General features: G+C 43.7%; 1 protein-coding gene and 1 pseudogene across 1 annotated transcript; both read left to right on the top strand.

Annotated features, from left to right (window-relative positions):
• The first annotated feature begins 22,391 nt into the window (after nucleotides 1–22,391).
• On the top strand, nucleotides 22,392–59,730 carry Tmem65 (transmembrane protein 65). The gene is made up of 7 exons (XM_057792464.1): nucleotides 22,392–23,087; nucleotides 46,825–46,869; nucleotides 49,895–49,962; nucleotides 54,164–54,218; nucleotides 54,891–54,933; nucleotides 56,656–56,761; nucleotides 57,343–59,730. Exons 1-7 carry the CDS (start codon nucleotides 22,802–22,804, stop codon nucleotides 57,442–57,444), a joined length of 705 nt encoding a protein of 234 aa, XP_057648447.1. The 5' UTR covers nucleotides 22,392–22,801; the 3' UTR covers nucleotides 57,445–59,730.
• On the top strand, nucleotides 26,714–26,851 carry LOC130889231 (U1 spliceosomal RNA; annotated as a pseudogene).
• Nucleotides 59,731–125,716: the final 65,986 nt, after the last annotated feature.

Raw genomic sequence — 125,716 nt, 5'->3', positions numbered from 1 at the left:
TAACTACTGATCCCTCTCTCCAGCCACTAAGTAGTTTATAGAGCTAAAATCTTTTTTTTTTTTTTTTTTTTTTAATAGGGCTCACATCCTAGGCCTGATTGACTGGCACTCCAGGCAACAGTCCAAACCAGGGACATCCACATGGACTTTGGTGGTGACATGGGCCATGGACATTGACACAGATCCCTGTTGCTACATGGCCATGGACTCAGACGTGACCCTCAGCAGCAGCATGGGCTGAGTCTTCGCCATGGTCTCAGGTAGCAGGCTAGGCAGGCTACTCACACATCTGGCAATCCCTTTCCACCTTTGCGTCTTAGACCCGCTTCTCTTCATAGTGCTCAAACCGTTCTGCTTCTATTTCTCTCCCATCTCTCCACTTCAAAGGTGGTTCGTCCTGCAGGGGCCAAGAATTGGGTGGGGTCTCTAAGTGTCTTCTTCCTGCCCACTCTATGTGGTGGTGGGCAGGGCCTCTTGGAGTCTTCAAGTGTTTGTGCAATCCAAGGCTTCCAAAGTTAGACCCAGTAAAACAGTAGTTCAACATAGAGTTGCGGTCTCATGGTTGAACGCCCACCACAACCAACTAGAGAGTTCAGCAGATGAGCCAAGGATGAGAAAGACATGTCCAGTCAGTTGTGGGGTCTCCATTCTGCAGGTACTGCTCTTCTTTCCTGGGCTAGAATTGCAGCTCTGGGAGTCACAGGACTCATGCGTTGTCTGTTTTCTTAAAGGAAGAAGGCATAGGCCCATAGCACTTGTGTTTGTTACCGGCTCTATTGATGGGCAGTGTAAGTCCCCCTTTCCCAAGGAGCAAGCACAGCAACCAACCGCCTTCACATCTCCAGTTCTGCCTCACTTCATCATGAGCAAAGTATTTCTCCATGACCTATTTGCTTGCTCTTTTCTCTCCCAACACTCCATCACCTACTTGGTCCCCACCAGGGTGCCCAGCATTGTTGTCTTTGTGCTTCCAGGAGTCCCCAGCTAGCACCTGCAGAGCTGTCTGTCTCTAAACAAGTGCAAACATGTTTTGTATAGAAACTGATGTTGAGAAATGGGAGATCTTTGACAAAGAAAAGCTTGTTTGTGATTCTGGGCTTTCCTAAATCTTGCCTTTAGTTTGGGTTCTTAGATGTCTCCTAAAGACATCTAAAGTGCTAAAGACATGATCCCCAGAGCTCTACTCAGAGGCAGAGCCTTTAAGAGGTAGGGCCCATAGGGAGGCCTTTAGGTCACTGGGAGGTGCCCTTGAAGGGGACTGTGGGGCATCAACCCCTCCCCCTTTGTCTCTTTTGCTCTTGGCCATGAAATGAGTTTTGCTCCCTCACACGCTCCTAATGTGATATGCTGTGTTGCTCAAAGTAATGTGGCCAATGAATCATAGACTAGAGCCTCTTAAACTGTGACTTACAAGAAGCTTTTTGTCACAAATTGATTACCTCATGCATGTGTTAAAGTAACAAAAATCAGTTTAACATAAGATCCTTGAAGATAGTCATTAATATGCCCAGATATAGAGTGGGAGAAATGGCTCAGTGGTTAAGAGAGAGAATACTGCCCTTGTATAGGAACTGATTTCCATTCTAGCAACCATGCCAGGTTAACTACTGTGCCAAGGGATATGAGGTGATGGCCCCTTCTGGCCTCTACAGGTACTGCACCCATATGGGCATATTCCAACACAGACAAACACACACATACATATTCACATAATTTAAAAAATTATAAAAACTTGAACATGTTCAGATAATTGTGACTCTCAGAATTACATAGTTCTTGCCCTCAAGGAATTTGTAGTCATGTAGGACTTTAAGGACTTACAGATTTTTAGTGCACTGATCTTTGGAACCTGGATCAGCCAGTTCCTCATTATGTCACACCTTCTGGTATCAAAAAGATACCCAAGGGTAATGGTTTCAAAGGTTGTCCTGCTTAACCAGGGGACACTTCAGATTCTGGAAGGATATTGTACATTAAGTACATTGGGTTTATTAATCATTAAGAGTTATTCTGCGTGATTTCTTGTTGATGAGATACCACGGTCTGTCTTTATTCATGTTGATCTCCTCAATCACAAATTGCCTTTGAACACATGCACTGAAGGCTACTCACAGGGGGAGGAGCCACGTTTTAAGTAGCAACAATAAATTGCTTAGCCAAGGTTGTTTAGTGGATGTTAGTCAAGAATGCAAGTAAATTTCCAAACACAGTAAGTGCTGGAATATGTCAAGGTCAGAGTCAGAATAGGCAAGGGGTCTTAGATATTTCTGGAAGTAGCTATAATTAAGACTCAGCAACTCTTATGTCTGAAAAATGTTATGTCATGCACTTGTTACCGTGTTGACATTTGTTGAGGAGCCCATAATCACAGGGTGTGGAGAGGCCAGCAGAGAATGTTTTCTGACTGCCAGCTATGAAGAGGGTGCTCTCTGTCTTCTCTGACAAATGACATCACTGAATCCTCAGGACACTCCTGTGATGTGGTTTTTTTTAAGCCCTGTTTTGCAGACGGGGAAACAATTTTCTCTAGGTTATGGAGTTAGTAAATTGAAGAGATAAAAAAGCGTAAACCCATACAATTAAATACGAGAGTTATCCAGGAAACCAGGTACAGTGGATGTTGTATTGTAGTAAAATGTACTAGAATATAAATAAATACAATAGTGTATCCATCTGAGCTTATCCTGCTGATTGGAAAAGACTGGTTAGTTGAATACCTGGTGAATATAATCTCTTTTAAGAGATGTAATTGCAAGCTCCAATTTATTCATTTCAGAGAGTTTTGTTTTGATATATCCATTTCAGTACCTGGCATTGAACCCAGGGTCTCATATATACCAGGCAAGCCCCTCACCACTATGTTATATCTCAAGCCCCCTAAAGACTCCAATTTTTATTTTTCTTTTATTGCAGTGATGGCAGTTCTACCCAGAGCCTTATGTGTGCTAAGCAAGCCCTGTACCGCTGAATTCCACCCTACCTCAGATGGGCGAAACTAAATTGACTTCTTGTATTCTTTCATCTTTCCAAAACTGTTTTTGTATCTAGTAAACTACACTCTTGGTTTTTTTTTGGGGGGGGGGATGCAGAGAGAACTTCTTAACTTCTCAGAAGTTTTCATTTATTTATTTATTGAGAATCTGCTTTGTTGCCGGGTCTAGCTAGGTACTGGGGATATAACTGTATATTGGGTGGGGGGGATGAAGTTCTCACTATTAGGTAGTCATGTATTCTAGTACCAATCTGTCGGATGAGAAGATATCACATTATTGCACAAGGTGGCATTCGATCATGACAAACACAATGGAGAAAAAAAAAAGATGAAGTGGCAGAGTGGTGTGTGTGTATGTGTGTGTGTATGTGGGTGTGTGTATGTGTGTGTGTATGTTGTGTGTGTGTGTGTGTGTGTGAGAGAGAGAGAGAGAGAGAGAGAGAGAGAGAGAGAGAGAGAGAGAGAGAGTAGAGTGTGTCTACTGTCTACTCCTGGAATATGCAGAGGTGCCCATGATGCTCACCTCCGTTGAGCTTATCAGAAACCTGTAGGAGAAAGCAAGATAGAGTTTTCACATCCAATTTGGATTAGCATTAAATAGCCAGAAGCCAAAAAAATGCCATAGCTGTAGCCACTGTTCTATTCTAATTATGCAGTGAAAAAGTAAAATTTGTCTTTTTACAGTGTTTTTATGGTTTCAAATAAGCTTAGTCTTTATGTAGTATAGGTATAGCTGTAACTAGATTAACAAAGACTCTCTTCCCCTTCTTTCCCTTCCCCCCTTTCTCTCTGCCTCTTTCCCTATCTCTCTCTCCATGTATGACCTCATGGGAGTTTTACTCCTGCCTGAGGGAGGAAAATGTCAGGAAAAATTTTCAAAGAGGTAATACTATTCAGTTGAGACCATGTAGGAGCAAACCCAGTAGATGGAGCAGAAATGAGGAGGGGACAGAGGCTTCAAGACAGTGTCTGATGGAGGAGGAAGCTTGCACAGGGTTCCAGGAAGCACTGCCTACCAGTGTGTCTAGAGCTGGTGCGTGTGAAGCTGGCAGTGTAAGGTTGTGCGGGGGTGTGGCAATGCTGTGCCTTATCAAGACAGCAATTGGAAGTCACCGAGGAGTTTGAAGACAGTGAATGACATTCTTTTTACAAAAAGAATTAGCATATATTCATTGTACAAAGTGATATTCAAATAAAAATTTCATTCAATTTCCCAGTGAGCGACATTCTTCAGAGAGTGCATTTTGCAGATAACTGTGGCAGCCGCAAACAACAGACCCAGGTGCCGGTGCAGCACAGTGGAAGAGGACCCCTTGGTCTGGAGAAATGGCTGTGAGGTGGACAGCAGCTGGCCTGGGGTCTGGCTGTGAGGAAGGAGGATCGTTCCCATGTTTCTCCAGTTTCAGGAGACAAGTTCCAAGTCCCGGCTTGGGCAACTTGGGGAACAGTGATTGAAGTTCAGTGAGAGAAAAGGCTGAAGGAGGGGGTGAGAAAGGACCAGGCCCCAAGGAGGGTGCCCTTTGCCTGCATGTGAGGGGACCTGTTCGACCTTGAGAGTGATTGTGAAGATTATTTTAACTCAGGACGTTTGAGAATCCATCAGCTGCTGCAGAAACCTTCCTCAGTTTCCTTTATCGCTCCAGAAGCAGAAAATCTGGGAGTGTGGCTGCTGTAAATCCTCTCTCTGGGGGATTTATACAATCACGAACACACACACACACCACCACGACCACCACCACAAGTACCCACGGGGACTACTCACACATACATAATTAAGCATAAGCACCCACTTCCTTTTCTAACCTCTGATCTAGAGCTCACTTGCTGAGTTTCCTCTGCCCTAGACTGTTCATTGTGAAAACCCCGGTTTCGTTCTCGAGAGAGCCACTCCTTCCGTGCCCTCCCTACCTGCATCGCATATCTAAAGGCTATGGGGTTTTTCTTTTTCTCTTATTAATATGCCTTTGTCGGTTTCACTTGTAAATACTTAAGCCTAAGAAAGGATCACCTCGCTAACACAACTAAATTGTGCTAGATATTCCTTTGCAGACTTCAAAGAGAAACCTAGGAAATAGGGTACGGCATTTTGCAACCTGCTTGAAATCACACTCCATAGTTGGTATTTGAACCTTTGTCGTTATGCCACATCTCGGGATTCTTTTGTTTCATGTTCTGGCTTAATGCTCAGTTGTCTAAATTCCACTGTGGTGGGGGGGGGGGTTCAAGATGAACGCTTCGGGGAGAGATGCAGACGTTGTGCAATGAGACCGACAGACAGCACCCATTGGTTCGGGTTTGTGCAAAGGACTGGGTCCAAACAGAAGGGACTTTCCTCCAAGCCTCAAAGGCCCTGCCTGTGCTGCCAGCAGCGAGCGCTGAACTTTACTGTCCTGTGACTAGGATCTGAAAGCAAAAGAGACAAGAAAAAGGAACGTGTGCTGTGGAGAAATGGAAATGGTGTGGAAATACTTCCTTCCCAGAGAAGTCACAGCTGCTCAGGAATCCCAGCAGAGGTCATCAACGGTCATAAGCACCTGTAGAACTCAGGATATTTTGAGATAATCATTACCATGCTTGGCATGGTAATCCCAGGAGAAGGACATGCCAGGACCTTACCGGGTAAGCCACAACCACGCAGCAATACACAGATGAATAAAAATAGGTCAATTTAAGATGTAAGAGTTAGCTAATAAAAAGCCTGAGCTAATAGGCCAAACAGTGTTGCAGTTTATATAGTTTCTGTGTGATTATTTAGGTCTGAGCAATTAGGAAATGAAAGAGCAGTCTCAGCCTATACTGCTCCCTATGGGGCCACACCTACTCAAACCAACACATGGCTGTATCTTTTGTGATGAAAGGGCACCATCCAGCCTAGTACAGCTTGGCAATTACTAATTTACTATTAGACTTCATAGATTTGCCTTTTCTAGACAGTTCACACATGGGATTTTGACTCAAGGACTTGGACAGATACTAGTGCTATGTGGTGGTTTGAATGAGATGTCCCCATAAGTCTTGGATATTTAAACACTTGATTCCTAGTTGGTGGAAGATTAGGAGGTGTGGCCTTTCTGGAAGAAGTATATCATGTGGGACAGGCTTTGAGGTTTCAAGAGTCTTTCTGTTCTCAATGTGCTCTCTGCCTCCAACTTGTAGTTCTATGTGAGCTCTCAGCTGTTCTTGTCTCCTTGCCTTTGTGCAATCATCACAGACTCTAGCCCTTGAGAAATGAAAGTCTAATTAAATGCTTTCTTTTATAGGTTGCCTTGGTCAGGGCCTTTTATCATAGCAATAGAAACCCTAAGATATATCACCTAGTTAGAGTAGATTGAGGATAAATAGTGTAGACCCTGGAATCTTTAGCCCATGTTGTATTGGAAATGCCTCCTGGAGATCCAAGTCTAGAAGTGAAGTGAGCATCTAGACACATAGATCTGGACAGGATCACCTGGAAGTGAATGTGGGAATCACTGGCATGTAGGACCAGTTACAACTAAGAAGCCACTCGGAGTGAAGAGGAGAGGGAAAGAGAAGTATGCTGGGTACTCACAGGGGGATGAGGAGGGATGTTTATAGAAGATGAAGAAGGAATGATAAATGAGAAGGTAGGAAACTCAGAAGAGTGTTGTGGCTCGATTAATAAAAACCCAGAGACAGATATTGGGGTTCAACCTTAAAGTCAGAAGAGCAAAATAGCCAGTCACTGGCTCTTACCTCTACCTCAGTCTGAAATGGTGATCCTGCCTTCAAGAATCCTCAGAATGAGACTAACTGTGAGCGGTCTCCTGTTTTATATTCTTTTCTAGTGCTGAGGTTAAAGGTGTGCACCATTATTGCCTGGTGTCTATGGCAACTGGTGTGTCTACTGGGATTAAAGGTATGTGTCACCACTGCCTGGTCTCTAAGGGTGGCCATGATGGCTGTTTTACTCTCTGATCTTCAGGTGTGCTTTATTTATTAAAATACGAATGAAATATCACCATAGAGTGTCTTCACAGAAGAAAAAAGTTTTTATTTATTTTAAGAATGAGGGAACAGCTCATTGTTTCACACTCTTGAGGTTGACAAAAAATCATAAAATACAAGTAAACACTGTGTTTGGCAACTATATTAATCAGGAATCTCCAGAGAAACAGAACAATGGGACAAATGCAAATATTTAAGGACAAGGGACAGGGCTGTGGCTCAGTGGTAGAGTACTTGTCTACTATAGATGAGGCTCTAAGTTCAAACCAAGACCCCAGGACTGCTAATAAAATCATTGTAAATATTTAAGAAGCTGTGCATTCTGGGAACTGGTAATGATACTGTGGAGGCCAAGAAGTCTAAGGACATGCTGTCTGAAAACTGGAGACGCAGAAAAGCCAGTGGTATCATTTCAGTTAAGCTAACAGATAAAATTAAACATCACAACCATGGAGACCTCACTATTCCTCTGATAAAAGCAGCTTGGTGGAGTAGTTGGGGGTGAAGGCTATCTGGTGAGTGTGGGAATAAATGGATGACAAGGAACTGGAAATTCTGGTCACTACCTTTCCACCCAGACAGTCTTTCCTGAAAGAAAATAGAAAAATCACCTTTTCTGTTATGGATCTGGAGGTTTGTCCTGCTCTGAAGATTGGGGATAACGGACTATGCTTTTATGCCCGTGAAAGTTCTCAGTGCAGGGATTTAACAAAGCAAGAGAGATTCCTGGAATCGTTCTGTTGAGAAGAAGACAGGGTTGAAAGAACAAATCTCTGATAATATACTCAGGGATTTATGTTTTAAAGGAAGGGAAGGACTCGAGAGGTACAGAAAGTTATGGTAGAGAGACAGAGAATCTTCCAGCCACGTTCTGATGTCTAAAGAACAGTGCTGTTTGGTAAGATCTGTGTTCAGCCAGTTCACTTGTGGGACGGAGTCAGAGGAGAGCAAAGAAAACAGTGATGAGTTAATTTACAAGGAACTTGTAAGGTCTTGGTCTCCAAACTGAGTTCAAAGGGAAGGAAGAACATGGGCAATGGGCATGGGGTAGAATCGATAGGTCAGAGGCAAGGGAAGGGTCATAGGTCTGAGGTGACGAGGTCTGAGGATGAATGATCTATAGTAGCAGAGGGCTACAGCAGAAAGTGTTTGTGTTGCCCTGCTATGGCTGTGACTGTGAACACAGGGAGCTGCAGTGAGGGCCAGTGCTCGGTCAGCCAGGAGAACAGAGGGCAGGGTGCCTGCACCACGCCGGGCAGAGGAGAGATTGCCAATGGGCATGACAAGTGAACAAGACTGAAATGCATCAGTCCTTTGTGCTTCGGTTGCTTTTTTCCAGAGACAGTGAAAGATCTGTGTTTAACTGGCTATTTTGGCTCTCGGTCAATAGGACAATTGGTCTGTACCTAGGATCCTAAGTACATACTAGGAGAAAGCCCAAGAAAAACAGAGAACTAACAATAACTTGGTGACTGATTAGGACATGCATGCCAGTTTGGTTACTCCTAATGAATCTTGTATTTAGTGTTATCACAGTGAAACATTTCCTCAAAGATCTATTTTCTAGTATCTCAAGGGTGTCATCAATTGAAGCAATTATTTGGGATGGTTAAAAAGGATAATGATAAGGGGAGATTAATAAATAATTACAAATGAAGCTACAGGCAGGTAATAGGTAATTTACAGAGAGATGCTGCCCCTGGAGTTATCAGGAAGAAAAATAGACTTTTGAATTCAAGAAACCTTAAAGCTCACATAAGGACAAGGCTGAAATAACTCAATGTCTCCCAGTTTTAAGGTCAGCATGTTGGTACTTGAATTTGACTAGGCTTTGCAGGCAAAAACATTTGAACTCTGGAACTCTAGAAACCAAAGGCTTAAATTCTCCTTATCACTTATTAGCTTAGTGACCTTGGAAATTTACTTAACCTATTGGCACTTCCAGTTTCTCATTAAAAAAAATGAAGAGTAAAATTGCTCCTACCTCGTAAGGTTATAAATGGAGATGAGAAAAAGCAATCAAGGGGTTAGTACAGTAACTGATTATGCTAAGTCTGCCAAAGTGAACAGTCATCATCTATGAACTAGAGATAGCAAAAGCTTCATTGCAAGTCTTAAAAAAGATTGGGGTAAAATATGCAATGTACCAAGGACACAGTCATGCACTAAATGCACTAAATGCTAAGTAATAGTTAACTGCTCTGACTTTGCCATAGCTCATCAAATTTAGTTCCAACTCTATAGTAACTGAAAGTGATGGAGAAAAAGCCAAGCTCTTTATCTCCTGCACACCATCCTTGTTCATGCCGACCTCTGGGGTCTTTGTAAAGTTGGAGCAGATTTTCATGGCAGTGGATTCCAGAAGCAGGGTCACTTACTGGGTCTAAAAAGATAAAGTCTGAAGTAAACACTGTTCCATTTAGCCGTGTTATATTTGGGAGCCTACAACTGCCCTGAATCTTACTAGTCTTGATCTGCTCTTTCCTCTGCAGACATTACTGTTGTTTAAGAACCACCTGTGATTGCTGAGCCAGAGCTCTTGTTAACAGCCAGTGACAGTTCTCAACCCTGAGAGCAGAACCGGAGCCTAAATTTTACAATATGGTCTAGCTGTTTGTACAAAACTCTTTCCATGGGCTATTGATGCAGACACACAGCTTCAGAACACGGCTACCATCATTCTCTGAATTTTTCCAGGAACTGAGGCTCATGGCGTTAAATTGATCCAAAGATTACAGCTTCTGAGAGGTAAAGGCAAACTCTTAGTCTAGATTCTCTGTGATTCTTACAGCTTTGCTCTCAACTAATATGTATATGTATATATGTATATATGTATATGTATATATGTATGTATATATATATATAGTGGACATGACATTCAACGTTTTCATATTACTTACTTTTCCTTTTAGCAATTAAAAAATTTCCCTTAGCAATCTAATAATCACGTTCCTATCCTGGTAGAAGCCAGGGCAGCATCGATGGGTTCTTTTATGACAGTTCCCTAAGCTTACTCCTCTCCTTTGCCTTTCAAATGACAGCGTGCCATAAAATCTAAGGTTGACTGACCACGTAGTTTAAAAATTCAATGAACGTGTTGAGGATTCCATGTGCAGCATGAAATGCTATCTACAACCATGAATTTGAAGGCGGGATCATTCAGGGAGGCTCCTGCGTCCTAGAGTACACCAGAGAGGGTGGAGGGGTTCCTTAGAAGAATTCATCACTCCTGGAAAACATCTCCAAGAATTCCCTGGGAATGAAGACCTGTCCCCTCGAAGAAAGGGAAAGAGTGAACAGGTAGAGAATATGAAGGCAATGGGCTACAAATAGAGTTGGTGGCAGGACCGTGGGTATGGAGCATGGGGACAGTGGCTAGTTCTGAGGGAGTGGTGTTTGGCCCAAGGACAGGGAAGTAATGAAAGATTCAGCTAGATAAGCAGAATCCAGTCAGATCCATACATCCATTTTAAGATGTAGATGTTTTGCAAAGATATTTTTATTTATTTATTTTTTGCAAAAGGGTAGTTTTCCAAGTATAGACAGGTGACACCACTCAGCAAATCCTGATGGTCAAACCCCACCAAGGACAGGCAGGGTGGAAAGGAGGAAATACTAGACATCAAGCTTTATGGGAAGGAGTGTTTGAAACTGCTCATGGCATGGCCATTGTATCCTTGAACTCACTTCAGTCATGGTGACCCACACAAGACCTGTACAACCCAACATGCCAGTCGGCATCCAACACAGACAGCACTTGTTGGCCTCAATGGATTACGAAAACAGGGAGAGGAGCTGAAAGCAAGTAATGCTGAAGTAGCAGACACCCAAGACTACCATTCCCTGTTAGGTGTTAGTCACAAGCTCCAAACTGTTTTCAGGACCCACTGCTCTAAACCAGGGTTCCCACATCCCAGGATCAGTTCACAGACCTCAGGGAAATATATTTGTCAGCTTATCCTCAGGAATGGTACTGAGACTCCAGGTGAAGAGATGCACAGGAAGAAGCATAGGGGAGGGTATGCTGTTCTTTCCAGGTATGTGTCTCTCCTGGATTCTATGAGGCTAGCTATCCTGAAGCTCTCCAAACCCTTTTGGGTGTTCATGGAGATTTCATCATACAACTTTTCATTGCCTCATTTCCAGGTAGACCAGCTGTGTAGAGGTATAATTCTGTGGATTAATGGGCCTCTGCCCTGTATTTGATCCCATTTCCTGAACCTCTTGGCTTGACTTTTTGATATGATAAAGCATACCTGATGTGAACCACAAGACACAGTTTTAGACTTCAATGCCTAATAATTGTATAATCTGCCCTCACCCTACACTTCTAGGTTGAAAATAATTTATTTGGTTGATTCTCTTCTGGATTCCAGGGATCACTGTTCAGACATCAGACACCACCCTCAAATGAAATCCTTCCTACTTGGACTTCCCCCACCAACAATCACCATGAACTTTGCATCTAGAAAGTTAAGTAAGATTCTTTTCTTTATCCATAATGATTGGAATGTCATGATGAAATATATCAAAGAGCATTTTCCCCCCAACAATTGTTCTGAGACCTCAGTAGACCCTCTCAGTATAGAAATTTGTGACCTACAACTTTGGGAACTTTGTTGATGTATGTTTCTTTGACCATTTTTCTCCTTACATAAACAAAATTCCTTTTAAAAATCATATCTAGGACCTCATGGAAGAAGCAGTTGCTTTGCCATGGAACTATACTTTGAATTCTATTGACTATCTTGGACTTCTTAGGTTGATTTTTTTCATTTTGTCATATGTTTATGTTTCTTGCATTGTGGTGGGCGGTCCCTACAACCTCCACTGCCTGCAGGGAAATGAATTGCCAGAGGCAAGAAGGAAATTTCACAATTTAGCCTGTGCTCATTCAAACTTCTAGAGTCCAACACCAGGTCAGTTTGTTTTAACATGTTTAAGTATGGTATAATTTTGAAAAAAGTTTCTTGGTAACAATTATCCCAGTCCCATGTGCATGATAAAGCTTAAGGTGTGAGTCCACCAAGACTCCTTTATAAAGTTCATGTGACCTTGGCTGTGAAGATGGACTGGTGTGGTCTCTGACAAAGATAGCATAGAGGCCAGCATGCCATAAAGAATGCGTGACACGTCCTCTAAGAATGGCTCTATTGACCTAGAAAGGAAGCCAAAGGTCTAGGGAGGAGACCTCTGGGATAAACGTAATAGTCTGGGGGATGTGAGTGTGACCCAGCCCTTTAGATAGCAAAGGTCACCAGGTTATCAACAATACCAACTCCCATCCTTACACGAGGAAAAGGTATCCATTTCCTCCAGTGAGGAGAAAACCCTGCATGATTAACATTGCTGTTTTTTCCAGTGCTGATCTGCGAGTGCTCCTGCCCTCTATATTACTTCATTTAGTTAATTTTTTTACTGCAATATTATCATTTAGACACGCATCAATTGGCATATTTTAAATTTGACCTATGTTTCATTATTATTTTTCGAGAATTTCATGCATGAGTACAATAGTTACATTATTTCCACCCCACACTCTCCACTGCTCCCATATTCCTCCCTCTCAACCTCATGACCTCTTCTCCTTTAATTATTGTTGTTACACACATACGCACATGAACATATAAATAGAACCCGATGGCCATGCAGTGTTGCTCATATGTATGGTATGTTTAGGGATGGCCACTTAGGATTGGCTAACCTACCAGGAGGTTCGTTTTTAATTTTTAAGAGATTTTCTTATGTGTTTTGAATGTTCCCACTTTTGTATACTGCTAGTTTTATAGATGTCGTATTTCTCCTGATTTTGCAAGGAATGTTTGTATTACCACCTTTGTTTTGACACTTTTTGAGGCAGGGCCACACCGTGTAGCCCAGACTAGCTTCAAACTCAGGATCACCCTGCTTCTGTCTCCTGAGTGCTGGTAGTGCCGGTCTGTGCCACCCTACCTGGCTTACGTTACACATTTTCAAAAGTTTTGATTTGTTTCCTGTGTTTTTAGAGCCACCCCAAAGCAACAAGAAGTAGTAGCTGTTTTGGATGTGTCTTTCTGGCTTCCATTAACTAGTGACTTTCATCTCCTGGGTCAGTTTATATTCAAGAATGAACGTCAACACACTGTGGTGGCAGGACTCCTCAAACCGTGGGTCGTGTAGGCCAGTCTGGCTGAATTCTTTCGTTGGATGCTCAGAAAAGATTCCTTCAGTGGCGTGGGTACCAGTGTTCTAGAAGCAGAGCGGAAGAATGGCAGCAGGCCCAGAGGTCAGAACCAGGTGTGTTTCTCCCCCTTTGCTTATGTGTGCAGCCTCTGCCTGCTGATGTCCCTCTGCCAGGAAGCGTCTAGATCTTTCCTCGTATGAGGAAGAGGCCAAGTCCCAGCTGCATGGGTTTATATTTTTCTTTTTTAATATTTGTACTCAAGTATATCAACGTCTCTATTTTCAAAAGTGCCCCCCCCATCTTATTCTTTGAGGCTTTGTTTGGATCAACTCTGCTCCATTTGCTCTCCACCCACCTGTAGCTTGCCAGGCTGCTCCCCCCTCCTTTAACTATTGTGCATCTTTTACTTTGTTGCTCATATTTATTCTCCCACTGACTATGAGTCTTTGCTTTTTTTTAAAACCCATTTATACCAATCTCAGTGTCTTTTGCCACATAGAAATCATGAAATAAGAATATTTTCATTCCTAATTTACTTGATTTTGATGAACATTTGAAGATTTATTTTTAATTATGTATGGGCAGTTGGGAGTGTGGGGGGGTTACATTTGAGTGCAGTTCCCACGGAGGGCAGAAGAGGGTGCTGGATCCCCCAGAACTGGAGTTATGGGGGTTGTGTGCCTCCTGATTTGGGAGCTGGGCACTGAACCCCAGTCTTCTCCTCCAGCAGTCGAGGCTTTTATCCGCTGAGCCACCGTTCCACTCTTTGTTGATGCCTTTGAACTAGGTTTATGCCTCTGTGAACCTCATTACTCTTTGGTTTCTATGGCCATAATTTTTCTCTCTTGACGTAATATTCCAAGTTTTGCTTTGACTTATTTCGTCTGTTGTTTATCCCTGAATTTCCTACCCAATACCCAGCTCCTCTTATGTTTCTTCTTTCCTCCCTCCCTCCCTCTCTCCCTCCCTTCCCCCTCCTTACTTTTCTCCAGCCCTCCTTTTCCTTTCTTTCTCTCCTCCTCCTCCTCCTCCTCCTCCTGTTTTGATACTGAGCCCCCCCGTGTTTGCAGGCACCCTACCTCTAAAGTATGCCTCTATCTTACTCCCTTTTTGTGTTTTTTTTTTTTTTTTTTTATTTTGAGACAGGGGTTCATAAAGCTACCTAGGCCGACCTTGAACTTGCAACCCTTCTGCTTCAGCCTCTGAGCATCTGGGATCACAGGCCTGCAGGACTAGGTGGGCTAGGTGGGTTACTTTCAGTTGCACATATTCCATAAATTTAACTCTTTCCTTATCACTGTTGATTCGCAAATCTACACCTGTGGCTCCAAATTCACAGACAGCTTAGAAACTAGAGAGAATAGAGTCTTTTCTTCCTGTACCCCAGACGGGAAAACAACATATTATGGAGTCAAAATTAGTGACTTTAGGCAGATTTGGGAAATAGCAAGAGTGAAAGAAAACATCAAGTTCATAAGACTAACATCTGGAGCCCCAAAGGATCAATTATTGCCCACATGTGCACTTAGCTACATATCCAGCAACCCTAATCACAGTAACAGAGGAAGGCATATTTCTCCACCATGAAAATCTGCTTAGTGTTGAACCATCTTACCAGACAGCCATTATTCTTACGGGAGCTTGGTAATTTGGAATCCATGGAACTTCAGTTTCAGCACATGTGAATCTCTCCATGGTAGGAGTGAGCCGCATGGTTGAACAGACACACACAGAGGGAATATGTCACATCTCTGTTCATTGTCCAAGGCAAGTCATGCGGCCATTTCTGACTGTTGGACAACAATGGCTGGTAGCTTTGATAAAATTAGGTCAGAAAAGGCCTTATAGAGTTTGTAGGATCCCCCCCGGCCCCGTAACTTCCTGAGTGACTGGTACAGAGTGTCCTGCGTGGAACTCAGATGTATTTTGGGATGGTGATATGTCTTTTTGAAAAGGTGTTCAGAAAAGTCTTAATCAATGCCTCATTTTTCTTCCAAAAGAACAGGGACATTGAAATCCTTCCACTGACTTTTCTGCTGGCCTCCAAGGTAGAATCATTTGTCAATCATTTCAAAGCCTTCCTATTTTTACCTTGATTAAAATATTTCTCCAATATCAAACATAGAGGTCATGCTGAAAGGAGGAAAAGTTACAAAATAATTCCTGGAAGAGAGGTGTGTGTGTTCATGCATGTGTGCTTGTATGGGTATAGATATGTGTATGCCTCCCTTTCTGTGTTTACATGCATGTGTGCTTGTTATATTGGACATGGATGCAGTTGTATTCTTGCTGATTATGGGTAAGTAAAGATGAGCCTCATGGGGCAGCTTGACCAAAGCAGCTTTCAGTTTTGGATCTAGTTCATAGCCCTTTCTTAGATTTTTTTTTTTTTTTGAGACAGGGTTTCTCTGTGGTTTTGGAGCCTGTCCTGGAACTAGCTCTTGTAGACCAGGCTGACCTCAAACTCACAGAGATTCACCTGCCTCTGCCTCCAAGTGCTGGGATTAAAGGCGTGCGCCACCACCGCCAGCCTTTCTTAGATTTCTATCCTGCTTCCATGAAGTACTATTTCTTGTTCTGTGATTGACACTTTCCACCATGTGGATTAAATCCTAAGAAACAAAAGTTCCACAAAAGTGACAGGGGCAGTTTTTAGTGGTTGGTTTAGAAGAGTGCAAATGATCCAATAAAATTTTTAAAAAATTTAGGTGCAAGCGTGTGTGTGTATGAGGCACATGTGTGTGCAGTAGCACGCATCTGTGTTCACACTTGAAATACAGAAGTACCAGGTGTCCTCCCCCATCACTCTCTCCCTATTCCCTGAGGTCCCGTCCCTCTTTGAACCTAGTGGTTGTGCTTTTTCAGCTAGGCTGGAAGCCAGCAAGCCACAGTCTCCTATAGCTGGGGACACAAGCATGCATGCAGTGCTTACCTAGTGCTATTTATGAATGTGTCTCTGAGGTTGTTTCTGAAGATTAGTATTTAATCAGTAGACTGAGCAATGGGAGACCCTTGCAGATGCTGTGGGCATCACCCACCCAATTCGTGGAGGGTCCAGATAACATAAAAGGCAGAGAAAGAGTCTTGCTCTGCCTGAGTTAGACATCCCTCTTGTCAAAGAGACTAGGCATGTTCTAGACTTTTGAAACCTCTAAACTCACCTCCAGCAATACTCCTCCAACAAGGCCACACCCCCTCCCATCTGTCTCAGCAACTCACCAGCTGGGAACCAAGTATGCAAATATATGAGCCTATGAGGGGCCATTCTCATCCAAACCACCACAGAAGGAGAAGGGATTATTAACAGAAGTATGCTGTTTGTTACCTTTAGAAGTGAAGAACTGACTGGGATGAGCCTAGGCTAAATTCACCTCTTGGAGCTCCACCCCTTCTCTCCCTCAGCCACATTCAAACCTTGTTAACAGCGTCACCTCTCTGACATGTCATATATACTCAATGCCTTTCTTGCTACCCACCTGTAGGCCTGATTTATCCTGTACTTCTCCACAGAATATACATGTACAAACCACAAAGCCTTTTACTCCCTCTCTTCTCTCTTTGCTCATCTCCAGGCTATTCAGGTTTTCAGAGAAAGGAAGTGGTTAGAAGGTCTGGCTAGTTCGCATTCATCAGCTGGCTAGGAAGTTCTCAAATTAGGGTCCAGTCAAATATAGGTTTGGGGGCGTCTATGGGAGCCGGTTAATGGCGACTAGCGTTGCTGAACATTGACTATGTGTCAGATGCTCTTCCAAATACTTCATATGTATTGCCTCATTGGTTTTATCACAGCCCTATAAAGTAGATGTCTGTATGCCCATTCAACAGATCAGCTAACTGAACGCTATGTCTTCATCTCCATCAGACAGACGAGCAATAGAAAAGCTGACGGTTATCATGGGGGCAGTGCAGCCAATACACAGTAAAGACTCAAATCCAAGGACCGTGGCTCTAGCACATTCTTTCAGCTATTGTCATCTGAAGCTTGAGCGGGCTGGATGGTCCAAGATGACCTCATGCACGTACCTGACAATGCACCCAGGGCTGTAGGCTCAGGGCCTCTCCTCCAAGAGGTCGTTTCAAAGGGTACTTCAGATTTTTTTGTTCAGCAGCTAGATTTGAAAAATTCCAAAGTCATCCAGAGGATTATGATAGCAGCCTCCAAATATGTCACCAAATTGAGTTGTTCCACAGGTCACAGATCACACAGCCAGATAGACCAAATCAAGGTCCTTGAGTCGCATTGTCTATATAGAGTTTTAAGAGCTTGCCTTGAAATTCTTTTGTTCCCATGTAGAAGTGGGGTCTGTAGACTGGCGATGCTTAATCTTGATTGTCAAGTGATTGGATTAATAGAGGCCTAAGGGATTAGTGAATCATACTTCTAGGTGCTTATAATGGCATTTTCAGAGACGATTAAATCATGAGGGCTCTGACTTAATCAATAGAGTAATCACTTAATGGATTCATAGTGGGATAGCATTACTGGGAGGTAGTAAAAGACAGGAGGTGGAGTCTACTGGAGGAAGTCAGTGGGGGCTTGTCCTCAGGGCTATCTTTCCTCCTGGCTCCTGCTGTATTCCCCTTTCTCTCTGCTTCCTGTCTCCCCATAGTAAAGATTGGCCTCTGTTCTCGGCTCCTGCTGTCATGATGTTTTCTCCACGGACATGAAGTCAAACAACCATGCACTGAACACTCGGAAACTGTGAGCCCACAGTAAAATATGGCTCCTTTGTTTCCTTAGGGTATGTTGTCATAGTAACAAAAGACCCAAGAGAGTACCTTTTCTTGGAAGCTGGGCTGGCTGTGGTGGCTTGCCTCCCAGCTAGTAGAGCTAGAATATAACGTGAGGGATGCTACCTGACTTCCAAGGACAGGGCAGAATAGGCCATGCGCACGCCTGGTTCCTTTCAAACTCTCACCCTGGGGGAAGCCAGCTGACAGGTAATAAGTTTGCCATGTTGGAAGGACCGAATATCGAGACACCCAACAGCCAGTGTCACTGTCCGCTACACAAGTGAGCCCTTTTGGATGTCTGGCCCAGCTGAGCCTTCCCATGACAGCAGCTGCAGTTGACATCTGATGGCAACTAGTTTAGAGACTTCAAGAAAGAACTGCTGCAAAATCATGGGCAAAATAAACCAAGTCTCTATGATGTGGGATTCCCCTCTGTATGCTGTGAATACCATTGGTTAATAAAGAAACTGTCTTGCGCCTGTGCAGAGCAGAATAGAGGTGGGGGGGAACTAAACTGAATGCTGGGAAAGAAGGCAGAGTGAAGAGATGCCATAGAGCCGTCAGAGGGGAAAGATGCTAGCTACCAGTGGAACCTTGCCGGTAGGCCATGAGCCTTGTGGTAAAATATAAAATAATGGAAATGGGTTAATTTAAGACATTTAAGAGTAAGCTAGAAATACGCTTAAGCTATTGGCGAAACAGTATTGCAAATAACATAGTTTCTGGGTGATTATTACAGGACCTGGCGGGACAGAAACCTCATACAACATCCTAAAGTTTTATTCACTCAAAGAGCAATGATTAACCAGAACAATGGGCTAACTAATGTCTGTGCAGTGTTCATGTGCTCCGTGTGCCTGTGCTGTGCTGGTCTTCTCTTCAGGCTGTGTAATTACAGGGACTAAATAGGGTAGCCAAGGGCAAGCAGGTCTGCGCATAGCCATCTGGTCATTAGTTGACCGAGTGTCTCTGGGATTTATCACCTTTATCTGAGCAGGCGGAGATTACATGAGGCCGTAATTGGGCTCCACTGGGTGTTCCCAGTAGGCGTTCAGTTTAGGGATGACATATCAATCAATCTAGAGGTAGCATGTCTTTACCTTTATCTCTGCATCGCTTAGGACTGAACCCAGAGCCCTGCATGCACAAGGTGAGCTCTGCACCACTCACCTGCCCTTCTGTCCCACGTGGAAAGAGCAGGTGCACGTCTCTGGAACTTCTTAGTACTAAAAGTTTACTCGCTTTCCCACACTTCCCACACAAATCTTTCTTTCACTCTAGTTCAACACTTATGCATTTCTCCTAGGTGCAGCCTGTCTCATAAGTGTCTTGTGTCTCCATTTTATTTTTCCTACTATTTTACACATGAAAGGCATTCCAGTAAGTTCCCAAATGAACAAATACTTATCAGGTTAGGTTTGTAGTGTCTCTTTTATCACCTAAGGCAAATCACAAGGATAAGCCCACGGTTAGTAGGCAGGTGGACTATCCAAGCCAGTGGACAACAGAAATTTAATTTGTTGAGTGTAGTTGAACTTTCTTTGGGACTGCCAGCTCCCCAGTAATAATACAGAGACATTATTAATTATGAAAGCTTGACCTTTAACTTAGGCTTGTCCCACTAGCTCCATAACTTAAATTAACCTGCTTCTACTAATCTATGTTCTGCCACACTTTTTACCTCTCTTCCTTTCTGTATGTCCGACTCTCTTCCTGTGTCTTGCTAGCATATTCCATGTAATCCTAGATTCTTCCCAAGTTCCACTCTTTCCCTGGAAGTCCCACCTAACCTCTCTTGCCTAGCTATTGGTTATTCAGCTCTTTATCAAACCAATCAGGTGCCCTAGGCAGGCAAGGTAAAACAGTGACCCATAATGTTTGTTCAAATATCCTGCAACAGTTGGGAATTACTATTGACAATATACTACTTAAATTTTAAAGAAAAGGTTTTTTTATGTAGTTCAGGTTGGACTTGAACTTACAATGTAGTTAAGGCTGGCCTAGAACTCCTTGATCCTCCTGCCTCTGCCTTCTAAGTGCTGAGATTACAAGTGTGCCCCACCACTCCCTGCTTAATAATGTACTATTATGTACTATTAATATGTTTAGGAAAGGGCTGATTAGTGTATCAGGCAGGGTTCTGCAGAGAAACAGAACCTATGGTGTGTGTGTGCGTGTGTGTGTGTGTGTGTACTTTCTACATGCTAGAGAGGCTGAGAACCCAGAAGCCACTCAGTATTGTGAGGACATGAGTGGTCACAGATCAGCACTGGAAGAACCAGGAATGTTAATCACACAGCATTGTCTCCTCAATGGAGGAAATGGATACATTTTCCACCCAGAAGGCTGGCAGTAGATTTTTTTTTTTTTTTTTTTTTTGAGTTTTTGAGACAGGGTTTCTCTGTAGCTTTGGAGCCTGTCCTGGAACTAGCTCTTGTAGACCAGGCTGGCCTCGAACTCACAGAGATCCACCTGCCTCTGCCTCCTAAGTGCTGGGATTAAAGGCGTGTGCCACCACCACCTGGCTTGGCAGTGGATGTTGTTAATGACCTGGTGACCTTTGCTATCTGTAAGCGCCAGGCCTCACCTACACTCCCAGAATGCTTGTTCCAGACTCTCCCTCCCCAGACCTTTAGCTTTGTTTCTCAGTCAGGAGAACGCATGCTTACCAGCTGACCTCTATGCTATCTCAGAGACGAGACCAGATCCTAGGCCCTTAAACTATACATCTCAGCTTCATGGTAGAGGTCACATGGTACACTGCCAAAGACATTTGATGAGGCACACCTTACCCTTTATTGTGCACATGGGATTGGGACAGTTGTTACCAGGAAACTTTCTTCAAGAGTTATTCTGTACTTAACTATGTCTAAAATAAACTAGCCAGGTGTCAGACTCCAGATGATCTAAGTCATGCTGAACCGAGTTTCCTCCTTGCCTCTGGTGGTGTGTTTCTCTGCTGGCTGTAGAGCTTGCAGGGACTCCTACACAGTACAGGAAGTTCAGTCAAACCCAGTGCCGAGGACTTGGGAGGTTCCTGGAGGGTTTCTGGTCTGCATTCCAGATCAGAAAGTTGAAGAAGCTGAACGGTGGTGTCAGGGGAAGGCAGCGTCAGTAACAAAGATGGACATGTTCACCAGTAAGATTCAAAGGCAGGCAAACTAGCAGCACTGACTTCCCGGAGTTCTCTTCCTCTCTGGTTACCTGGCAGAAGGTGCTACCCAATCTAGCGAAGGGTCTTTCCCCCTCAGCTTGGACACATCAATTTTAACTAAAGTGTTTATGAAAATACAACTGATTGGGTCCTCTGACATACTTTAGATCCCCTCTCAATTATTTGCAGTAACCAAGGAAGTCTAAGTACATGAAATAGTTATTACTCTGATGTATTAAGGGAATAATCACAAGAAAAAAAAAAAAAAAGACGTGCTCCAGGCAGGTGCACATTTTTCCCAAGTACTTTGGATCTGAGACTGATTTCATCCTCAGATTCAGAACCATAGTTAGAGAGGGCTGACAGTACCGTCTTACCCGCTTATAGCATATTTACGAGACACAAGAATCTGAGCTGGCAGCAGCCGTGGTTATGATAAAGATGGGGATTTGGATCTTCATTACACTTGAGTAGATTTATATTCTAAGCAGATTTATTTTCTAAGATAGGGTGCCTAAGTGTCCTTAGATAGGTTCAGATAAAGCTGTGATCTTCCCCCTTACAAAGAAGGGAAAGCTTCATGGAGTAGGTGACACTTGACCCATGCCTTGGAGATATCTAGGGTCTGGAGACGAGGGACCACGGAATTTTCTCTTCTGCGTGGCACACAGAGAGACGTAAATCACTAGAGACCACTCAAATAAGGTTTTACTACATGTTTGCCTCTAGCTCCAGAATTAGCAATCTGCAAGTAAGCAGCTGTCATCAGGCCAGGGAAAGGTGTTTTCCTCCCTAAACCTTTAAGTCTAAGTCTCAAACCCGCCCGCCTCTTCTCGGGACGGGTAGAACCGGCCCTGCTTTCCCCGGGGAGCGGCCAGAGCGGGCGTTTCAGCGCCGAGCTGTCTGGCTGCGGTGGGCACCGACTCCGCGAAGGGCGCGGCTCTTTGTGCTCCATTTCCCACAGGCCTGGGCAGGTGCGGTGACCCCACGAGGCTCTTAGCCGCCCCGCTGCTCCACTAGGACCATTCAAGCTCCAGATTTAGAGAGATGCTGCAGAGAGCAGCGCGGCAGCCCTAGCACCGCGCCGACCGCGGGTGCTAAACTCTGCTGTTCCCTGCTGTGCATTTAACAAAAGCAGACACTACGTACCCGGGTACGAACCCCTGTCTTCCTTCTCTACGCAAGGGAGTGGGCGGAGACTCCAGGGTGAGCTCCCTCCAGGGAGACTTTGCGCCTGCGTGGCTCCGCCCAAGCCCCGCCTCCTCCCCGCCGCCCCGCCCTGCCATCCCTCGCTCCACCGCTAGGGGTGGCGGCTGCGGCTCCGGTCTGATTGACGGCGCGGTTGCTTTGAGGGCGCCGCAGCCCTACCGAGCCGCGACAGCGAGAGGCCGGAGGGTGGGAAAGCGGCCGGCGGCGGAGGGCGGCGCCGAAGGAGGGCGGCGCGCGGTGACTCATCCCTCTGGAAGATCAGACACGCTCGCTGAGCCCGCCCGCCCGCCCGTACCGCCGCTCCTCAACCGGGAGGTGCACGCCCGCTCGCACCGCCCTCCCCGCTCCGAGCTCCCGGCACGGCTGCCGCACAGAAAGTTTTTCCGGGCTCAGGGCCTGCGGGAAGCGGGGCGGGCACGGCAAGGGAGGCGGTTGCTGTGCGGGCCCGCCGAGTGCATGGTGCCCGGTGCCCGGGCCGTGCGTCTGGAGGAGCCAGGGCGGGGCGGGGCTGAGCCCAGCGCCTGAGCCTCTGTCCAGCTGCGTCCGAAGCCAGGGACTGTCCCGGTGGTCGCGCTCCAACGCCATGTCCCGGCTGCTGCCGCTGCTGGGGAGCCGGACGGTGCGCAGCCTGAGGCCGGGCCCTGCCGCCGCGCCACGCCCGCCGTCCTGGTGCGGCTGCGGCCGGGGACTGCTGGCGCTCGGGGTCCCCGGCGGTCCCCGGCTCCTGGGCACCCACCCCAAGAAGGAGCCCATGGAGGCGTTGAACACTGCGCAAGGCGCGCGCGATTTCATCTACAGTCTGCACTCCACCGAGAGGAGCTGCTTGCTCAAAGAGCTGCACCGCTTCGAGTCCATTGCCATCGCCCAAGGTAAGCGGGTGGGGCCGCCTGGGAAGACCTCGTTCTTGAACCCCTGTCGCCTCCCCACCCGCTGGCCCCGCGCCTGGGACCGACCGAAAGGGGAAACTTTCCACCTCCTAAGTGTCCCCGAGGCAGGTAGGACACGCACACGCACGAATCGTGCCAGGCAGCTGGGGCCAAGCCTGGCTGGGGCCTCCCTAGCCATGGAATTCAGGAGCTTCAGCCTGAAATGCCCGCTGACTCTTGGGATTGTGTTTTGGTTTGTCCCGTGTGCCTCCTCTCTCCGGCCCTCCATTCCCTAAGTCTTTAGTGTCTTCCTGAAACATGCACCCATGCAGGTGGCATGCCCTGCCTGCTCTAAGAAAGGGCTACGAACTGAGCAGGCAAAAAGAAACTTTCTTGAAGATGCGTGGATGTCCCCCACAAAAGGGGTGTAACTTCCCGAATCAGGGATGCTCTAGGCTGTGCATTGTTGCATCTGGTTGTGGACCGGCCCAAGGAAATCTTTTCTCGCGGAATGGAAAGAATGTATCGAGCCAGCCACTGTGTGTGTGTCCTGGAAGCCTGGAGATTCGAGTTGAACTCCAGTTTTTGTTTCCTTCGAGTTGGAAAGAATAAGGGAGTTCTGGGGTGGCTGAAGTTAGGGAATCTGTGGCTTGACAATGAAGAGCACGCGTCTACTTAAAAATAATTGGGAAAGGATGAAGGGACAGCTATTTTTAAACAGACACGTTAAGATAGGATATTTTTAAGACGAGCGCGGAATGTGGTAGGTCAGAATTTGAGTGTAGGTGAAAGGGCCAAAAGTTCAGAAAAAGACTCGAAAGATGAAAAGACAAAAATGGATTAAGTCTTAAAATATATTTTTGCTACATAAAATTCTGTTGTATACACAGAACACACAGCTACTGTTTTATATCACACTCGAATGTGTCGGAAAGTTTTTAGGTAGTTGAAGTTGGCACTGTATAATGTATAAACATTCCATAGGTTCTGAAGTGTGGAGCGCATGCGTTTGGAACGTGTCTTCCAGGCCTCTTGAAAGTTTGTCATTGGCCTGTGCCTGAGAGGAAAGTGAGGTTTACCTCGTATTAGCATGGCTTATCTTTATTAGTTAAGAAACTTTATTAAGTATAGCCTTTATATTAGTTATACCCTTTAACTACTTTAATTTTTTTCTCAGTTTATGGGATTGTGAACCAATATAAAGTAGTGGATAATTTCAAGCACTGCTTACCCACAGTGCTTTTTACAGGAAAATGCAGCATCCCAATCAATTCAGTTGGTGAATCACAGTATTACAGGAAGTCATACTGAATACTAGCATATTTTTAGTCTATGTGTGTTCTCTATGTGTGGCTTAAAAACGTGTTCTTTGAAAAGCAATATAGATCGTCTTGTCTTAGAAGGTCAAGCCTTGTCACTCAGGCAAGACTATGTAAACATTCAGTTTCCCTTTTCTAAAGCAAGATCTTGGAAATTCTACATTGTCAACATGTTATGTTATGAGAGAGGTCCCTGTGGCTATAATTTTATAGCCGTTATTGAAAAGCATGTTCCACAATCCCTGACCTGCTCAGTTCTATCTCATGTGTTACTATTTTTGCGCATGTTGGCAGTGTATCAGGTAGAAGTGCCACATTTTCTAACGAAGGTAGTACTTTTAAATCTAAGATGGTTTTAGATATCCTTGGAAGAACCTAGAAACTCAAGTCCATGGAGGTCATTAGCATCAATAAAGCCTAATGACTTAAGTTATTTGAGGATGCCATTGGTAATGTAAACGTGTTTGTTCAAGACAAAAGGGTGAATATCTAGGAAAGGATGTGGTGGATGAATGTTCCCTGTTTATAGGCCAGAGGACTTTGGCGTTTGCCCAGCTATTTTTGATGATGCTCCTGACTAAATCATTGCCTTTTGAGTTAAGTGACACTTAGAGGTGCTGCTGCATTAATTTTTAGCCTGCCTCGGTGCTCACTTACAGTTTCCATCACCAGTACATGTAGTTATGAGGACAGCTGGACTTAGTAAGTTACTTTTGATCAATCATGAGGGGTCTTACTGCATTGGGAATGCTTGCAGCTCATGTATACTAGTACTGAAATCAATGTAGCTTCCCCCCAATGAAAATCTCTCATGTTTTTCTATGCTTTTTCAGTGTTTCTTGTTAATTTTAAATTATATTTTAATATTTTATTTTTGTATGTGAGTGTGCCTCTGCATGCTTTTGGAGGCCAGAGGACAATGTAGTGGGAGTCGTCCCGTCTTTCCTCCCAATGAGATCACACCCAGCCCTTTGGCCTGGCAGCAAGCGCCTAGTGAGCCATCTCACCCGTCTTCATGATGTTTTAAAATGCTATCTAATGTACTAATGTATTAAATATATGAGTACTAGCTGCCCTTTCTAATGACACCCAGTCACTTGAAAGGGCTGTTTCTTACTATAGAAAGCCTGTGTGCCCTTGGGAAGGTGCTTAGATCATCCAAGGAAGTGTTCTGACTTTGATGAAACATTACAGAAAGAAAAAAAAAAAATCATCTTTCTTTGAGATGGGTCGTGAGATCTGCTGAAATTTGGCGCTCGGTCCTTATCTTTCTCGTGTGCCACAGCAGGCCTGTGGTAGGATTTGTGAGGAGATAGCAGCTCCCCAGAATCAGTTCACAGCCGTGAGGCTGACTTTGCGGGGTTGCTTATCTTAGTGAGTTGGGTTGTATCGATTTTAAAATTAAAACCGATTTCTTTCCCAATTTGAAGAAGTTTATGTCGCATTCTGACCTGCACACCTGGATCTCTCTCCGAGAAGCAGGCTGCATTCTGCTGATGGCTCTTTGGTAGGACTGATGACAAGCCGAAGTTGTTACAGTTGCCTTTTAGCTTTAGCCAAGATTTTTAAAGCAGTCTTTCTTCTTCCTCATTTTTGTTTATAACATTTCTGTTTACATTTTTTTTTTTTTTTTTTTTTTGGTTTTGAACCAAGGTAATAGTCACTGTATTAGTTGTTACCCAATACTGGAAAACAAATTATGCAGAAACACAGAGCAAGCCTCTCACAGTTTCCTTCACAGTTCTGGATTCCTGGAGCCACTGACTTGGGTTTTTCTTATTCTTAGTGTTTCATGATATGGAAATCAAGCTTTTGGCTTTTTGAGATCTTGGTTGGGGCATTCCCTCCCAGCAGGACTCACATGGCTACTGGCTGGCAATGTTGGTTCTTTGTAACATGGACCTTTCTACAGGGTTGGTAGCTTTCAAGGTAGAATTCCTGGAGAGGTGGGGTGATAGAGGAGGCAAGATGGGTGCTCAGGGAAGGAAGGATGTCTGGAAGCCAGTCTTTTATAGTGCAGTCTTAGGAGTAACAGGTCTTGTGTGCTGTGGTACCTTGTAGGAGGGTCCTCTACAGGATGTGAATATTGCATCAGTGATTGGGAGCCAATGAGGTCGTGCTGGAGGCTGATTGCCATACTTACTGAGGTTTAATGAATAGTTACTGTAGAGTTATGTAAGACAAGAGCTGGCTTTTGGGAGAGATACCATAAGAGACGAGATTTGAAAAAAGCTTCTTAGGGAATATTATTGTTAAATGTATCCAAAACTTTAATTTTTTTTCATATGGCAAATAAGATATACCAAGGTGACACTTGCCTGACTGGGGGGTACCATAATCAAGTAGGTGGTTTTCCTAGGGTGTGCTGACCCCTGCGGTTTTCCCAAATGGGGCAAACTTGACGGTGTATTTTGTGGTAGGGAGGGACTGTGTTCATGTTTTACTCTGAAAAGAAAAAAAATATTTCAAGGTGAATGGTGCAGTTTTTCTGACAACAGGAGACTCATTAGCTTACAATTTTTGTTTCTTTGTGTAAATAGTAATTGTGTACTTTTAAAGTTTATTTTTACCACTTATGTACTCCACTCCATGTTACTTAGATAATTCTAAACTGTATGTCTTCACTCCTCCCCTTTTGTGATTGTTTATTTAAGGTAGGCCAAGCCTCTGTTTGAAGTGCTGGCAAGTAACCTAAAGAGCCTTTGACACAATGAAAGTCTGGCGTCTCTTGGGCTGGACTTCTAGTGTCCTTATACACGATCAAGTTTTGTCGTGGAGATTGTTCTCCTAGGGGTCTTGTGCCTTTAAAAACTCTCTCCCTATTCTCCAGATCATATGAGAAAGAAGCCGTTGTGCCGACATCCTAGCCTCTGGGATAGATTAGAATGGTCTCAGCTTTTGCTCCAAGAGAAAAACACTTCCTATGCCAATTAAGACACAGGAATAAAGACTTTTCAGTGCCTTAGTTGAGATAATAAAAGAGAAATGCAGGAGGAATGGCCCCAACTGGACTCAGCAAGAGGGCAGGAGTGGCTAATCAGAGGGTCCAAAAAGGGTTTACTCACAGGGGGCTGGGCCAATTAGAACTGCTGACTCAGGCAGAGATAGGTTTTTCTCAGTCACGTGAGTGACATTTCAGAATGGCTGCTGCATTTAGGTAATATTAGCGCTCCTAGAGAAAATGTTCAAGATGGATGAGAGAAGCTGTAAAACTTTGTGTCAGTTTTCATTGCTGCGGTGCCAAGTTAGCACCCATTCCTGCTTAAAACAACACACTGTTACTCTTCTAGAGTTTTGGCAACTCAGTATCCAAAGTGAGTCTTGAAAGGTGTTTGTCAGCAAGGTCCAGTCCTTCTGGAGTCTCTAGAGAGAATCTGTTCCTCTCTTCTTCCAGCTTTTAGCATTCCTTGGCTCTTGTCCCCATCTCTTGAATCTCTGCTTTAGTTGACCTTTTTTGTTTTGTTTTGTTTTTGTTTTTGTTGTTTTTTTGTGCCTTCCCTTTGTAGGGACTCTTGTGACTACATTTAGTTTTCAATTAGCAATTATTATGCCCTGGATAAACCTCATTGCACATGCCTCTTTATAAAGCTTGTGACAACATTTAGGACTCAACCAGATAATTCAGAATAATCTCCCCTTAAAATCTTAAATTACATTTGTAAAGTCCCTTTACTATATAGGTAGCATACTCAAAGGTTGGATGATAAGTCTGTGGACATCTTTGAGGCCCCTGATCCTGCTTCCTACAGACTTGTTATGATCTAGTCTCGAAAGCCCACACTGCCCTCCTTGCTGCATGCTGTTGATCAAGAAAGCACATCTCTAGGGCTCATTCCACATTCAAGGAAAGAGAACTTAGTATTTTATGCGAGTGATTCTGCCAAATAAGTGTAGTTCCTTTGTATCTGTATATTAAATGAATTTTCTGTTGAAGGTTTTACAGATCATTGTGTTAGTTTTTTATAAGGGTGTAAGATCCCCTTTTGAACATTGGTTCCCATACCAGGTACTGCTACAGTGATTCTTTTTAGCTGCTGAGATGCACAGTGTTCCTCTCTTTCTATCAGGATTTACCACTTTCTAGGTGTTGGCATTTTGGGCTGGATAATTCTTTGCTTTGGGGGCTGTCTCATAGGATATTAAACAGCCCTCTTGTGCCTACCATTTGCTGGTGGCCCCCTTCCACACTCTCCTAGCTATGTTGGCCAAAAATGTCTCTAAGTGTAGCTAAATGTTTCTTGGATGGTAGGGAATGTGGGACCTTGCAGAAAGAGGCTTATCAAAATCTGGCTGAGAGACGTCATTTATATGAAACGTTGAAAAGGTTTCTTTAGCTGTTGGGACTTGTCTCTCCTCTCATTAGCTTCATGTTTGCTGTTCGCCACATGCCCCTGCCCGACTTCACTGTTTTGTTTTGCAGCAATTTGTGTCCTGAGGATAATTCTTAACCTAATTAGTGAACTTGTCATCTGTCTAATCAATGAACTTTATTGATAACTATTTTCCTTGATTGTGTTGTTTCTTCATTTAACTAAATTCAAAACATTAGCAAGTTAAAAAGTATGGCTTTCAAATAAATCAAATGTCACTCTTCTTTGATTTACTATTTGGTATTTTCTCCTCCTCCTCCTTCTCCTCTTCTTCTTCTATAGCAATTATGGCAAGCAAGTTTTTAATGAACAAATTTGTGGATAGGAGAGTTGGAACACTATAAAACCAGTGATTTATAGGATCATGAATAGAATTGCATGGAACTGAAAGAAGTTGCATGATCTTGAATGTTGGGTATGACTTGATATTAAGTCATTCTTAGTAGAGATTTAGTTTTTCTAAAAATAGTGATGTTTGCATAATCACATTCTTGTCTGCTTTCCTGTGGCGTGCCTGCTTATAAAATCACTGGAACAAACAGACCAAATCCCTGAGTGCAGATTTTATTAACATATTATTCTAGTCAGTTGAATTAATTAGTATGTAGCTTTATAGGATTTCAGTCATGTCTTTGGCTTACTGCTTTATATCTTCTTTAAGGCTCATAATCATGTAACAAGTAGTTACATGTTAAAATTACCTCAAACAGTCCAATTAATGTGAGGTTCTTGTAAAAAGAATTCGCAACTATGAAACATTTATTCTTCTGACTTTTGATGTGCTACACATTTGAACATACTCCCTTCTCTGCCTTAGATAAAGTGTGAGAATGTGTACAGTGTACCCTCCACTAAATGCTAGAGGCCTTCCATACTGTAGTTTGGTATGATGATTTTCTCTGAGCCTACTTCTATTTGTAGACATACTAGTCATTATACCAAATACCTGCGGAACACAGCTGTTTTAGGTGTTTAGACAGTCGTAGTGAGAGTGAAGTATGTTGGGCTTAGCCTGCTTTCCACCTCCCTCCACCCCCCAGCCCTCAGGGCACTCACACATTCTGCTCTGTTCTCATTCTTTCCTGGTGACTCTTTCCTGCTCTGTGAGGAGGTGTGCTTCTGGCATTTCTGCTGGTGTTTCCACTGTGTGCCATTCTGTTATTCGTTACCATTCCACAGTGCTTATAATTTATTTTTCTTTTATTAGTAAAATAAAACCCATGTCCCTCCACCCCCCCCCCCCCAGCAGAAGGTTTAATTCTGATTGATATTTCAGGGACCAATACTCGTTTGTCTTTCTAGCCAACCAGTAACATCCATCACCTGGTTATAGATCCAGTCACAGCTTTCTCAGGGAAGATTTCCTTGAGAGTGTTTTTATTAATACCGTCTAGGATATGGCTGGATTGTCATTGTTCTAAACACCCAAAAAGTAGTTGTCTTTTTATGAATCTTTAAGCTGCTAGAAATTTAAGTTAGAATGATGTTCTTGGCTTAGATCAGATTTCCTGTTTTCCTTCTGAATTTGAGGATAGACTGTTTAGCATGTTAAAAAAAGTCTGTAATTTAAAAGTCAGTCTGGAATTTTGTCAGGTAACTTCTGGGTTTTTGTTGTGTATTATTGTTACAGGAATTGCTGTTATAGGCATGTCTTCACTACTGCTGTGTGTAGGTTACTGGGTAGCTGCTAGATACACTGAACTGAATTTTCATGTACTTACCCTCTTTACTATTCTTGGAGGATGTTTTCTTTATTTTTAGATTAACAAACAGAGGCTAAGGGTGCTTTGCCCAAGATCTTTCAAGCTGCGTGTCCTATTTGAGTTATAACCCTGCTTTGCCTGGGTTTAAAACTTCAATTCTTATTCTTCATTTTTGAATATTTATATTGGGATGAATATACAAATATCCCAAAACTAAAATCAATACTTGCCAATGTTATCTCTTTTGTATGTTTGCTTGCGTTTTGGAGGTAGGGTTGCCTCAAACTCCTAAGTGCTGGCATTGTAGGCCTGCATTACCATACCCAGCTGGTACCATAACTTAGCCTGTCTTTTGTATATGTGCACAAATACATATTCAATACACACACACGCACAAGCATCATTACTTTGTCAGTAAGGGACCTCAGTGTGCAGTGTAGTTAATAAGATTGTGTAGAAGTTTGGAGAAGTCTGGACACTAGTGTTTGAGTTCATTCACAGCCTTCTGTAAACTGTGCGCTTGTGAGATAATTACGGAGAGCTATTCAGTGGACACTAGCGTTCAGAGTGAGTGGAGTGAAAGGAGAAGCTCCTAGGAGGTCGTTCTGAGATGCACCAGTGCTTCCTGGATGGGGAGAGGAAGGAAAACCAGAAGTAGATGGCTACGGATGTCTAGACGGAGATGGAAAAATAGCAGTAATATGATTTGAAAGCTAAGTAACGAAGAGAGCATTTCAGACGAGTGGGTGATCGGGCAGTTCTGATGGTGACAGGGGCACTTGGGTGGGGGTGTCCCTTGGCTTTAAGAACAAGAGGGAGCAGAGTCTGTTTCAGAAGGCGTTTATGATGGTCACACGGGGAGTGGCCATATTTAGTTGGCTAAAAATGAAACACAGATAAGGAAGGGTTTGACTCTGTAAAGGGAACTTGGGGTACAGAAGGGAGCTGTGGGGCTAGATTTTACCCCGTGGGGCTCATTTCCACAGATGGTTCCTGAGTAGGATTCTAGTTCATCACAGACGTAATTTCCAAGCTGTGTAAATTCAGATATCTTGTCTTTCTCTGTCTCTACCCCTTTCCAACCCTCAATTTATTTGCAAATTGTGCTATCCTTCGAAACATGGCTTCATAGCAGGGTATTTTAACATTTTTCCTGGAACCAGCAATAAAAGTGACCTTGTAGGCAGCCGTCTTGAGGGCCATCTTCCATTGCTGTAATCTCAGCAATCTACTCTGTTTGAGGAAAACTGAAAAGTAAGAATTTTTATTATGAAAAAACTTAAATTTCACATGTAAACGAGTCACACTCTTTGGCAGCGTTCTGTAGAAAATGTGTGGCTGTTCAGCAGGTGGGATCTGTTCTTGGTGAGAAGCTTATAGGCAGAGTGGGATTTGCCAGCATTTACATTTGCACCATGTGTAGGAAAAGTGAGCAATGTATAGTTTGTATGTAGATAAATTATCAGCTATGAGCAGTTCAGACTCAGAAGCTATGGAAGTAAACTTCGGGGGCATCCGGTGCCCTTTGGTTGGGAGACATGAATTCACATAGCTCTCTGTCTGTGTTCCTAGGAAGATGGGGAAATGGGACTAGTAGTCCTGGATTTGAGCCTCGTTTGTTGGCCTTGAGTGGCAGTCAGAAGCACGGTGTTGTGGAGTTACACTATATGTTATGGGCGACCATCGTCAGAAACACTTTGGGTTCATTGTGGATAATTTTGAGTAGAAATCTTCAAGGAGATGCAGGCAGACTCCTAGTGTCTCTGCACTCCCATCAGCCTTCACGCTGCCTTGCCTGCTCTTCATCTGCTCTAGCTGGACTCTTTTAATGGTGTACGGTTTCATTCATCCCAGGCAAACAACTGCTAATGTCTCCTCTGCCCTTGTAGGCTCTTGACAAGGTTCCAGTTGCTTGCCCTGGACTGCCATTCTTAGGGGTCTGAAATAAGATTTAAATGTGAATTGACTTTGGTCTTATTTCATTATAGACATGGGTAATGTTTCTTGTAGCTCTCGGTATTTCCGTGGAAAGTAGACTTGCTTTAACAGCGTTTATTATATGTATGTTATCTGAAAATAGGATATAAATGAAGAGTCTGTCTCAGTAGGTTTAAAGGCTTTACACTTCCTCGTGAGTTCCCAGGGATTTCCATGTTATACAGGTTCAGGGACTGTATTTTAAATAACAAAGGTTAGAACTTTTAAAAAATTGTTTATTTTAAGGTAGTAGGAAATCGAAACCATGCAGATAGTAAATGTAGGTACATTTGAATTGAGAAGTATAAACAAGTATCATCATTATGCTATAAGATGTGGTACATTTTACAAAGTGGTAGAATTTTATATTTGCATGTGCAAATGGTCTGATATTTTAAAGAAATTATCCTAGATTTTTTTTCTGTTTGAAGGGGTTTGCCAGTTAAAGACGTTAGAAAACATGACCTGTTAACATGGTTTTGAAGCTACCAAGCATGAATAATGTATAACAGAGGCCACATACTGATGCTGTGTCCAATGCCAGGTTTGTACTGCTATATTGAATACTTGAGACAGCTAATTTTATTACAAGATAGAACTTAGCCTGGAGTTTTGGAGTCAGAGTCTTGAGAAGCCTAACTGTTCAAGCCCTGCAGCTGCCTCGTGACTGCATTCCTTCATGGGAGTCCTGTGGAAGCCATTAGCATGTGGGTAGAGGCATAAGTGGTACAGTCTCCAGACAGGAAGTCAGGGACAGGGCAGGAAGGATGTGCATGAGAGACAGACAGACCCTGGATCTCACAGGTTCCCATAGTCCCTTTCTAGGGTGTATTGCCAAGGCCTTGTAGTTTGTTTTTTTTTTTTTTTGGTTTTTCGAGACAGGGTTTCTCTGTAGCTTTGGTGCCTGTCCTGGAACTAGCTCTTGTAGACCAGGCTGGCCTCGAACTCACAGAGATCCGCCTGCCTCTGCCTCCAGAGTGCTGGGATTAAAGGGATTAAAGGCATGTGCCACCATCGCCCGGCAAGGCCTTGTAGAGAGAGATTCTGCCACCCCCAGCAGCACTACCCTAGGGCCCACCACACCTTTGGAAATCAGTCAGGCTATGCTCAAACCGTGGCCGTGGTGAAACGTATATACCATGGTGCTCCAGAAACTCGGAATTTCCTGGTGACAGAATCACTGTTTAAATACACTCTGTGACGTTTGCACAACTGAAATTCCCCGACAGCGCTTTTCTCAGATGTGCTCCTATTAAGTGATGTGTGGTTGGATTACTTTATTTCATTTTATTTTATTTCCTGTTGTTGCCTAGAACATACTCCCCAGTCAAGCATTTCGTCAGGGAATATGTCTCCAGACACAGAGCATTTTCATCTGCCTTTTGAAAGTGCTGTTCTCCTCCTGTGATTTCTGCACTTATTTTTGATTACTCAGAATTTTTTGGTACAAGCTCACATTTACAGACTTCCAAGTATTGTTCAATAAACATTTTTTCCCTTCCGTGAATCATTAGGAATTGAATTCCTGGGATGAAGCCCTGTTGTCTCAGTCATAGGTTACAGAACCTTGGGAGCAGTCTGTGCGACAAAGAATAACAGGCAAGAAGTATATTGGGTTCTGTTGCTGCAGTCCTTACCGTAGGAGAGAAGGGGAGAGCCAGGCCCAGCTTTGGCAGGGAAAGGAATAAAGTCTGAAGAGAAGACTCAGCTGCCCCTGGGGCGAGTTCTAGAGTTGGGACGACCCTTCTTCATTGCTCTGAGGTGGTGGAGAGTTTTCAGTCTCGCTTCTGTGAAGCGGGGCTGTTGACAGTAGATGGTTTTGGGCAGTCTAGAGCCTTAGGTAAATAAGTATTCTCCAGCTTCAGCCCCCCCCGCCCCGCTCCCCCAGACCGTGGCTGCTGAGAGTCCTCTCTTAGGACTGCAGGCAGCTGAAGCTTGTATTGTACAGCCAGTGTTCACTGCGATCAGAGTACTTTGGTGTGTGTTTCCTACAAACAAGAACATTTTGCCAGAGGAGAAGAGGTATTGGTGAAGGGTTAACTAAAACTAAGGCTGTGTGAAGAAATCTTAGAGACCCTCCTAGTTTGTAGACTCATTAAAAATACAATTAAAAGGGGAAAAAGGGGCATTTGAACAGAGGTACCACTACATGAGTGAACAGTACTGCTCCCAGGAGACAGTTTATTAGTGAATATCTCAGTGCTGTGTACAGGCCGTCTCCCTATGAGTTACTAGCCAGGGAGGCCCCAGAGTCATCCATACATAGCGGATGTTCCTGTTATGTTACCTGTCACACTAGATTGTAAGACCTTTTGCTGAAGATGCCACATTGGTTGCAGGACTTGGTGAAATCAATCTTGAATTAACCAGAGAACTCTCTCTAGCTGCTATCTACCTTTCCCGGTGCTAGAAGGCTGCTGGGGAGTGAGGGGTGGGGGTGGGAGGTCAAGTTGTGCCTACAGGTACAATAAAGGCAGGACAGTTTATAGGGCAATCAACCACTCTCTTGATTGGATTTGAGGCCTGCTCCCCAGGATTGAAGTCATGCCTGGAACTGAAAATACGGAAACCCCAAGTCTTGAGAAGTCATAGGCCCAAGGGGAGAACTTATTGATACTGTTTTGCTAAGTGGTCATGTTGTCAAACTTCTTTCTAAATATTTATCTGTATATGCTGCCCCAGCCTTAGTAGAGAAGCTGCTTCCTCTGTCAGGTGGTGGTTCATGCAGATGTTCCTGATTGTTCAGGGTGCTGGGAGTGAGTGACAGCCGTCAGTAGTAGTGGGGCAGCTGTAGCAGGGCTCAGGGAGCATTGCAGAAGAGTGGGTAGAAGGACAGGGAGCCGTGACTGCTATTAGTGTTAATATATCTCTTTTCTAGTCACCGATTCTGCTTGTCACCAGCGTGCCACCAGCACTGCTCTTGCCTTCTCGTGCAAATGTCCTTCACTTTTGTTTGGGCACTGACACCCAGTGCATGTCCCTACCACTCCTCAACCAAAGTGGATTTCAGTACCTTGTTCCAGACTGACCTCTGGCCCTGCTATGCATCTGCCGCACACCCAGCTTTAGCCGTGAGACCTGTTGTGTATCACTCTGCCTTCCTCACCCTTTGCATAAATGCCTGCCCCACTTAGTCTCATCTCATGACTGTTGGGCTACATCTTATGGGAAGGAACCATTCCCCATTTCTCCTCTCCTGCTTGCTTACAATGGGCAGTGCTTTAAGGCTAAGCCCAAAGCCTTGCTCTTTGGGAAGGCTGTCCTCTGTCAGGAGCGCAGTTCTTCCTGCGGGAAGGTCACCGTGTGCGTTCCTGTGCTCTACTTACCTGTGTCTGTTTTTACACTTTGCCATCTCTGTGTCTATAACTCTTGGATACCAGGGGCAATTTTCTATGAGTTTTTTTTTTAAAAGATAACTATTAAGGTTTTGTTTTGTTTTCCAGCATAAGTGGAAAGGCAGATTGAAAAGCTTTCTAGCCAATCTGTGGTAAAATTCCCTTATTTTTAAATGCAAGGTTTAACAGATGAACTTGGCTTCATCATAGATTAGTAAAAGCCTAGGCTGATAGTTGAATGCTAGTAAAATTGAATAATTTAGAAAGAAAACATTTGGCTTCTGAGGAAAATAATTTCTTTATTTGCATATGTAGAGTTTATGCATAATTTATTAAATAATCTATTTTTCATTTGCTTAGGCTATTTCTGTTTTATATGGTTCCCAGGATTTAAATGATGGTGATTTAGTTAAACGGTGTCATCTCCAAAAACGTGGCTGCAATTTTTAACTTTGAGTAATTGTATAAAGTACAAACTTTTCTACGAATTTTGTTGAGCGCCTCAATTCACAAATCACTCTATAAACACAGGTGTGTGTGGTGAGCGTGACCAATTTCATCACAGGTGTGGCTAGTGTATATCCATTCTGCTCTTCATTGTCAGAGAGAAAAGCATGCTGTGTGTTTCCTTCTTGTCTGCTAGTGATAAACCCGTGGAACATTTCACAGAGTGGATAACCAATAGGGAATTGAAGATCAAGCATGGTTGCACATAACTGTGGTTGTAACCACTTGGGAAAATGAGGCAAGAGGGTTTTTTGAACTCGGGTTTAAGCCACCCTGGGCAGTGCACTACAACCCTGTCTCAACAAACAACCATCAAACGAATGGACAAATGAACCAGGAATTGATGGTGAAAATGAAAGCGGTGCGTCACGGACACGAAAAGTGTGGACTGAGTGTGAGCATGCACTTCTAATCCCAGGCCAACTGTTATCGTGAAGAGGACAGGGAGGAGGAGGACGCAGTGTGGTTGTTGGGTTGCTTTGTATTATCGTAGTCAGAGACCTGAGACCAGGGTGATGGCATTTTGGTAAAGGTTTAATAAAGTTGTCATGCCTGGGTACAGTGTCACATGGCAGAAGCTGTCCTCTAGCTTTCACACGGGTGCACCTGCCTCATCTTCACCCTTGCCTTTTTCTATTTTAAGAAAGCGTTTCCCTAAGCCCAGGCTGCCCTGGGACTTGACTCTGTGGTCCAGACTGGCCTTAGTGCTGGGGTTATAGACATGTACTCCTGGGTGATGGGGGTTGGGAAGTAATTCTTTAATGTCACAGAACAATTTAAATTTTTTCTACTGGCTACTATTGTTGTTGTTGTTGTTATTACTCAGTGTTGGGGATCTAAGACACACCAGAGCCTCACCCGCTAGGAGCTAGACCTAGCCCCCATTGGCTATAACAGCAGTATTTAATACTGCATCCAGTTTTACAGTACTGTGCATAGGAAGGACTGCCTGTATACTAGCATATAGCACTTAAAAATTCTTAACATATTTTATTCGTGCACACATTATAATGACTCCATTGCTTGACTGCATCCTGATTTTAGAATATTTTTAGCATGCAGATTTCCCAAACCCGAGATGGTCATTGTGAAGCATGCGAAGGAGATGTCATCAGCAGAGACCCCTGATAGTTTTGGTACAGTGCAATCTGACAGTGTTGTTTTGCCGATGTTTATTGCAAAAAGCTAAGCATCTAATTGACAGGACTTCTTGCTTGTTCAAAATAGAATGCTTAAAAACTTCCTTTTGCATTAATATTTTAGACTATCAGCAGAATGTTTGCATTATCTAACCCTGGTCTGTGGATGTGGTTAGGTAATAACCGCACACTTAACTAACTAAGGGATTGAGTTTGTGACGCTGAGAAAATAACAGCCAGGGAGCCTCGTTTCTTAATGCTCCACAAGGAGGCTGAGACAAGAGCTTTACTAGTTCAAAGCCACCCTGGGCTACGAAACGACACCTTATCTCAATGCACACCCCCCCCCATATATAGACATGTGCTCTTGAATAGTCTAAACTTTTATGTAAGTTCTAAGTTCATGGAAAAGCCAGAAGTGAAAGGCTGTTTTGTTCTTGGTTTTTGATTTGCTATCTGTACAGTTGCATATAATAGTAGAGGTGGAACTGTGTGAATTTGTGTTTATGTTTGAAGTTCACACAGAGAAAAATAGTTTAAAATCGATATTCTCTATCCTAGTTTCAATCCATAGTCTATTTAACATTCAATATTAACGAGTTAACATTTAGCCATGCCTAGCAATGCAGTGCAGCGGATGAAAAGGATCTGAATGATTTTTATGGCTTTATGGGTTAAAGAAATTTTGTAAGGCTAAGGATTAAATGCTGCTCAGAAAGTATTTGTCAAGGACAAAAAATCGAGTTGTCGGAACTTCAGAGGAATACAGAGGCACAAGCCTGTGTGTGCACGTTTGTACTCACATTGGCACACTAGTTCCTTACCTGTAAAATCCTCTACTCTGTTCTGCTTTATTAATTCTAATGCAGTGTAAAATGAAAGTAAGCAGGCAAGCATGCACATTTAATGCTGGTATCTTTTGCAGAATAGTTTTGGTTTGAGTTATTCTGCAGGCTGTTCCCAGTGTAGACATTAAAGGAAGGCTGTTCCAGAGCAGACTGCTGGCGCTTATCCGCAGAAGTTACTGTGGTGCCGAGTGGGAGCTGCACTAACAGGAGGGCACACATGGTGCTCAGCGTTGGAAGCTTAGTCTCTAGTTTTGCAAACATTTAAGGAGTTTCCCTCCGAAAGCTATCAGTATGCAGTAAAGAAGAACACAATTGAAAGATTGAAAGTTATTTTTTATTTTTTTATTTTTTTTTTTTTTAAGACAGGGTTTCTTTGGAGCTTTGGAGCCTGTCCTGGAATTCACTCTGTAGACCAGGTTGGCCTGGCACTCACAGAGATCCACCTGTCTCTGCTGGGATTAAAGGTGTGTGACACCTGGAGAGCACAGTTGAATCTTTGGGAATGCAGAGACTCAGACTCTCGATTGCGCACCTATGACAATGTGTTCAGGACTTGGCATCTGTTCGTTGTCACATCAGGCGTTTGCATCAGCCCTGCAGAGTTTTAGTTCAGTGCAGCTTTAGGACAGTGGATCTGTTCAGGGTTAGAGATGGAGATTGACCCTGTACTGGAGGCCACATAGTTTTGAAACCAGCAGAAACAGATCTGATGTGTGATCCCCAACCTCCATCCATGTAGTTTTTTAGCTGGTGATCAGGATGAGCCTTATGGATTTTTTTTTTTTTACTTTCTTTTTCATGGTGAGTGGTGGTGAGATACATCAGATTTCTTATTTTCTTTCAAATGACAGGTGTTTGATAATTATGTCTGAGGGGAATTCTATCTTAGGAGAGAGGGAAAACCACTTGAAGAGGATCTGGTATTTAATTGCAACTTTCTTTCTGTTTGAAATACAGATGCATAGCCAATGTCATGATAGTGCTGTGTTTACATGCTGTTATTTTTTTATTGCCCTTTATTTTTCTGTTGGAGGTTTATTAAATCAAAGGGAATTCAAATCTAGAATCTAGGTTGTGAACCAGCTTTCTGACATGATTAACTCACCATCCCTGTGGCTACATCTTCATATCATCAAAGAGAGAATATAGACCACATTTCCTGGTGGCCATGCTTCTTGCCTTTAGACCTGATAGTTCTTAGTTTGTGGCAGACTCTACGGTATTGTTAAACAGTTTTGAACCCCTGCTGCTAATAGCATTTCACATTTTTTGTCATATTCTAAACAGCCCTGAATTTGCTTCTAGAGCGAGGCAGCATCCCACTGAGAACCACGAGCTTCAGTTCCAAGATTCCTTTCGTCACTCATTTTCTGAGGGAGAACCCTTATTTTAGGGATGATGGAAAGAGAAAAGGGTGGCGACCAACTGAAAAAAACCTCTGTTCTTTCCTCGATGTTAAGCAGTTTTATTTTAAAATGAATGTCTTTGGGGTTACGCAACCATACTCACAGACAGATGTTCTATTTGTGGTATTCTACGATAGGTAGATTTTTCTAGCTCAGTTTAAGTTTTTCTTTTGTAGCACACATGGCTAAATGGTTATTTTAAAAAGAGAAAGCTAAATACCCACAGTAAGTAAAAGTAGCAGAATCTGACTTTTCCTAGAGTTACACTGTTGCTTTACCGAATTAACCTGTAAAAAAGAAGCATTGCATGTACTAATGGTTTCCTGCTGTTCACAGGCATAAGAGCGGGGGAGCCTGTGTCAAGACATCTGTAATTGTTGTACATGCACAGCTGCTTATGAAAAAGCAACTGCACACTAGTGGTATGTGTGGTTATCTTAAAAGTCAGATACTGTGAAGTGGAAGATAGGAAAATAAAATGATGGTATCTTTAGTGTGGTAATTATTACTTAAGGCCGAGTTTAATAGGTCAGTAAATTAGTGTCTAGTTGAGCACTGCAGCCTTCTTGTCCCACTGGGTATGCCTGTTTCAGCTGTGCAATCACTGGCCCAGGAGCTCCTAGGTACTAGTAGGCTAGGTGCGGTCCAGCCTTCTGTTGTCCATCAGGTTCTCCAGAAGATCTAGGGAGTGTATAGTTCTGCTCAGCTCTGAGCAGGAGTACCTTTGCTAATATAATGTGTATCTCACAATAAGCACTTCTAATAGCTAAGTAAGGTTACAGGACCACATGGGTTTAACCCAAGGCATGTATTTAAAATATGATTTTGAGCCGGGCGGTGGTGGCGCACGCCTTTAATCCCAGCACTCGGGAGGCAGAGGCAGGCGGATCTCTGGGAGTTCGAGGCCAACCTGGTCTACAAGAGCTAGTTCCGGGACGGGCACCAAAGCTACAGAGAAACCCTGTCTCGAAAAACCAAAATATATATATATATGATTTTGAAATCTTTATATAAAAGGCCCTAATCAATTGAGTTCTTCGCTGTTTCTAAAGAGTGTTCATTTTTGTTTCTTGCAAGTGTGCTGCCTAGCCATGTTTATGTAGTGTTATAAATTCCTTTTTGGTGCATGGCTTTTTGTCGTCTAATAAAACTAGCTAAATTATTTTGCCTGCAGCATGGTTTGAATTTTGTACTCTTTAACGCAAGGTTGAATTTCATCATACACATCATATTTTTTATTCCCATTAAAAACTAAACAGATATTCATAATGCCTGGAATCTTAGTTCTCTGGGTATTGTTTAAAACACCAAATTTTGTACTTGTTCTCCCTCATGAGTTTCTTAGTGGACTCATTTGTGCTGCTCCCTCTCCTCCCTGGGCAGATGCTGGGTGGGTCTGGAGGAGGCCAGCGTTCAGAAGGCAGGCGCCAACTCTAGAAGCTATCTGCCCTCGCAGAGGGAAGCTGTTTTGCTACTTAAAATTACTAAAAATGTTTAAAAAATATTTTCTTTGATTTTTTTTTACACGCTTATGGCAATAGTCTGAAATAAAGCACTATATTTAGAGTTATCTTATGGTGTGAGCACAATAGCAAATGGAGTTGGATTAAGACACTTGGTGTTTCCAAACTGTCGTTTCAAGCTTAGAGTTATAGGATATAAAGTGTGGTTAATTTAATGAGTGTTCAGCATTAAAAAACTGATCATAGTTTCTGTTTAGCAATATATTAAAGGTTATTGTATGCCGTGGGACTACATTTCTGCTTTCCAGAGGCAGTTGTTGTAAACACGTTTTATAACTCAATGGTGGGAACTAAAGCATGGAAATTGTAGCTTTCTCACTTACATTTCTCTTATTACAGTCTTTTGATTCAATTTGAAAATATGTCTTCAGAACAATTAGAAAAGAAGTATACCAACAAGCATAGCTTATTCTAAAAATTCCATAAAATTTTATTAATATCGATAAAATTATCTTTAAAGGAAAATATGATAAAGAAGAGATATAGGTTAAATCTTACAGTAAATTCAGGTTTATTGTTATTCTTGTCTAGAGTCTTATCATTTAAAGGAAATTGACAGTTGGAGCTTGAAAAAGTTTTTTAAACAGATTTATTTATTTATTACGTATACAGTGTTCTGCCTGCTTGTATGCCTGCAGCCAGAAGAGAGCACCAGACCTCATTACAGATGGTTGTGAGCCACCATGTGGTTGCTGGGAATTGAACTCAGGACCTCTGGAAGAACAGTTACTGCTCTTAACCCCTGAGCCATCTCTCCAGCTCTGGAGCTTGAAAGTTTTAAAATTTCTTTCTTACTTACATTTTATCTAAATCTCAAAACAATAAAATATTTTCATCAAGTTTGACCTAGAATGCAAGCTGGGCTCAGTGTGTACCTGTAGCTGTGGCCCTTGAGTGTCTGAGGCTGGAGGACCACCAGTTTCAGAGAGCCTTGTCAGGGAAGTGAGACCTCCTTCCCAAGAAATGGTGGGGTTCACCGGGCATACTTTCCTGGGAGACATTTTATAGCTTTAGAGCCGTCTTTAAATTTATGTCTTGCTTTTATTTTAGATTCAATAACACCACAAGGAAACATCACTTAAAATGACTTTTCTGAAAAACGCTGAAGATTTAGGTATAAATCCTAAGTTAAAAACACCAACAACTAGTTAAAGTATCCAATAAGGAATCAATCTGCTGTACATTTGTCTAAGTTAGCAGACTGAAAATCCTAGATTAAAAAATTAATGAATTTTGTTGTAAAAATCATTTTGACAAAGGAAGATTAGCTATAAACAAATGCTATTTTCTCTTTTCTGGATAACTATATATTCACTGCGTTTGTTTTTGTGTAGTTTATTTTACTAAGAACTTTGCTGTGAATACATATTCATATGACTTATTAGTCTTTGAAAGCAGTAGTAGGGCATAGAGTCTTTTGCCATTGAAATAAATTGTTTTGGGAATTTGCCTGTCAGAAAATTGTTTCCTCAAGTAGGGTAAGGGCTTGATGGTTTCATAAATAAAATTGATTTTTCTTCACTAGGGAAAAATGTGATCTCATAAAAGACACAGCAAAAATAATTGAGAAACCTGAGCTTTACTTAACTGCTCTTCTTTTGTTGGTCTCAAGCCCCTTTTTTGGTGATTATGACACTTTATAGATTCAGCAATTAATAATGATTTCAAGTGCAAAAGTGATATTAGAAATATGAGTGTCATCTTAATTAGTAGAAGTCACATGTATAATTCTGTAAAACATGTAAGTGTCATTATATAAAGCCAAGGAAGAGAAAAACTGCCTTACCAATAAGGGAAAATATTCTACATATGTTGAGTGACCACGTGTCCAAGACACTAATGTTGGCATAGTATGATCGGTCTGACCCTAGACTCCTGTGTGTGTATGGTGTGTGTGGTATATGTGTGCATGTGTGTTGTAGGAGACTGCTTTCTTGTTCCCAGTTGCCCAGACTTGAGATAACCACACAGAAACTGTATTAATTAAATAACTGCTTGGCCCATTAGCTCTAGCTTCTTATTGGCTAGCTCTTACATCTTAATTTAGCCCATTTCTATTAATCTGTGTATTACATGTTGCTGTGGTTTACTGGCAAGGTTCTGGCACATCTCTTCCCAGCGGGGCTACATGGTGTCTCTGACTCCACCCCCTTTCTTCCAGCATTCAGTTTAGTTTTCTCCACCTACCTCTATTCTGCTCTGCGTAGGCCCAAGCAGATTCTTTATTAACCAATGGTATTCACAGCATACAGAGGGGAATCCCACATCATATGTATGTGTGTATGTGCCTGTAGCTGTGGTGTGCGTGTGGTGTGTATATGGTGTGTATATGTGGTGTGTGTACGTGTATGTGTGTGTATGTGGATATGTATGTGTGTGGTGTGTATGTGCATGTGTATGTGCCTGTATCTGTGGTGTGCATGTGGTATGTATATGTGGTGTGGTGTGTGTACATGTATGTGTGTGTATGTAGTGTGCTGTGTATGTGTGTGTGTATGTATGTGTGTGGTGTGTATGTGCATGTGTGTGTGCATGAATGTATGTTTGTGTGCGTGTGGTGTGGTGTGTGTGTAGTGTGAGTATCCTAGGATTGAAGCAAATGTGAACTCTAAAGTGGAAATATTTGCTTTACTCTGGTTAGATCATAGGATTTCTACAGCAGTGCAGGCTCAGATGGAGGATTACTGTCCTCATTATGGTATGAGTCTTTGGATTTTTTTTTATTTTATTTTGAGACAAGGGTCTCTCTACACAGCCCTGGATGGCCTTGAATTCACAGAGATCCACCCGCCTCTGTCTCCTGAGTGCCAAAATTAAAGGTGTGTGCCACCATTCCTGTTTTTATTTGTGTGAGACAAGGTCTCGCAGCTTAGCTCTGTCTGGCCTTGAACACAGAGCTCCACCTGCACTCACTGAGTGCAGCGCAGGGATTAAAGGCAGTTTCACTGGGTGCCTTTAGGCTGCTGGCAGAGCTTCTACCAATGAAAAAGCTTCTTGGATATTTTCCAGTATACAAAATGAAAAGCTCAATTAACTGGAGTTCAGTATATTAGAGCTCAACCTACAGTCAGTAATTTTCTCTCCCACCAGATGCCACTTTAATACAGAAGAAAAACTAAACAATTGGCCAAGAATTCAAAGTAAACACTTCAGAATATAACTTCTGGAATCTTAGCGCCAAGCAACATCTGGGAGCTGCTCGGATGATTTCTCTGCTGTCTCAGGGTGATTGGCACTGTGCTGGATGTCTGGCCAGAGCCCTCTGATGGCTGAGCAACAAAGCAGATGGGGCGGAGGGGCTGACAAACCTGTGTTCCAGCAGGTGGAGCCTCAGGGTCCAGCTTCCCGTGGGCCTGTTTCTTCTCAAGCTTTAAAAAACATGTCTATTTGACTCCAACCCTCCAATTATTTCTTTAAATATGCATTTTTTCTGTTTTATATTTCTCTCTGACCCCTCTTATCTAACTTGCCATTTTCTTTATGTGAACACAGTATAAAGCTTACATATTTATATAACAAATTTAAAAGCATCTGGGTTAAACAGATTTTCATTTCTGAACTAGGAGAGGAAAATATTCTTTCCTGATGCACCTGTGGTTTGTACGGCAGCCCCCTTCAGTTTTACATCCCGTAGACAAATGGTGACTTAGCTCCACAACGAGGACTCTAATGTGCTGTCTCTCCACCATCAGGGATAATGTTAGCTATTCCTTAGGTGGTTACAGTATTGCACAAGCTGTCCTGTTTTTCTGGTTTGTTTGGTCACTTAGGGAACTGGGATTCTTCACTCTTTCTTACATTTTTTTTAAATCAAATTTATTTTAGATGTATTATTTTATGTGTATGGTGTTTTTGCCTGTTTTTACTGTGCTCACAAGGCAAGTTGGTCTGTACTTTTCAATTTTCCTCCTCCCTTTGGTTTCCAAGATTGAACCTTCCAAGTACTGAGCCTACATTTTATACTTGATACACAAGCACTTTATCCCTGAACTGGATCTCTAGTCCTGTAACTTTCTATTTTGGTTTTATTCATTGCGTTTTGTTTTTAGTATTAGTCTGTTCTCAGGCTATGCTGGAAAATATTTCTTCACTGTGTTATTCAGCTATTTGCTGCTTTGAGCAAATATAAGGAAAAGAACTTAAGGGAAAGCTTCCTCTTGGCTCACAGTTTCAGATGGTTCAGCCCGTGGTTGGCTGACTCCATTGTTTTTGGGTGATGGTGAGACAGGTCATCATGGCAGAGGGACATGGAGCAAAGCTGCTCACCCCATGTGGCTGGGAAGCAGAGACTGGAAGGTGCTGGGCACAAAGGTGCATCTTTCCAGGCGTATCTTCCGGTTAGGACCCACGTCCTACTTTCCAGCACCTCCCAACAATGCCGCAGTTCCACGACTCTGTAAAGGATGAATCTGTTGATGAAGCCAGGGCCCCAGTGATCCAGTCACTTCCCAGAGTCCCTCCTCTGAATCTGCTGCACTCAAACTGAGCATTCAACATAGGAGCCCTCTGGGAAACAATACAGGTTCTCCTCTGTGCTACCAACTCATTCTACTTGGATGGGGTAGGAAAGAGAAGGCAAAGTGTTGACCTTTCCTATTTTCACAGATGGTGGTATGTTCTGATTGAGGAACTAGCTTTTTTGCATTTTGTAATAATTCTAAATTGATTTAAATTATTATCCTAGATTTACCTAAATTCTTCTAAATGTAATGAGACCTTATACTTTTGTTAATACTTGGAAAACCTTTCTCATGTATTACATATTGCCTCTTGGCTTTTTGACTAAAGATCAAGTGTCTGCCATACATTATAAATAATATATTATTACTTGTTATCTTAAATAGTAACTATACCTTTTTGGTTGTTTTAGTGTATAGATTATTTATTCTAGTAGTATAGTTTTAAAAAATTCAAATTTCAGTGTATTGTTAAATGGACATTGTACAAGCTAGTAAAACCAGTGTTGTAATGGCATTTTTAAAATGTAATTTCCAAGTGGCTATGGTAGCACAGGGCTGGTATTTCAGCACTTGGAATATGAAGGCAGGAAGCCTGGGGATACGAGGCCAACTAGGATTGTATAATAAGAGCCTGTCTCTAAATAAATAAACAAACTAATATAAATTTATCAGAGTGTCTTTTTTTTTTCTGTTGTCAGTATTGGTTTGTATATACTTGTTAAGTCATCTAGAGTTTCCATTTAAAGACAAGTATTATTTCTAGAATGTGATTCTATTGTAATAGATGCAAACGGGTTCCCTGCATGTGATGCCATGACCTAAATAAAAGAGAGCCCCCCGCGTGTGGCCACTGTGTGTGGCCCCTGCGTGTGATCCATGGCAAGTGGCCCCTGCATGTGACTCACACCGTGTGGCCCCTGCGTGTGACACCTGCGTGTGGCCCCTGTGCGTGACTCACGGTGTGTGGCCCCTGCGTGTGACCCACAGTGTGTGGCTGAAGCTGCTTAGCACCTACTGCTGTAGTTCACTCCAAACCAATATTATTTAAAGTGGATATTTTGATCTACTAACCCAAATATAGCTTTGGTTTTTGTAAGTCTGTTGCTGTACACTAGTAACTAACTCTTGCTCCATACCTTTTCTTCTCCTTTAGAGAAATTGGAAGCTCAACCACCCACTCCAGGACAGCTGAGATATGGTAATGGCTCTATCATGTTAAATTGATACGCATCTCTGTTTTGAACCTGAAGGAACTGTTTCTTATAATGGCACAAAAGTCAGTAAATTAAACCTCTCTGATAGATTGGATTAGCCTGTTTTTTGTTTTTTTTTTTTTTTTTTTTTTTCATATAGGACTATACTTTCTAAACCTGGTTGAAGATATATCACAATATTATGGGATAATTAATATTTTTAAATGTTCTTGTCATTTAGTAATAACAGGAAATTTGTTAGAAGTTTTCTTAATTTGCAGGAAAATGTGTATTATGTTTACTTCCTAGGCCAAATTTAAATTAGGTAACTGCAGAACTTAATTTTAGATTCAGGCTAACTGTTCTCTGATGCAGAAAGTGTTTCTGGGTAGTGTTCGTAGCTGTGAGAAAGTAAGTGAGTTCGTTTGAGGAGGAAGAAACCTCACTGTGAGCTCTACCGTCTTTCTTTCCTGTTATGATAAGAATGAGTATTGCAGGTTAACATGGGAGTGATGTAAAACAATTTAGGGTCTTATTAGAAGACAGTGGAAGAACCATTTAAAGTGTGGTGGTGAATTTGAGTAGGTGATAATTAAGTAGGCAATTGAATATTAAATGTGATTTGCTAACAGCTGCTTAGCTATAGAATAGTGTTTGCCACAGGGAACTGAAGAAATAGCAAATTAGTAGGAGATCATTCTTCACTGGAAGGCAAATTCAAATGACTAGGAAAAAAACTAATGATCGTTCCTTTTTTTTCTCTCATAAGTAGAATGTAATTTATGTTAGGAATTAGTATCTTTTCCTCAAACACCAAAACAATTTAAGAATTTTTTAAGATTTCCCTTCCCAGGTAATTATTCCTGATTCTCCCAGCCCAGATTCCTAACCCGGTACTGATACTGCATACAGTACTATTATCATTTTTGTAGGTGATGTTGAAATTAACTGTGTATGTGGTTAGGTTTCTATGTCTAAATCCTCTGAGATGTGGAAACCAAGTTTCATGGCTCTGTCTCTCGAGTTCCCAGCAGGGTGCCCAGTGCATAATTTTTTTTTTTGAGAAATTTTATTTTCCTCCTTTGAATTAAAAGTAGTTTTTTATTTATATGGCAAATGTATTAATATATACACATAAAGACATATTCCATAGTTCATTAGTTGATTAGTATGGCAGTATGCCTTAGCTTCACTGACCAGGCTTCTACCAGGATAAGCTCAGTGTAATCTTAATGCCATTCGCACCTTATTTGAAGGTATTTGTTCAAATACTAAGTAATCTCGGCTGATTTCTTGGTTGTTTGCCTATTTGTGTTTCAGAAACCACGGAGAGGGCTGTGTCTAGGACAGGTTTCCCTTCACTGTGTGGGCTTCTTTGGGTGACTTCAAAATTTCCAGCGTACTTTTTTGCCCATTAAGTTTATGTTGTAGCTGGAAGGTAGGGTTGTGTATGTGGTTTGGAAGCTGCTTACTGTAACAAGTTGAATGTCAGTAGGCGCCCAACGGACGTAGGTGGAAAGTCAGAGAAAGAAGACTGAGGTCTGGAGTTGAATCCCATTTCATGAGTATGATGTTTGGCTTTTACCATCTTGATAATTTTCATAGTAACGATCACAATGAGATATTCCGCTCTTTGTTATGAGCATTGTTACTGCGACAGGCAGAGACCTGAAATAACTGGTTATATCTTTTGAATGCTGTGTACAGTATCAATATATGTAATAATCTACACACGGTGGTGCCTATTATTATGCTGAAGATGGTATTTCTTTGATAGAAGTTGTGGATAGAAGTGTTAATTTTTTTTATTACTGCCTACTAGTTTTCCCTGAGGGTACAGAAGTCATATGATACAGAATATCATATTTTCATAACTTCTGGATTATATTTCAGTTACAGTGTATATTTACTTACATTAAAGAAAAAGAATCTGAAATCACTAACAAATATAACAACTGTCTTAAGGGAGGACTGTTTTTAAATATAGTATAAAAATCAGATTTTTTTTCTCAGTTCCCTCCATTCCTCAGTTTGTTGAGGAAGTTGTCAGTTGAGCTGGTGTTGGCTATGCCTTAGAAGTTGTAATGATCAAATAAAATAGTTTTTTCCTGTTCCCAGCCTTAATCTGTTTCACAGTATGCCTCCACTAGTCTAAATATAGAATTAGCTTCTTTTCCAGGTTAGTATCCTCAACTTAATTCCTTTTGAGCATCTGCTCTGTACTCAGCATTGTACAGTATGCTGAGGCTACAAATTAGAAAAATGAAGCTAGATTATAAAAAAAACAAATCCACGGTTTTCCTGCTTTGACTTTTAATAATCCAGGTTTCAGGTTATGTGCCATATGGATGAGGCGAGAAGTGTCTTTGGTCAGATTTTTGGAATCCTGATGGGTTCCGAGATGTTAAGAACTACCTGTCCACAGGTGTCAGGTGAAGGTAGTCGCCATTTCCTAAAATTTCTTTAAAATGTTGACTAGGAGCGGGGTGGTGGGGAGGCAGAGGCAGGCGGATCTCTGTGAGTTTGAGACCAGCCTGACTTACAGAGCGAGTTCCAGAACAGACTCCAAAGCCACACAGCGGAAACCCTGTCTCGAAAAACAAACAAACAAACAAACAAGTTGACTAGGAAGTAAAAGCAGTCAAATAACTTCCCTGGAATTTGAGTATGGACATTTTAAAAATGATTATTATAGACACAGAGATTAGTACTGTTGTAATAGACACAAGACAGAAGTAGGCTGATGTGAGTCAGGTTAAGTGGGGTCATCATGTGCTAAGAATTTGCTGTCCATGAACTGTATGTAAATGCATTGCTGGTAAGAAAACATAAAGGCCTGACTTGTTCTTATGTATTACATGTTTGTGTTTCATCTCCCAGTTTAGCTTCTGTAAGTAAAGGTACAGCAGCAGCAGGATCTGTGATTGTTATTAAATCTGTTTAGAAGCTTTAATTACACAGCCAGTTTTGGTCATTCTAAAAGTTATCAAAATTTTAAAATATATTTTTCTGTGTTTTGATGTTTTTCAGTATTCTTCCACAATGCGATACCTTTCATAGGGTTTGGCTTTTTGGATAATGCAATTATGATTGTTGCAGTAAGTCTTCTCACCACTTCTGTTTTGAGTTAATAAAGAAATTGGTGTGTTTTACATATTCCTAATAATTTATATATTATACCGATTAAGTTAATTAACAGTGAGCAAGTTCAATTTTTAAAGTATCATATATATTAATCATAGAACTTTTAGCAAAGCATGTAGACAATTGCTTATGTTGTATATAATTCTGTTCTAACATTTTTTATTAAGGAGAAATGTCTGTAAAAATCTCTGGTTTCTTTAGTTATACTTATTATCACATATAGTTTTGATTAGTTCCTTGTTCAAGTTTCTCATTCTAGAATATGTTGGTAGGTATTTTGGGGGCATAGACAAGGCTTTAGTCTCAACATTTAACCCAAAGATGTCTTAAGATTCATTTAACAACATCCTCTGCCTTTGCAGCATTGTGTAGTATTTTAAAGAGCTCGCCTCTGCTGTGACCATTGCAATCTCAGGAAAGCCTGGTTTGCCTTTCTTATATTAATGACATCTCTTTTAGTGGACACCGATATTTGGTACACTTTCCCAACAAATTAGTGATTAAAACACAGGTGTTTTAAGACTTTCCCAGAGTTTATTTACTGTTTTATATAAAGAATGATTTTCTCGTAGTTCAGTCAAGGCAATTGCTAACTTTTAAACATGCCTTTAGAATGCTTTATGTGGTCATCGTTCTTGGATATCAGCAGTAAAGAGACTGAAGGTTACCTAAATCCTTAAAGAGGAAAGAGTATAATTACTTATTTCTTTCTGGGTACCAGTTTGAAAGTCCAAAGGGTATGAGTATATATATATATATATATATATATATATATATATATATTCATTTGAAAGAGAAAATGCTGAGACTCTATCGTGAGCTTCACAGAATCTACTTCACTTTAAAATTTTTCTATTAGCTATTGTTGAAGAAACTACTCAGAAAGGTGGTGGGAGAGAAGTAGGGGGTGGTGGGAAGGGAGGGAGATGGAAGAGTTTACTTTGGGGTTTTTAGAATTTATCTGTACTATGAATGAATGTAAGTAGATTTAGGTATAAAATAGAGATTTTAAAAAGTAATTTACATAGTCATCTGATAGACTGCAGCTGTTTTTCAGAGTCTCTAAAGTCAGTTCATTTGAGATGGCTTGATTGCTACAGGGCCTGTCTAGCCTTACGTCCAGATTAAGAGGGTCTAGCTGCTCCCTGATTTAAGAGAGGTTCAGGGGCCACTATCAGCAGTGTGACTCTGGCCTGTGTACAGCTTGGGGTCACAAGCACCTCTGTAGGGTTTTTTGTTCGCATGCTGTGGCAAGTCCAGACTTCTCAAGGCTGATGCACATTAAGTGAGTGCCCCTAAAATGTAATTCTAGAATAATCAATTTTTTAGGATTGTGATGCTTTTCTAGTATACATATAAGAATAAAAGTGATCTGCATATATAAAAACAAGTCCGAAGAGCATTTAAGTAATTAAAACTGTACTGCTCTTCTCAGGCTACTAACAGCGAGTTGGCTAGATTACTGTTATTAACGAAAGCATACCTACTTGTAATAAAAGCTCCTTTATGCTGTTCCTAAGCCTTAGTCGATTGTGTGCCCTGCGCAGGTTGTCTGACGGAGAGCACCGCTGTGCTAAATGTTTCACTCTCCCATTATTTCAACCTTTTAGTGCTCGAGCCGCCATTTTAGTAAACTTCCTCAATAAGACACAGCTTAAAGACGCAGGTGCTGAAAACTGCCTTGCTGTTGGCAGTTGTGGAGTGGTTCACTTTGGGTACAGTCAAGACAGGGAGGAGTATGGACGCTAATAGCTTCCGAGAACTCTAATCAGACCAGTCATGCTATAAAATGCCATAGAGTGGGGTGTCTGTGTGCAGACGGAGCATCGAAGGGACTGGACCAAACCCAGCAGAGCACGGCAGAGACTCCAGACACCTCAGCTTTGTCATGTTGTGTCCTGCAGGCCTGTGCCTCATCCTTAGGACTCAGAGTAGAGTGTTCTTCCAGACCTGAGATCTTAACTCCAAATTACCAATAACCTGTGTCCATTGAGATCCATCTTCAAGGATGCACTCCCTTGGATAAAGTTTTTACAGAATAGATATTTTAAATCACTGACTTCAACACCAGATGAAGAGTGATGGTTCTGACTGTTCCTGTAGTTGAAGGCTATTTTCAGAGAGATGACCTTTTCCAATTTTTATTTGACCCCAGACATTCGAATAGATAAATAATACAACGGCAGAATCTCTGAGAAGGGAACAAGTAGTCATGACTGTCCTAGCAATGTGTTTTTTTCCTGCTTGTTTTTACTCTTTTCCATGTTTTAAAGCACAGATGATCTTTTCATATTGTGGAGCCGGTGTGAGCTTTTCAGACAGGGCAAAGTTGAGTCTTCTGCCCTGTCGTGCTATAAACTTACTTCCCCCTTCCTTTTAGATGTACATTCCTGGCTGCTACTTGGTGATCATGAGAATGAGTTTCTGTATAATCAGTTATAATAGGGCAAGTAATACTCAGCCTTAGGTTATATAGTTTAATTTTATATTACTAAACTGCCTTTTATAATTTGTATATTAGTCATTTGGGGAATTGCTTTTTTTACAATTCACTTAGGATAGAAATTTTTAGAATAGATTAATCGTAAGTGTAATTAAAGTGATAAATGAAGTGTTAGATTTATTTGTAATTCCCATCTCATCTATTAAAACAATTTTTTTAAAATACAGAGCAAAGTAAAGAAGTGTGGAATTGTCTTTGAATTTATGCTCTTAGAAGAACCTTTAAGCACCCCAAATTTTACCAAATGATAAAGCACACAGATACTTCCTTCTCTGTGTGGGCGGTGATGGGGCTCCGGCTCAGAACCTGCGCATGCTGGCGGATACCCTCTACCCAGAGAACTACATCTGCAGCTCACACAAATAGTTTTCCGACGCATATTTTTAAAGAGGTTCTTCTTGGGTCACTGACAATGGTTCATTGCTGTCACATTACTGTTTACTGTGCAGCCTGTGCACAGCACTGCTGTAGGTGCTCTGCCGTCTTTGCATTTCTGTAAGAAGGACTTACATAACAGAGATCTGTATCTTTGTTAATTTCTCCTGTTTGGGCTTTCCTTTCACAGCCCTTTCGTCTTCCTCAGAAATCTGTTACTTTAGCTCCTTCAGAGAGTGGTGCATCAGGCTGTTTGGTCATACTCAACAAGAGTTACATCTTCAAGGGGCAGAGCTGAAGGCAGAGGGACAAGAGAATTGAGGAAAGTGTCTTACAGACCGAGCAGTGAGACATTTACTTAACACGTTAGATACTCTTGTTTTCCTTACTGTTAAGAGTTGAATTTTTTTTTTTTCAATGCTAGTCTTCTAGGGAGCTCTTGAAAACTAAGTTTACCTTCGTGAAGGATTGGAGCTGAATTAGCGAAATAGACTTAGGGCCTCCTCCTCTGTGTGACAGACAGCCCAGGAGAGTCTCTGAATCCTGCCACTTCAGCTCCTCCTGTAGAGTGGGTGGGAAGCGTGAGCCCCCTTCTCTCCCCAAGGGGAAGGATAACTGTGGGACCCTTTGACTCCCTATAATAAACCAATCCAGTGGGATGCTGTGGGCCTCATTCTCCCTGCAGGTGTCGCACTAAGTGTTGTTCGACTTGAACACAGGAATCCTAGCGGGACTGCCCAATGGTTAGGGAACTAAAGGCTGTGAGGAAGATCTTACTAATGGCAGTTTTCCTAAAAGATCATTCAGTCTCTCAAATCTTGATAGAGTAAATAACAGTACAATATATTTCAGAATTTAGCATCTACGGGCCAGTCTTTTTGTTTAAGGAGTTTTAAAGCACATTTCTCTGTGATAGAAAAGTAGAATTAAAAATGTAGAAATTAGACTCTTAGTGAAGAATTGATTATTACATGTGTTGCTATTCATTTTGAGGGAGGATCAATTTTAATGGATAAAATGTTAGTGGTTATTTCTTCATGAATGTGTGTGTGTATATATATATACATATAAATATATATATATATATATATATATATATATATATATATATATGAATTAAGTGAATCACCTCATCTGTTGTGCACATTTATGGGTATTTTTGTGTGTAATTATGTTACAGCAGCATGTGGATATCACTACATAGTCTGTTTTTATTAGCACATTGGTATTCTTTGATAGCCGTGCCAGCTTTAACTTCTTTTCCAATTACTTTTCAGGGAACCCAGATTGAATTGTCTATTGGGATTATCTTGGGAATTTCAACAATGGCAGGTATTTAAAAATAGCAAATGTTAAAATTCTGCTGTCTGCACGTTGCTTAGAAATGTCAGTAAGTTAGGTTTAGAAGTCAATTCATTTGAAATGCATTTGCTCATTGAGGTGTTGATTTGTTTAGATATCTCTAATCCCTAATCTTCTGGTTCCAGTTTTCTGTAGATAGCAGGTTTCTCCTGAGGATTGTAACTAGTTTGTGTTAGGTACTGGCTAACACTGCTACACTGAATTGTCTGTGTGAAGGCAGGTTTTTCTCAGAATTCAATCTTACCATTGAACGTTAAATGAAGCATTTTCCTTCCTTTACTTTCTTGTATTTGGAGTTGCTTGTGTAGCTTTGCTCCTGAGCTTCCGGTATCTAAATTCCCCGAAACAAATACCACACTAAAGACAACTATGAAATTTTAATATTGAAGTAAGAATAGAAGATTTCTCCTGTACTCCTCAGACACTCTATTAGTGGAGGTACGCTATTCTAATTTTAGGATCATGCTCTCTTTTAATCTCTTGGCACCTAAAGCTATCCCTGAGCTGCTTCTAACAGAGTTGTTACAGCAGAGAAATACGGTGACTCCAGCAGCCAGAGCTCAGTGTTTCTCACGTGATGTAATACTGTGGCCTCTGCCGGCTTTGTTTTGACGATTCATTATGTGTTTTTCAAATTTTCAGCTGCTGCTTTGGGAAATCTTGTTTCAGATTTAGCTGGACTTGGGTAAGTCCATTCATAATTTGTTTCTGCAGTTACGTACTTATATGTTCTTGTCTTTATTCTCTTCTAATTAATAAGCCCTTTAAAAGGATAATTATTTTCCTTTGGGTTCTAAAACTAAACATTTAAGTTTAATATTTCTAAATTAGCAATACTAAATATGTGGTGGAAATCAAATATAGTTGTTGACAAAGAGTCAAACTGGATTAGTGATTCTGAGAATGGATAGAACCATGTCACTTTGTTATATCCTAAAATGATAAAAATATAAGCAGGATGGAACAGAGAATTAAAAGTAAACCTCTGTCATTTACTCCACTTCCTTATACTTGCAAAATCTCAAAGATAAAGAAATTAGAGGATCCTGACCTACAAAGGAAATAATGTCCAACGCTCTCCCTCCTTTTCTTCTCCCTCCCTCCCTCTGTCCACTGATGTTAAGGGGTTGATCATAGGGTTTTATTCATGCTAAGGATGTGCTTTACCGCTGAGCCATACCTCAGCCTCCAAAGCTTATGTTTACCTGGCCATTTTTCCCTTTCATCTGGCAGGAATGATAACACAAGCGGAGGATGGCTGCTCCGAAAAGCCCTATTTCTCAGTTTCTTCCAGGTGGCAGATGGCCTGGGCAGCTTCCTGGGCTTGGGAAAGCTGAGAAGTTGGCATTAAATATTAGCACAAACATCTCTCTCTTGCTCCGTCGTTGACATTGTTTTCCTTTCTTGGCTACTCACGTGGTATATTTTGAGATTTGGGTTTGGATCTAGTAGGCTTCTATTTTGGCTCACAGTAGGCAGTGACAGTTTCATAGGTGATCTGTCCCTCAATATTAGGCTTCTATACTTGAGTTTGGGGCCAAAGCTAATTTTAAGTTTTTTTTTTCTTTAGGGCCATGATTGGGATTTTATATTTTAAGAATTTTTGACATGCATCTTATCTTGATGCGGCGTCTTTGATATTCCATTTCAAACTTCAAGCTTAATATTGACAATATTGCCGCTTCTGTGTAGCTTTCTGTTGTATTAGAACCAACTAATAGATTTTCAAGCCACTTAGCTTTAGATCGGCTGTGAACATTTTTATAAGCGCTTTTACGTTTGAGAACTGTTTCCTCTCTTCTATTTTCAGTGTCTTTCACAAATATCACATTTTATGTGTTCTTTGATGCATACTTTCAAAACACTTGATATCTGAAGCCGGAATGTATCTTCTGGTTGTCAGTATGTAATTGGCAAGCTGTTCTCTTCTGACAGTACTTAGAACAGAATTATACCCAACAGTGATGGTAACTTAGACTCCGCGATTAGGCTAAAAGTTCTAGGCTGTCATTCTTAAGTGCGTTATTAGTCTGGTGAATTTTAAAAACTGTTACTTTCTGATCATAGTTACCAGATTAAATCATATGTTCAAGTAATTTACTTAGAGTTTGAAGTAAATGCAGCAATTTTAATTATTTATAAAAAATTATATGCCCTGATTGGCCTCTTAAAGATAATGATAGGGAATAAATGCTCTGAGTCACTGTGTATTAAATGTGAGTTTGAAAGTATCTTTAAACCGGAGTTATCTATATAGAATAAAAATAGAAGCTGTAAAATTTTTGTGCTTTGTCTGGAGTGAAGAGCACAGGCGAAACTCCCGCTTCTCTTTGCAGAGATCCGTTTTTACTGTATGAAGACATTTGCATCTCTCTTAAAACTCCCTCATTCTTTTGTTCTCTTGAAGCCTTGCAGGTTATGTTGAGGCCTTGGCTTCCAGGTTAGGCCTATCAATTCCTGATCTCACACCAAAGCAAGTTGACATGTGGCAGACGCGTGTTAGCACACATCTGGTAAGTGACGTGGCTCATGGGCCTGGGTCCGGTGGTTAGCGTAGCAGTTCTAGACTAAAGCTGATTTCAATGGAGTTGCTAGGAAAAGTTAGCCAGGCCTGGGGCGTTCTCAGAAAAATAGTGTGATATCCCTTTGTTTTCATGTATTCCGGCTTGATTAATTAAGGACTTGAACACCCAAAGATTTGTTCTTCATTGATTATTCTGGAGCTGATCCCCATTGTACTGAAGTCATTTATTGGTGTTCATTTCTGAGCCTTTCTGTGGACCGGTAGGGGAGGAAAGATCAAATAGCAGTGGATTGAAATATTAATGGAGGCAAGAATCATCCTGCCCCAGCATTTCTAAAGGGAGCAAGAGGGAACCCTTGGTCACCCTGGGTGATAGTGAAAGTCATTTTAACAGAATTTAAATTTAAACAGAGTTTGGTGGTTTAGTACTTAGGTTTCTATAATCGACAGGAATACAGTTGTGGTGGCAGTTTCAGTGTGTGGCAATTGACTGTTGTCGTCAGTGTTTATGCAAGGGGACCCCTTTTGTGGACACGTAACTTTAAGAAATACTCTCTTCTGTTTCCTTAGGGCAAGGCTGTTGGGGTGACTATTGGCTGCATTCTAGGAATGTTCCCTTTGTTTTTCTTTGGAGGAGGCGAAGAAGATGAAAAACTGGAAACGACAAATTAATCATCTTAGAATCCCTATAAAAAGTTGTAAACTAATGTACCTCAGTCATTAACAAATACTGTCACAGCATTTAGTGATGAGGACAGTGACAGTGTATAGATACGGGATCAAGTACTTCAGCATGTATTGTGGAAACACTAACTTATTGTGGCTTGGTCTTCTTAAGATATCTTTTTAAAAACCATTTAGTATATCATTTTATGTAAATTGTTGAGATGCTTTTCATCAATGGCAGTCATGTTATCTTTCCCTTTTCTCTGTGTATCAACATATTATTTAACTTTTAGTCATTGATACTGTACTGTACTGACTTGGGATTTGCTTATTTGTTATGTATCATGTACATGCATGGAAATATCTATTTATGTTTTTTTTCCTTGATGATCATAATTCAAAGCTAGGGTTTCTTCAAATTATGTAAGGTGTTTAACATCAGTTAAATTTTGACTCCCTGCCTGGAGGCATCACATCTGTGCTGTTTCACAGTAAACATTTACAATCATATACACATTTATAATCCTATACTTTCACTCGTTTTTGAAGCTTTCGCATCTGTTCAAAATGAATACAGACTTTAGGTGTTTTAAGTATATCCGGTTCTTTTTAATTTTGAGCCACATTGTCTTAAGGGCCAGAGGCCAATCAGAAAGATTGACTCTCTGGCCTTCCTTTTACACACACCGTACATGCTAACAAGTGTACTTATTTTTAGCCGACTTTTTACCTTTGATTTCCCAACCTTGAATAATCGTTCAGTGAGTTTTGGTTTATGAGGGAAAGACGGTGCTTCAATGCTTACCGTCTTTAAAGTAGGGATTAAGAAATTAGGGTGAACTGAAGAATTTAAGATGACATTTGAAAACTATGCTAATTTCCCTTTCTTTTTAAGGGAAATAGGAAATGGAAACTTTAAGGAGGTTTATGGAGGAAGCAGCAGGGTTCAGGTGTTTGGAAGGTCCATGACCAGTTCTGTTTCTTTGGAAGGATTTCCCTCCTAAAATGTTATTATCTCATCAGAATGGAATGAGTCTAATTATTCCTTGCTCAGAATTCTAATATCATTAGATCTCACTTAGTGATTTTTTTCCTCTGGATGAAATTTTTAGAAATATCATGTGTTTCATATTTTGCTATATAGCCTAGTCAATCATGACATGAGGCGAGAGCCTTTCTCCCAGTTTTGGAGATTTTTCTTTTGTGGTGATTATAGCACATGGCTGGTGAAAACTGCTTGTGTCTGTGCTTGTATGTCTGACCTAAATCATGTGGGAATCATAAGTTTTAATTTTTGAACCCTTGAAGTTTTTTCTCATGTGATCTACACATGCTAAAAAGTTACATGTGACAGAATAATTGAACATAGGGAAGAGAGAAACTGAAGTTAGAATTTATTCTTTGGGGAAATTAAAGTTATTCATATTTGCTAACTAGATGAAAAAGACAAACAGCATGACTATGCCTTTTAAATCTTATTTTGGAGTATTGTTTGCACATAATTACTGTGAGCTCTTCTTAAAGATTTCTTTTCCATAAGAAAACATGTCACGTACTGTCTCATACATGTCCCTTACTGTCTCATACATGTCACATACTGTCTCATACAGTCACGTACTGTCTCATATATGTCAATACTGTCTCATATATGTCAATACTGTCTCATACATGTCACATACCGTCTCATACATGTCACATGCCGTCTCATACATGTCACATGCCGTCTCATACATGTCACATGCCGTCTCATACATGTCACACACCGTCTCATAAGTCACATACTGTCTCATACATGTCACGTACTGTCTCATACATGTCACATACTGTCTCATACATGTCACATACTGTCTCATACATGTCACATACTGTCTCTACCACACTTTGGGATGATTTAGTGCTGTCCATTTATCATAGACTCTCAAGGACAAATAGTATAAAAACCATCAAATTCTCGCACACCCAAGTAGCACTCTCCTTTGATCAGATTGGAATTACATGACTTGCCATCAGACAGGTCTGCCTTTTGTATCTTCTTCACGTATCACACACGGGCACCAGGAAGAGGAGTCTAGGTCAGTGGATTATAACGCTTATTTCATTTTCTGTGTAAACTGTGAGTGCTTGTGTCCATCCTTCGTATAGACAGATTAGAATGGGTGTTGCATTTTCTGTGTGAACTGTGAGTGCTTGTGTCTCTCCTCTGTGTATTGGTAGCTTTCCTGTTTTTGTTTTTTAGTGTTGTATTGTGGTGCTTAACTTTTCTTCTTATTAAATCCCATTTCCAGAAACCTCTCTTGGAGTTCAGAAAGGAATTTGATTGTTGATTTCCTTTTTCTTTCTCTTAAAAATATTCTAGCCCTTACTACCAGAATTTCTGTGAACAGAATTATGCTGGTTTTGTTAAATCTTCAGTTATCTGAGTTGTCAAAACATGAAAGATGTAACTTTCACATTGAAAGACATTCAGATTTTCAGTAAAAAAAAATTGAATCATATTTAATCAGTAAAATGTGTTGAATCATTAAAATACTTAGTTTTCAAAAGCAGACAAACAAAATCCAGAGGCGTTGTTTCCTCAAGCTCTCGCTCCGACCTCACATGGTCCTCTGCACATGGTTTCTGAAGATGGTTGACTTAAAATCAGTGACTCCGTGAGAGCCTTGCATAGTGTTTTCACCACAGAGAACCTGCATCAGCTGAAACTGGACCGCCCTGTCTCCTAGCGGCTGCCCTGTCAGCGCCGCAGCTCCGGCGAACTGTCTCATGACCTGGAGGACTGTTCGTTCAGAATCTGTGCTGTTCCTGTATTATAACTTACTGACTTGTCGATGCATGTAAACTGGGTGCATTTTGTTGCCTCTGTATGTTAAATAGTGACCAATGTTTTTACGAAAGAATTGAACAAAAAATATCTTTTAAGACATTTGGAATGTGGTTTTGATTTTAAAATTTGGTTTTCTTGCTCTCAGAGGGCCTGGGCTATTCTATCACTGAAGGAAACAGGATTAATAAATGCAGGTTTGTTATGAGGTGACAGACACACCAAGACACTACTTGGAGCAGTTATACACACACACACACACACACACACCGCTACATGCACACACATATACACACCTACACAACCTACACACATGTGCGTGTACACACAAATACACACACACCCTTAAAGTCCCCATTGACATTGAATCCTTTGGCGTATGAGAGAGAAATGATCCCATAAGACAGCCGTGAGTGACTGCTAAATCAGAGGGCCAGGTTCTTACAGTCTGAGCCATGCAGACGGCTCAGCCGTGCTCAGGTCACGCTATGCCTTTTCTCCAGGCAGGAGAACACTGTGAAAGCAGCAGAAAGGTTTTCAGTTTTATTTGTTAGTTCTTTGCACATTTCATCCAGTGCATTTTGTCATCTTCACAGTCTCCATGCAAACTCTTTCTAAGCTCTTTTTCTACCCAGCTTTGAGCCCCAGCCCCACCAGGGCCAAGCTGAGCTGCCAAATGTTGGCTGTGTGGCTTCCACTTAGTGTAGGTGACTTATTGGGGCCTAGCTATAATCACTCCTAGAGGAAACGGTCCCTTTCCCAGCAGCTAACAAGGACAATGGAAAATTGTGTGGACGTAGAAAGTTGCTTCTCATTCTTGTCATGCGTTATTTGGAAATGATAGGAAACATGATGGTAACAGCTCTGTCCCCTCCCCCTTTTGTCAGCCTTGTTGCTGTGTGCTGCGGTGTTCACACTGCAGTGTTCACACCACCACCACAGTTAGTACCACATCGCTGTTGGTGAGGCCCCTTGCTTTCAACTGAGAAAACAGAGGCGTGGTGAAGGCATACCGCTACTTACCAGTGGACTTGAGTTAGTTACGTCCATGTATACAGCAAGTGCTCTTAGGTTCTATGCAATAGGGGCGTCATATGCTTGAACTATGAGTTAACTTTTAACAAAGATTTTTTTTTAAATCCTTTTCTCATGTGTAACCCAGCCATTCTTATTTGAAACCTCAAGGTGTACTTGGTAAATTCTGTGTGTTTGGTTACATACGGTGGGCTAGGGACTGCTCAAAGCACCAATGACTATTGTTTGTTTAGGGGATAGTTTTGTTTTTGTTTTTTACTTTTGCTTTCTTCACACAAGGTCTCACCCTGCTGATATCAAACTTGGGCAACTCTCCCATCTCTGCTTTTGAGTACTGGGATTACAGGCCTGTACCACCGCATTGGGCTTGGTGTCTCTGATTTCATGAAGCTTAATCTTCAGGGAGCAAAGGTGGGGAAGAGAACATAAAAATAAAGACACACTTAGTTTTTTTTTTTTAATCTTTTGGTTGATAAATGAAACAAAAGCATGGGATCAGAAAATGCCAGTGATCATAAATGGGGTTTCCAAGGATGGCTGGAGGAAGTGAGCATGCCTAGTACAGATGTCTGTCTGTACAGAAAAAAAAGTGCTACATTTCCGGAAACTGGTGTTACATCTCAGCCACATGAAATAATATTTCATCTTGAAGTGCCCTGTGTATGTTTCTTTCTTTGTCTCACTAGGTGAATGTCTGGACAGTTAGCTGTCTGTTGAAATCCGCCTCTGTGGCTACCACATATTCTGTCTCACCTGTCCCTTCTGTGAAGACATTCACCTGAGACAAGGCTCAAGTTTCTGAGTAGTGGCCTTGTTTATCGGGAACAGCATCATCCTGTTCTGTGTGGCTCCTTAGTATCAGATAACCGACACATGAAAAACAGCTGGTCCAAAACACCCAGCGTGCACTAACAGATTCCCTGCAGGCAGAGAAGGGGTGCGGATACAGTGGTAACTAGTTCTAGCAATGGTCATCACCCAGCAAAAATCCATTGTGACCGTCCAGCAAAAGCTGGCTAAAGGCTAGGGCTCATCTACTTGAAGAGACTGGCAAAGGGAAGACTCAGATGAGTGATGTCTAGGGGTGAGGTGGCTTCTATGGTTGCCTTCAGCTTGGAGGCTTTCAGTTCTCCTTGGTAGTTTGGGCTCTGGAGTTTTAAAAGCAGGCTGCAAGAGAACAGGAACCAAGAGAGCTTTGGGTAGAGACACCAGGGGGTCTCAAGCTGTAGCTTGCCCTTGAGAACCCTGGGGAAAAGGAGGTTGTGTAGGATGGAAAGGAAAACAAAGCTGTTAGGAGGAGGGCTCTGAAGGTGATGATCAGAAATTGGTTGAGGGGAAACCAAAGGTGCAAGGAAGCGTATGCCCCGCACCTTTCTGCACACATGCTCAAGATTCCACACCCTAACCCCTGGAATTTGGGGATGTGTTATATAACATGGTCTTGCCTGTGGAATTAGGAACGTAGCTTAATGATAGATTATCCAGTGTTGAAGTGAAAGAGAAGCTGTAGAAAAAGGAGTGATCTGCAGGACGGAAGACCCCATCACTGTTACTGACCCTGAGGGTGGAGGAAAGGGGCCATGATCCAAGGAATACGGGCCGCCTCCAGAGCCTGAGAGTCAACAAGAAAACAGGGAACTTCATCTTGTATCCCCTGCTACCTGCAAGAGCGAGGAAATGGAGATTCTGGAAACTCCAGAAAGTGACAGAGCCCCTACCACCTTGGTTTTGTCCTTGGGAGTCCTTGTGGGACTAGCCAGGTCCACAAGACTTCTGACCTACAACCCGTGAATTAATACATTTGTGATGTGTGATACTTATGAGAGAAGTAGAAAACTGATACATCTTGAACATATGTATTTGAACCCCTGAATTTTCTCTTCTTCCCCCTAGTTAGTTTAACTTTATTTTGCCAAATAATTCTTTGACATTGCTTGTGCCCCAGTTGGTCCCTGGTGTTTCTGCATACAATTTAAAGTCAACTTGCAGACCAACCTGCCTTCCCCAAGCTGAAGAGTAAAACCCAAGAAACCAGCAAAAACATACTGGTACTTTTTATCAATTGGATTGTTTCACAACTTTGTTTAGGGAGATATGTGCATATCCTTTTCTTTCCTCCCCTCCCCTCCCTTCCCTTCCTTTTCCTTTCCTTCCCCCCTCTCTCTCCCTCTCTTTTTTTCTCTCTCTCCCCCTCTCTCTCTCTGAGACAAGGTTTCTTTGTGTAGCCTTGGTTATCTTGGAACTTGATCTATAGACCAGGCTGGTCTCGAACTCAGAGATTCGCCTGTCTCTGCCTCCCAAGCGCTGGACTTGAAAGGCATGCGCCACCACCGCCTGACATGCTTTCTCAGCACTGAGTCTTCTACTCCGTGTGCACAATTCATCCTCTATCTGCAATAGCAGTCCATAGGTGTGTGTGTGTGTGTGTGTGTAGGAAACTAGAGACCTAGATATTTGTTTCTTCCAGGTATTCTGGGTATGTATTATTCTTGGAATATATAAAAAGCATTATTTTATTCTGTTTATAGCTTCTATTGTTGTTTTTTTTTTTTTTTTGGGTTTTTCGAGACAGGGTTTCTCTGTGGTTTTGGAGCCTGTCCTGGAACTAGCTCTTGTAGACCAGGCTGGTCTCGAACTCACAGAGATCCGCCTGCCTCTGCCTCCCGAGTGCTGGGATTAAAGGCATGCGCCACCACCGCCCGGCTTTGTTGTTGTTTTTTAATCAACCTTGTATGCAGTGGGTTTGCGCAAGCTCCTTATTTACATAGCCTGTGTGGTTTTTTCTGTTTCTCACATGCGTAGTCACATGACCTGGTTGTGAGAAGTTGATTTGCTATGCCGAAACATTTTTCTTGGCTTAGTATTTTGACTGAGATCATAACACACTGTGGGCAGTGAAATTCGGCTTTTGAGCAGGAGGATCTCAGAGTGGAAATTTTTAGTATTTCACTGTAACATATTGCTATAGGTTTTTGGTTTTGTTTGTTTGCTTGCTAGCTTGTTTTTTAAAATATGTATTTCTTATCAAAGTAACAGAATTCCTTTCTATTTTGTAAAGAAGATTTGCTTTTTAATCATAAATGTGTGCTGGATTTCACAAACTGCTTTTTTTTTTTTTTTCGAGGCAGGGTTCCTCTTTGTTGTCCCTGAATGTGCTTGTGCTCTTCCTGCCTCCGCCTCCCCAGTGCTGTGCTGGGGCTAAGATAGTTCCTTTTTCCTTCTTTGTTTTTTAAGACAGAGTTTCATGCATCCCAGGCTGGCCTTGAATGAACTCCCTTTGCGACTAAGGCTGGCTTTGGATTCCTGACCCTCCTGCCTCCATCTTGTAAATGCTGTGCTGAGGTTCTCATCACCACACTGGCCTGAAAGCTCTTCGGCACCTGTAATTGCTCCCTCTACCTCAGATTGGTCTAATCGCCATTTTCAGTTCACTCCGAGCAGTCTCCAAAGTCAATCGTAATTAAACATGCAGGAGAAATGAAATTCCTCAACCTGACACCTGCCCAGCTTTCCTGGTCACTGAAGTCTAGAAACTTCAACACAATTGCTCCAGGTCTAAAGTAGTGGTTTTCAACCTGTGGGCCAAGACCCTTTCAGGGTTAAACCACTCTTTCATAGGGGCAACCTATCAGCTATCCCGCATATCAGGTATTAAAACTTTTTTTTTTGATTTTTTTCGAGACAGGGTTTCTCCGTAGCTTTTTTTTTTTTTTTGGTTCCTGTCCTGGAACTAGCTCTTCTAGACCAGGCTGGCCTTGAACTCACAGAGATCCGCCTGCGTCTGCCTCCCGAATGCTGGGATTAAAGGCGTGTGCCACCACGCCTTAAATCTTAAACTTTTAAGATTTAAGATTCTTAAATGTAATCTTACATTTAAGATTCATATCAGTCGCAAAATTACAGTTGTGAAATAACAGTGCAAATAATTTTATGATTGGGGATCACCACAACATGAAGAACCATATTAAAGGGTCACAGCATTAGGAAGGTTGAGAACCACTCCTCTAAGGGCATCTCCACAGGGTTGTTAAAAAATCAGCAGACTGTGCTTACTGAGAGCCCGAGGATCTGCGGGCTCCAGCTCAGCTGTATTAGTTAGCACTTCAGTTACAAAAGGAGATTCTTTAGAGAAACAAGCCAATCAGCTCGTTGAGTTTTACTTCATTCTGAAGTTGGCTTGATATTTAGATAATGTCGTAAATTGCATCCTGAGAGCAATATACCCTCAGAAGCCATGGCTCTTGTATCTCTTGCCATTGTAAAGACACCTAAGTCAATCTCTTTTTGCTGTCTATCTGTTTCTCCTCTCCTCTCCTCTCCTCTCCTCTCCTCTCCTCTCCTCTCCTCTCCTCTCCTCTCCTCTCCTCTCCCCTCCTCTCCCCTCCCCTCCTCTCCTCTCCTCCCCTCCTCTCCCCTTCCCTCCCCTCCCCTCTTCTCCTTTCCTCTTTCAAAACTTTAGGGTGCTACAGTGATGGGTAACCTGGGGCTTTCAATTCACGGTTGAATATTCTAGCGGTCAGTGCCATGCTTTTATCAATTGTATTTCTCTGTGTAGAAAATGAACCACTTTAGGAGGTCAGTCGATGCTCAAGGTTAAAATCCTCTTAACTCATTTTCCCCAGGTCCATTTCCCTTTCTGAGAAGCCTGTGTTGAGGAGACAAGCGAGCGCTCAGTCTTTCTGTCTAAGTGGGTTTTTTTCTTCTATCATTAGCAAACCACTTCATGCATATAACCTGAGGGCTGTCACGTGTTATCAACAGGCTGCATCTCAGGGCTGGGTGCTGGCTACATTCACGTTCCATAGTGACATCTGTCTGCACTGGCCTTTCCACTCAAAAGCTTGTCAGCAGTTTAACTGAGATCCAGCCTTTCTTTGTCTCTGCAAAATGTCAGCATCCCCAGCGCTCACAACTGATCATTTCTGCATCTACCCTTACCTATACGTGTTCAGTGTCCAGACAGGAGTGAGTTGTGAGGGAGGAGGGTCAACAACTGTCCCCAGGAGCGTGTGAGCACAGCCTGACCTCACAGCTCACAGTGCCGCAGTCGAGATGTTAGCCTACTCAGATTGCCTCCCTTTCACATGATTTAACGTGCGGGGCAGTGGAGTCTTCTGATTCAATTTGCATTAATCTGTACTTTGCAGCAAGACTTAATGCATAATCAGCTATTAAGCACAACTCTTGACTTACTCCGATTTGGGAAAAGTATAAGTGAAATATAAGGGGCAGCTTCCAAGGGCAAGGCATCAATTTTAATGCGTGTTAAGTCCCCCTGGGCACGAATAGACTCTTAAGTTGTTCATGCCAGGCCTTAGCCCCTTGCTCCTGAGTGCAAAGTGCTATTATAATTCATTTCCCTTCCCTTGGTATCTATGGTGATGCCCCGGGATAGCTCATTCTTTCTTAAGGAGCTCGGCACTTGCTGTGACTGCTCTGAAATCTGTCTATCCACAAACCCCTCCTTTTCCTTCCAATTTGGTAGTACAGTGTTTGAAAAGGTGTGGAGCCTGGTGGATAGCTTTAAGTTGAAGAATGATGAGAAGTAAAAGCATTCTATTTTCTGTCTCTTCAGATACTTACTGTACGATTCATTTGTTCCCAGTATTGAAATCTCAGCTCATCCCAACACATCTTTGGTGAAAGTTAAGCCCCACCCAAAAGAGCCCAGTTCAAACACAGTTTTGAAGTTATGTGTGCACTGTGATCCCTTACCTATTTCTACTGAAGTGTGATGATTTGGGTCCCCTCAGTATTTCTTGCTGTCTTGGGAACTACTGTAGCGTCTTTGGAATAACATTTAGAACCAAGTCCGAGCTGTTCTGTTGACTGACTGTTTTGTTGAGCCATTTCCCTAGACTGCAAATGATTATGAAATAAAATGAAATGCATGCCCTGGCAAGGCTGAAGCATGCACGGGCAGCCCGTATATGGCGGTTCTGTTGAACTTGACCATATTGGGTTTCATGGTCTAAGCTGATGAGGATGACTGACCAGGTCTCTTCCTCGCAAATGGTTATTGTCCCTTGGATTTATTTTTCAGCAAGACGTTGCAGAGCATTGGGGGTAACCATATTAAATTCACAGCAGCACTGAACACCCAGAGTGGCGAAGAGGAACCTTCATCCATGAAACCCTCCAGACACATCCTCTTTCTTGTGTGAAACTAGATTGCTGCGAATGGTTGAGAGGAAATGATGCCTTGGAGCTTATGTCTTTATGGGTCATGCTCTGCAACAGTTGTTGACTCTGTCGGGCTGAGCCCGCTTCCCCTCCCTGCTCCGTGGTGAACCAGGGCAAGACCAGGAAAAGAACTCGATTGACTCTCACCCCAGACTTCAAAATCATCACACACACACACACACACACGCACACACACATACACACACACACACACACACTTGCCATCTTAAGCTGCTGAATTTGTTACACGGTAATTGCTAACCAAAACAGAAGTCAGGAGTTGGATGTAGGCAACTGCCATAAGAAAACTATAAAGCTGGTACTCTTAGCTTTGGAACTGGGTAGTGGATGGAACTGGAGGAGCCTCGGGGGGACCCCCAGTGAAGGCTGACAGTGTTGTGAGGGAAGTGGCATCACAGTCTGGAGGAGAGACAGCCTGTGGTATGTAGGGGTTGGAAGTTTGGCAATATGTTGGCTGTGGAAGACAGAAAAGATATCCAAAGAACTTGCTAGCCTGAGAAACTGTTTCCAGACAGAATGTTACAAGTGCTGGCTGCCTGCTTTTAGCTACATAAGGCCCAGAGAGAAGCATGGAAGACGAAAGCGTCGGAGCAGAAGAGCTTTCCAAGTTGGGTCTTACGGATTTAGCAAAGAAATCTGCCTATCATTCCAGTCTGCAGAGTTCTCAGATTTGCTCAGGGTGGGGAGGGGGCTCAAATCCAAAACACGGGGAAAGTGGGATCACTTCTGCAGTCATGGCTGTGAGATCTACTGAGAGTGGCTCTCGGTAGAGCCTCTACCTGTGCTTCTGAGAATGTAAGGGCAACTTCCCACAGTGCTGACGCCCCAGTATACGGAGACACTTATTGCAAATGAAACCTGATGGCCTTCTCTAATGGAATGAAGCCTGGCAAGCATCTTAAGAATCTCACATGTGGCCGGGCGGTGGTGGCGCACTCCTTTAATCCCAGCACTCGGGAGGCAGAGGCAGGCGGATCTCTGGGAGTTCGAGGCCAGCCTGGTCTACAAGAGCTAGTTCTCGAAAATAAAAAAAAAAAAAAAAAAGAATCTCACATGTGTTTGCTGAGCTAATACCACGTTAGCCAAGACTGGGCCAGGCCTGCTGGTACAAGCCTGTAATGCTAGCTTCTTGAGAGGCTGAGGAAGGATGATCACAAGTTCAAGGTCTGCCTGGGTTACAGAGGAGGATTAAGCCAGCAGGGAAGTTAGAAAAGTTGGAAAATTAGAAAAGTTAAAGAGATCTCTGACTCAAAGCACAGGAACCAGGATGGGAAATCTGTTTAGTTATAGAAATAAACTGTTTGTTTTCCTATCTTAAAAGAAGGAATATTTGGAAGTCAGGGTCAGGAACGGTAGAGAAGCACCCTCAGGGACCACAGTTGTCCCTAGAGCAGATGGAACGGGGTGACGTGCACCAGGCTGGATTTCAGAATGGCTGTCTGCCGGCATCCACTGCACGCCTTCTCCCCCCCCCCGCCCCCCCCCCCCCGTAGGTGCGTATGTCTGAGTCTGCAGGTGCTAGTGTGTATGTGCGTGTGTGTGTGCGTGTGCATCCAGAGGACAATCTGGGGTGACCTTCTTCATAAGCTGTTCCTTTTATTTTTGAGACGGGGGTCTCTTATTGGTCTAGAATTTGCCAAGCATGTGTTACATTCTGTGACCAGCGAACCTCAGGATCTGTCTGTCTCCACCTCCTAGCTCTGGAAATATAAGTCTGTACCATCACACCTGGTATGTTTTATGTGGATTCTGGGAATCGACCTCAGGGTTCTTCTGCTTGCAAGGCAAGAACTTTCCTGACTAAACCAGTCCCCTGGCCCAGCCCTCCTTCATGACCAGAGTCTCTAAGCTCGGCTTATGCTGGCCCACTGCTGTACAGGGAGACACACAGTTTGGTGCTTCAGATTGGCCCCCCATACCGGGTCTGGTTGTGCCGGAGACGGCAAAGCATAGCCCTCCCCCCATGTGCGGTTCCTGAGAGGCAGGAAGCAATTCCCTCCAGGCAACCCAGTGTTACTTGAGGGCCAAGGAGAAAAGACCTACGTGCCCCGAGGACCACTTCTATGGCGTCTGCCTACGCATTTGGCACTGTTACAGATGATTCTGGTTATAGCAATTCTATTAGTGTACTTGTTCTTTTTCTCTTTCCACACCAGTGGCTTCTGAAAATATGGATGTGCTGTATGATAATATGAGTCTTTCTGAGCTGATGGAGAGGGCAGGCATTGAAGCTGTAAAGCAGGCTATGGAAAAAACCTGACTGATGAAAGAAATTGGGAAATTTGGGGAAAATGCAGAAATTGATCATTGCTTGATTATAAAACTCGGCAAAAGAATTATCCTGAAACAGAAAAGAACTTGGCTATGATGAATAAAGTTTCTGAGGAACTTAGAACTTTTAGGGCTGACTGCCTATGGCCTTATAAATCAAAACTGGAATTGTAAGGAAAAACAATGGGGAAGGTACAAAACCCACTGAACTATGCTTCTGTAACTGCAGGTAGTTTGCCTCTGCAGTGAAAGCCTCAGAAGCTGTTTTATGATTAACTCAGCTAAGAATTAAGAATATAGTGACTGGCATGGGGCTTGGGAACTGGGAAAATGTCATAATGAATGACGATGTTCTGATTTCAAAGAATCTTTTTACTTCCTTGCAATGTTTTGCCCAGGTAATGATTAACCTGTGGCAAGAAAAAAAGAATCATTCACCTTGTGTAAAATTTACAATAAAAGACTGGGGTTTGAAGATTGGGTCAGAAGAAGCAGCAGAAGAAGAAGGAAGAAAGAAATAGAAGAAGGAGGAGGAGGAGGAAGAGGAGGAGGAGGAGGAGGAGGAGGAGGAGGAGGAGGAGGAGGAGGAGGAGGAGGAGAAGAACTTTCCCTGCAGCTGATAGCCTATTGGCTGGCATCAGAATCCTGTGTTCGTGTATTCATTTCGCCCTCAGACATCCCAGGTTCAAGACCCACTTCTCTGCTGAGGCTGGACCCTGGCGTGATTGGATGACAAGGTCTAAGCCTTGAGTCTGGGAATCCTTTTGCAGAAAAGGATCCACTTCTCTTGGATCTCAGGAGGCAAAGGACATTTTCTATGTGGAGCGCTGGGAGCCCTTAGAGGTCTGAGAGTCAACTGCTACGGCTTGGTTTATTCATGGCCCAACAAGCAGCCCCTCCTGTTAACTACGCCTTTGTGCACTCTGCTTCTGGGAATTAGTCCGGGTTCATAGATCCATTTCTCTGAGGGAGTGCAGCAGAAGGTGTACCAGGTTAGCTCAAGGGACCTTAGGAGACACTGGGAAGTTCTGCCCTGGTGCTTTAAGAACCCTTAGCTGCTACTCATAAAGGTAGCTACTGCCAGGCCAGCTTCTCAGAAGGCTGAGGCAGGAATATGGGGCCTACCTAGAACCTAGTAAGACTCTGCCTGAAAACAAAAGTGAAAAGAAAATGGGAATACAGCTTATTGGTAGATGCCTACCTAGTAGGTGTGGTTCAAAGTTAAGTCTCCCTCCCTCCCTCCCTCCCTCCCTCCCTCCCTCCCTCCCTCCCTCCCTCCCTCCCTCCCTCCCCCCCTTCCTCCCCCTCTCTCTCTCTGAATAGTGATATGACAGTAATAAGCTCTAAGAGCAACTCTGTTGCTGGAAGAACCTTGTGGGGAGTTCTGTAAACAGCCTTACCCTCCCAGCATCTGAACTGAGCTCCGGCCCAAGCCAGCTGCTGGGGAATCAGCTAACAAGCAGCTGAAGGAATCAACTCAGCCCACCAGCCGCCAAGCCTGGCAGAAGCCTTGTCCAGCTATGGCTGACTCTCACAGAGTGAGGAAATACAAATGGGTCTCTTAGGCCCTCAAGTCTGGGGGTGTTTTATTGTATAATGATAGATAACTAGACGTCGACGACTCACCAGTAGAGAGGATCACAGAACCAGTCCTTCTGAAGAATAAGAGAGAGAGAGTGTGTGTGTGTGTGTGTGTGTGAATGCCTGATGGGTTTGATTGAAACTACTAAACTCAATCACAACCTGAGCACAAATCATAGTTGAAGAGGCAGACTCGACAGCGGAAATGAAGCAGGCTCATCAAACCAGCTATTTTTAGCATCTACTTGGGATTTGCAGTGGGATCAGGAAGAGAGAGAGAAAAAAAACAAACGAATGCAGAGCAGAGTTGAGATATTTGTTTATGCATCTTAATGATAGAAACTTGATGTTCCTCTTTCCCGAAGGAGGGAAAGTAAGTTTGCACAGTTGAGACGCGTCCCTGCTGTCCCTCCCGCTCACCACCTTCCAGTCACCTAGAGAACCACCGCAGCTCTTCAGATCAGCCAAGTTCTGATGCTGCTATTTTTTAAAATTTGTTGCCAGTTTCATAATCCATGCAATGAATTTTAGTCATGTTTACCCCATTATTTCTCTAATACTCATTTCTGATGAAACTTCTTCTCAGTGAGTCCTCCTCCTAGTGTGTGCGTGTGTGTGTGTTTCTGTGTCTTTTTCTGTGTGTGTCTGTGTCCCAATGAGCTGAGTTGAGGTCGCTGCATGAGCATGGGTGAGAAGTTATTTACCGGAGCACAGGTAACTTACCAGTGACTACGGCACTGAAGAAAGTACCACCCCTTAGGGGCTGGTGAGATTGAGATGCTTCAGCTGGGTAAGGCTTTGGCTGCCAAGTTTGGCAGCCTGAGTTTGATCCTCAGAGAAAACTAGCTTGCAGATTCTCCTGTGAGCACCATAGATGTGCTGCGGCATTCTTGTGTGTTCACACAAGTACATAAAATATAATAATGATAATGATGATGATGGTGGTGGTGACGATAATAATAATAGATGTTCCTCCTCTTCTCCTTGCCTGCTGCTATTATTAACTGTCACTACTTCCTCAGGAGGGGTGGGGTCATTGGCCTTCTTCCCCTTCATGATGAAATTTTGATGGGACCCGATTCTCTCATTGATTTTTTTTCCTATCAGATTATCCTTCTGCTTGTATCCCCCGTTTCCTTAATCCATCATTAGCCTTTGACCTCCACCCACCCCCACCCATGTTGAGGTGTACAACGTGAAGGCACAGCTTCTCCTTGCGGGAGACCTTCCTGATGCCATCATGTCAACAGGCAGACTGACTGGCCATGCACTCGGATACGACTTTGTGCTCACCTGCACTAACCAGCTGTGTGATTACTGGGCAGTTGTTCGCCTGTCTTCTGCTTCTCTAATGCCATGCATTTCTGCTGCAGCCACAAACCAAGAGCACATTCTGCTAATATGTGGCATCATTTGTGTGACTATAACGTGGCCTCTTATCAGGGCTTCCCAGAGCTGCACCAAGGGCACTCGTCAAAATGTTTATTTTCAAACCTTTCTCCGGGTAGTCTCACTGGGGTCTGTGCATGGTGAGGGGCACCTAGATCTCTGTGATACAAGCAATCAGGCAACATCAGTTTTATGAAGTTCCAGCTGGAGTATTTCCTGTCTCTTTTGGCTTCTTATTGCTTAACCCTGGGCTGTTACCATCCCTTGAAGAAGAAATGGGGAGGGCATTCTGTGAAACTCAAATGAAGAAGACGTGCTTGGATCAAAAAGGAATATCCTAGAAGTCCAAAGATGCAGGTGAAAGCAGGAACTGATAGCTGATCCTCATTCCCATTTCCTCCCATTTCTTTTGCTAACAGTAGGGAAAGGACCATATTTCAAACGATGCTGTTTTATCCTCAGTGCATCCTGTGAATAGTGCCGCAGAGCTGGGGCGATGTGTGCAGCTGGAGACCGCTGTAATTAGCTGCATGCTACCCAAGTCATGCTCTTCTGGGAGATAAGTCTGGAAGCATTGAATGCAACAGCTGTTCGTTACACGGGTCCTCACAACCTGCTCCAAAGGCCCAGAGCATCTAAACCGGCAGAAACAATAGCAGCGATCGTTATTTACTTCTTGTTTTCTCTAGGGTTGGGTGAAGAGTTAGGTGTAAGTGTGGGTACAACAAAGAAACCAAATGGCTGCTTCATGATGAGGGGGAATGCTTTTTATTGTTGATTTGATGTGTGTGTGTGTGTGTGTGTGTGTGTGTAAATGTGGCAACGGCAGGCATAGGAGGCCAGAAGACAACTCTGTCGAATCAGTTCTTTGCTTCCTCGTTTTTATTGGCTCTGGGAATCAACTGAGCCATCCCACTGAGCCGCCTCACCAGCCTTCAGACCTCTTTCTGATACCACCCCCTGCAGCCACATGCACCAGCAGGCCTAGCAAGGCTGCTTTCCCTCAGACCTCTCTCGGTTGGAGGGCATCACCTATGCTGAGCCAGAGTCTTCCCTCAGTGGATTTTTTCTGGAAATACCTGCCCCCTCTAAGCCAGAGAATCCAAATGCTGCCACACCGACAATCAAAATTGACCATCGCCATTTTCTTTACCTGTTCAGATAATCTTGAGACGCTCCAATCCCCCAGCAATCTTAGCTTTGTTATCAGCTTTACGCTTTCATGCTCATCAAAGGGCTGAATTACGGTGCTGTTAGAACAGAGTCTCTACTCCCTGCCCTCTTTTCAGCAACTCCTACTCTCCTAACTTGGAGGAAATGCTTAAGACGACTGAAGATTCTTCTCAGTCTGCTTTAAAGATTCTTAAAACTTCCAGAAACCCAGGAGACCCATATCACCCCTGAAGAGTCTTTTCTCAGAAAACTGGCAACAGACAGCAGCCGAGAAGCTGGAGCATGCATTAGTTTGAAAGCCTGCTTACTTAGTGAAATATATAGGTTCCAGGTTTTCGTGACTCTGGGAGTGAAGGCCACGGGTGGACAGTGGCTGATGCAGTGGCCTGTGTAGTTAAGACAGCAGGTTGAGCCTGTGGCAGAGAGCCCTGAGCACAGCAGGGGCAGAATTTACCCTTAGCTTTGCCTGTGACTAACTAGAACTGTACCGTATATTAGTTACTTTCCTCGTAACTATGACCTGACAAGACAACTTGAGGGAAAGGGTTTATCTTGAATCAAGGTTAGAGGGATAAAGTCAATCACAGTGGAGAAATCAGGGCCACAGAAGCCTCCAGCTGGGATTCTTCACATCCACGGAATGAGAAGTAGACCTGGGCTATAAAGCTCAAGGCTTGCCTCCAGGCCATTCCTCCAGCAAGGCTGTACCTCCCAAAGCCTCCACAGCCCCCCGAACAGTATCAGTAGCTGAGACCAAGTGTTCCAGCATGAGTCTATGGGCAATGCTTTGTGAGTGGACTGGAATTCACCTTCCACCCACACAGGCCCCTCTGTGGCTTTGGACAGAATTTTATATCTGATGTGGTTGCATACAGTCTTCTGTTCACCGCCCTGTTCACTAGAAATGCCAGGGGCAAATCCAGACCTCACTGGTGTCACCGAAGCCTCACATCCCCTTACTAAGCTCATGGGGTACATTCCACAGTGATATGCAGCAGGGGTGGCTGGGTTGTCACGTAGACTAGCATTTTATATATGGTTAGGTATTTATTATATTATACTTTAATCAAAAACAACTCGCTTGAATGAAGTCTAAAAATTGACTCAGTAAAAACTGTATGGGGCATACAGTAATGCCTAGTAAATAGGATCACACCAACGGTGCCGAATATGAACAGCTTGGCATACACAATGAGAAGATAAGCCCATGACTTCCGAAGCAAAGCTGGTGGGCTAGATATGTTCCAGAATAGACTATGCTGTGCATCACCTCCACCCCCGGGGTGAAAGAGATGGCCAGTCAGATGCATCATTACACGAATATGAATATGAATATGAATATAACGGGGGCGGGAGGGAATCCTGTTAATAGACTCATGTGAATTCAGGTCAGGTTTTGCAACCAGAGTTAAAAAAAAATACTGTTTTTCAGTGGTTTGTACATTCTGGAATGTAGAAGCAGACATTCTCAACTTGTAGTAAAGTAGGCCAAGAGGGAAAAGAAGCTCATTCCAGAACCTCAGCCCTGAGCCATACTTCATAGATTTTAAAACACTTTCCTTCTCGCTGCCTTCTCTTGAAGGTAGCTGGGCCCCCAACCTAGGGACAAGGAGTTGAGGGACAGCGAGGCTCAGGGGATTGGTCAACACCAACCACACGCTCATCACCAGGGCCATGATTAGACACCAGGTCCTTTTGCTTGACTCTTGACCTTCTCACCCATGCCACATACCACACAACAAGGCCCTAAGAATCAAGGTGGTAGAAGAGGAATTTTTAAGCATGTTACTCAAGAGTAAAATATGACCTCCAAGGAAGTGTCTACAATTTCTTCTAAGGCTCAGAGGGTTCTAGAAAGGTGAGAATGAAGAATGTAACTTTGACCTTGCAATGTTGAGCTAGAGACATACCCAAGATGCCCTCAAATTAGTTTCTCAGGCAGTAAGTAAAATCCACCCCAAATAACACATTCCAGTGGTATTTCAGAGGAACTGTTAACCCCAGAGATTCTGATAGTAGGCATTCACTGAGCACCCACAATGCCAGGAACCCCTCCTCATGTTACTTTAGAGGGTTATTCCCATTCTTCTCCCCTAGATGAAAGAACAAGTCTTCACAGGCATGACCAAGGTCATATTTCTGGAGAGTGACAAGCTAGGAATGGGGTCAGTTCTGATTGTGTTTTAGTAACACGCTGTGCAATATCCTGTACAGAGCAACGGCAGAGCCATTGTGTTTCACACTGCTCTTGAGATGGATGCCTTTTCCACTAACTCAGCTGCTGATGAGTGAAAATACATCATTCTGGGGTACAGCATGAGTCATGTCCCGGAGTCCCAAGCACAAGTTGCTTCATTCATCTTTGTTGTGGTGCCGCGGTCCCTAAAAGCAGGAAATCTGAGGGAGCTTGTTCGCTGTATGGTGGAAGCCACAACTGATGCATGAGGGTGAAATGCAAAAGACAGGGGGACTTGGGAGAGGGTTGGAGGCAAAGATTCAAACAGGAAGAGCCTCACTGTTCTCCCTAAGATTAAATTCTGTTGCCTAGGCAACAAAGAATCAAACAATGCTTGTGCATAAGATCACATCACGTATATATTTCCATGTCTGTTGTCTCATTTGTCTTGGAAATCAAGAGCTACTTCCTGGAGTGGGTATTAGCTAGACCGGGACAGAAGATGGGTAGGGGCATCACCACCAGAGACTGCTGACTTTCAGGCCAAGAACAAGCATAAGTGTGCCCAGGATCCAGTTCTACGACTCTTACAGTGAGCACCTGCTCTATGCACTATACTCGAACATACCTCATTTCTTTTAATGTTGTCAGAAGCTCTTCAAGGAAAGTCATAGCTCCTAAAATATGGAGGTGGGATTCAGATCTGTGTTTATTGGATCCCCAAACCTCTTCTATCCCACAAGTCACCTCTCCTTATGAGTTCCATCTTGGTAGAGGCTGAAACAGAAAGTCGAAATTGGAGGAGTGTGTGTGTGTGTGTTTTGGATGTGTTTGTATGGGGGAGATGTGTGTGCATGTGTGTATGTGGAGGCCAGAGTGTAACCTTGGGTGTTATTCTTCAAAAGTCCATCTTGTTGTTGTTGTTTGTTTTTGTTTTGGATACAGAATCCCTTGCATGCCTGGAACTCACTGATGTCCCTGGTTGACTGACCAGTGAGTCCTGGGCATCCTCCTGTCTCTGCCTCCCAGTGCTGCCTTACAAGCATATGCCACCATCCCTTGATGGAGGAGGGTCATCTTTCTATCTGTTGCTTTTATTGGTTAATTAATAAAGAAACTGCTTGGCCTCTGATAGGGTAGAATTTAGATAGGTGGAGTAAACAGAACAGAATGCTGGGAGAAAGAAGCCGAGTCAGGAGTCGCCATGATTCTCCCACTCCAGACAGATGAAGGTTAAGATCTTTCCTGGTAAGCCAGCTCGTGGTGCTACACAGAATATTAGAAATGGGTTAGATCAATATGTAAGAGCTAGTCAATAAGAGGCTGGAGCTAATGGGCCAAGCAGTGTTCAAAAGAATACAGTTTCCGTGTAATTATTTTGGGGCATAAGCTAGCCATGCGGGCAGCTGAGTGCTGGGGACGCAGCCAGCTACTCTGTATTTCAACAATCCCTGAGTTTTATGTAGGACTTAGAGATCAACATCATGATTGCGCAGCAAGCCCTTTATCTCCTAAGTTACTTCCCCAGCTCCAGAACTGCATTTTAAAGAGCATCCACGGCTTAGTGGTGGCTTGGAGCTTGTTCTCCAGAATCATTGCTCCAGAACCCATGTAGTCCTAGGAGAACTGCAGTGATGGACAGATGCAGATGATTGGACAGAGGCTAGGACCGCTCATGAGGGACACTGATCTCAGGATTTGTTTGATGGGCTGCTATTCCATTCTTGCTGTGCATCCCTCATTTTCTAAGTCAGTGGCCTCCAAGAGAAATTGGAAGTCATGAGAAAGAATTCAGAGAGCTTGGAAAAGAGGAAGGAAGGGAGCGACAAAGGAAGTGAATTACTTAAGATAATTAAAAGGTTTTTATTTTTTTTAAATTTATTTATTTATTTGTTATGTATACAATAGTCTATCTGCGTGTATGCCTGCAGGCCAGAAGAGGGCATCAGACCTTATTACAGATGGTTGTGAGCCACCATGTTGTTGCTGGGAATTGAACTCAGGACCTTTGGAAGAGCAGGCAATGCTCTTAACTGCGGAGCCATCTCTCCAGCCCCCTAAAAGGTTTTTAAAAATCAAAATAAAGCAACACACACACACAACATGAATCTGTTTTGTGTTGGCCAACTGCTCCTTGGCACGGGGCCTGCCTGGGGTGTAGTTGATTTACCTAGTGCCATTTTACTAGAGAAAATTGGTTTTCCCTTTCCCAGTTGCAAATACCTTCTTGGTTAGGGGTGAGACTTCATGCCCATTTCCCATGCCGGGAGTGGGGAGGGGGATGGGAAAGAATATAATCAGAATATACTGTGTGAAAAATTTAAATAAAAAAAAAAGATAATCACAAGGTGACATTCAAACATTAGAGTGAAGGAAGGATGATAAAATCTCAAGGAGCAAAAACTTTTCTTTCCATCTCAGAGACAGATGTGTCAGGCAGGTCATTTTTATGCAGCTTTCCAATTCCAAGAGCCCAGAGTGGATATGAGATCAGCTTAGGAGCTGCAGTATTTATATAATACCAGTAATGTCTTTTTCTCTCCTTATTTGATTTTGCTCCCCCCCCACACACAGTAAAAAAATACTTTATCTAGAAATGACAAGGAATCAGTCATGCATCTAAAAGGGCATTTTAGTTGCTTGGCATGCAGCTGTGAGGGAGATGATTGTCTGAGACATGCTTTCTGCCGGAGCCACCATGTACAGCTGTGCGGTGTGTGCACTGAACAACCCTGGGGTGGGTTATTCTTATTGTCTATGCAGTTGTTTCTGCTCCCCAGGTTGTTCATGCAACACACAATGCATGGGAGTCCTTGGCACACAGAGAAAACCAACACCATTGTTTAGATATAAAGGACCCCAGTGCCTCATGAGGAGCATTTAGCCAAGTGGAGGTGTTCCTGGGCTAGAGATAAATTTCTTTTGTGGGTATTTTAGTGCACATTCATGAGAGGAGAGGCCCAGAGAAAGGCCTGGACATGAACATGTGGGATGGGAAGAAGCTGGGGTGAAACCTGCTCCTTCCTTATCTCAGGGCCCTGCTGTGTTTCTGACAGAGTGAGGGGCGAGATGTGAGCTCTCACTGCCATCAGCCTTCTCTCCTTAATATGTGTAGTGTCACCGCCAATGTCATCAGCTAGAAGCAGTTCGTTCTCCAAAACTGCCCTAAAAACAAGTTCTGTAGCTTGTCTGAACTGTAGAGTGAACGGCTAGATGAGACTGGATGGAACGATTCAGTGGCTGGATTGCAGACCAGGGGTTTATCGTCACACAGTTCTTCTCATAAAGATACCAGGGTCAGGCACTGGGGAGATGGCTCAGTGGGTAAAGCACTTGATGCCCAGTCGCCCATGTGAAAAAAAAATCTGGCTGCAATGCTGTAATTCCGGTGCTGTGGATGCAGATAGGGGAATCCTTGGGGCTTATTCTAGCCAACTTGTGGGATCCCCATTCAGTGAGAGACTCCGCCTCAAACTAAGATGGAGAAACAGCTGAGGAAGATACCTGGAGTTGATCTCTACCACCCCGCATCCACTTCCCTACCACAGAGAGCACTGGGCCCCACCCTAAGGACCTTGCTTTGACCAGGTCACCTCTTTAAAGGTTCTGTCTCCTAAATAAAAATACGCCGTCAGTGATGCACACTGAAACAGTTGCTCTGTTTGTTAAATCTTTCCGCGTGGTCCTTCTCATCTTTGTGAAGTGACGGTAGAAATGTCTAACCACTGCATTGCCTGCTTGCATGCAGGAGCACTAGGGGTTGTGCAGCTAGCACTGCCTTCTTCAATCATGTGACCTGTGAGGAGATTCTAACTCGCTCCCAACACCTGTAAACAGAAAGGTGACAACTCCGGGAATATTGTCTAGTGGAGAAAGCCCTGGAGAACAGTGTTTAGTGGTCGAAATCCCAGGGGCCAGACTAGACAAATCTGACTGTTCCCTCTTTGAGAAGGAACACTGGCAGAGAAGGAAGGCTGTGCTTGCAATGTCAGAATTGCATTTGAAGCAGTTTAACCTTGGACTTCAATGTTGGGATGGTGGTGGGAGCTGGGAGCCTTGGGGCCTCTTGTCTGGTTCTACTGGCAACATTGTATCACCCGAGAGCTGGGAGCCCTTGGGGCCTCTTATCTGGTTCTACTGGCAACATTGTATCACTCGAGAGCTGGGAGCCCTTGGGGGCCTCTTGGCTGGTTCTACTGGCAACATTGTATCACCCGAGAGCTGGGTGCCATTGGGGCCTCCTGTCTGGTTCTACTGGCAACATTGTATCACCCGAGAGCTGGGAGCCATTGGGGCCTCTTGTCTGGTTCTACTGGCAACATTGTATCACCCGAGACAGTGAGGCAGATGGCATCTGTAAAGAGGTTCAGGAGGTTGCTTTCATTTGGGTGTGCAGCTTTCTCAGTGATATTCTCAAAAATTCCCTACCACCAGCCTGTCACCAATATGTGACTGAGGAGTTCAGGACTCCAGCCTGTTTCCGAAAGATGGTTCTGCTTGTTTCTCAACAAACCCAAGAACGAACACTAAGTAGCGGCTCTTGTTCTTTGGATTCAGTGCCCCAGAAGGCACCCTTCCTCCCGGAAGGAAACTGTTTTGGAAGGTTATGGAATCTTCAGGAGGCTCTTCATAGAGGATAGACTTGAAGTTTTCTAATCAGTCCCATTTTCTGTCTGCTCTCTGGCTGGAGACAACATGACCAGCCACCTCCCAGTCCTGCTTCCATGCCTTCCCACTATAATGGACCATATCCCTTTAAAAAAATATTTATGGTGGTGTGTGTGTGTGTGTGTGTGCCACACATGCATATATGTTGTATAAGTTTCATCTGAGATAAAACATTCAGGGAATCTCCTTAAACAGGAAGGCAAACAACTCAAAACAGCTTCAGGAAGTCCCTGAAATCAACCAGACTCATTAGGCCCTTCCCTGCCGGAGTAAGCAATAAAAACCGAGAGTCCCTCACAGACCAAAAGAGCTAAGCTGCAAAGAAGATCCTGAGACCAGACGAACATCCTGGAAGAAGAAGAGAGAAACCAGTCCAGCTACCTGGAAGACAGTGTGCTCTAGGTTTCCTAAGTGTTGTGAGCTGTCACCCATGTTGGGGTGGCCTTGGTGATGCAGCTGTCTTTGAGTCATTTCTGCTCCCGTAAGCAACTCCTCACCCCTATTCCTGCCAGTAACCCCAAAACTCATTGCTTCACCAAGATGGACACTGGTGTGTTGTGGGTTCCCTATCTGGGGTGAGTCCATGTGTATTGAAAAAGGAAAAGTTTTGCCAAACAACAGTACATGTGGGTTCAGGTGCCCATGGAGGCCAGAAGATGGTGTTAGATCCCCTAGAGCTGAGCTGCAGGTGCTTGTGAGTCACCCAACCTGGGCGCTGGGAACCAAATTCGGGTCCTCTTCAGCTTCATTTCCCTCCTAAGTCACGAGTCAAATACTGTCCTTCCTTAGGTTGCCACAGCAATGAGAAAAGTAATGATGTAGGTTCATTTAATCCAGAGACTTTAGCCCTTTGTGTGAGTCAGAATTCCACAGGAAACTTTAAATTCTGTGGACTGGCCTGAGCTATATCTGGGGAGATTTCATTTACACCCAGGTGATTCTCAGATTCAATTGGGTTTAAGAACACTGTGTCATGGGCTAGCAAGAGGGCTAAAGAGTGTAAAATGCCTGCCACTAAGACTGGTGACCTGGGTTTCATTCCTGTGATCCACATGATGAACCAACTCTCACCAAGTTGTTCCCTGATCTCCTTATGTGCGCTGCAATGCACGTGTGAGCGTGCGTGCTCACCTGCGTGTGTGCACACACACACACAGAAACACAGAAACACAGCACTAGACAACTATCCCAGCTCTGAATTTCACTTTTTGGGATTAGGGTCTCTTCCAAAGCTTGTGTCTCCATGGAAACAGCAGGAAATAAATCACCATTTTATTGAGGTTCTGATCACACAATTGTGATTTATTTCTCATTTATTCTAGCTTATGGTTACCAGACTCATTCCCTTAGGAGCAGAAAGTTTGCTACTATTTACTGAGCACCTACTTCATTGCAGATGTTGTTGTAGATGTAGGGGATGCACAACCCTGCTCTCATGGACCTCACATCCCAGCTAGAAGATGGATGATTTGGGCTACTGTGAGTCCCGAGATCATTAACCCCTGTTATTTTTAGCACACCCTTTCACTCAAAGAACCTTCAAATTTTGCTGATAAATGATATTTTATCCTACAGACCAAAAACATGATCAAAATAGAGGGTGATATAGGCAGTGAATAAAACAACCCCAGCATTGTCTTCTAGACATAGCACAGTGTGCACAATGCGTACCTCCTGACACCTTAGGCATCAAAATACCGTCTTGTTTGGGTGGTGATGATGGAAACAGGTATTCCAGTGATTGAATTGTTACAGTAAAGTTGGAAGATTGGGTGTGGTGAATGGCAAGGGCTTGCTGGCCATGCAGAGACCTGGGGTAGTGTCCCGAGTCATGGGACAATAAGTAAAATGTCTTAAGGCAGAAAAAAACCTGTTGTGTCGGAGGGAGGAATGACAGTTACTGTGTCCGGGGTCCAGTGAGTCCCTGGAGGACGGTGGAGACGAAATCTATGAAATGGGCAGGTGGGCTGTATTAGTTGGGGTTTCTTAAAGGAGCAGAACTTGCATGAATCTGCGAGTGTGTGTGCCATGCTCATAACTGGAGGTCAGAGGACAATCCCCAGGAGCTGGTTCTTTCTCACCACTTTGTGAGATCCGGGAATTGCACTCGGATTGTCAGAGCTGTGCAAATGCCTCTTCCAATGCTATCTCACCAGTCCTGGTTTGGATGTGAGAAGATACGTACAAGGGCATTTGGTTTTGAAAATAGCCAGGTTGGTCCTTGAACTCTGGGCTGACTCCAAACCTCACAATCCCACTTCCTCTCCAAACATCAAGTGTCACCATCATGGGTTGGAAACCTCACTGTGTCACAGTTGCCAGTTTGGTCCATCTCACATGACCTGGCAAACAGCAGTCACTTTTAGTTAACCTCTAAAAATGGCATCATTTCCCGAACCTTAAAATTTAAAATGCTGGTTTTATTTCTGATTACACATGCTGAGCTGGTGTGTCTGCCAGCAGCTCAGTTACACGTTTTACTGTGGTTTCTTGTGGTTCTCTTTGTGCTGGGGATGAGGCTGTCATTTGCCTGTGGTTTTGTGTGGACTGCTGTGGATGGGATCACAGACTTTTTTTTCCCTTCAGCTGAGACTCTAAGACACAGAAAAAGCCCTTTCAGCATCTGGTGGGAGGGCAACCAGCAGGGGTGGACCTCCTGGAACCAGTGGTGTGCACCCATGTCCCTTAATGTTTAGGTTGCCAGGAAACCAAACAGCAGCAGAGGAAGGGCTTTCTGAGGTCACAGGAGGCCCAATTTGTGTTAATGGCATAAAGTGAAATCACGTTTTAGAGCAGTGGCTCTCAACCTTCCTAACGCTGCAAACCTTTAGTATAGTTTCTCATGTTGTGGTGAGCCAAGCCATAAAATCATTCTCGTTGCTACTTCATAACTGTGATTTTGTTACTGTTAGGAATCGTCATGTAAATTTCTGAGATGCAGGATAGCTGATTGGTGATCCTGTGGAGGTCGAGACACATTGCTTTAGTGCTTGGCCAGGTGAGATTGGTTCTCAGCAGGGCTAGTCTCCAAAGAGTGCATCTAAAGAGTATATATCTGCTCAGTGAATGGAGGTGCTAGCAGCTCTGTCTGTCTGTCTGACTGTTTGTCTGTCTCTCTCTCTCTGTGTTGTCTGTGCGCCAGAGATGTTAGTGGGTGGGGATACTTAACAATCTCCTTGAATGTTGTCTCCCAGGCCTCTCTTTCCATCATGGCTGTGTTTTATGAAACTGAAGCTGTGTGTTGAAGGTGTTTTCAGACTCTGCCCTGGATCAACATCGTGTTCATCACTGGGCAGCTTCATGGAGCTGTGATACCACAAGCGTACTGACTTTGAAATCTGGACAGGGAGCCTGGCAAGCTGTTCCAGCAAGACCCTGGGGGACAGGGGGATTCTGATGTGCCTGTTAATTTGAGACCCAAAGGGAAATTACAGTCTCTCAAATCCAGCTTTGCCAATCCAGTGGCTACCCGTAGCTCATGTTTCCTAGGGCTCAGCTTTACATCAGGGTACCTCAAACACCCAGTCCTTTTAGGGAGGCTGAACTGATGTACCCCATCTAGTGAAACCCTTAGTTCTGTGGCCTCTGGACTGTTAGCAGGCCACCACAAGTAGCCAGGTGCTCAAAGGGAAGGGCCCACAAGAAGCAGGAGATGACTGTTTCTTTGTGACCTTTCATATCTCAGCACGGCATCTGAATCACGGTGCTTCTATTGTGATTCAGAATCTTTTCTGAAAAGAGGAAGCTGGGGCCGGGGTGCCAGGGCCCTTCTTTCCTGTTGCCCAGGGTATCAACTGAACTGTGCTCATGGCGACTTCGCATATGTAAGACCAAGAACAGAATGACTCCTTCTCCCAAACACTTCCTGTCAGCCCGCCAGCCACAGAAAATGAAGATCCTGATTAAGATGCCCTCCCTATCCCCGGGACTAGTGAAAGTGACTGAAATGTCCAGGCCCCATGGTGCTGCTTCCAGAGACAGCTCCTCCTCTACCACCCAGAGGCACTGTCCTTTTCCCTTGGGGACACAGTCTTTAAAGGTCAGTTTATAACTAGGAGGATTTGTAAGACTTCTTGATGACCCACCCCCAATTCTTAAGACAAATCAGAGGAAAGAGAATTGACCCACTCCTTCCTGACCACCAGGGACGCTTTGCCCCACCTTCAAACTCAGGTGGAATGCTGGGATTCCAGAAATGATACTAGAGGGGCTGGGGATGTGACTCAGTGGTAGAGCACCTCTCTAGCATGGGTGAAGCCCTGGGTTTGATACTCAGAATGGCATAGATTGAACATGGTGGCACATGCCTGTAACCCAGTACTTGGGAGACGGAGACAGGAGGATCAGAAGTTCAAGGCTGTCCTCAGTTAAAGAGCAAGTTGGAGGTCAGGCTAGGACACGTGAGACTGTCTCAAGGAGGAGGAGATGGAGGAGGAAGCGAAGGAGGATGTCCTGGAGGAGGACATGAGAGAAGACACCATAGCAGGGTGACTCTAGGTGCATTATGAGCTAAGTAGAGGTCACCTGGAAGGAGGTCAGTCTTTAGGAGGAGGCTGGAGGGGAAGTTCCAGCTCATCAGTCAGCGACTGAGGCTTGTTACTCAGCATGTGCTTCAGTGTTGGCATCTGGGAAGCGGATAAGGAATACCAGCTTCTCGAGGTGACTCCAGAATTGATGCCCCAAACCACCTTGTACACAACAGACAGTCTAAGGTGGGAACTGATACGATGTAATTATAACATTGCCTGAGCGACTCTCTTCGGAGATTCTGTTAAAACGACACAGATCCAAACCAAGTGAAACTCCTGGACCCTGGTGCTTGGCACCCACACTCCCCTTCACAGAGCTGACAAATGTCATGGAGCATTAGCTCAGCTGTGGGCATTTTTTAGGTCCAAGTGGTAGGAGATCAAGGCCGAGAGCAACCCTGCTGCAGACACTCATATGCTTGCATTGGAGTTGCCAGATGCTGGTAGATGAGGGGGCTCCTGCAGGGTTAGACCCACAGAGGGGCAAAAGCCCTCCAGGGAGCAAATCTTAGCCAGGCTATCCTCTGCCACTCACCTTAGAACTCCAAACCAAGAGGAAGGAGCAGGGAGACTCCTGCCTGTACACCCAGTGCAGCCTCTCCTCCATTAATCTGACAGACACTAAAGTGTTCTCCGTCACTGGAGGCTGCATGTGCGGGAGACAGACAGAGACATAAGCGTTTATGCCAGCTTTTCCTTTAAACTGTTACGAGACCTGTCTTTTCTGGTGACAATCTGGCAGATGTTTCCTCTCGCCAGCCTGATGAGTCATGCCCAGAAGCAGTGGATCAAGTAGAAAAACAAACACACAAAGGAGCAGAAGGAGAGAAACACCTCTCATATGAAGGTGTCTTTTTTATGTGCCCTCAACCTAAACAAAGATCTCCTGAGGTTGGCGAGATTTTATAAACTCACTTTAACTGGGCACAGATGGTAGCTGGCTATCAATAACAGAGGAAGGAGGCCAGTTCTGGGAGGCTAGGAGCCTGGTTAGTCACCTGAGGCACGTCTTTGACAGGGTGACCATTGTGATGCTGTCTGTGGTTTCCGTGTCATCTGGTCACTGCTCAGATCTGTACTATGCTGAGATGTCCGACTGCCTTGGTTCTGCTTTCAGGACCAAAGAGCTGGTCCTGCTGGGACAGGTTTTCGGGAGAGTGACTCTGGCCTGTCATATTAGAGTTGTAACAAGGACAAGCAGGAGAAAGGGAGCATGGAGAAGCAACTTTGGTGTACGGGGGAAAGCCTTCTGTGGTTTTACTCTGGGAAAGGGGCAGGCTTTCTGCTGCTCTTGCTAGAGGATTCTTCCTGCAGACAAACTCTGAGCCCAGCCGTGAGAGAATGGTGAGCCGGTGCTTTAGTGTTCTGGACTCAACAATACAAACTAGAAGTAGGGTTGGCTTTGCCAAACCGTTCCTCTTCATCCATCTTGGAAACTGCTTTCCTTGAGCTTGCGGAAGAGGGGGAAATAGGACCTGGCTCCTACTTTGGTTTCCTCTTCCAGAAGGATAAAGGCCACGGCAGTCACTCCAGTCAGAAGGCTCCTGAAGAAAAGTCTGTAGGACGGGGTACGAGACCTTGTTCTGCCAGTTGTCTATCTTAAACTAACTGACAGATGTCACACTTCTGTATCCTCACTCTTAAATAAGTGTTGTTATCCTGTCAGGTTCCGAATGTGAGACTTCAGGAGAGCAACAGAGGCCAAGCAAGCATGATGTCACTCAGGACTGCCTCTCTCTGCAGCTTGGGTCTCATTCTATGAAAGAACAGAGTAAAAACCTCAGCCATGTCTTCCCACAGTGACAGTGCCAGAGCTGCAAATCTTTCCCAGGGTTGAGCCTGTCACATCGGAGAGTTCCCAGTGGGGCGGAGCATTCTTCTATGATTTAGGCCATATTTATGCAGTTACAATCTTGGTCTCTCTACATCTCCCCACGACAGTCTCTACTCACAGTATCTGACACTGATGGAAACCCTTCGGAGTGGTCTCTCAGGGCTTCAAGGTGACACACAATGTTTGAGGCACTCCCTCACTGCCCACATTGCACATTCTGAGATTTATTAGGGTGGGCATTCACCAACTCTCCCTCCCTCCGACCTGCAGCGGGAGAAGTCTTAAGCTGTGGTTTGATGTGGCTCAGACGTGTGACAAATCCCTGGAGCGACACATGGTTTTCCTTCCTTCTTTTCTCAAAATGACTCATCTGGATGAAGAGGGAAAAAATGTCATGTCTGTAAGCCTTGAAAGTTCTCATTCTTCCCTAGAGAAGCAAAGTGAAGAAAGGGGTTGCCATCCACTTGCAGGGGTTGGCGGACTCTGTGCAGGTTGGCATGCCCTGGAATGTCTCTTGAATCCACTGCTGAGGCTTATCGTGGCCATAGTAGAAGGAAGAGGCTAGGAACTGTCACAAAATCTGTAGCTTGCTTCACCATGTTGAAAGAATTGTCTTTATAAAAAAGATTTGCTTTATATTTAATTATGTCTACTTGTGTATATCTATGTGCGGTATGTGTACACTAGGGTAGGTGCCTGCAGAGGTCAGAAGTGCCTGATCCCTGTGGAACTGGAGTTACAAGCAGTTGTGAGCTGCCAGATATGGGGCCAAGGAATAGGGCTTAGGTCTTCTGGAAGAGCAGCAAGGGCTCGTAACCACTGACCCAGCATCCAGCCCCTGGAGCTATAGTCTTGTCTGTATATCAGCAGTACTGATATGGATGGTTCCTGAGGTGCTTTTGGTTCAAGTTAGTTTCATTAAATTCTGTAACTCTAAGAGAAGGAGACATTTACATTTTACCATTGAATTTCTAATTCAATTGTCTTATGTCTTATATCTAATAAGATAAATGTATGAATCTTAAAGAATGTTTATTACTTATTTGTTTGTTTTTCAAGACAGGGTTTCCGTGTGTAACAGCCCTGGCTGTCCTGGAACTCACTCTGTAGAACAAGCTGGCCTCAAACTCACAGAGATCCGCCTGTCTCTGCCTCCCGAGTTCTGGGATTAGAGGCATGCACCACCACCACCTAGCCTTAAGGAACGTTTAAAAAGAACCACATTCCATACTTCTACTTGATGCTCCTAATCCAACTTAGCCCCATTTTGACAGCCCAGTCATAATCATATAAATGTGACTGGGAAACTGTGAGCTTGTACTATCTATATGGTATCCTGACCTTTTCATATTGTCAGTGAAGTGGGAAGAAGAAATTCATATTCAAGAGAAAAATAATGTGTGGGAAATTTATTAAATGCCAAGTAGTAAGAATCAAGTGTCACGACACCCCTGGAGGAATGAGCAGAAGCATTTGACTTGTGAGAATGGGGAAGCTGACTCAGAATGGGGCTTTCGAGGATGGAGGCATTTTTATTCTATTAAGAGAAATTGTGTTGTATTGCAAGCTTGCATGAAAATGGCCTTTCATTACCCAGACTGAGATGGGGAGGGAGGGAGGAAGAGAGGTAGGAAGAGAAAGAAAGGAGAGGGAGAAAGTGAGGAAGCAATTCTGGGCAGAGGGGTCATATGAGCAAAGCCAGAGACCTGGAGTCCCCTGGCTTTTGTGGAGACATATCCTGTGAAGCTTACGTAAAGTGAGGGCCAAGGCTGATCAGAATGTTGGCTAGAAGGCGAATTAGCTCAGAATAAGGAGGTTCCTTGAAGATAAGTAGACACAGACTTACGCTAGGGAGCTGTTAATAGTAGTCAATGACTGTCAAGAGGAATTGATGCGAATCCAAGTGGAGACAGAAGGGGCAGAGAGGAAGACAGGCTGATTCAAGGAGTTACATGGTAGGACCAATCCTATTCACCATGGCCAGAGGGCTCCGGCATCTACCCGGGGGTTCCATAGATCTGTCATATCTGATACAGCAAATCATGGTGGTGGGAAAAGCAGCACAAATAATTTTATTATAGGTGTCAAAAGTGAGGCTATCTGCTTAGCTGTCTTATCCTAGGTCAACTAAGAAGGAGACCCTTGGCCAAGTGTGTTGTCTATCAATGGGAAGCAGAGAAAGGCACACCTGCACTGTCTCCGGCCTTGTCCCAGCCCTCTCCATCTACGGCTGATGATAGAGTCCTCCAGAAGCCTGTTACATGCTCTCTGTCTGTTTTCCCATCACTACCCACTCACTGCTCATCAGAGCCTCTCTTCCTGCCTGGATGTGTTTTTTCAAAGGCAATCTGAGCCACTGTTGCTTAAACTCTTTCGTGAGTTGCCACTGCTCTTACAACAGAGGCAAACTTCTCAGTGTCCCTCAAGACTCTCTGGTAGCTGTGACCCTGATGATGACTCTGTGCTGGGCATCTATAAGGGACTCCCAAGACCTGTTCCTCTGGTCATTTTTCACAGAGCAAAGGGAGGGAAAGAACGTCCATCTGGATTTGACATCTCAGGCAACCATGGCAGTAACGATGTGGCACTCTGATTCATGGGGCATCTACTTACCCTCTTTGTACTGTCTCTATTGTTAGGAAAATACATTTTTAACATTAATCCCATGAGTCATTGTGTTCGTTAAATTGCTGTGTAGGTGTAAGGTACTTAGAGAAGTGGTTGGTACACCAAAAATGCTCAGTATGTGACAGCTGTGTGTCTTAATTTCCTTTGTCAACTTGACACAGCCTAGAGCTGTCTGAAAGGAAAGCCTGACTGAGGACTCGCCTACATCAGATTGGCTTGTGGGGATGTCTATGAGTAGTGATCATGATTGTTGATGGATGCAGGAGGACCCAGCCCACTGCGGGCAGGGCCATCCCTAGCAAGTGGCTCTGAGTCATATAAGAGAGCAGGCTAAGCATAAGCCTCAAATGACCCAGCAAGCAGCGTTTCTCCTGCCTCGAGTTCCTGTCCCAGTTTCCCTCAATGGTAGGTTGTGACCTGACGTATAAGCTCATAACCCCCCATGCCCCCATCATGTTACTTTAGGTCAGAATGCTTCATTACAGCAACAGAAAGGAAACTAGAACACCAGGGCTACTGAGAATGCCTTCTACCCAAGCTCCCAGATCTGGAGTTAGTATCTGAGACTCTGGGGCCCACCCAGCTTTGCCCAGCTGACGCCTGGCCTGCAGATGGGAGCCAATCAAGCAGAGCTGAATCCAAGGCTGGGAGCCGTTCACAGCCCCACCTGAAGCCTGAGCCTCATGGAATGCACACACACAGATGTCAATCAGCCTAGGCATTCCACCTCATGCAATGTCTGGGCCCTGTAGAACCAGTATCCTTGGGAACTAGACAGAGGTGACAGATGCAGCCAGAAACAGGTCCCCGGCTGCTTGTTTGAGAATCCTAGGAGGGGTTGTTTAATCAAGGGACAGGATGAGCATATCTGGGAAGGTATGTCTGGGGAGTTACGTGATCTCTTCATTAAGAAGCTCTCGATTTCACAGCACCCTAGTGTAAGGGGTAAACGCAGCTACGCGGGCTCATGGTGCCGTCTGTATCAGTTTGCTTCTGAATCAAAAAGTCAAATGAGGTCACCCAGTTACCAACCAGAGACTGGCACTTTCTAATGATTTTTAGTAAAGTAGCAGGCATTGTTACTATTAGTTCCCGGTTTCATAGGAGGTGACTTCACCTGGTTCATAATGACGATTCTGGAAAGGGGAGATGCGGGTCACGTGCTGGCTCTGCCCCTCCAGTCTCTGTGTCCTTTCCTGAGTCACTCTGTAGAACAGAGCTCCTGGAGGCCTTGATGAGGACTCAATGAGTGGCTAGATGCAAATTAGGTAGAGCAGAGGCACTGTCATTGTCCCCATGGGGCTAATTTGCAGCCTTGAGATCACTCCCTGGGCACTGGGCACTGGGCACAGCCTGGCAGTTACTCATTGTGATCTAAAGGTACTCACTTATCTTTGAGTGTCTTAATCTCACAGCTATAGAATGGAAGTGATGCTGGTACCCAATTTATAAATTCTTGGAATCGAATATGATAAATATTACACAATATTGGGTGATTCTGTGGCTGCTGATGGATGGATAGCTCAGGGCAGATGTCTGGAGCCTGTTTCAGGTACAATGCTGACCTCTGTCGAGTGCGCTTCCCAGCTTACGGATCTGCTTCCCTACCACCATGGGTCCCTTCCCAACTCAGAAAGTGCTCGCTGCTGGCCACGTCCATGTCAGCGGTAACCTAGGTAACCGCAGATGTTTGGTGGCTCAAGATCTAGGCTAACGGATGGACTTTACTTTCCTGAGAGTAAATTCAGGGGCATGCTTGTGTTGAAAACTCTATGCTCATTCATCAGGTCCTTTGCTTCACTGTGCAGAAGGAGCTGGCAGGAGGTGGAATGAGGGATTCGGTCATGGGGTTAAGCACTGGTCTGTGCTCTAAGCGGGGTATTTCCTAGGATGACTTGCAGCCAGATATCAGCCTGAAGCCTGAGCAAGTTCTTCCTAGGGTTCAGCCTCTCAGTGTGCCTCAGTGAATAGGTTGCCATTAGATATAGGGATAGTGTCAAATTCATCATGGTATAATCATGGTACATTATCACTTGAGGCCTCCACTGTGTGTGCTAGGCAATCCTAATTCACGGGATGTGAACGTTTCCATTCCCATTGTGCTGGTAAGACATGGCAGACTCTAAACTTGGCTCCCAGTCAAACTGCTTCTTTGAGTTTGTGTTGGGTCTCCAGAAGCTGTTCCTAAGACTTGGCTGTCTAGCACACTCTTTGTTGTGATGGGCTCACTTATAAAAGACCTCTAGCAGCCCTTCCTGGTTCTATGAGTTCATTTCATCAGCAGTGACCACTTAGCAATGGGTCAAAGTTCTCAGCTGCTTCTTCCTACCCTTTTCTCCAGGGAAGAAAAAAACACCATAAGACGTGAGGTCCCCGTCGCCCAGGCTCAGGTATTATAGAACTACCCATGAGTCAACGTGGTCAGCAAAAGTCCCAACAGTTCCCGATGAGCCAGGGAATTCAGAGGAGCCACTTAAGTCAGAAGTTAATGCCATCTGACCCGTAGTTTCCCAGGAGCCTGAGGTGTCTAGGACCCTGTCTCTAGATGTTTCTGGGATGAACCTACACACATGTCCTCTAGGTTATTTTAATAATCAGATTTTGGATCTTTCGTTTGGATTTTAATGACATAACTTGTGAACAGGAAAATACAATTTGAGACCATTAATCAATTTGAGTTCGTTCTGCTAACATTATTAGTCACCGTCTCTGTCAGTTAGGGCCCGGGAATTTCTCATTATTTTGATGAATGTTTAATAAATTAGTTGTTTTTGAAAATGTAGGATAGGATTTTTTTTTTTTTTTTAATCAGCCAGAGGGTAGTGCTGCTACCCAGAGCAGAGCAGTGCTAGCCAGCAGCTGTCACCATTTCTAGGCCTGACAAGCAACAGAAAAGAACACTTCTTGGAATCGATAGTGAGGTGTCAGAAGAGGGCTTTCCACAGTCTCCGTGGGGACCCCATCAACCCACCACCATCCATGGGGGAGTTCAACACCATAGCTCACTGTAGATGAAGCCCAACCAGACGCTGGTGGACGACAAAGAGCAGCCTGGAGGAGCCCGGGGCAGACTGGAGTGCTGTGGGAGACAGGAGAAGATCGCCAGGACATCAGCATGGCTCCCCGCACTGATGTTGGTTGTTGGACCTGATGAGCATGAGAAACGGTCTCTACCCCAGGGAACTCTCTGCCTGTGGCAAACTGTCCAAGGATCACTCCCCATGCTTCTTCCATGGCTCTTGGGATGCTGCTGGCAATAGTGTTGAAATGGAACCTTCCTCCTTGTTCTTGGTTCATGGTCCCACAGTTTTCTTTCCAAGGGGTGAGGATTTTCACTGAAAAAATTATTGCGACATGTCTGGGCAGCTCTTTGTTTCCCAGCTGCAGATGTAGAATCTGGTGATCTTGTTGCAAGGTAGATGTTCTGGTTTTGATTCCAGCGCTCATGACTGTCCCAGTCCCAATTCAAGGACCTACTCCTAGGTTATTTATGTTACACTTTAGCATAGTTTCATTCCTCACTCAAAAAAGTCTTGCAGATGTTTGGGCCACTGGCTTCATTGAGGAAGTACATCGGAGATGGAGTAGTGTGAGAAAATCATCCCCATTATTATTCCCCAAAGGACTGTTTGCTTTGCCGTGGTGTTGATTGAGACTGTACGGATAATCTCCTGACTTTCCTTTAGCAGAGACTCATCGGACCTGAGGATCCCCGCTCCCCACTTCTGTCATGTAGAATATGCTGGTGAACATCGCTTTGAAGGAGTTGGGTTCTTCACTAGCGTAAACACAGAACATTTATTTCAGGTTCTATCTTGTATCAGACGCTTTGTTCATGTGAAAGGCCGTATAATTTCCTGTTCATTTTATCCTGATACTCATCAACTTTCTCCACACTAGGAGGATGGGGTTGTAAAAGTTTGTTTCGCTCATTGCCATGAAGCCAACAGCTGCAACAGTACAGGCATATCATAGCCAAACAATAAACAATGTAAAAAAAATATGCATTGGTGTTTGACCTGCATGTATGTCTGTGGAAAGGCATCAGATCCCCTGGAACTGAGATTACAGACAGTTCTGAGCTGCCATGTGGGTGCTGGGAATTGAATCCCGGTCCTTCTGGAAGAACAGCCAGTGCTCTGAACACTGGGCCATCTCTCCAGCCCCAAGCACTGAATAACGTTGTGAGTCACCTCCCCCTCTCCCCACGAGGACTCCAGAGGTGGGGATGAGCCTTTCTACTCACCAATGGGGGAACTAAGACTCAGACTGTAGATACTTTTGAAGATAATTTATGGGCCACCATCTGAGGTTCAGAGGAAGGGAAGTGGTTTGAAGATAATCATTTCACTGAGAGCCTTTCTTCTTTATTCTTAGATTTTAAATCTCCATTCAAGTATGCATTATATGCTTAGCGCATTCCTTCATGTATTCTAGCCCCCTTTCCCTCACTCTGCCCCCCCACTATGAGTTACCTTTGTCCCCTAGACAGTTCACTGATAATTTCATGTCCTATGCCTTCATGATTTTATGTGTCTCAATAAAATCTAGGAACCACAAGTGAGAGAAACATAGGATGGTTGTCTTTCCCAGACTGGCTTCATTTGCTTAATATGATTGATTATTTCTAATTGCATCCATTTTCCTGCAAGCCTTATTTATGGCTGAACAAACTACCATTGCGTATAAAAGCCATAATTTTGGAAAAAACCTAAATATCAGGTTTTAAAAAAAATTTAAATTTAATTAAAATAAAATTTTATCATTTTCCCTTTCCTCCTACCTCTCCCATGTTCCCCCTTTACTAAAATTCATGGCCTCCTTTTCGTTAACCACTGTTGTTACATATACATACAAGCGAATAAACATGAGTACAACCTGCTGAGTACATTCAGTCTTGCCTGCACTTGCTTGTTTCTAGGACTGACCCCTTGGTATGGGATAACTGGTCAGGGGGCTCCTCTCCAGGGAAGGCTGATTATTTCTCCCTTAGTAGATACTTGCTTGACGTTCTTTATGTTGCAATGTTGACTGATGTTGGAATCCTTCAGGTCTTCCATAGGAAGCCCTTGTAGTCCCCAGGTTTAGTTCATTCCTTTGTTGCTGGACGCTCAGGTTGGTTCCATAGCAGCTAGACGAATAGTGCTACAGTAAACACTGACGTGCCCGCGACTTTGTGATGTGTTGATGTGGGGTCTTGGTAAATACCTAGCAGTGGTTCAGCTGGAGTATGGTAGATCTATTCTGAGTGTTTTGAGGCACCAGGAGCAATTCTTGAGCCCACTTACGTTTACTGGAGGCGGTTCCATGACTTCTTATCATGAGTCTGATCCCTCGAACGGATTATTTGTTCTTCCTATTCCATTAGCATTGTTTGGAGGATTTTTTATACATGAAGTGATTAAGGAGGAAGCACCAATTGACTAGGTCTTTAAGTAAATATTACCTTGCTTCCTCCCGTGTAACCATAACCTGCTTCTCACTGCTTGCAAGAGCTGAACACAGACCAAGGATAGTAACATCTCCTAAGTTTCCATGACCAAGCCAGAGCTGCCTATTTTGTTTCTGTCCATCTCTTTCTGAGACCGTGCATGTGTTCAGTTCTCTAACAGAGAACCTTGTCCCCTCTGCAGCTCCAGCGCCTAGCCAGCATTTGCTATAAGTAGGTGCCTAATAATGTCAGCTGAGTTGATTCATTCCATCAACTCCTCAGCACCTCAGGGTTCATCTTGAGTCCTAAAGGCTCTCACATCCTTCTTCAGGCATTTCTCTTGGGAGTTCATTGTGCCTGGTGAGCAGGCAGAGGTGGGACAAGGGGAATTGTGGGCTCTGGTGACAACTAGGCACAGATGATGATTAATCTGGCAATTATTTATTTTGGTCTTAGGAAGCAGTTTTGTCGTTCTTTAGTCCTTGATTGATGGGGTGGCTTTCAACAGCATGTGGGTACATTTTATGCTCCGCTGGTGAGTACCACAAAGGCCTAGTACATCGGTTAAGTTGAGGGGTGTGAGAGGATCCAGGAAGAGAATCTGACATTTGTAAGGCAGACAAAGCTACCTGAGTCAGGGGGCTGCAAGGCAGGCAAGATTCTATATCACAGTTTCCCAGACTGAGTACTGAGGGAAGGCCCAGAACAGGATATATGGACCCTATGCAGATGTTTTCTCTAAGCATCCTGGAGAGGCAGGGACCTCTTCATTTCTAACTTAAATGCCAGGGTGAAGTATAAAGTGTAGTAGGAATGTGGAGAAAATACTCTGGCAACCCAGAAGGGAGGCATTCTAGTTTTGGGGAGAGTTCAGTGGTGATGGTGTAGGGGTCACAAAAGAATTTCTGGAAGATGCCATTTTGAGTCTGGAAGATGACGATATTGGATGTTTAGAGATGTGATAAAAAACATCTGGACGTCAAGGATATCCTAACCAGCTAAGAGGGGCAGAAATTATGTCAGAGAGCACCAAGTTCCTCCTGGCTAAGCAAAAGGGACACCAGGTCAGAAATATGTAGTAGACAGTGAAGTCTTTGGAGAGCTTGGGTGTAGGAGCAGAGATTCTTAGCTTTGGAGTTTGACCTTAGGGATTTGAACTTAGATTCATCAACTGACTGACCCTGGACAGCTGCCCCAGTGGACACAGGAGCACGTCCGACTCACCCTTTCTCTGACTCTGTCAGGGAACTGCAACGAAGATTCAAATAACTCACACAACATGCTTTCCGCAGTCATGGGGAGAGCTGTCGGTGCAGGAGAACGGAGAGCAGCTGTCCTGTTATTCTTGTTATTGTTAGAGCACAGCATTTGTGAAAGGTGATCTTGAGATGTGCAGTGGGTAAGGAAGGCAATGGCCGCAGAAGCTACTTTGGAAATATCTAGGTCATGACTTCCCTTATGAGCATATTTCATTCATGATGAGCCATTGATATGGACAGACACTTTTCTTGGTGCTTACAGGGTATGACGTCATCCATCTGGAGTCATAGTAAACTGTGCGGTGTGTCGGGCGTATTGGAGTAGAGTTGAACCGACTGTTAGAATTGACTAGAGACTTTAGGTAGGGAGAACAGCTCAACTCTAACCATACCTTAGGCAGAACAAATTTGATTTCCTGTAGATCTGAAGCCTGTTCCCTCAGGCTCACCAGCATCTCTGACTTTATGGTGTGACTTAACATCAAGAGAATAAGGGGAAACCCTCCAGCCCATGGGTGAGCTCTTTTCTTCACATGTGAGTCAGGATCCCTGACCTTACATCCATTAGTCTTCCTGAGTTGCAACCTGAGGTGCCATGTGCCCGACACCCTTTGCTGGTCAGTGTAAATAATCTGACAGGGAGGTGGAGGGGTGGATTCTGCTAACTTAGTACCTTCTGACCTTTGGCTGAGGACCCTACAAATCTGCCAGTCATGCCCCAGCCTCTGTCAAACACGTGACTTTGAGGTTTTCTGAACAATTCCCAACCTTACAATGCATGGACAACTAACTATAGGATGAATGTAACGAGCAGCTCTGGTGTTTTAAACAAGAGAATTGGAGGCCACACTTAACTATTGTAATCCAGTGGCTTCTCCTACATTCTCAAACCATGCAACAATCCTCCCTATCCAGTCTGAAGGGAGGACCTGTTTCCAAACAGGGAGGACAGGACCCAAGGGACCAGGCACCTACTGCAGTGTTCAGCTCCCTCCACTGTGGCTCCTCCCTTTCTTTGGAGCTCACAGCACACAGCGAGGCAGACACGTGAGTAAGAGAACAGGTTCCCCACAGCAGGTGCTGAGACTTGTCCACACGCATTGATAGTTGGCACCTGCGCAGCTCCATGTGGCCTCCAGCGCAAGCACATCTCACTGGCCACACCCTCTCGAGAGCAGAGATGACACAGGATGCCATCTTAGGTGAGGCAGGCGCACGTATTACTGAGACTTCCGACAGTAAGGATACTATTTTCCTTCAAAATGTCTCTCGTACATGGGCCAAACACCAACTTTGGGCTTCGCTCCTTGAGTTTTAGTTCTTCTGCCAGTCACGTGATCTTGAGGCTCTTATTGGATGTCTCTTGAAGCATAATTAATAAAAACTCAGAGAGAGAAATTGGGGTTCAGTCTGAAGATCTGAAAAGCAAAACAGCCAGACACTGGCTCTTACCTGGACCTCAGTCTGAAATGGCGATCCTGCCTCCCGGAATCTCAGAATGAGACTGTAAGAGCTGTTTCCTCCCATTTTATAATCTTCTCTAGGGCTGGGATTAAAGGTGTGTACCACCGCTCCACCGTCAGCACCACCACGTTTCAATGGCAACTAGTGTGGCTTCTGGGATTAAAGGTGTGTGTCATTGTGGCTACTGGGATTTAAGGTGTGTGTTACCAAAATATGGCCAGTAAGGCTGACTAGTGGGGCTGTTTTTCTCTCAGATGTTCAGGCAGTCTTTATTTATTAAAATACCATTGAAATGCCACCATAGTCTCCGAAGTTTTATTTGTCTCACTTGTAGAGTCAAAACAAAACAATAATACTTAATATCTGTGCAGATCTGATCAGATGACACGTGCTTTGTGCTAAGGAAACTGCCCAGCACCAGGCTAATCGAGGCTATTCGGATTTTTCTTTATTGGTACTAGATTCTTTAGATGAGGTCACAGAGCTGTTCTTAAGCACGGGCTGCTCCGAGCTGCGGGAACCTTCACTCATCTGTTCAGCAAATATTTATCAAATGCAAATGACATGAGGGTAGCAAAGCTGGGAAAGAACCTGGATAAAGTCCTTCGCTTCGTGGAGTCCATGTTCACATGCGGAAGACAAACTAACAATGAATAGATCATTTTAAACTGATAAGTGCTATGAGAAAATTAAAGCTGGGCAGGTGAGAAGGATACAGACGGTGGCTTTTATTTTTTGATTGAGTAACAGGCAGTAAAACCACATAAGACCCCAACCTTTTCTGTGTTCTCTTACTTGGAATTCTTCCTGTAAAATCCTGGAGAAAGAGCATGTGTAGACTCAGCATCTCATGGCAGAGGTTGGGACGACCATTAAGGCTGCTGTTCTATCCTCCCCCGTCTCAGTTTTCTGCCAGAGTAGTTTGTTTTGACAGCTACAGAACTTGGGGGCAGTGAGCTAATGGAGCGTGCACACACAGGCTGATCCGGCTCAGGCTACATTGATTTCTCTTTCCATATTCACTGCCACCATCTCCTTTTGCATTCCAGCGCGCACTGAACTTAACAGGCTGGGACCAGTTCCTGAGTCATCATTTTTGCCCCTCTGGGTTTGGGGAGTGCTCAGTTCTGAACCAAATGCCAGCCTAGCCCTTCTAGGATGTATGATTGGCAGGAGGCGGGAAGGATGATGAGGCTTCAGAGATCTTCTTTAACTCTGAAATCATTAGGCATGTCAGAGACTTGTAATGGTATGTTGGAGGGGTTGTAGCTCAGCGGCAGAGCACTGAATTGGCATGTGCAAGGTCCTCCCAGCACCAGGAACAAAACAAAACAAAGCAACATTTCAAATAGAAACAGTCAAAAACTCGGAGATGGGAGCACAGACCTACTGCTCACTGAGTACCTGTGTAGGTACGTACCTCTAACGGTTCTCTGCTTGACCAGCAAATGAGAGCCCTTCTATCTTCCATCAGTGGACACTCTCAGGTCTGTCTGCTCATCTTCCCATCAGAGCTCAGCTCAGTGATTGTTACCCAGCCCAGTCTGAATCAAGCAGATTAAACAGCCTTATCTACATCTCTGTCTCTGTGTGCTATAGGACTTCGCCTCCTGGCTGCAGCTCAGACACAAGGGCTCTGTAGATGCTTTATTTTTCAATTAGTTGATTTGTTTTTAATTCAAGAGTGACCAAAGGCTGGGACAGCCTTAAATAGTAGGGAGGCGAAAGTCAAAGCCACGTTTGCTTCTTACCTGGATGAGGCCACCACTGTCTATCTTCCTGCAGTATTTCTGTCATTGCTTCCTAAATGAAAGCTTATCAAAATCAATAAAACCCACCGTATACAGGTGGGTGTCCTAAGTGTGTGACGCACATGAACTTCATCATAAAGTAACAGAGTGAGTAAGGAACCTTCGTTCAATACCTGCAAGATTTTACAGATGAGCAAACTGACACATGGAGAAGCTAAGCAATTTGTCCAAGATTGCACAGTCAATAAATGGCAAAACTAGAAATTAGACCCAGGCAGTCTGGCCCTGAAGTCCTTGCTCTTAATCTTAGGCTTATTGTTCCTCCCTGTTCTGAAGAGGAAATAGGCAGTGAGGGTTATTACTGATTGAATCCTGACCAGGTTCCAAACGCTGCTGGGTCACCTCAATTAAGGGTGGAAATGGGACATTATCCCAGTTTATAACTGTTGCAGGACTATAGCTCAGAGATTAGGTAACTTCCTGCCAGCAAAGATGGCCAGTGGCAGAGCTGTGATCCAGGCTCAAATGTCTGCTTGTAAAGCTGGTATATGTCCCCACCTCTGCACCAAAAGATGGCTGATAAAAATACCCCAGAATTAGAATCTCACTCTCTCTTCTTGAAGCAGTATGGTTATTTCGAAAAACCACATTGCGATTTCCGTAATTTTGCCAGTTTAGAGAAGCAGCTTTTCCCATGGTCTATGAGTTCTTCTCTTATGGCAGGCCACATGATGGACAGAACTGAGCCTCCCTGACTCTCGCCCTTCCTGTAGCGAGGGCTCTAATCATCATGGTTTTAGCCTCGCGAAGCTACTGCAAACATCCGATGCTGTGTTCACGGGAAGGGTTTGAAGAATAAAATCCCGCGAAGAAAATCTGTTGAAGCATGGTGCCTGAAGATCAAACCCTGGGGAACCAAGGACAAAAATCTGGCAGAGCCCAATGCTGCAGAAGTTTTGAGTGATTTCTCTGCGGGTGTGTCCTTGACACACCTGCTTCAAAGTTATGCCTTCTGTTCTGGAGACCATCTGCCTATGCGTTCGTCCATCCATCCATCCATCCATCCATCCATCCATCCATCCATCCATCCATCCAGGTTATCACTGTGTGTTAAACGTGTATATTACCCTAGTTTCTGGCTAAAATCAGTATCCCCAAATAATGGCCTATAGTGGAAAAGGCATACACAGTTACTTAATATGTGTATTTAGGTGTGTGTGTGTGTATGTGTGTGTGTTCATTTCTCTGAACTCCAAAGAAGGCATGTTTAATCAATGAACAGGAGGGCCAGAAGGTGTTTCAGACTTTGGCTGTTGGGCATACTGATGACACCATCTGTCCTCGAGTGACCTAGCCTGCCTTGTCATTTGCCTTCTTATTCTGACCAGTGTGGCTTTGAAGAATCCAGTCATTGTCATCACAATGATCCTTGCAGCAGGTGGCTGGCAACCAAAACCAGGCAGTGGAGATGGGGGTGGAGGCCTGGAGTGGGAAGGAGTGGGCTGTGATCTTCCTCCTGGTTCTGCTCCTGCGCTTGCTGCTTCCTGGTGGACTCCAGGAGAACAGCTAAGCCCGATGCTTCCACTCCCACAAATGGAACCCTTCCTGCCATCCTGCCTTCCCTACCATGATGGACGATGCTGTATGAAGCTGTGAGCCATTTTATACCAGCCAGAACAAACCCTAAACTGTTTCTCTCAGGTATTTGGTCATGGCAATATAAGAGTAACTGGTACACCTGGTGTGTGTGTGTGTGTGTGTGTGTAACTTTGCTGTTGTCACTGAAGGCAGGACACGGTATTTAACTGAACTGGGACTGGAGTGAACGATGTCTAGGAATGGACACATGTTTTCTGTCAGCCTGGCAACATGGAGTGTAAGGCCAATCTGGTGGCCACTGAAGTAATTTAGGGATCTTGACGCCATCACCCCTACAGGTTCCCACACACTCTGCTCCTCCACAGTGGTCACTGCTGCTCAATATGCAGGGAAGAACCGAGTGCTGAGCAGATTTTCTCGGATTCCTGCTGCAGCGATGCCACCTCCACCGCAGGGGATGCATCTCTGCATGCTTTTGCCCCTGTCCCTCACCCGATCCCTGCTGCTTGCTGTTGGAGCCAAGCTCTCGGAAGGGACCTCTTGCTTCTCCTGCCCCTGCCTGTCTTCAGCAGACTCTTGAGTACCTGGGTCTTCTGCGTTCTTGATGCTCCCCACCGTGGCATCCAATCTGTTGGCTCATCTCAGCTTCAGGTTCCCTAATTTGTAAGTTGAGATTCCTGCTCCCTGGTGACAGTGAGGATGGAAAGCCGTATTTTAGGACCACTCCCCCATGGATAGTATTATAGTTACTATAATAGGCGTAGGTGCTCTGAATGCAATGTATGTACTTGGTATGACCTCGTTTTATTTATTGCCCAAAGCAACCCTGTGGGAGAGGTACTAGGGCCACCCCTACCTTACAGGGGAAAACGGAGGCTTAGAAACTTGAAACAACATTTCTAAGGTCACACAGGAAGTGAAAGAGCCATGCCCTCAGCCATTTGTTGTTTCTGTAGCTGTTATTGAGTGAGCCTCATATCCCTCAAAAAATTGGAAAATTTTGGACATAGCTTTGTACTTATAATTGTTATTTTATTTGCAATTCCTTATAAGACAAGCCCAGCTTAAAGTTAAAGCAAGAAAACTTGCTAAGGGGTGAGTTGGGGAGCCTTGTAATTTGTGCAGAGACTGGCTCATGACTTTGTTTGCGGGAACTTTCTGTACCCTTTCTGTGGATTTGATTCGCTCTTCAAGGTCACAGGGAAAGCCATCCTGGTGGCCCTTGAGACTCAGGCAGCTGCTGAGCTTGATTGTGTTTACCTATTTTTCACTGTGGCGAAATTGTATCAATTCATCCTGATAGCAAACCTGGAACAGGCTGCCCCGGACTCATTTCAGCCTCTTTTTAGATCTTTTTGAAACATCACTGTGGGCTCTGCCACCACTCTGCCAGCCCCACTGGGACACTTTAGATTAATATACCAGGAACCTCGTGTCCTGATGCGGGTCTTATCCCCTCCTTCCTTCCCCAGCTCTCTGAATCTTGAGGTTTCTTCAGAGTCACTAATCAGCGACGAGGACTGCGGGATAAAAGTGTTCCATGTCTGAAGAGCTCAAAGCAGGAGAAAAATAATTATTTATCAAGTCGCTCTGTTCCCACACCACCTTTTGAAATTTTGTTTCTGTGAACTTCCATAATTAGTTTTAAAAGAAATCAGTCATTTTGAAATGAAAAAGTAATGAGTTCTTGAGTGGTTATGAACAGGCAGAGAATGGTTGCCCTAGACTGTTGCTGTGCCTAGCGGTAGACCTACGGAGCATTACTTAGGAAGAGAGATAAGCAGCCCCACGGAAAGGAAGCTGTTTTCTGAAATCTCTTGCTGGGAAGGTCTTGGACATGCCCGAGGGCGCTGTGGGAACCCGGATGGGGCGGATCAGGGGCGCGGGTGGGGGTGGGCGGCGTTTCCCCTGTTTTCCCACTCGAGGTTAGCATGAGATGTGGGGCCTGTGTCTGGCCGGATGCTTACCTTTTCCCTAGGATGATCTCAACCCACCGCAGTTCTTCACTCGGGACTTTGTGGATACATGGTACCTAGAAGTTGAGGCTAATCCTCCTTCTTTTGAGGTACCAGTTACGGTTGTTGGTTTGGAGTCATCCAGACTTTTAGTTAATTTTGTTTTCACAGCAGTAGGACTTGTTTTTCTTCCCATTTAATTGATTATTTTTCCAGGTTAACATCAGCACACAGATAAGGGCAAAGCAACACGAGCAGAACCACTGTCACCGCAGCACACATCAGTGGTGCCAACCCGCCTGGTAGCGTGTGCCTCGTCACAGAAATAATTCCCGTGTCACTTAAGAGAGTCCTTAATGCAGCTTTAAAATGTATGAACTTCTTCTAGGGTGAGGGGAAGAGAACATTTTTTTTTCTTATAGATCTCTCTGAAATGTGCAATAAACAAGATCCTCAAAATTAAAATTCTTACCTCCAAATGAAAAAGAATAAAGTATGAATTTCATTAAAACCTGACCTTTGACGTCTTTGTGGCTTTTCAAAAGACGATGAAGTGGGGAGTATCAGGGCATAAAATACTTCCTTCTGCTGCACGGTAAACACAGCATCTGTGGAGAAGAGACACTGTGGTGTGGTGTGGTTTAATGGCTGCTTTCTCTAGCTGTGGGCGTGGCTTGAACCCTGGCTGCACGGCTAGCTGTGGGCGTGGCTTGAATCCTGGATGCACTGGCTCGCTGTGGGTGTGGCTGGAGCCATGGCTGTATTGGCTAGTGTTCTCAGGGAACAGTAGTTTTACTTTAAGAAAATGACGGGCACATGTCTCCAGTCTTTGGCAGACAGTCTCTGAGACATGAAGTGGGCTATTACTGCAAGGAAGCTTACTGACAGCATTTGTTGTAATGGCAAAACCTGTGATTTCAAGTGGAAATTACAACCTGGAAGCTGTTGTCTGTCACTTGCCGGTGGCCATGTTAGAGGTGGTGGGTGGCGCTTAGATTCAGGAGTTTAACCCATGAGAATGTAAGGCCCCGATGGATGAGTCTCAGCCCCCCCGAGGGCTTTTGCTCCAAAATGTTTCTTGCTACTGCTGTGTCTTTACGTGTTTGCCGCTGCCATTTTTCTCTGGTATTCGTCATGATGTGAATGGGTGTGGGGGATCCCCACGGTCTTTAATGTGGTGTGATTAGCTCATGGAAATATTCCATTCTACTGGGCATTTTTATCTATGGATTATTATGAGATTGATTGCCTCTTAAGCTGTACTGTTTAAAGTGTTCCCCTGCCCCCAATAAAGCAGGGGCTGCAGAGGATAAAAAATAAGAACAAGGAAGTGTCACCCAACTAGGACCTATGAGTTTCTCTTAGGAGTCGTATAGACTGTGGCTTAGGTTAATGGTTAAGGAAAACAATCGAGAACCAGGAGTCAGCTCAAATTCTTCCTGATATTGGGAGATGTGTTCACAGGTTTTGGTGTGCATCATAGCTAAACAAAGCTTTAAACAATTGACTTCTTGTAACTAGAAAACAAAGAATTAGGTGGTTAGTTAAGATAATTGGACAGGAGTCTAAAATACAAAAAAATAAAACAAGTGAGCTGTTTTTCTGGCAACTATAAAAACTGTTGCCTATGTAAACTGCTAGGGCTGAAAGGCTCCTGACCTATGCGAAGTCTAAAAGACACATGTTTAACTGTATGTGTGTTCTTGAGGATAATTTGTTTTTCACCTGTAATATATAAAATATTTAATCATGTAATGGATAAGGAAAACATTCTATTTTTTACTTGTATTCATTGTAATAATTCACTTGAAAAAATAGAACATAACTACATTGTAGTTTTTATATTGCTTGAAAGATTCTTCCAGGGTGTAAAATCTGTAAGAGAGAAAATAAAGACAGAGTAGAAGGCAAATACCAGGACATAGGTAGAAGAAATCATCAGGAAAGATGGAGAAGGAAGTCTTCAGGAAGGAGTGAGAAGGAAGCCATTAGGAAGTAGTAAGAAGGAAGCCATCAGGAAGGAGTGAGAAGGAAGTCTTCAGGAAGTAGTAAGAAGGAAGCCATCAGGAAGGGGTGAGAAGGAAGCCATCAGGAAGGAGTGAGAAGGAAGCCATCAGGAAGGAGTGAGAAGGAAGCCATCACAAAAGAGAAGGAAGGGAAACATCAGAGTAGAAGAACAGAACAGAAAAAGAATAGAGTAGAACAAGCAACAGAAAGGGTAATAAAATGAAGCCTTTATCCCTCAGAAAGAAAGTCTGTGTTTTCTCACCGCCTCTACATCTTGTTCCCAGTGTCTTGCCTGTAGAAGGCTGGGCACTCTGCAGTTGCTGGGCCTGGACAGTCTCCCTAGACTGATGGGAATATTTACAAATGAGATATGTTTTTGCCTCCTAAAATAATTTTTTATCTTTCAATAACTGAACTTAATTCATATAGTAAATGCTATGTATTTCGAGCTAGTGTATATTAATCATACAGGGAAGTTTCATTGGGCTATTTCCGTTCATGCCCATAACAGACTTTGACCACACCCACCCTTCTATTATGCGTTCTTACCTCATTGCCCCTTTCCCTTCCCTTTCCACATCCATAGTACTTTAATTTCATAGTCAATTTCCCCCACCTCAACTTCCACATATGAGGAAAGCACAAGATTGCTTATCTTTGTGGGATTGGCTTATTATACTTAGAATAATGTTTCCCAGTTCCAGCCATTTTCCTGCAAAGAAAAAAATTATTTTATTCTTTTGTATAGATGAGTAAAACTCAACTCTCTCTCTGTTGGTCTATCTACACATAAATGTATGACACACACAGAGAGACTCTGAATCTCTCTGTACACACACACACACACACACACACACACAATGCCACCATCATCACCACCATCACCTCACCACATTGTCTTTAACCATTTATGCATTAATGGGAGTCTGGTCAGGATCTGTAACTAGGGGTGTAAACACTGAATGTAGACATGGAGACATCTCTATATTAAGTTGACTTTGATTATCTGGGGTAGGTACCCAGAAGTGGTGTCTTTGAATGGGTCATATAGAAGTTCTGAAAAAAAAATGTGATTGTTATTGCGTGATGAACTGTTGCTAACTTAGGGAGGACCTGCAGAAGTAAATGAATGAATATTTTCTGAATGATTACAAAAATCTATCTGTAGTAAAAGATTCATCAGAAATATGAAATGAATCAACAGCCCACAGTATAATAGAGATCATAAAGTTCATTCTCTGAGTCTGAGCAGTATTAGATTCCATGCTAATGTTGTAGAAACCACTACTTGTCCAGTTAGATGCAGTGTCGAGGAAGGGCTATGCTTCTCTGGAATGGCTATCAATGTCCACCCTTCCCAAACTGTGCATTTATGTGAGGTGAGATTTCACTCACAAACCCCGCCCACATGAGCATGCCACAAAGGGGTGAGTGCAGATGCACATACAAGAAGCCAGCTGTCTTCTGTTGAACCCAACATTTCAGAACTTGCAAAAGGCATAAAGCAATGTGCTCTTCTTGCCTAGATGTGTTGTACAGGGAAATGCATGTCTATTTTCAGAACATGCTACTTAGGTTAACATGTAACAATAAAAAGTAGTTTCCATCATTGCTTTAGATGAACCAAATTAATATTTGGATTTTTTTTTGTTTTCATTCTGGTATGGGTCAATATCAATAAATATATTTATGTTGTTGAAAAGACTGCAAGATCTTCACTAATTTTAGTGGTATAAAGAAATCTTGAGACCAAAATTTTGTGAACCAAGAGCATTAAACCATCCCTGAGTGGGCCTGCCAAACAGTACTTTAGTAAATCTTTGAAGGTGCATACTGTATTGTCCTTTGCTATATTTTCAAACTTTCGGTACATTTTTAATGTTTTATTTTTAATTGCATATTATTATTATTATTATTATCATCATTATTTTGACTTTTTGAGACACAGTCTTTCTATATAGTCCTGGCTGTCCTGGAGTTTACTATGTAGACCAGACTGGCTTTGAACTCACAGAGACTTGCCCGCTTCTGTTGGGATTAAAGGTGTGTGCCACCACACCTGGAAATGATTTTACTTTTATTAACTATCATGGGCAGGTGTTAGTTATCTACTAAATGAGTTATACTTTGTTAAAATTGGGTCTTCATGAACTAAAAATAATGACTCGATTGAGAAATCTAAGTATTAGGATAGGCTTGCCCGTAGGACTATATACTCAGACGTTGAGGCAGAAGATTGCTTGAGCCCAGCTGAGGAGCCTAAGGAGACCCCCAACTCTTAAAGGAATAGAGGACAAAGTAAAAAAAAATAAGGAAGAAAAACAAAACATAACACCTCTGCTCGTACTGAGCTTGTACTCTCCTAGATTTTAGGGAAACAGGACCAGGACTTTCCCCTTTGTACTCATGTGTGTTCAATCCCAGGGAAGCTAATTAACCTCTCCAGCTCCCGTTCTCTGAAGCTGTAGCATTTACCTCTCAAGGTGTCAGTCAGAGCTAAAGAGTCAGTGGATACGATGCCTGCTTCAGAATGGCGGGGCCATTAATAAAGTTGTCATTACTGCGCATACACAGCCTAACCCTAATATTAGCTTCCTGCTGCTGCTGGAATACAGCCCCATGAAGTCGGTAGCTCCAGAGCATCAGGTTTCTCTCTCTCTCTCTCTCTCTCTCTCTCTCTCTCTCTCTCTCTCTCTCTCTCCTTCTTTCCTTCCTTTCCTTCTTTCTTTCTTTCTTTCTTTCTTTCTTTCTTTCTTTCTTTCTTTCTTCTCCTCCTCCTCTTCTTCACTTTTTCAGTTGTGGAGGCCAGAGGACCTGAGATGTGCTCACAGTTAACATTAATGTGTTGTTAAGACCTTGGGAATGCTGTCTGCTGAACTCTGGCAAGATGAACCATAAACAGCCCTTGGGAGAAAAAGTAAAGAGAGTTTTGTATGTGTAAATGAAATGCCATCAGGATTCAAGACCTCTGAATAAGAATAAACAGAAATCCCTGCATAGGCAGAGTTGTTTAGCAGAATGGAGCCATCAAAATGTGTACACACACACAAATACACACACATACATACAAATACACATACACACATACATATACATATATAGTGGATACACCATATTGGCTTACACCACAGGGATTGGGTGGTCCAGCAATAACTTCCTACAAGCTGGAAGGGCTGAACACTGAGTTGCTGCTCAGTCCACGAAGCTGGATGCCTCAGCAGTCCCAGTCTCGCACTGAAGGCATGGAACATTCTTGGAGAGTCGCTGCTCTTCCGCTCATATTAGGATGCCAAAGAAGCTGGTCCCTGATGGCACTGAAGATGGCAGCTGCAGCTGTAGAATACTCCCTGGAGAAGTGGAGGCAGAGAGGCAGGCAAGCTGCTCTTTTCTTGGACCTGCTTATGTCTGGGTTGCCCATTGGAAAGTGCCTCCTCGCTCTGACTTTGAGGCAGAGTCTTTCCCCTTCAGTGAAGGCCTTCAGGAAATGGCTTCCCAGACCCGAAGACACTGGCATGTCTCTACTTGATTCCTCAAGGTGACAGTCAAGATTAACCATTACCTTACTATTCTCCAAACTAAACTTCTCCAGGAAGAGTGTCTACAGTGGGTTTAATGACGGCATCTGAAATCATAGAACATGTCCCAATCCTCAGAACAAGAGAATGTTAAAGTAAGCAACGGAGCAGAAGTTACCTTATATGGTGACAGATGTGATTGAATTAAGGATCCCGGGAGACTGTGATTATCCAGGTGGATCCAAAATACCTTCACAAATAAAATACCTTCACAAATGCTCTCATTTGAGGTAGAAGGATGCAATACACAAGAGCAGAGGGTAGCGAAATATGCAAGAGAAACATGAAATCAGAGGCATGGATTTGAGTAATGACGATACAAACCAAGAGATGCCAAGGAATGTCAACAGTTACCAGGCAACGAGAGTGATTCCTCTAGGAGCCTTTGGAGGGAGAGAGGCCACGCTGACATTTGACTTTAGAATTTGGGCCTCTGGAACTGTCAAAGAAAAGAAAACCACAGTGGGAAGCCATCCAGCTGGCAATAATGTTACAGGAAATAAATTTGCCATTGGTGGGTTGAGATGGGCACAGCAGCCTCTTGTTAATCATAACACAACAATTGCCATAATAAAAGCTGGTACTTACCAAACATGCACTCTTTGCCAAGCACCACACTCTGCATGTTAACCCATTATCGGAACCAACCGCATGGAAACTTCATTAGATGGGCATCTCTGTAGGGCTGAAGGGGAGGGAGCTGAGACTTCAAGCCTGGGCTGTATTGCTAGTGATGGGAGGACCTGAGACGAGACCCAGGTGTTTCTGATTCTTCTTCTTGTTATCAGTAATCTCCGACATGACTCCAAAGGCAGCCGATTTCATTGGGATGAATAGCCAGAGAAAAGGGGACCAGAGCCACAGCTGGCAGAGAGAGCCTAGCATTTTGGAGGGCATCAAATTTTCCCCACTGAAGTTTTTGAGGAGATGCTGGGGTCAGATACTATCTCCATTTCTTTCTATAGGCACAGTTTCTCTTTAATTGAACACATCTGCTAAGGTCCATAGACTAAATTCCTGTAGTTAACATAAGGTCAAAGAAAGACTCAAGTAGAAGTCACTTCTACACTAAGCTTAATGCATGCACTTGGGCAATTGCATAAGATTTCAGAGCTTTGATTCCATGACACCAGTTCTCCCAGGTCTGGGCTCCAGTGAAGAAGAGGTGTTTGCAAATAAATTCTAAGGATGAAGAGATGAAGAACTTGTGTTAGATGTGGAAGAACCAGGATGACAGATAACCTTTAGTTATTTTATTATTATTTTGGCTTTTTGAGACAGGGTTTCTCTGTGTAGCCCTGGCCATCCTGGAGTTCACCCTGTAGAGCACGCTGGCCTCAAACTCACAGAGATCCACCTGCTTCTGCCTCCTGAGTGTCAACCTATAATTCTTCTTTTCCAAATCCAGACAGAGGAATTTAATGAAGAACCAATTTCAGCATTGCATTATAAGAAGAGAAGGGAACAGTCAAAGATTTTCAAACAATTAAACTTACTATATCCAGTAGCCTTACAGGAATTGCCAAATGGCAGAAGCTTTCTTGTAGCTAACTGGACTCCTGAGTCATTGTTAGATTTAAGGAGATTCAAAGGAAGCAAGAGTCTCTCCTATGACATGCACATTGCTGACCTTTCGTGAAGCAAATGTTCAACTCGTCAACCTATAATTCTTATTGTGAGTATTGAAGACTAGTCAAAGACAGCCACTGTTTCCTGTAGACCACGGCTAAGGGTATTGATAAGGGACAAAATAACAGTAGTGTTGGGCTAATACTTGCTGAGTCTTTTCTGCAGGCTGCATGTCTCATACAAGTTATTTAACTCAGACTTCAAAATAATCTTGGAACAAAATCTTATTTCTCTGTCTTTTCTACAGAGCTCATAGAAGTTGCTCAGTCATTTTACCCACCAAATGGGGCTGGTAAAACGACAGAGCTGAGATACCATAATCAATGTTTTTTCTAAACCAATCACAATAAAATAACACTATAATTAAACAACAATGACTCTCAAGTATAAAAAAAGGATGTGTTGAAAATACCCGAATGAAGCATAATTTGTACAATTGGGTGTGTAAATCTCAGAAATATTTGTCTGTGTTGCACTTCAAGCCTAAATATTACCAGAGTAACATTCCTCCATCGGTTGGAGGGTTAAGTGGCGATGGCTATGGAAAATGACAGACATTTCTGCAGAGTCACTCCTCAGGGAGTGGCCAACCCCAGTCAAACCCATGAGCTTTTAAGGAATTTGCTGATAACTCCACACTCTTGTGGTAGAAAGATCACAGAGAAGTAGAGGCCCGCAGTGGACACGAAGGCATTAGTGGAGACTAATGGGGAATAACAATATGGCTCTCCAGATGCTCACAACGACACTACTAATGGGGACTAACAATATGGCTCTCCAGATGCTCAAAATGACAACTACTGCACGACCCCCCATCCTGTGGCTCTTAGTGCAGCCAAGTTCACGGTGTGGTTTCTAGTTTGAGGCTCTGTGGGTCTTACAGGTCTGGGAAGAAGAGGGCTGGAAATCAATAATAAGTATTTTGAGCATTCAGGGCAACAGGCAATGAATGTGGTGATTTTCATTACAGTCTATGATGTAGCAGTTACAGCACACTGGAAACGAAAGTGTCCGTGACAGATGGTTTGAGAAGACCACACATTAGCATTAGAATGAGCTTTCAACCTGGAAACCAGGTCATCCATGCAGCCTGAGTAACTTTAATCTGTGCCCTGGATGCACATGGGTAACTCTGCTTTTTTGTTTTTATCTCTTTGCAGTCCCCAGATTCATCTTTGCTGTACATGTGAATTGTTCAGTACTGTGTTGATATATTTAGTTTCTACATTTTTCTTAGGAAATAAACCGTCAAGTCAGGTGTGGGATGGTCTCGTTCTGACATCTCTCTCCCTCCAAACCTCCTCTTCCAATTTTTCCTCTACAACTCTGTGTCTTGCCTGGAATGTTTGTGATGCTAACGTCCTCTTGTCTTTGCTGGGTACTTGAAAGTCATATTGATCCAATAACATCTATGCCACCCTATACTATACAATGTTGAGATGTTGGGGTTCTCATTAACTCTGAACTGAGGCTTATCAAATGGTCCATATAGAAGATATCCTCTTCAATGGGAATCTCCACTAGGAAACAGCACAGTCTGCTTCTGGGCCATCAAGAAGGGAGGCACTAGAAACTGCATCTCCAAAGTTTGATTCAGCACAGCTCCTAGGCCAGAGAAAGCTGATGATGGATATTATCGGTAGAAGCAGGTCCTTATTCTAAACGCAAGATAAACTCCCATGCCCCATCCTGATTCTGCCTAGTTGTATAGAGTTTCCGCTCCATAGAAACACATCCCGTCCTGGAGGAGAGTTATGATTCAGGAAATAAGTGTCACGTGTCTTAGGAAGCTCCTGCAACTTAAAGATACACCAGGCCCAACCTCAGGGTTATGCAAGCCATAAGGACTTCTGGAGGAAGAGCCTCTCCTATCTGCTTCTCTGTGTATCTGCCTGCAAGGCATGCACCGAGTTCCACAGCTGCAGCTTTCATGAATCATCAGCACCCATGCTGGGGTGGGTTTTTCAGTAACGCAGCTGCCTTTGAGTCACCTGTGTTCCTGTAAGTAACCCTTTACCCATACTCCTGTAAGTAACCTCAATAAACAGATGGGGTTTTCAAGTAAAGGTCTGGTAGAATCATTACTTCCGTCTGTCTCTGGTGCCTTGTCTGGTCTGACTAGATTTTTACTCCTATCTCCTGAGGAAATATTAGCGTATTATTTTCTTATACCCTGTTGGCTGCTGAGCTAACATGAAGCCCTATTGCGCTTTACAGTTCTATTTTTCTTGGACCAAAAGGAGCCCCACAGAAGACAAAGTAGCAGATCTCTGCATAGAAAGGGCATGCAGCCAGGGACCCACTTCTCTGCTCCCGCGTTCCCCGCAGTGTTCCAGAACTTCTTGGAATCTGGGGAATGAGCAGGACCCCAGAGCAGGACCCCAGAGTAGGACCCCAGAGCAGGACCCCAGAGCCGACCTCTTGGACTCCCTTGGCCTGCATTCTCAATAATGAGCAGTCAGACAACAGGGGAACCTGAGCGCCACGCCCACTCCGCCTTCCTGGGATCCATGTGCCCACAGCTCAAGCTGTAGCAGCTCCAAAACAGAAAGCCACCCCAGAAGGTCAGGTTTTACTTTTTAAATTGGATCAGGGAGGGAACAAAAAGGAGGCTCGGCTGAGGACACTTAGAAGGGACAGCATGGCAGATGCTGATTTTACCTCCTGAAATGATGTTTATGAGAGCTTATCTCGTCAGAATCCATTAGCATCCCAGTCACCGTAGGGGACGCATGATGAATGACGAATGCCGGTGAGTGCTAATCACTTCGCATATATTACACACCTGTTAGTATCTAGGAGAAGGGGACAGAGAGAAGTGAGACTCGGTGAGTGCCTGGGGAAAGGTCTGTTATTTGGTTGACAAGCCATTAGTTGAGGCAGATCTAGAGAGAAGCAATATAACATAGGGAGTAGATAGTGGAACCTTGACCAAAAGATGGTCCAACTTCATATGTCATGTAGTGCAGTGTGGCAGATTTCAACTTTGGAGTCAAGCGGACTGGCTGTAACATCCACTACTATTTATCATGGAAAAGGCAGAATAACCTCTCTATGCCTCAGTTTCCCCATCTGTGGCACAGAGAATCATATGTTATCAACAGAACCTTCTAGTGAAAAATGATCTTAGTGAATATATTGCTTTTTAATAATTTCTTTAACATTTTCGATGAACATTCTGTTCTCTGGATAATCCGAGACTCCCTAGGAAGCACATGGTTCTGCTATATTTGTGTTTAAATCTGGTAGAGAAGGATACTGTGTATTATGTTGGAAATGTCTAACTAGCTAAGATACTGAACTTGAGGAAGAATGTTAGGATTCCAACAATATAATAGAAGAAAAGCAGTTTATTAGAATGTGACATGGAAGAGAATCAGGCTGCAACAGGAGAATCACGATGTACACAGGAGAATCAGGAAGCACACTGGATAGTCAGGATGCACACAGGAGAATCAGGAAGCACACAGGAGAATCAGGAAGCACAAAGGAGAATCAGGAAGCACACAAGAGAATCAGGAAGCACACAGGAGAATCAGGAAGCACACAGGAGAATCAGGCTACACAGAGGAGAATCAGGAAGCACACAGGAGAATCAGGAGGCACACAGGAGAATCAGGAAGCACACAGGAGAATCAGGAAGCACACAGGAGAATCAGGCTACACAGAGGAGAATCAGGAAGCACACAGGAGAATCAGGATGCACACAGGAGAATCAGGAAGCACACAGGAGAATCAGAATGCACACTAGAGAATCGGGATGCACACTAGAGAATTAGGAAGCTCACAAGAGAATCAGGCTAAAATGTCTGTTGTGTAACAGTTGGAGGGATCTTTAGAAAGCAGCTAATATATTCTTTGGTTAGCACAATTGAGGTTGCTGGAACTCTGCAGGTTGAGTAACTTTCTCCTAGGACTTCTCCCAGGACCCAAAAGAAACAGAGCAGAGGCTGTGTGAGACCAGGGACTCTATGCCCTTCCCTTTCCTATTGCTTGTTTCCTGGGACAGCAATGGCAGCACACCAGTCAGAAACACTGGGCCTAGGAAACCAGACCATTAACTTTCTGAACTCGAGTATTTTGTTGAAGTGTGTGATCTTTTATGAAAGATCATGTATCAAGCAAAGCCCATGTGCTGGGCATCGAAGTATAAAGTAAGAAGTATGATCAGTGGTCCTGATTCAGTGTGCTGTGAACTGATGCTAATTGGTCAGGTAGGGGCAGACTGAAGCCTGTCTCAAAGATGGCATATGGAAAACAAAGGTCAGACACCAGCAATCTTATGTGACAGCTGAGAGAAAAACTGAAATTATAGACGTACAAATGTTGGAGTGCAGTACAGGTTTGAAAGGGAACTATTTCCTAAACATTCTCCAAGTGAACCAGAGAGAACCCACCACTATGTCTCTACTGACACAGCAAAGAAAGGATCAGATCTTCTGAAAACCACGTGAGTACCACTTGTAAAGAGCAGGTCTAGACTTTCTGTTTACTTAGGTAATAGTATATCCTTCTGGAGTCTTTGATGGAGTTGAAGAATAGATAGATAGTTATAGTTTTCCTTAGTCATAATAAAAGATAAAGTAGATGTAGATATAAATATTATAACTGTAATTCTTGCTTGATAACTGTTTTGTTATATGCAATTTTACTATGTTAAAGTTAAAACCTTCCTTTTTGTTTAAACAGAAAAGGGGAAATGGTATAGGAAGTTCTTCTTTCTATGTGTTGTTTGTATTGGTGAATGAATAAAGAAACTGCCTTGGCCTGATAGGCCAGAACTTAGGTAGGTGGAGAAGACAGAACTGAATTCTGGGAGGGAGAAAGCAGAGTCAGGGAGAAGTCATGGATCCTCTGCCTGAGGTGGATGCTGGTTAGAATCTTTCCAGTAGGCCACTGCCATGTGGCAAAACACAGATTAATAGAAATGGGTTAAATTAAGATGTAAGAATTAGCCAATAAGAAACTAGAGCTAATGGCCCAAGTAATGTTTTGATGTATACAGTTTCTGTGTGATTATTTTGAGACTAAGCTAGAGATGGGGTGTCCTAAAATGGGCTGCTCCTGCTGAAGCCTTTGAGGATTTGGGTAGCTTGGATCCTGAGCTCCACTTCATCCCTGGAGCAAATGGATGTGGTCATCAAAATCCAAAATCCACACATTTGTAAGGGTGGTGGTCCCAAGGATGTCTTTGATGGTGAGCCACAGATCATAGAGGGCCAAGTATCCAACAGATGTACAGATAATTAAGAAGCTGATTTGACTTTCTCTTTCTTTCTTTCTTTCTTTCTTTCTTTCTTTCTTTCTTTCTTTCTTTCTTTCTTTCTTTCTTTCTATTTTTTTTGTAGAAGCCTCTCTATATAGCCTGACTGTCCTGGAAATGACCATGTAGAACAGGTTAGTCTCAAACTCACAGAGATCTGCTTGCCTCTACCTCCCAAGTGCTAGGATTAAAGTTATGTGCCTCCACACCTGGCTACTAGGAAACTATTTGATTCATGAAACTGAAATAAAAACCCCCTTTCCAGGAGACTCACATATGTAAGTCATTCCCACAACAGAGAACCAACAGTCCCCAGAGCTTAAGAACCCATGGTTCTCTGGATAAATAGGAGGTTGGGTCTCCTGAGGAAGAACCTGTGATACCACCATAAATATTTAAGAGACTCTTACTTCCCTTTCTTAAAAGGCCCTGCAGTCATTTATAGGTGTTATTCTGGGAGGAAAAAATTCACCCCAGGTTTTAGGGCTTTGACACTGGCTTTGAGGTTATTCCATTCTTACTGAAAGTTGACTCCCTGTGGCTCACACTTACCCTTTGTTCTTTACTCTAGTATATAATGGAATATATTGACTCAGCCCCTAGGAGAACGCCTTCTGAGGGCTCTGAGGCAAGGACATTATTGCAGGAAAAACCAAATGGAAGCTCCCAGATCCACCCTCCCTCCCAGAAGAGTCACCTGAAAGCCGAAACACTCTTCTGAGGGAACTGCAGGGATTTGTGGCCTCGTCAGAGACTGGAAATATGCAAGGATGTTTATATGTCTATCACCACCTTGGCGCAGACCATCACAGTCTAATCAGGAACATGTTCCTATTGCCCTGATTTGATTCACTTACTGTGGCAGATCAGCACAGACTCTGGTCCCTCGGGCAGCCACTGATTGGGGAAGCGCATGCTAATCTGGCCCAGTGAAAAGACGGATCACACTCGAAGCAGTTTGCTTTGACCTATGAGACGCCACGGGCTGTCCACCTTCCCTGCTGTGTTACAAGGTTATGTTCGGTGCTCTTCCTCGGCTATGACTCAGTACGCGGGAGACTTGACCATCTCACGGGATTTTGTTTTAGTTTGTCGTATCGATGGCATGTTGGAGAGTCTGGAGAGCAGAGAAACTTACACACTTATGCTTTGAAGCAAGTAACACTTCTTGAGTGTCAGGGGGAGATTCCTCTCCATATGATATCTTAGTCTACAACAATCTCCTTAAATAGCAGGAGTCCGTGTGACCCAAACTTCTCCTATGACAAACCAAGGGCTGTTGTTTGCCTAAGACACATACATGGCTTAAGCGGAGGGCTGTGTGTCCCTGGTATGATTGTCCTACCAGGTTCTGTGTCATTTCCAAGAGCCCTCAAGCCTTAGTTAATACACGGGAATGTGTAGGAACTGGCTAGAAGAGCTGACAGCCAGGGCTGCTTATGATGTACTGGGTCATCTAGGGAGCTTCTTTTCTTCTCGAGTGTCATCTAATCTGGGTAGACTTTTAGATCACCAGATAAATAAATCTGGGGAGCTCAAACACAGTAATGCAAAGCCACTTTCTCTATCAGTGTCAATTTGCCTTCAGTATGCCTAGCAAGCAAAGTCATTTCAGTGCGCTGGTTAGGAGAGCACATTTGTACAAGAGGGATTCAAGTTCAAATCAGGATAGGGCATTATATTACCTCCCCATTGCCACTGGAGCAAGCTACTCACAAATCTGCCTTAAGACAATACAAATTTATTATTATTATTATTACCATTCTATAGCTTAGCAGTACATTATTGATCTCATTGGACTAAAATCCAAGTGTTGGCTGGACAGTGTTCCTTATGGAGACTCCAGGGGAGCTTCGTTCCTTGGCTGCACCAGTTCCTAGATGCTGTCCACTGTATAAGCTGACAGCATGACTCTCCATGGTATGGTTCGGAGAAAGTTTTCATTGTAGATATGAGGGAGAATACATCCAGGGGCATCTGGAAGACTCTAGAGAAGAGAGAGAAAGTATAGGCCTGAATATGGCAGCAGACCGGGGCTGGCCAGAGAGAAGGAGGGGCAGGGTGGAGGATGAAGACAGAGGGAGGACCAAGAGAACAGAGAGAGAGAGCACAGCCAAAATAGCAGGGTTATGAGGAGAAATGAAGAGCTGGCGGTGGGGAACTGGAAAGAATTTAGGGGCAGTGATGAGATGCTCCAGGATGCCAGCATGGAGTCTGAAATGTGTAACCGGTACTTGTGATACTGAGGGACACTGGGTTGGGAGGGGCAGAATGTGCTTTGGTATCTAATAGGCACCACAGATAATCATTTGTTTCTTCTGCCCGTGATAAGGGAAATGGCTCCTTTGGTAGAGGAGAACCAACCTCACAAGTTCCTTGGGAACGCTGGTGTTTCTCTAACAGCCAGGATTTTGGAAAACAGTTTTTTGGACCTGATTCCCACCTCTCTTGAATCATGGGCTTTTCCCTCCACCAAAGCCAGCATCGCTGCATCTCTTTGACTATTCCTTCACTTCCGCAGCTCCCTCCTCCTCTTGTAAAGACGCTGCTACTTACCCTGGATGCACTAAGATTATCTGGAACATTCTCCTGATTGTGTGGTCATGTGATTAGCAACTTTCTTCCTCTCTGCACTCTTCCCCTTTGCCATGGGATCTAGCATAGGTTCGTAGATTCTAGGGAAATGGGTCATCAGAGGGGGGGGCGTTAGCTTGCTTACCACGTGCACCAAATAGGTGGATTACTTTAGGCAAATTACTTAACTCCTTAATCCTTAAGTGCTTCTTTTGTAAAGCAGGAATAATTGAGGATAATTCATGAAATGAGGTAAGAACTGCTTGAAGCAAATGATATACCTCACACATTCAGCTCGGTCTCTAACACATGCTAAACGATCCTTGCAGTGTCCTCTCTTCATTCTTCTAAATAGGCGGTTACTGATGCAGAACTCCCACCCGTGTGCTTTAGGCCATGATGCCTTTAAATGATGCTCCCAGACACCGCAGCTAGCGGCACAGTCTGGTTTCTACACCTCCTGCCTGCCTTGAGCCTGGCTGACACATGTCCTCCTTGTGATGAATGCCACACTCACCACCGTCAAGGATTTGGGCACTTGGCAGAGACTGTCCTGGGAAGAAAGTGCTCTTGTTGTCCTAAGGACAAATGGCTCAGTGGATATGAATCTGGAAAACAGTTCCTGCTTCTGTGAATGGCCACAGACCCAGATAATCCATCCAGCGACACTGGCTTGAGACACAAACAAGCACACGGTGACATACACTGTTTCAGGTACCCTCACTTTCTTGGAGTCACTTGTTGTTTCTGACTTTAGCTAGTAGGAGTATAACTCTCCTCTCCTGGGGCAACTGAGGGTAAATCTCCATGTCATGAAGACATAGCTCATCTTGGCCTAATGTCCCGATTTTTGTCCCTGAATCTCTCTTTTATTATTTATTTATTTTGGTTTTTCGAGACAGGGTTTCTCTGTGGCTTTGGAGCCTGTCCTGGAATTAGCTCTGTAGACCAGGCTGGCCTCGAACTCACAGAGATCCGCCTGCCTCTGCCTCCCAAGTGCTGGGATTAAAGGCGTGCGCCACCACCGCCCAATTCTGAATCCCTCTTTTAGCCCACACTTTCGTCATAGGCTTCTCAGCTAACAGAATGGCCTTATGGGAGTAAAATGGACCATTTGGGTTTCACTTCCTCCTCTAACAGGCCTCTTTCTCTGCCCCCATGTCCTGACATACCGCACAGCAGTCCCTGCCACACTCTCAGGCAGAATCTCCCCCTTCTCCTAGGCTCCCTGTCCCTCCTACTTATTTGGACCTTTGCTGTGTTTGTTCTTATGCAGCTGTCTGTCCTTGGATTCTGATTTCTTCTTTAGTCTTCGGGATGAAGGGAGTTAGTGGAAAACTAAGGAGAGAGAAGTTGATAGATAGACGTCTGTGTCAACAGTCTTCTGGGGCTAAATCTTTGCACCAGCTGAGAAAGCACTGCTAAGTCACGTGGGCATTTTGAAGTCTTATGGTGTCATAAGGGAGCTCCTGACATTCCATAGATGGGAACAGTCATCCTGATGTTGCCGCCAGAGCTGTCCCATTGAATATGCCAATAGCTTCCATTGAAGGACATTGTTCTAACTGGATCATCAGTCTTCGCAAAGGTAAAGGTTTGATGATCCTCGGATAACAAAAAAAAACCAGGTAGATTATCTTTTACGTGCTTTTGCTGCTTTTTTTGAGCGTGTGTGTAATATGTGTGTGTATAGCATGTATAATAGGAGAATATATGTATAGTATGAGTGGTATATCCATGTTCATGAAAAGCTGCATATCTTTCAACAAGATGTCTAACCTCACCGAGCCTTATCTGCTTCTTCTGTAAGGTAAGAATGATAACCTCCTCCCTCCCCCAATTCACTGAGTAATGAAGGTAACAAGGACACCCCACAGTGCCCGGCTCACAGGAACTGCTAATAAACAGTAGCGATTATTAGTGATGATGATGAGTCTCTAGTGGCTGCCATCATGGAGATTATGGAGGGGACTTACTTTCTCTCCTTGCCCACACTCTCTCATTTGCTACCAAATATGAAACTATGTGTCATTTAAATCCACTAGGATGCTGTAGGCTGCAGGGAGGTGCCATAGGAAAGGCTCAGTCCTACAGCTATATCCCATCATGACTGCTTGCCAGGAAAAAGGACCAGAGTGCTGACTGGATCGTCCTGGGATTGGTTGGAGTGGCATTGCCCTCAAGGGTCTCATCTCATCCTGTTTGACTGAGAAGACCAGTCTTGAACTTTGGCATGCGTCAGAGTCACCTGGAAGGCAGGTTAGGGTATGTGTTATTGGGTTTGCTCTAGCATTTCTGCTTCAGCATGTATGGGACAGGGCATTGACAACATTTTCCATAGCTGCTGTTCTTCCCATGAAGTCCTGTAGGCCCAGTAAGAATAGAAACACACCCGGTCAACATCTATGCAGAGATGGCATGGGAGAAAATACTGATGCTGTCAGCCCGGGGAATATATTTTGAGAACCATTGAGTTGGAGAAATGAGAAGGACACAGCTGGATCTCTCTGGATCATTCTAGTGAATTCTTTTAAAGAAGAGTATCTGTCTTTCCTGTCACCTAATAAGTGCTTTGTGGCTTCTGCAGCTGAACCTTACTGCTAAGTGATATAAATTGAAAACGGCTGTAAGATACTCTTAGAAACATAGTTCCAACTTTGCTGAGCAAGCAGACCCTTATCTACGGGCTATATCCTGTCCTTCCAGGATCAGGCTGAGGGACTTCATTAGTTACCCTCAAATACCTTCCAAGGCAGAGAGTCAAGGCTTCAGCACTTGCTGGCATTCTAGGGTAACTGACGCTAGTCTCGAGTTGACACCTTGAAGAATAGACCTGTTTCCCGTGGTGGCTGCTGGCAGAACAAAGTGGCCTTTGCTTACTGTGTGAAGGGCCAGGCACTGCTGAGGTCTGGGCCACCAGCAGCTCCGCATTCGGCAGGTGCTCGGCTCCCTCTGGGTGACAATCTTTCTTGCCAGTATCTGACAGTTGCCTGTCAGCTCAGCCTCAGGTTTCAATGTTGTTTTGATTTTCCATGCCTTTGTGACCTTTGGTCCCAGGTTAATCACGGGCTAGCTTGTCACTTCTGGGTACTCCCCATCGAGGTAACAGAGACTCCTCTGGCTTGCACACCCACTCCCCCGTTGACCCACTCTGTGAGCTAATCAGCTTCAAGGACTGTGGTGTTTTTCCATAAACCTCTTCTGTGCCTCATTGTCCATATTAATGCACTTCAGAGACAGCGCTGAAGAAGAGCTGAATGATGTACCAGACATATCAGGGGTGAGGAGGATTTCCATCAGTCTAAAGCAGAGCTGTGGGAGAAAATACCCTCTAACTTGAGGCAGACCCCCCTGAAGTCCTGGACACAGCCTATGATCATTCAGGAGGACAGAGGGCTGTAACTCTGGCAGGATGCTGTTCTGAACAGTCACAGATAAGCTGCTCTCATTTTTCTCTAGGCGCTGCAGATTGATGCCAAAAACCAGGGCCGGAGTCTGAAAGGACTAAATAGCACAGGAGACAAATAAGCGGATTTCGCATAAATTGCAGCTGCATGCAGTCCCAGGTTCAAAAGCACCCTTTGAAGTCAGAGAAAGGAAAACAGGCCTGAGCTTGTGTCTGCTGGGCAGAGGCTGGCAGAGTGGCTTTTGGGCCATTGTCATGGTTACCCACTTCTGTTTACAGTCTGGGAAATTAAGTCCTGGAAAAAAACCAAAACAAAACAACAACAAAAAAAACGATAAAGGCCTTTGTCAGGTCAAATAATTGTTTGCTGGTGAATGTAAGAACTCATATTACCCAATGTTATTACTTCAGTACATTTCCAATATCTTAGGAAGGGAAGCTGTGGAAATGAGGCCTTGGGTACCACTTAGAATTCCTGTGATCCAGTTTCTTTACATGTAAAGTGTAGTAGAAACATCCATAGCATTGTTGGGAGGTGTCATGTGGCCATGGCATGTGGCTGAGGGCCTCATAAACTCATGCTTAATGTCTTTCCTTTTCCCAACAGTAAATGCAATGGATTATTTGGAAGGCCATTTTTGGAGGTTCTCTGAATATCACAGTGATGATTTGGCTGTGCAGATCTGTTTTCTTTCCCCAGGAGCTAAAGGCTTGGCATTAAATGACCTTCAAGGTTTCTCCAGCTCTAAGATTTTGTCTGTTTGTTTGCATGGCTAAAACCCAGGGCCTTGTGCATGCTATGGAAGTGCTCAGCTACTAAGCTGCGTTCCCAGACCTTAGCTTCAAGTCTCTGATTGCAAATGACTCTCAGGACTTTTCTCTGGAGCTGCTTTCATGAACTAGTGCTTTGGAAATTAGCCCCGGAAGACCTCTGGAACCTGACCAAGGTCATTCCAGGTATAATGCATTCTGATCTCCATGTAATAATTTACAGCACGAGACACCAGTGTATTGCTCTTGCATGGTGGGATGGATTTCTTTAACCTTTCAAGGTCAGGGACTGACTTAAGATACCACAGTGTCCCAGCACCCTGTCCAGGGTGTCACATGTGAAGGTGGTGGGCTCTATTCCCAGGGCTATACTCCCAGAGGTTATCCACAGTGAAGAGAATTGAATTTTGCAGGGGTGCACAACTGGTTTGGCTTGTGAGTTTGAGACCCTGGCCCTGTCACTTTCTCTTGTGCGGCCACTCAACTTCCAGGCATTAAATGGGGAAGCAGTGAAATGACCCTCTATCCTTGAGGCAAGTAGCTAAATGGACAAGCAAGAAGGCTGGCACCTACCTGTGGGGCTGGACCGAGCTGTAACAGATCATCACGAATAGCCGTGTCTCCTCGGAAAGTCATTCCAGGCACAGGTGAACTAGAACATTCTGCCCCTAGGAGGGAGGGAGTGAGGAGATGGGGGTAGGCAGGACCCAGGAGCGTGACACAAGAGAGATTTATAAATAGGAACATGGAAACTTGGGGGAGAAGCCAAGCAAGGCAAAGGAGAACGGGCAAGTCTCAGAGAGACCATTCTGAGATGCAAACAGCTAAGCAAACAGAAGCCAGATTTCTAGGAGGACCGTTATGTAACCACTTCCCCAGCTTAGGCTGAAAGCTTGGATGGAAGTTGCAGAGGGAAGCATCACAGGAGGGCAGGCAAGCTTTGGTGCTTGCCATGGCTCAGTCTCTATCCAGCCTGCATGCTAGCGCCATGTCCCATGTACATCTGATTCTGGACTAAGTGTAGGGGACACAGCTGTAATTAAGGCTCCGTCTCTATAGCCAGGGAGGAAGACACACATGGCTCATAGTACTATGAACCCCATCACAAGCTGTTTTGTTTAATATCATGCTTTTTTTCCTTGAATGGACTGTTTCTCCACCCAGACCACTTCTGTTCCTCCTTGAGAACGTGCCATCCTTCTTTCGGGTGTATTGTTTTCGATTTCATTCTACTCTGGATAGGAAATGTCTGTTTCCCTCATGGGCCATCTCCAAAGGCGCAGCCATCTGAGTGTCTCCCTAGGATTCCTCTCTAGGAGCTCATGAAAGAAAGGCCGTTTCTGCACAAAGTGAAGCTCTGCTGGGTGAGGTCAAACATTGCCCAGATGAGTTTCCTGACTCAGAAAGACAGACAGTTGAGAGGGATAAGAGCGGCAGCTAGGGAGAAGCAGAAACCATGCGGTGCGCGCGCACGCGCGCGCACACACACACACACACACCATGGAGAGCTGCAGAGTCCCTGTTGTGCCCCTCTGCTCTTTCCTGGTGCTTACAGTCAGTGCCTGGACTCCTGGGTTCTCCTCTACCGAGTGTAAAGGGATGAGACTTGCATTGAGTTCCTACTATGCGTACAGACCAAACAGTATTCTAGGCACCTTGCATGTAACTCGACTTAATTCTCCAAACAGCCTGTGAGGTCGGGTCAGGAAGCACTTCTTCCATGTAAATCGTGAGTGAGGGTCTTGAGCTATTCAAGGTCACAGCTAGGAGGTAACATATATGTTGTCACTAAGGTAGAGAGGTCACTCAAAAGAGAGGTCATCCCAGCCTTCAAGTTGGGCCTTGGATAAACACAAGGTATCAACATGAAGAAATGCTTTCTTTTCTTTCTTAGGGACTTTATTTTTTTCCTTAGAGACTTTTAATTTAGTCAGCTTCAAAGCTTAGTTGAAACAAAAAGAGAGAGAGAGAGAGAGAGAGAGAGAGAGAAAGTAAGCTGTGAGCTTGCTTTTCCTGAATTCTAATTATAACTTAAACATATTTCTTTAAATATTTTTTAACAAAATAAAATACAGTAAGATAAAGCAAAAACCATCATATCAAAGTTGGATAAGACAAGCCAACAGAAAAATAAGAGAGTCCCAAGAGAAGGCACAAAAATCAGAGACCCACTTGTTCACACACTCAAAAGTCCCACAGAAGTACTATAGATATATAACCTTGTGTAGACCCATGCAGGCCCTGTGATTGCTGCTTCAGTCTCTGTGAGTTCATGTGAGCTTTGCTCAGTTGTTTTAGGGGGGCTCGTTCTCCTGGTGCCCTTTACCCCCTCTGTCTCCTCCACCCCTTCTGCCTCCTCTTCCTCTGGGGGGTTTCCTGAGCTCTGAGGGGAGGGATCTGATGGAGACATCTCTTGTGTGTCCAAAGGTCTCCCTCTCTGGGTACTTTCTGGCTGTGGATCTCTATATTTGATCCCATGTGCTGCTGCAGGAGGAAGCCTCTCTGGTCATGACTGAATAAGGCACCCATCTCTGAGCAGAGCCGATTGTCATTAGGAGTCATTTTACTGTGACTTTTTTTGACTGATAATATTTAGTGTCTCCCTATGTCTCTGGCCTATCTAGTCTCTGGTTCATGGTTACCAAGCAGTGTCCGGTTTGGGTTCCATCTTGTGCTGGGGTCCTTAAGTCAAATCAGCAATCAGTCTGTTACTCCCCCAAGGTTTGTGCCCCATTGCCCTAGCATGGTTTGCAGGGTTAACACAAAAAAATATCAAGTTAGGACGATAACAAGGAAGGTGGGAGAGGAGGATACTGACCTGAGCTAAAGACTGATGGACAAGAAAGGTGGGCGTGTATGGTGACGTGGAGAGGACTCGAGGGACAGATGAAGTAGGGGCAAAGAATCAAAGGTGGCTTCTTGGCTTTGAAAAGCAATGCCAGGCATCCCCACAGCTGGGCTTGGTGGGACAAAAAGACTGCATGGCAGAGGAAGAGGAGGAAGTGGACTGACCTTTAGGTTTCTGTTGAGGGGATGGTCTCCCTTGCTGCAATCGTTCCAATTTTATTTAGAAAAAGAAGACTGGACCCTCAACAAACAGCTCCTAGCTAATCAGAACCTAACACTATTGCTCCATTTTCATAGTGATTATGTTCCCTTCAGCAGCTGCGAGAGTCACAGTGACAGGAAAAATCTCTCTATGACTGGTTTTCAATTTGTGGTGATCTGTAATATACTAATTTGGTACACAATATGACAAACGTCTTGGAGATGTGAACAGAGTGA

Source organism: Chionomys nivalis, chromosome 17 (genome assembly GCF_950005125.1).
Source record: "Chionomys nivalis chromosome 17, mChiNiv1.1, whole genome shotgun sequence".
In the NCBI taxonomy this organism is placed as follows: domain Eukaryota; kingdom Metazoa; phylum Chordata; class Mammalia; order Rodentia; family Cricetidae; genus Chionomys; species Chionomys nivalis.
This window is presented reverse-complemented; position numbering and strand designations above follow the sequence as displayed.

Excerpts from the sequence above, each read along its gene's own strand:
- Tmem65 (XM_057792464.1), top strand. The coding sequence starts at position 22,802 with ATGTCCCGGCTGCTGCCGCTGCTGGGGAGCCGGACGGTGCGCAGCCTG. Across the intron at positions 23,088-46,824 it reads GTCCATTGCCATCGCCCAAG|AGAAATTGGAAGCTCAACCA; the intron begins GTAAGCGGGTGG and ends CTTCTCCTTTAG. Across the intron at positions 49,963-54,163 it reads ATGCAATTATGATTGTTGCA|GGAACCCAGATTGAATTGTC; the intron begins GTAAGTCTTCTC and ends ATTACTTTTCAG.